The 142,785-nt window shown below is 41.1% G+C and overlaps 4 protein-coding genes and 1 long non-coding RNA gene across 7 annotated transcripts; 4 read left to right on the top strand and 1 right to left on the bottom strand.

The window, feature by feature from the left end:
- The first annotated feature begins 2,518 nt into the window (after positions 1-2,518).
- RBM20 (RNA binding motif protein 20) lies at positions 2,519-27,417 on the top strand. Its single transcript, XM_033065487.2, has 13 exons — positions 2,519-3,712; positions 5,326-5,387; positions 5,544-5,635; positions 5,964-6,055; positions 9,947-10,090; positions 11,013-11,144; positions 12,903-12,982; positions 13,789-14,473; positions 16,303-16,401; positions 17,798-18,467; positions 20,806-20,925; positions 21,619-21,740; positions 25,486-27,417. The coding sequence occupies exons 1-13, from the start codon at positions 2,519-2,521 to the stop codon at positions 25,594-25,596; spliced, it is 3,603 nt and encodes a 1,200-aa protein (XP_032921378.1). The 3' UTR covers positions 25,597-27,417.
- Positions 27,418-40,150: 12,733 nt separating this feature from the next.
- Positions 40,151-58,901, top strand: PDCD4 (programmed cell death 4). 2 transcript variants are annotated; one of them, XM_033066433.2, is made up of 13 exons: positions 40,151-40,238; positions 44,221-44,366; positions 45,509-45,605; positions 48,873-49,169; positions 49,707-49,801; positions 51,426-51,539; positions 51,803-52,024; positions 52,287-52,384; positions 53,878-53,992; positions 54,832-54,939; positions 56,005-56,115; positions 56,840-56,979; positions 58,156-58,901. In XM_033066433.2, the coding sequence occupies exons 3-13, from the start codon at positions 45,566-45,568 to the stop codon at positions 58,214-58,216; spliced, it is 1,401 nt and encodes a 466-aa protein (XP_032922324.1). In that variant the 5' UTR covers positions 40,151-40,238; positions 44,221-44,366; positions 45,509-45,565; the 3' UTR covers positions 58,217-58,901. The 2 variants fall into 2 exon arrangements, with proteins under 2 accessions (XP_032922324.1, XP_032922323.1); XM_033066432.1 differs by lacking the exon at positions 40,151-40,238 and adding an exon at positions 43,185-43,291.
- Positions 58,902-59,191: 290 nt separating this feature from the next.
- BBIP1 (BBSome interacting protein 1) lies at positions 59,192-60,026 on the bottom strand. Its single transcript, XM_033066434.2, has 2 exons — positions 59,813-60,026; positions 59,192-59,732 (listed from the first exon to the last, which is right to left on the bottom strand). The coding sequence occupies exons 1-2, from the start codon at positions 59,856-59,858 to the stop codon at positions 59,557-59,559; spliced, it is 222 nt and encodes a 73-aa protein (XP_032922325.1). The 5' UTR covers positions 59,859-60,026; the 3' UTR covers positions 59,192-59,556.
- An 835-nt stretch (positions 60,027-60,861) lies between these two features.
- On the top strand, positions 60,862-66,944 carry LOC116999413. The gene is made up of 4 exons (XR_004418571.1): positions 60,862-60,942; positions 62,835-62,992; positions 63,755-63,886; positions 65,227-66,944. It is a non-coding gene; the product is annotated as an uncharacterized LOC116999413 (long non-coding RNA).
- A 5,278-nt stretch (positions 66,945-72,222) lies between these two features.
- Positions 72,223-135,758, top strand: SHOC2 (SHOC2 leucine rich repeat scaffold protein). 2 transcript variants are annotated; one of them, XM_033066111.1, is made up of 10 exons: positions 72,234-72,301; positions 73,021-73,171; positions 95,677-96,611; positions 109,808-109,945; positions 122,070-122,200; positions 124,906-125,094; positions 126,363-126,485; positions 128,559-128,696; positions 129,143-129,260; positions 131,133-135,758. In XM_033066111.1, exons 3-10 carry the CDS (start codon positions 95,909-95,911, stop codon positions 131,339-131,341), a joined length of 1,749 nt encoding a protein of 582 aa, XP_032922002.1. In that variant the 5' UTR covers positions 72,234-72,301; positions 73,021-73,171; positions 95,677-95,908; the 3' UTR covers positions 131,342-135,758. The 2 variants fall into 2 exon arrangements, with proteins under 2 accessions (XP_032922001.1, XP_032922002.1); XM_033066110.1 differs by lacking the exon at positions 73,021-73,171 and having other exon boundaries at positions 72,223-72,301.
- Positions 135,759-142,785: the final 7,027 nt, after the last annotated feature.

Here is a 142,785-nt window from a genome sequence, read left to right as displayed (position 1 = left end):
CAACATTCATTTTTGGTAAGGTTTCCCACAGCCCCAGTCCTTCCCTGGTTTGGACTGCTGGCTTGCAATCCAGGGATGAAGTGGGCAGGCACAGGGAGCTGGTGCTGCCCTGCTCCACAGCAGGGTCCAAAGGCTGTTGGTCTGAAGTGGCCAGAGCATTTCCAGTGCAGCTGTGCAGGGCACGCCTGGCCCTGCCTTCCTCATACCCAGCAACAGATCCCAGAGTGAGCGCAGAGCTGGGGAGAGCCAGCACCCAGGGCATGCCCGGCCAGGGGTGCAGGTTCTTGGAAACAGTGCTCCAAACTTGGTCAAAACATGAGGAGGCTGAGGCATCTTCAGGGCTTGTGGCAGTGTCAAGTGAGATGGTTTCTCTGGAGAGGGAGCCTGTGCCTGTGTGCAGCAGGTAGCCACCAGAGTCGGGAAGTGGCTGCAGCTGTTGAGATAAGCACCCTGCTGCGTAGGCTTGTAGCACAGTGGAATTAGATTGCTGGGAACACGAGTCATCAGTGGCTCCTGAGCTGAAAATATTATATGCTGCTGGCTGTTCTTTTTGAGACCACTGGGCAGATCTTATTTGCATGCTGTATAAAAGTTTTTAAAAGACTTTTGCAGCAACTTAAAGAACAAAGTGTGTAACTAGCTATAAAATGAAACAGTTGTCAGGACTGTGGTAAGTTACAGGAAAGACTGATGAGTCAGGACTCTGCAGATGCTGGTGGCACAATACAGCCTAGGCACAAGGCCATACCATGTCCCCAGTGGCAATGACAATGCATGTGCCATTGAGCATCCTCCGCTCATTTAGCCCTTCTCACCACAGGCGCTCCTCAGCAGCTTTTGAGAGTCCTCAGGGTCTCCTGGGCGGGGATTTGTGAGGCCCTCCATCTTGTTTTGACTGTACTTGTGTCCTGATTCTCATCCATAATCTAATTTACAGCAAACTGGGTTGTAAGTGCAAGTCAGAGAGTAAATGATAAAAACCACATGGGCAAACAAAAGGCACCTCGGCTCTGAAGCTGAGCACTGGTGTCAGCCTGTGCTGGCAGGGAGTCGTGTCATTACATAATGATGCATTTATCCAAACGGTGTTTTGTGTTTTGGGAGACAGATGTGCCTTGCAGTTGCTAGTGGAAGTTAAATGTTAAATATGAAACCCATTCATTTTCTCTTAGTCATACTTTGGGTTTAAGCAGATGTTTTCCTAATTTGTGGTTTTCAAATGTAGCATGCTGACAAGACATTTATCATTAACTACAGCTTCATCCATGCAGTTTAGCAAATTGGCCAATTATTAACAGTGAGGGTTGCATGGTGGTTGATGCATAGTTCCTGCTACTTTGAAAGGCCTCAATTGAAACTCAATACATTTTTACAATATAAATTAATTGAGCTTTGGACCACATCCCTGTTGTGTGAGTGCTCTCTGCTCTTACTGTCAGAATGAACAGTCATTTGTAATGCACTGAGTAGCTGTGCTGTCTGTGAGCAGAGGTGGGGGAAAGGCAAGGATAACATTTTTCCAGTAGGAGCGTGGAAATGATGATTTGGTGGTGGTACTGTGAGCTGGTGAGATGTCTCAAAGGTGTTTCCCAAAGCAAGGAACCTCCATATGCCCGAAAAAATTTATCTCCTGTTTTCCCAGCTCTGGAATTCAAGCAGGCAATTCAGTAATTTATTCATCCCATTATCAGACTTGAAGGACAACACTCAGTGTACCTCTTACTTCTAGGAAATATAAGGACATTGATTTTCACCAGCTGGCAATGCAGAAATTTTGTCTTACATTCCAGCTGAACTGGGAAAACTCTTCAGGACAGCCTGTTTGTAATTGCTTCTCATTCCATGTTTTTTCCTCTTCTATATTTGCATTTGCTCAACAGGGAAACTACAGACTTTGTTACAGAACAGACTGCTGTGCAGATTAATAATACAAGAACTGTAAACAATTAAAATAAATATTGTAGGATGCTTCATGTTGTTTTGTGCAGCCAGATGTGCTAGGTGGGAAATGCATGTGAGGCTGGTTTTAAAATCCCATTTCTTCACATCTCCCTTATTTGTGGGAAAAGGGAGTAATGGTGATATCACAAAATCAGTCAGGGCCAGTGATGTTTCAGCAGGGAGGCTGGAGGTTGCATGAAGTGGAGAAAAGAGGAAAAATTGCTGATTTGGGGATGGTGTGGGAGGGCCTGTGTTACCACCATTCCTGGTCTTCATTAGAAGCATAAGTCCTATGGGTACTTAAAATGAGTATTGAAGCTCTGATCCAGAGGCTGATGAGGGATGAAATTAGGGTTTTAAAGCAAAATCTTTAGTTGCCTACCAATTAATTTTTTGATTGGAAGAGATGTGGCAGCAGATGTGGAAGGGAAGATGGCCTGCTTTGGATACATTCTCAATCATCCCTTTGCTTTCCCTGAGTCTGGACACTAAATCTCTGGAAGCGGCTGCATATCCCGTGCTGGGCTTTAACAGGAGGTGAGCTTAGGCAGGTGTGGGGTGAATTTGACTAACTCAGATGCTGATCCTTTGCAGCGCTGCCAAGCTCCTGGAGAAGAGTCCGTTCTCTGTCGGTGCCCCGAGCCCCCTGCTCCCCTCGCCGGCCAGCCTGCAGCTGGCACAACTCCAGGCACAGCTCACGCTCCACAGGCTGAAGTTGGCTCAGACCGCCGTCACCAACAACCCGGCCGCTGCCACTGTCCTCAACCAGGTGCTCTCCAAAGTGGCCATGTCCCAGCCACTCTTCAACCAACTGAGGCACCCCACGGTGATGAACGCCCCGCAGGGCCACACCGCAGGCCCGCCCCAGGGGCCTGGCATCGCCAGCACAAGGTTCCCCTCTGGGGGCATTGCCTTTCCTGCCCAGAGCCCGGCCTTAGCCACCGCGGGGGGAGGGCTGGGAGCCGTGCAGGCCCAGGCCCCCAACGCAATTGTCATGAATCCCTTCGGAAGTGTCATGGCTCCGACCTCCGGCCAGCAACCCGTGGTGGTGGGGCTCAACAAGGCAGGTGCTTCCACGTCTACTGCTGTAGGGGCCTTTTATGAGTACAACAAGCAAAACATCACTGCTGCCTCTCAGGCATTCGCCTCAGAGGGAGAACAGACCAGCCAGCATGGCTTCCTTGCTGGTGGCACCCACGCTGCCACCTCAGCAGCAGGGCCGCGCTACGAGAGTCACTTTGGGGCGCCCAACCAGCTGCAGCATGAGGCGGCAGCGACATTTCCCAAGGAGTCCTACGGGGCAGCAGCACAGCATGGGGCAGCACGGGCCTTCCCCAGCGACCCACACACGGGCTCCCATCCGAAAGGAGATCCCGGCCCTGTCTTGCATGGCAGCAGTACAAGCAACCAGTGGGAAAATATCCCTAATTTCCCCAGCCAAAACAAGCCTGACCTCATGCCCGGTGACAGCCTGTGGCCGTCAGCGAGTCAGCAGCAGTATGAAATAAGAAACGAGCTGTACAACCCCGAAGAGCCGACACCTGACACAAAGTTCAGCACGGCCGCCCCCCCCTCCTTCGGCCGCCTCAACCACAGCGCGCAGAGCTTCGGCAGCCCTCGCATGAGGCAGAAGGAGGAGCGCAGTGGTGGCACGCCCGAACTGCCCACCCGCTCCCTGCCACCACACCAGCTTGGCGACCTCCGCGGCGTGGCCCCTCTCCACTTCCCCCACATCTGCGCCCTGTGCGACAAGAAGATCTTCGATCTGAAGGTGAGTGGTTTGAGGGCGTCCCTGGGCACGGTTCAGACCCTTGAACAGGCTTCCAGGTGATCTGGCCACCAGCCCCTGCCACCCCTCACGGCCAGTGTCCACCACCACCGAGGTGCCCTGAGAGATGCAGAAACAAAGGCCCATAGTTATGCTTTGTACATAGTTTTGTACATCTGTTTCATGGCAGTTACCAGGGCTTCAAGATCCGGTTTTGTTCCGCATCCTGCCATGAAAGATGGTGAGATTACAGCACTGTTGTGAGAAATGTGAGGTCTGAGCCGAGGTCGTGGCTCATCTCAAGGGCTGGGAGCGAAGTGGGGAGGAGCTTGAAGCTGATCCCCGATACTCAAGCCGATGTTGCAACCCCACTTCTGTAGTTTCATCTGCTTCTCCTTTTCTGATCCCAAAGGCTTCCCCCTAACAGGCTCATGGAAGCAGCTTGCTTAGAAAACTAGCTTATATTTTTTATTAAATTATTTTAACTATTCCTCTGTAGAAATTTTTTCTTTCTTGTATCTCAAAATTTAGGGACCTTGAGACACTTTGACCTGAAAGCAAGAAGCTACTCAGCACATGTAGTACAGACTGTGCTTTGTCTCACTTCTCCGTTCATACTGCCAAGGGAGCTCCAAATTCAACCTCACCCTGTAGAAACAACTTCCCAGTTTCCCAGGCAGCATATTATAAGTCACGTTATATAGGTCAGGTCTGGAGAAGGCCACTTAAGTGGCCATCTGAGGCCCACAGCCATCCATGGTTGTTCTGGCCTCCTGGTGAGCCCTGGCCAACAAGTTCTCATGACCTTTTCTGTCACATCACAGGACCAGCACCTAGCCACAAAGGTGTGTATGTATTCTCATACTGATGGTGGCCTGACAAAAAAATTATAATAGCATGTATGTAGGAAGGAAAATGGCCAACAAATTAAATACTACCTGATCCCTACACAACCTGGTGATTCGGGATATTTGAATATATTTGCTTTTGTGTTTACCTTTAACACTTTTAGCATCTGCTTGCAGAAAGTTTTGCTGTGGTTACTGCAGCTTGTAGGGGTGGGCTGAAGTAGCCCCTGTCTAGGGCATGCTGGGCATTTCTTTTTTTCATTAACATTTAAAAGGGGCATGGGGAATGCCATTGAAGTCAGTTTTGGGGGATCTGTTAGTTGGTGTTTAATGCAGTGACTCAATTGGACCATAGAAATGTAAACAGCTAAATGTACTTGATAAATGTTGCTGATCTAGTGAAATAATAAGCACTGTCCTGGCTGTGCTGAGTACTGAACACCTTCTTTATGGACGCTGCAGGAGTTGAGGGTGCTTAGCACCTTGCAGGATGAGGTCTTCAGCAAGAGTGAAATAACTTCATTACTAGAAATATGCTGAATTTAAAAGCTAATACAGAGGTTTCCTTTTGTAAAGTAACTGATAATTTAACATTCAAATAACAAATCAGTAAATGCATTGGTTGAAGGTGTGCTTGGCTCTGACATCACACAGTTTGATCTTCAGCATCTCAGTATCGTTTTTAGAATAAACTGAATGGAGGAATAACCTTTTGTAAATTTGTCTCAGGATTTTCCCTGTGTTCATATTCTCTTTGTTTCAACATAGGACTGGGATCAGCACATTAAGGGAAGTCTTCACATCCAAAAATGTATGGCTTTTTCAGATAAGTAAGTATCATTTCAAAGTGAATTCTTCAAACTGAATTGCTAACAGAGTATCCCTTACTTCGGTGGTTTACACTGGGAATTTACTGACTAACAATTAAGCTTTAATATTTTTGGCACATCATGCATGTTGCTAAAGTTCTTTTCTTTCTTTTCCAGCACTGGTATCCGGTGTGTGTTAAGCTCAGCAGATGGAACATTGCATTTATCACCAAATAATGCAGCAGTCTTCAATCCATCTAGTATTGAAGGTGAATGGTTGTATATGTAATAGTTAAAAACACTTTTTTTAATTGAAAGGGAAATCAGACTCTGAAGAGAACTGCATTTTTTAAATGAAATGTGATAAAAGTTTCCAAGGAAAAATTTTGAGAAGTTGTGCACAAAAAAGAATGAATGCCAATACTGTGCACTTCGAAATACGATTTTATTTTATTTTCAGAGTACAATAAAACTGTATAATTTGGTGTAGAGACTATGAAATTATTTACTATGTAAATGGGGCATTGCTTAATGAGCACATTAATGCAATTAATATGAGCCAAGATTTTAATGAAATGTGTGTAATCCATTGCTCAGATTATCCACCAAATGTTGGCGCATCTTTTATCGCTACACCAGCAAGACCCTTTGGCCAGCCAGGTCCTACATTTTCTTCTCCTCCATCAGGGGTAAGCGTGAGTACCTAAACAAATTGATGTCTTTGTTGAGATTCTTGTAGAAGCCACCACTAATTATTGGAATTAAAACCCTGAAGGCTTTCTTTTGGACAGTAATCTGAATATTCACTCTGTTATTTCAACTCTCCTGCTGTTCTTCCATGCTTTTGATTTTGAGCTAATATGAACTTGATTGTAGTTTTTCTTTTGCTTTGTTGTTTTCCAGTGCTAACAGTTGTTTGCTTGTCAGAGTTATTTGGGGAGATGGGTAAATAGGTTTGTGTGTGTTTTCCATTGACTTTTTCCTCCCATTGTCTGAGTCTTTTTGACCCGGGAAAGTCAGCTTCAGTTTGGAATGAAGATTTGGATTAGTTTTTAGTTACTTTCAATATTGACCCCATCAAGCAACCTTCTATTTCTCTGGTTATTTATTTGTAGCAATTGCTCTCTGCCTCTCATACTCCAAGATCCTTCTCTCAGGCAGCAATAGTGGCAAAGACAGTGGCTGCAGCTTCACTGTTATTTGCCTGAAGGTCTCAGACCAGTTCATTATACTGGACTAACTTTTCCTTAGTTTATTTTAGTGTAGTATTTATATCCTCTGTTGTCACTGGCAGCCTTTCAGCAAATTTGCTTTGGTGTGGAGCCTTCCATGGTTAAGGCTTATTAGTCCCTACTCTGCATTCAACACAGGTCTCCAGTTATATTGCTGTAATGCACATTTGAATTCCTAGCTTTATAATCAAAAAAATGACAGAAAAACCCCAACATTAAAAGTTCTTACAATGACAAAGCAGAAACATTTTAAAAGGGAAAACAAAGGGCAAATAAAAGCAAACCATATTAATAATGAAAATGCAAAGTTGTTTGGGTTAAAATGAAACTCATTACATATCAGAAAGCTACAACTAGAGCTGGACACATCAAAGACTTATGTTAGGACATTCATGGAATAGCAGCAGTAATCCAGGGGTTCAAGTTTTCACCTTGTTAACTTTTATGTATATATCTCTCCTAATATAGTCTCAGACACTCTGAAAAGCCAGGCTGAATTGTGTCCCTGTGACACTCCCGTTCACATCAGGCACTGCTTGCAGAAAGTTCACCCAGATTTCCTTAATCCAATCAATTTTCTACCATGCAGTTTTGCTGTGCAAGAGGTTATTTGAAGGGGTTTCAGCTTCTGCCTGTCACAGACACTGTGAGTGCAGGCCAGCAAAGAGCAGAGCTGCTCATGACAGCTGCCTCCAAGGTCAGAGGTGGACTAGTAGTGGGTGCAGAGGAATGTTCCTTTTCATCATGTCTGTCAACTTTGCAACAAATGAAATTACTGCTAATACCAGTGTCATTTCTCTTTAGAATCTGTCACTATTTATCATTTAAGCTGCCTGAAGAAGTCCTTCTTCTGAATGACCTGCAGTATTTTGAGACATAAAAGAAACAATAACTTTGATTTTTCCTGATTGCTGTAAATCCCTGTTCTCTTCAGAAGCCCATTGGATGAACAGGGAGCTATATTAGAGGCGTTAAGACTGAGTTTGCCAGCTGTCATTCACTCTGCAACCCAGGTGGTTTATAATTTATTACACCTTTGCACGGTAGTGTTCACTTTCAGCTAAGCTGCTGCCATTTAACTGAGCAGTAGGAGATTACACTTGACCCTGCATGTAATCATAAACAAAGTGTTCAGATTTCTGGAAGAGCTTGCTCGGTGCTGTCCATCTGCAAATAACTCTATCCCTCTGTAAAAGGCAAGTGCTACCAGTCTTCACTTGGGCATGGAGAGCCATTAGCACTGAAGGGATGAGGTTGGCAGTTTCCTACTTTTAAAAAAACTTTTAAAACTTTTCTTATTTTTAAAAAAATTTCACATGAAGCTCAAGAAAGCAATAAAGAATTTGAAAAGCAAGAAACAATAACAATGACAAAAAATGTAAGAAAACAGCTATAATAAAAAATCATATTGGATGCATGAAATAATATTGTAAATAATATGAAGTGCATTTTGCTGCTCTGCATATTTTTTAGATTTGTTTTTTTTAATAGTCATGCAGCTGCATTTGGTAACCCCTGGTAGACATTGGTTGCCAAGAAAGTTAACTTTGAGTCTTACTGAAAATTACATTCAACACCTGGCGTGCAACAGCTCTTCTGACTTCCTGATTGTAGATATGGAAGGTGTATATTCCTTTTCTGGCCATGATTTACAGCTCTGTTTAATGAATGGATCCAGTTTAACTGCGATCAGCTGACAAGATTATTGCTTGGGACAGCCTATTGACTTCTGGCATGAGTATGTGACCACTTCTTAATCAAGAACTACAGCAGGTTTATGGCATAGCATTTTAATTTAAGCCATTGCCAATTGTTGGGAAGTGGCAGCATCCTAGAATTGTTTGATTTAATGTACTGAGGGCTGTGTGTGGGAACGTGGGCTCTGGAGCCAAGGCAGAGAAGAGCTGAGCCTTTCTAGTCCAGTAGACTCTTACATACCATGTTTTAACAGATCTAACAAAACAAACAGAAGGTGACTGGTGACCTGGGGTATTCTTACACTGGGAATGCATTTGATTTTTCTTTTTCCTCTAGCTGTAGTAGTGTTCTTCTCTTCTGTGCTACATGCTGCCTTGCCAGATGTATGCAGACTTCACTACATTTTCCATTCAATTGGAGTTGAGTGCTTCATCTTTTTTTTTTTTTTCCAGGATCAGGTATTTGTTATTTTTCTGCCAGTAAAATACCTTACTTCTGGACTTTTGCACTTCTCTTACTTACTTTATACACCTGGGTAGGCTCTGTGAGATGCAAGCTAAATGGCAGATCACTGTGTAATGCAGGGTCTAATGCAGCAAAAATACACAAATGGTTAAGTGGTGAAGTCTGGAGCGAAGGCAACAGGATGGAGGTGTAAATAAGATAACATTAGCTCTGTAACTTGTGAACTTGCTGACAAGCCAAACATTTGTGATGGCTCTGGTGAACATGATCCCACAAGATTATATGATTTGCATCTTCCCTTGAATGGCACCATTTTAACTGAAGGTAGAGTTACTTCTTCAGTAAAATCCTGATGTAGAGGTCATAAACATGGAGGTAGTCTGGAAAGATTTAATCCCACGTGAGTAATGTTTTGCTTGTCATTTGCTATGGTAAATTAACCTTCTCTCTGGCTTTACTCTGATGCCTTTTGCACAGGGAGTGTAGAGTCTGCTTTCCATGCCAGGGAGATGGGCAGCTCTTTCGGAACTGCCCCAGCACTCCAAAATAGACTTCCATCCTTGGGAAGTGTTCACCACTCCAGTGTTCTGGGCCTGTGCCAGCCCAGTTCAGGAGCTCTGCCTCTCTGCACATCCACTGCTAACTGTCCTCCTGGGGGAAGTTCCTCCTCCTGTGTGTTGTTGCAGTGACAGAGGAGAGTAGCAGGTTTTCTAACCCCAGGTACAGCTGTGTGTCCTCTCACAAGTTAAATGGGATCACTTTTACCCCTGGCCCAGTCTGTTCCACAAAGAAGGATTTAAATTTATTCTCTGCTATCCTGAACACCCATGTAGTCACCTAAGCTGATTTCCAATATCCATAAATTCAGCAAGGACTGCAGAGAGCAGTTAGTTTTTTCAGGAATATTGTTGATCCTGTTTGAAGGACAGTCTCCCTTCTAGAAATCCTCTCTGGACTTTGCAAAGTCCAGGGATAGAGACCCCATTGCAGCTTGCACTGCAGCTAAATATTTCCATTTCAATTTGTACTTCTAAACCAGGATATTAAAATACAAGTTTTTAAAGAATATTTTTTCTTAATAGCAGGTGAACAGAGCATTTCATTTTTACAGAAATGTAAGATGTTATCTAGTGGAGAGAATAGCTAACGTAAAAACATTTGTTTGAGTTGGTTGTTTTTTTCCAGTTTCCCCAGAGGAAATCTACATCGGGTCGAGTTGTTCACATTTGCAACCTCCCTGAGGGAAGCTGCACAGAGAATGATGTCATTAACCTGGGGCTCCCATTTGGAAAGGTCACCAACTATATCCTCATGAAATCTACTAATCAGGTACTGCACATTTGGGGTTACCAGTCTTGACATCTATTGGCATAAAGACATAAAGATATGAAGATATAAACATGAAGGCAGAGTCTTTGGGGGGAAACTCTTATTTAGTATTAAAAACTTAACTATATGAAACCTGCTCTCAAAGTGAAAAAGAAACTTGATAGTCACTAAATTAGATGAGGACATAAACATGACCACATCTAAACAAGTTCTTCTTTAAGAATCCCAGCAATCTCTATGAAAAAGTATTGTAAAACTGTACTTTTACTATTTTTTTAAGCTAATTACTTCCTACCTTCTCTCAGCCATTTGTTAGGGTTACTTTCAGACTTCTGTTGTTCTTTTATAGTAGCTTAAGTCTACCCTAAGTAGCTTAAGTGTACCAGTGGTGCAAGCTGGTGAGAATAGAATATCTTCTTTCACATTCCCTCAGCAGACAAAATGTAGAATGTAGAATCCATGCCAGTGGAAAATGTTTGAGATTGTAATGTTTAAAAATCACAGAATCATGGAATGGTTTGAGTTGGAAGGGACTTAAAGACCATCTAGTTCTAACTCCCTGCCATGGGCAGGGACACCTGCTAGAACAGGTTACTCAGAGCCCCATCCAGCCCAGCCTTGAACACTGCCAGTCAAGAAAGGTTAGATACCAATTGTTTAGTTTCTAGCTGAACCAGCTTCTAAGGTCATATATTGTCTTTAATAGCTGGTTTGAAACCATTATTAGCAGTTAAAGAAAGACTGAGAAATGGACTGAGTGTTATCATTTCAGCTTCAGACCTGTAAAGCTACCCAGTTTTGTACTATCAAGACATCTTGCATGAGAAGAATCCAGATAAAATGTATTGTGCTACGTTTTCTCTCTTATACTTTGTATTTTTAGTTATGTTATAGATTGTAAAGTTCTCTCCATTTGTGCTAGGCCTTTCTGGAAATGGCTTATAGTGAAGCAGCCCAAGCCATGGTACAATACTACAAAGAAAAACCTGCTATGATAAATGACGACAAATTACTTATTAGGATGTCTAAAAGATACAAGGAATTGCAGCTGAAGGTAAGATGGTCATTCCTGGTCAAACTATGAGAGCTTCCATGACACAGCTGGAGAGTACATTTTAAATGCTTTAATATTATGGAAAAATAAATAAAGATAAAATAATGAATGTATATTGTCAATCTTTTATACTTAGCTGCTTGCTCTTATTCTAAATTGTGGCTCTTGGAAGAGACCCCATTTTCTCTGATCTTTCCATACCATTAATTCAAAAATCCCTTCAGAGCTTCCTTGTGAGCAGGTTCCCTATATTCCTTGGTCTAACAAAGGTCTAACACATAGCCATGTGTAAGATACGAAATGTCAGCAAAAATTAGATGGTTCTATCCTTTTAGTCAGGCATTAAGCCCAGAACAATGCTTTCTTCACTGCTTCCATGCTTGAGCCATAGCAGTCTTGACACCAAGCAGTGGTAACAGGACTAAACAGCATGCTGAATTATTTTTATTTCTTGTGAATGACCTAAGTTGTAAAGCAAGATTTCTTTATTTATTTTTTCCTTTAACATAGAGTCAAACCAGAGCAATATTCTTTAGACTTTCTGTACAGTGTGTGACACTTCTGTTGCAGACACTTGAGTGATGTCCAAAGATCACTGCTCTTGTGAAAGTATTTATAGAGGCTTATATACTGCCATATAATGCTAAGAGGGTAATTTTATTTCATGGTGACTTGGGCCAGAACTGGCAATGCAGAGCTTAAAAGCTCCATATTGTATTACTCAACACAGCGCAAAGTTATTTTATAGAACAGTTCTGTAATGTTCCAACTTAATGTAAAGGGTCCTTTTATGAGCCTTGGGGAAAAAAATAAAGGAACTCAGATGATTTGCCTGTTGGAAAAGTCTCTTTCTCTCCTGTATGCACATGCTAGTTTAAAGAGACTTAAGTCTCTTAAGCCAAAAGTTCATAAATCAGGGCAGACTTTTGTAATGTGGTACAGGGAGGAGTTCAGGTGTTAGGTGGTGAAGATTATGCACCTTGACAGAGAGGCAGGAGTTACCCAGGAGAATGTGATAGTTTGCCTAGATTCCAGAAATACTTTTCTGCTTTTCCAATGGCGGTTTTTCTGGTCATGGAATTATTTCGTTTGCGCAAGAAAGAAAGCAAATAAAAATACAAAGAGGGGAATATGCATGAGCTATATACTGCTAGAAACTTCTGAGTTCCAGCATAATTATGTTGCTCATCTGTGTGTGATCCAAGTGTTTGTACACATGCCTGTGTAGTACATCCTACCTAGGAGTAATCAACACCCCAGTATATGTCTTGCACTTAGCTTTTTGAAGCTCTCCTTGTCTAAACATAGTCTGCTACTGCAGAACGAATAACTCTGAGATCAAGAGAAGGCAGTTCATACCTAGAGGATCAGAGATAGGCTGCTATACATATTTGATTCTGTATCAGAAAATTTGTCTGTTTTGTTTCCTCTTAGATCCAGTTTCTAGAAAATGCTCTGTAGTGATTGTGTAACAAGGTTTGAGAACAAGCTGGTTTTCAAAGCCTGTTAGAGCAGCCAAACTTGAGGAGAGAGTGCTACAACGTAATGGAGCAAATTTTCCATTTGTATCATTTTACTGCTTTGATCGTGCTGTTGAGAAGCCAACTGCAAAAGACAGTGTAACCACAACACTGAAACTAAATATTTCTAGTTATTGTGTAATTGAATAAAGCATGGATACTGTTTCTTGAAGGAAAATCACCTGTATCAGTTGGGAGAGTAGAGGAGCTTGCTAAACAGTGTCTTTGTTTTTTTTAGAAACCAGGTAAGAATGTGGCTGCTATAATCCAGGACATCCACTCGCAGAGGGAGAGGGACCTACTGCGTGAAGTGGACAGGTAAAGTTTCTCCCAAGTTTGGAATTGGAAGTCTGTAAGACCACAGGTAGAAAAAGTATTATCTGTGTGCTTCCCTTTCTTATTTCATTGTCTTTCCTAATCTGGATTTCACTTATAAAATCATACATATTTTTATATACTTCAATAGTTGGTACAGGGCCTGTATGATGAAATCCAATTGAAATTGTGCATGTTATGAAAATAACTCTTTCCTACTGATTATGTCTCAGAAAATATGTCTGGCATGTGAAGGGCACAGAAACAAAGCTGTTCCATTCTCCTCCCTGTTGAGTGAGAAGCAATGAAGGCTGGGGGTGCTCTGAGACCAAGTGGGAAGGAGGCAGTTGAGATTAAAATGTATTTGGGTACATTTCTGATATCTCTGACTTCTGGAACTTTCAGCAAAATTGGAAAGGAATCACAGCCCTAAAACTTCTCTTTTGAGCAGGTGGCCTTTGTCACTTTTGTGTCAGAGATGCCCTAGCTGAGTGAGTATTAAGGGTACACACATTAGGGTCATTGTAAAGGTATTAACATATTACAAGCTTTTAATGCTAAACCCCTATGAGACGCTTTTAAGAATGAATGAATATATTCTTGACAGTTCCGTGGGGATTTAGTTAAGCTCTGTGGCTATGACACTGCCTTTTCTCCTGTTCACTGTTTGCAGCTGTGCAGTGCATGTCTGTGAAAGGCCTGGGGTCTCAGGTTCGCAGTCCCCAGAGCAGTCCCCATGAGCTTCCAGTGTACAAGAGCTGGTAGACAGCCGTGGGTCAGCCAGTTACAGCTGCCTTTTCCCCCTGCAGCAGGTATGGCACCGAGAGGCCCCGCTCCCGCAGCCCCATAAGCCGCTCCCTGTCACCTCGATCCCACACGCCCAGCTTCACTTCCTGCAGTTCACCACACAGCCCGCTGGGGACCAGCAGGACCGACTGGGGAAATGGGAGAGAGGCATGGGATCAGTCCCCCTATTCTCGACGGGACGAGGAAAGAGATAGCAGAGAATGGCGAGAGAATGGGGATGAGAAGAGGGACAGGACTGACACGTGGGTACACGAGAGGAAACATTATTCCCGACAACTGGACAAGTTTGATTTGGATGAACGGCTTGAAGGAGGCAGAGGACACCGAGAAAAATACTTAAGGACTGGTTCCCCTGGGTCCCTTCACCCTTTATCTGGCTACAAGAACAGGGAAGATGACTACTACAGAAAATCCTCTAAGTCAAAATCTGACAAATTTCAGAGGCAACTGCAGGATTTACCTGGGAGATCTAAGAGAAAGGAAGAGGCAAAGTTAAGGGAACGCAGACATTCTTACAGCGAGGACACTGCCAAGGAGGAGGCAGCTGAACAGAAGCACAGCAAAGCATCTGAGGGCTCCAGGCAAAAACAAAGTGAGAAGAATAAGGTGAAGAAAGCTGAAAAAGACCAAGAAGATGTTACTGCTGAAGATAGTGATGTGAAGGAAACCAAACCTCCTGAGAACGAGGTAAATAGAGATCTAAAGGTATATGTAAGAAGTGTAAAAGCTGAAGTAATATATATTCTGAAATATCTTAGAGCATTTGTTGTGGGTGTGGATGCCAACAATGTGAAATGTTTTTTCCATGATAAAGTCAAGGAATGTGGTCATAGAAGAAGTCTTGGGAGGTCATCTTGTCCATGTTTTTGGCCAGACCATGCAGATCTATTACACTGTTGTGGTGTTTGGTATATGGACATAATCATCCTGTGTCTTGCATAGAACCTTTGGGTTACAAATGAGAGGATGGGGACAGGCAGCTGACAACAAAGCCAAGTGGCAGTTTGCTATTTGCATGCAGGTTGTGTGTGAAGAGGCAATTGTCCTCCCACTAACTCTATGTAGAATGCCCCATAGCTGCTCTTTCTTCATCCATCACCTGCTTCACTGCCAGTGAGGAGGACTGAGTTATCTGGAAAGTGATACTTTACAGAGATGCACAGTATTTGTACAGGGAAGTGGTTGCTGTGCTATTAATCTTTTAATGAGAAACATTTCTTTCTGGTTAACTCAACAGAGCAATTGTTTATATTAATCATGTGTCCCTACCCTTACCTGTGGCAGGATTAATTCACACCACTCCCTTCAGTGTTCTGGCAGAAATCTCTTCCCATGACAGAAACCACTGAATCAACTCACCTATAAAATTACTCAGTCTATGGAGAAATACTTCCTGTGGCACAGTGGCCGTGTTCATGAGTTTGATTCCCCACTGGGAAAAAGGAGGGGAACACATCCAGATACCTCATTTGCTCAGTCTCAGCACAGCCCATACTTGCATCCCCACCCCTTGGGGATCTGGTTACTGGCTCTTGCCCACCTTGCTGCCCCTGGAGTCCCCGAGGGCTGGCTGCTGCCATCCACCCCGGGGGCTGTTGGCATAAGAGGCTGCAGAGCTGCTTGATTGACCAGGGCTCTATCTCTTGCTTGTGCCTTTGTGCTGCTGGGGACCTTGTTGGTTGTTTCCAGTTGACCTTCTTCTCGTTTGGGGCTAAGATGTGGAATTTCCTAGATTCGTAACTCATTGGTCTGTAACCAGCAGCAGCACTGCCTCATGCCATAGATAAGCATGTTTGTACCACCTTTTATCATCTTTCTCCTTTGGCTGGTATTTTACTAAGATGTATGATTCCTTGGGAGGAGATGTCAGAGAGAAATGTCAGACAGCATCCTAAATCACACTCCTCTGCATGTTTTCCAAGTTATTTTACTGTGGTTTTGCTAAAGACATACCTCTCTGGGGACTATTGCTAGTAATTTATTTCAAAAGGAAAAAATAGTTTTGTATGTCTTGAAGTCACTTTTGCTTTGTCCCTCTTTTACTAAATACCAGGTAGAACTGTGGTTTTGTTCTTCCAAAGTATGAACTGTACAACCAATTCCATTTCCAACTGATGCTATGTCAATAAACAAAGCAGTCAAAGTCTTCTGCAGAGTTTTAGCACTGCTGCTCTCCTTACCACAGCTGAGCCAACATAACAAATGTGGGTAGAGAACAGAAGAGTGGAGGCTGGAAATTTTAATGAATTGACATTCTCCCCCACCTGTCTTTTAGCCAATTCTGTGATATAAATTACACCTCTAATTTTGTTTAAAATTCTTTCTCTTAATTCTTATTTGTGCAGCTCTGCTAATGGAATTTATTGTTGGGTCTTTTCCCACAGCCTAGTTGACTTGCATAAACTTTAGAAATAAAGCATGTGACCTTGTGAGTGACTTTGGTTCTCCAAACCCAGAATAGAAACATACTAGAGCACCACTGTGTGTTGCTATACGTGTATATGTATTTATTTTAGCTTGAAAAAGAGGAGCAAGTTCCAGTGAAGAGCTCACCTTCAGATAATAAACAAGGAAAAGAATCTGGAGAGGTTCTGGAAAACACAAGGAAAGAGAAGGTTGGTGACACATTGTTGTTGTAGCTTCTTTGAGAAAATTATTGAAACCCCAGGTTTGGTAGCATGTTCTCCCAAATTAAATATTAACCCCTCATGAAAAAACACTTAAAGGAGTTGGAGAAGGAGGTTGTCTACATTGACTTGTCTTATCTTGACCTCTGCTTTAAGGGACAGATTTTTCTGAAGTCTCCAGAACTCTTTTTTTAGTTACTCTTTGCTCATGTACATTGCTTCACATACATAGTGCTTGGCAGTGGCAGCTGTGAGGAATGTATGCCCAAGTAAACTGGGTAACTTCACAAACCATGCCCAAAAATAGGAGATGTGGTCAGTTTGTGGGGAAAGCAGGGACTATGATGAATACTTTTCAGAACATTGGTCTTATGAGCTATACATAGCAGTTCCATGATTGTTTCTGGTTTTAATTAAATAATGCCTTTACAGCACCCCTACTACTGCATTGCAACTGGGGAGAGCAATGTCCCTGGAATTCCTCCAGCTTCATATCTGTAGGGTCATGGGTGGATGGTCAAATATGGGAGATATTGATATCTGTTGCTGCAGAAAACTGATCTCCTGGCAAGAGCAGTGCCAGCTCACAGAGTTTTCATGCTGTTTTAGGATTCTAGGAGGGGAAGTGTGGGAATGGCCAAACAGGAGGAGAATACAGATTATTAATAGATTATGTGTACACAAGGAGTCTGGGAGTTGAAATCTAAGATGCAAGTGTCTTAAAAGTAAGATATGCCTTTTAATTCTAAGACCTTTCAAGTCCAGTATTAGTGCCTGAGTCCTGTAAGTCTGTAACTGCATGTAGGAGGTATTTCAGAATATATACCTTGGAGTATAATTGTAAACCTGCTTTTTCCTAAGGTTTAGGGCAGTGGTTTCCAGCATAGTCCCTGGCAGAGGGATCTTGCTGGTGGAAGGAAATAACTGCAGAAGGAAGCCATATTTTCTCAGTCACCATGAATTTAAAGGACCTGGTCCAACAAACTGAAAGCCACAATGGTTTGAATAGGGTTCAGTGTATTTTCTTTGCACTGAGATGGAGGTAGAGGAAGGGGATCACATAGTAGCATCAATTGCATAACAAGTTGTGCCTTACTCTACTGCTTACAGAAAAGCAGGAAGCAGGGGACTGGAGACACTGCATTCCCCAAGGTAGTTACAGAATCTTCACAAAGGGAAGTTCATGTGATAATTCAATAGATATCTTTTTGTCCTTGTGCATAAGATTTAAAATTACAACACCAAGGCATATCACTCTCTGAAACTAAAACACAAGAGGAGTTAGGCACGGCCATACCAAGGTTCTTTCTCATTTCAAGACCTCTTTTTAACAGTGATGATCTATAATCACCAATCTCTCAAATGTTTCACATCTTTGTGACAGGACGGAGACTGGGAGAGTGGAAGTGAAATTGAAGGTGAGACCTGGTATCCTGCTAACATGGAGGAATTAGTGACAGTAGATGAAGTGGGAGAAGATGATTTAATTATGGAGCCTGATATAACTGAGCTTGAAGAAATAGTCCCAGTTGATCAAAAAAATAAAGATGCTTCAGAAATGTGTCACTGCATGTCAACCGTGTTCGAACTGAAAAACAATCACAGCCACTTAACCAGGAGTGAAGACAAATTTGCCCATAAAGCTTTAGAAACAAACTTCAGAACAGCAAAGGGCAGTGCAGCTTCTAGTGGCTGTCAGGAAGATGATGAGGATGATGATAACGATGATGCTGTAACTGAGGCATCAAGCCTAAATCTGGACCCTGAACAGAAGCCAGAGGAATTGAAAGAAGACCAATCTGCTAAGGATTCTGATTGCCAGCAGAAGGAAGGAAAAATTGATAAGAGCTCTAACACTCGTTTGGAGCCTGAAGATCACCATATACCTTCTGTTCAATTGAAAGAAGAGACTCTCCAGCTCCCTGATTCATTTATAGATGATTACAAACAGATGGGATCACAAGGAGCTGAGAGCAGAGAAGTTACGGAAACGCTCATTAAAAACGCTAGTGAAGAAACAAGACATGGAAGCCAAGAGTGTCCAGAGGCCAAGGGTAACTACTGCTTTTTTCCCCTTCAGTCTGCAGAGAGCCTTGCATGCTTTCTCTGAGGGTAGACTGAAATTTATTGCTAACAAGAATAAGTGTTCTTAATAGTATCAAGGCTTGTCCTTGGAGCAGCTTAGTAAAAGAACCCCAGTGCCTTTGGCCAAGCTAAACCATTAGAGCCTCTTAGATGAATAGTGTAAAGGAAATATGATAAGCAGCTTGCAAGCTTTCTGAAAGACATAAGCTGCTATAATTGTCATGTCAAGGTTCACATGAGTTTAGCTGAAGTCTTTCAGTGCCTTGCTAAATTTACTTTGAATTGTCAATGAAATGAGTGACAGTCTCTGAAGGTCAACAGAAAAGTATCTGTAATGTCTGGCTGGCTCCTGGACAAGGTGGGTTTTCTTACACACTGTACTGAAGCATTATTAACATGGATAGCACACATAGATTGTTACTTCTCAGTCCCTGTTCATGCAAATACATGCCTTTCACCAGGACTTGCCTTATCACGTCCTGTTATCTACTGCATGCTGCCTTTAATTTAACTGATAGGATGTGCTGTGAGATAAAGTCAATAAATGTAACCATAGCTACCTATTTATATTTTAGCTGTCAGGAAAAGAGGGATCTTGAGGGTCTGAAAGTGAGTTCAGTTCCTTGTCAAATGATACTTGAGCAAATGGGCTGTGCATAGTCAGATGAAGTAAAAAACATCATTGAGTATGTTGGTCAGAAATGCTATTTTTTAATTGCTGCCAGAGCCCATGTGTTGGACAAGGACTTGTGAAAAGAAGCTGATGGAAGATTTTTGAGGGTGCAATACTGGAAACATTTCATGTGAACAACTGATTTTGAGCTAACTTCTTCCAGGACAGATTTGAAACTCATTGGTTTTTAATACTTAGCTGGTTGGCCTGAAGACACCTTGCCAGACTCGTGTATTTGGAGATAACATGGCATGGCAAAGTTGGCTCTCCTGGGCTTCCTGGACAGCCAGCTGATGAAAGACTTGGGTGTCTCAAGAGCGTATTTACTAGTGTTTCCAGCATCTCAGCTTCCAGCTTGTCAGCAGGGAGCCTGGAAGCTCCAGGGCCTCTCATGCTTCCCAGGTTTCTGACATGGACTTGTTATCTGGGATCTGTAGTCCAAGGCTCTAGGCCCTCTACAAATGCAGCTGCCATCCCAGAAGTGCAGAAATCAACTTAAGTGGGACTTAAGTTGCTGAAAAGGCCCTGGGTGTCTTAAGAAAAGCTTACCAGCTTACTGGGGGTTCTCCAGGTTCTCTGCTGGAGTATTGGAATGCTGGAGTAGGTTTAAAGTTAATTTGAAAGCCAACCGGTTAGGATTTTTTATTATTTTATTTTAAATCATGCAATAGACATATTTAAAAGTGAAGAAAAATTCATTCTCAAAGCCAGAAACTGCAGATCTTTGAACTACAGACTTGAAAGATGGGAAGGATTTGGTTTGGGTAAAATATATTTCTTTTATAAGAAAATATATCCCTTATCTAGGCAAAATTTGCAATGCAATAGAAATTTTGTCAGGGTAAGTGAGGTAGTTTTTTGATGTAGGGACTGAAGAAGAAGAATCAGACCAGTTTATCTGTAATTCTGTAGCTCTGTGATAGCAAATTTCTCTATTTTTAGGTAAAAGTAATTCATATTATAGAAATCATGGGAAGGGATAGCATCTGTTCTTTTGACTGGCTATATCTGCCTCAGCACATCAACTGTCCTGCTGTGTCTATTAATGTCAGCCAGCAGGGACCAACCATCCCATCCCTACTATTCAGAAACCAAAATCTTTTAGTGGCTGGGAGCCATGAAGCAGGAACTATCCTTTGGAGAGGTAAGGGTGGGAGAAGAGTGGCTCCGCTGAGAAAATGCTAATGATGGTGCAGGGATCCTACAAAAGGCAGGTTTGGGGAATTGCATTCATCAGGTCCTGCTGCTCCCACCATCAGCTCCCCCCAGCCCCTGTGTCAGCCCAGCTGCACCACTGCTCATACAGTAATTAATATATGTGGTTACAAAGCTGCAGTCAGGGTGTGCTTCTGCCAGACATGTGTAATGTTATAGCTCTATTTAGAGATTAAAATACAAAAACCCCTCCAAACATAACATTAAATTAAAAACAGAAAAATGGTCTACTGGGAGAAATCAGAGTGACTGCTCACCATAGTAAAGCTGTAGTAAACAGGCCTCTGATTTGAATGGAAAAACATTTTTTTAACTGATTTTACTTCATTTATAGATCCACCCAGAAAGTGTTCCCAAGAAGTTTACAAATGTCTCTTTATGAAACTGTTTTCATTCAATACATTTATTCATTTGTTAAGCAAATTCTAGGTACTTGGAAATGAGATCTCTGGAATACCCGGAGGTAGAGTCTAAACAAAGGCCCTCTGCACCAGGCTGGGAACAAGAGGACGTCTTCACCGAGCTCAGCATTCCCCTGGGTACGTTCGGCCGCCCACTGCAATACCCAGGGTTTACAACAAGATGTCACTTTAAGGCTACTTGCTATATTTATTTTTCAGAGCAGATGTGTGGAGAGAAGGAACAGGGGGTATGACAGACGGGTAGCTGTTGAAACAAACAGGTTTTTGGTTCTAGATCATTGCTAATTCATTCTGAATGAATGGCAAAAGGCAGCTGATGAGATGAAATAAGTTCCCTTAGACTATATATGAAATAAATATGAAAAAATACTTAGTAATTTAAAAGCCTTTGACATAAAAGTATAAGCAAAAGTATTGGCTTTACTGTGTAAATACTGATTATGAGCAAAACACCTGGAAGAGATACATCCTCAAAAGCAATCTGTGAAACTTAAACATTAATTTACTGCTAAAAAGTAGTTTTGCTTTTCTAGCCCTTGAGGGTACAGAAGTTTCCAGTCAATATTATGTGAAGATAGATTTTAAAACATGTACATCTAAAAGAGAAGAGAAAAGGTGTGTTTTCAATGCACAAGGATTTTAAAGTGCAGCTCAGCAAAATTAGGGAAATCAGAGAAGTGAATCCAGGATTCAGTCTTCCTATTCCTAATATTTAACTAAATAGCAGATTTTTTTCTTTGAAAACAAGTTTATTATGGGAGGGGTAGGATTTCAACTGACATTTTAATGTGATTCAGAATTTCTCAACAGGTGTGGAATTTGTGGTGCCTAGAACTGGGTTTTACTGCAAGCTCTGTGGACTCTTCTATACAAATGAAGAAACAGCAAAGACAAGTCACTGCAGGAGTACTGTTCACTACAAAAATCTCCAGGTAAAAACACACCTGAAGCTACCTAACAACAAGCTCATGGAGTGGGTTGAGTGAAAGGTAGATGATGCAATAAAAATTGGTTTTTATTGTGTGGACAGAATTCAGATGAAGTGAAATTCAGGTAAAGAAAGTTTTCAGTAGTTCCAATCATTAACATGCTAATTTCTCACTCTCAGATCCTTGAATCAACTTTTGGATCATAGATAAAATGAGGCCAGGTGATAATTTAATCTTCTCATCTACGTGTGGTCCTTGTCACTAGCACAGCATGCTACTCAGATCTTTAATGCCCTATTTCAGAGGGTCCCAGATGTTTCTGTCACTGGGAGTGATCCCAGCAGCAGCCTTTTGTACATCTTAATGTCAGGAGCATTAAACATGGCATTTGTCTGATAATGTAGCCAGACCCATTTCTGTGTTTGGGTTTCTCAGCGTGCTTCAGCTCGCAGCTCTCTGTGGCACACAGGCTCTGCGAGGCATTTCCTGTGACCCGCTGAAATCCCCTCCCTGTGTGCAGAGCACCACTGCTGAGTAATTTCCATCAGGATATGCAGGAGCATGTCAGTGCTTGTTGCTCCATAAGAATGTAACAAAAACATGTCAGCAGTTGATAACAGCGCACAGAGACCACGTGTGCCTGCAGTTCAAAGACCTGCCTTTGTCATTTTGAGATGCACCACTGATAGACCAGTCACAACAGCCGCAGCGTTACTTGTCCCATGCTCAGGGCTCCTCAGAGATGGCCTTGGCTCCCACCCCCAGTCCCTGCCCATGAGCAGGGTGTGTACACTACACACACTTGTGTTGGTATTCTCATACTCTTTGCAAAAGTCATGGCAGAGCAAAGCAGAGCTGTTCCCCCTTTCTCTGTTCCTTCCCTCTGCCCACAGTAAATGCTGTAACTCTGCTTCTGTTCAAGTAATAGCTCTCTTTCCTTAGCTGACTAGCAGGCATCGATTTTTCTAGTGACACTCACAGTCAAGTAATTTCTCTGGAGAATTTCCTTCTTGGCTTTCCTGAAGTTCCATAGCTATAATCATACAAAGGCCTCTGGCTTCCAAAGGCTTCCTCCAGAACTCTGATGCTTGCTCGTAATGGACCCTCCAAGTAGAAGCTTGAAAAACAGGTGCCCAGTTTGCATTCCTTTTTTTGCTTTATACAGATAAATCCAGAGGGATTCATCAAAGGTGGCACCACTCAGTGCAGGCTATGTATCTCATGCAAGTCTGTCCCTAAGAAACTCATACTAAAGAAAGATTTCACCTCCTGCCCCTCACTCTGGAAACTGGTTCCATGGGAAGAAGAGGGATTTTTTTTTTTTTTATTTTCTAACTTATTTTTTTTAAGTCTTAAGAAACAGGCCTAACTAAAACTGACTTAGCATGAAGATAAAGTGTTTTTCTCCCTATTAAGACATTTCCCATGAGTACTGTGGTGGATATCTAACGCTGACTTGAGATAAAAGAACAAAGACTATAAAAGCTGTTAAAATTAAATCTGCCAAATGCAGTAATAAAAACAGGCTGTTCTGTCGAGCTATACATCTTATCTTACTAAATACAGGAAATAAATGTCTCGTCCAACTTTTGCCTGCTGAAGTGGAAACTTAGCAAATTTCAAATCACTGTTCTGTGTTGCTGGAACTCTTTTAGTTGCCATAATGCTCATTTATGCATTCTGCAAGGAATGCGAGTTTTCTCCTGGTGATGATGCAAGTTAACAAGTGTAACCACCAATACAGGAGCTAGGGACTCTGACTGTAGTGGAGCTATGGGAGTGCTGCTGCAGTGTTCCTGTTCTCCTTCATGAATGCCAAATGCCACCATCCAGTGACAACAACAGTGTCCCAAATTGTGTCATGGCTTTGAGTCTTTTATAGCTGATTTGCTGCTTGTTGTCTCTCGTGCGATCTCCTTGAGACACATCCAAAATGTATGTTCAGTGTTTGGATTTGAATGCGAAACTAAACAGCTTGTTTGCCAATTTTCTCCCAAAAGCCTTGTTTAGATGATGACAGTTGTGTCTTGAAGTAAAATAGTCAACTTCATCTAATTATGATGCCCCTCGAATAACATCAATAACTGATTTTAAAAAATCAGCTGTTCTTGTCAGCCTCACAGACTTTTTGTAATTTTTAATTCTCTTCATCATAATAAATTATTTTCCCAGGTGATATTTGTATTTACAGGTACACTGCAATTCCCATGTCCAAAAAAATCTACATTTTTGCCATCCCTTCCTCCATTTCCTCCAGCTACAGAAAGCTGTTACCATTCATGTGGTGGAAGCTACCTTGGCAACTCAGTGCAGTATTTCATCCTGTTTTCCACTGGCTTTATTTGTCAAAACTTGTATTTAAATGAAAAAACCACACATTTTTTTGCTTGACTGCCATTTTGCTATGTATTAATCTGATTCTGCAAACTTCAAATGTGATGTTTGTGGTACTCATGATAGCTGGCAACATCATTGAAAGGTGGTGGATAAAACTCAGTCTTATTTTGGTCGGTGCTCATTAAAAGCCCCAAAAGCTTGGATTATCTGATCCAGGGACAAGTACTGGTGATTTATTACAGTTCACGGTGTACTGAACACGTCTCCCAGCCTTTATGGTCCCTATATCTCTGTATACTACTGTAACATTTACTCTGGCTTTTTGCCACGTGGAATTTTGCACCCAGAGATCTAGACTGAGAGTTGTGTAATTTCCACAGGCCAGTCTCTCTATTCAGAGTAACAAGTGTGCAGTTGTCACTTTGTCACGGGTATGTCCATTGATTACCACTGCTGATCCCCTTTCAGATGAACCTCTTATATTGAAAACTTGTATTTACCTGAGAGAATGTGGTAATTCTAACACAGATCTTAGTATTTTTACATCCATGTCTCATTTAATTTCTTCCCCATGGATACTAAAGAGTAAACTGTACTCTGGGGAAATCTTGAAAGTAGAGAAAATTTTACAGTGATGTGAAAGGATCTTTTCAAAATAATTCAGAATGAGTAAATAGCTAGAAAGGGAGTTTTATGATCCTAATAACATGTAGGTCAGTTATTCTTGTGTGTGATGTATGTGATGTAAGTCAGTAATAAGAATATCTCTACATTATTATGTTGGAATTTCTCAGGTGTCTCTGCACTTGCTGCTGCTGAAAAAGCTTCTTTCCATCCATTTCTGTCTGCTGACCTTGAATAAATAGTTTGAGCACTATTTTGAGACCCATACCCATTCATCATCCATTTTGTGTGCAGCTCTGCCAACTAAGAGCACTGCCAAAAGGCTGAAAGCCTCACTGGCCATGTCTGTTCTTTTAAATCTCACTGAGTACCCAAAGCAGTGAAAGGCTTTATCTTAGAGAAACACAATAAAGGTAAATAGTCTAGCCAAACTGCTAAATTGTGTTAATTATTACTGAGCATGATTATTCCCTTAAAACAAAATGTTCTTGTGCAAAAGGAGTATCTCTGAACTGGACATGCTGAAAATATAATATATGAACTTCAAACTGAGACTCTGAAATCACATTTATGTTCTGAGACACCAGTGCTTTCCTAGCAGAATTCAGCTGACTCAGTGAAGTTAGAAATATTTTCTGGCTTGAGTTTTCAGCAAAATGGCACTTCTGTGTGCTTTCTTTCCTTTTGAGATGTTGGAAGAGTTAGAACTCTGAAGAGGCACAAAGAATTCCATGTTGAATATTTTCAGTTATGGTAACAAATCTTTGGTTTTTTTATGTGGTTGCAGAAGTACCTATCCCAGCTTGCAGAAGAGAGCCTGAAAATGAAGGAAGAAGGCAGCCCTCTGCCTCAGGATGACACTGGCATCGTTCCTCACTTTGCAAAGAAAAAGCTATGATGCAGATGAACCGAAGGAGCTGTAATGAGTGAATGCTGATACTTTTTATAAAATTTTTAATTTCTATGATATAAATGTCAATTTGCACTGTACAGAGGAGGGGAAATAAAGAGCATGTTCCATGCATCTATGCCCAGAGTGCCATTAAAAACCAAAATGCCTGAAACTGTTTCCCACGGTGAAGCAATGCTGGCATATCTGTTAGAAGTGGAGCAATTCTTTCTCACACTCTGCGTGCTGGGAGTGGTTTCCTAGATTAAATCAGAATTCTCAGGGATTCTTAAAGTTTTAGTTCTGATGTAACACGTCAGGTCAGGTTGGAGTACTTAGAAGCACTCAGCATCCTCCAGTGGACGCTGGAAGGAAAGGAGATGTGACTATTTATAGGCTTTAATGTTGCTTAAAATACCTTCAGCCATTTCACTCATTGCCCCAATGAGCAGTAGGATTTGCATAGGATATCTAAAGCCATTTTGCTAAAACTAGTGAGTAGTTGGCATAATGTAAACCCCATTAGCACCCACCTCCATGTCTTGGAGCTTGGTGAAATGACAAAATGTTTTTGTTGTGAAGCACTGACTGTACACTGCTGGTGTTGTGCGAATTCTGGGGGAGCCACAGTCTGTCCCAGGGACCTCAGAGCCTGAGCCCAGCACAGCAAGAGCAGCTCAAATGCACGTGCTGACAGCCAGCCTGCTCTGGTTTCAGCATTTTCCATGGTGTGGTCAGGGTGTTCTCCAGGGACCGTTGTGTTTGAAATTCTTCTTTTTGATAATTCTAAAGGGTGCCAACTTTGAGTCTTACAGACTTGAAACTCTCATGAGAGGCTTTTTAAAGTGCCACATGTTTGGACCATGTCTCTTTTAGACATTTTATTCAAGATCCTTGCTTTTGGGGTCTTTTTGTTTTCTTTAAAGCTTGCTTTTCCTCAGCTTGGCAACGTTGAATTTTCCTGGTTTTTATGGAAAGATGCCAGATTTCTAATATTGTTTTTGTATTTTATTTCCCTGAATTTTTTAAGGTGAATACAACAACTGATGGCTCATGGAGTGCTGCACTGAGAACACAGGATGCACCAGCAGCTCTGGCATTATTATGACCTATTGTTTCTGCACAGTTGTTGCTTAGTATTTTGCAAAGTCCCTTTGAAATGCACTGTACAAGTTTCTGGTTCATTTCAATAGGGCTTTGTGTACTAAAGTGAATACGCATGCAAACCATTGCCAGAATTGATCCCAGAGTTTATAAAATGCTCTGTGCAATCTGGGCAGATGTGGATTTGCAGGCATTTCCATTCTTTGCCTGACTCTAATATTCATCACAGTATGTTCTGTAAAAATTGCTGGTACTGGATGTCCTGTTTAGATGTTGTGCAGAGGAAACAGTTTCCCAGAAGGTTCTAGCTATCCCTGAGAATGACAGGGATGTTGCACAATATTGCAAAGTGGTTAAATTGCCAAAACTGCTTCCACCAAAGTATTTGTTCCATTATGTCTTGTGCCAGCAGCTGTGCTCATTCTCTGAAGTACCCTGTAGCCAGGCAGTGTCTCTCAGAGGTGCCTGGTGTTGTTGCCTGAAGCCCTGTTCCATTCCATGGCCTGTGCTTTCCACTCATTTTTACCAGAGAAAGGTTCAGATTTCATAGTTGGAATTCCTGCTTCTTGCAAACTGAAGGATTCTTTGCATCCCAGATTCAGACAGAGCCTACCAAATGACAAGGGGAAATGAAAAACATTACAGCCTAAATCCTCCTTTGTCCGGGCTTGAAATATGTTAAGAGTTGTGTCCATCTGTCATTTAAAACAGCTAATTTGGGGGGGAAGTTGTTTGCTTGTTTGGGTGGGTTTTTTTGGTGGTTGTTTTGTTTTTTTGTTTTGTTTTGTTTCTCCAATTTTTTGTGGGGTTTTTTTGTTAGTTTGTTTTCTAGAGTTTTTTGTAGCTTTTGTTTTTGGTTTTTTGTTTTTGTGGGGTTTTTTCCCCCATATGGAGATGAAAAAAAAAAACCACCACCATTATTGCAAACCAGGTATTTTTCCTCCAAGGGCTGGGTTTTCCTCTGACTGTTTGTTTTTCACATTGCAGTGAAACTTGAGCACGGGGCTATTAGGACAAGAGCTTGTATTGCAGGCTGTAAGATGATGAAAATGGCAGTAAAGATTGTGCAATTGTCTTCTAAAGTGCAGCTCTCTAGCTGGTCATGTATCATCTGAATATGAAGTTCCCTTCATGCCCTTCAGCACAAGCTGAACACAAGGGAAGGAAATCACTACAAATCCAAGCATCAAATCTTTGAAGCTAACCCTGCTATCAAACTGGGGCTCTCACCAGCCTAATGGGAGCTTGTTAGACCATGTGGTTAAGCTTAATTGGATGTGAGACATAGCTGACTGTATATCAAAGTCATATGCCTCCAGCAACTTTATCCCCAGGTAACCTCAAATGAGAAAAGTATCACTGTTATTATTCTTTATTTGTAGTGCAGCAGAAGCTACAGGTCCACTGCCTTTATTATAGGCAAGGCACAAATCCACAACAAAGACTTTCCCAGGCCAAAGAGCTTTAAATCACACTTTCTGAAAACAGACAACAGGTGGATACAGGCAGGCAGGGAAAGCAGCAGGTAACCATGAGCTTTTGACTGGCAGGAGAAGAATAATTAAAATGAGTGTTTACCCAGGGGCTTATTTTTGGATTTATGGGAGATGATTCAAACTACTTGCCCCCTCCTCTGGTTCTGAACCAGGTACACTCCCTTTATTCACAGCTTGCATTTAACCTTCTTTTTTTTTTTTTCTAGACAGTTGCATTAGGAATGCAAAATCCCTTCTTAATCCAGTGGGTCTTGGCATCCTTCGGTCCCCAGCCATTTAAGTTTCAGTCTCCAGAGATGGAGTCTTGACCGAGGCTCAGTAGGAAATGTCCTGGCTCCAGATACCTGGTTTGGGCCACAGCTACAGGCCCTTGCTTGCCAGCGAGGCAGGAGGTAGCTCTAGATGGCATCTCTGCCCTGTGCAGTTTCCTCTTCTGCAGGGAGATGACTCAGCTGAGCAGTGCAGGTGCAGAACCCAGCCCCACAGACATGATCAGAGCCAGACATTTGTAGAAGTGGTTTGGACACCCCATCCCTTTGGGCTCTGTCCTGACAAAACAGCAATCTGCAAAATCCTGGAACAGCCAAATGGCACTTCCCCTTCTGAGAAGGTCCTTTCTCCCCTAAACCTCAACAGTTGAAAGCAATCCCGAGTCTCAATTAGCTCCTAATGATGCCCATGATCAGTTTTGAGCCCGATGCACTTTGAGAACTCAGAGATAATCTCCTTCCCTTTCCAATAGGCCATCATGCAATGCTGACAGGCACTCCTCAACTTCTCTCTACTACCTATTCTGCTGAGGAAGAATTCTGCTGTAGGCAGCCCCTTACCTTCCTCAGCTTGTGTAAAAATATGTAGTTTCGTTGGGTTTATTATATTTAAAATCTTGACTTTTTTAGTTGGCATAATTCGTCATCACTATAATCCACGCTGTTTATTTATATATATATGTATATAGCACAAAACAGGCTCAGGTCTAGCCAAACAAATATTGATATTTTAAAAAGAGCTTCCTTAATATATCAAAACCATTTCAATACATCTCAACCAAAGATTGCACTTTTGTAATAGGGACTATGTATTTCATCTCTGTGAAATCTGTATTGATCTCAAATAGTCTTTAATATCAATTCACAAGCTACTTTCTTTGAAGAAAAAAAATGAAAGAATTAAGCATTTTCCCCATTAGATCAGACAAAGTTTCACATTGGCTTTAACACTAAATTAGTGTTAGGCTGGTTGTATTCAGGGTTTTTTTTCTATTCTCTAAGGATTAAGGCTGTGATTTGTTGAATTATACTTGAACTGGACCAGATGTACTATTTATTGAGCTTATATAATCTTGTTAATTTAAGTTTTGGTTTGTAAACAGTTGAAATTTGTTAGTACTTGTTTAATTATGTAGGAACTGTCACCAATATTAACTGATCTGTATAACTGATTGCAAAGTGTTTCAATTTGTGTTTCTTAAGAAGAAAGATTTTAATAAAGAGAATTATAAAGCATATACGTTGGTGGGCAATTGTCCCAGAAGCAACATGCTTCTAGCTTCCCAGGAGATCTATTAAAAACCAAAATGAATGAAAGATAGTTTAAGGAGTAAGAATGAAGCAGAGGCAGGAACAAAAGGTTTGCTTTTGAATATAATTTTTACAAGTTGTGGTTCGTGGTTCTTGCCAGGGAGCTCCCGCTGTACAGATTGTGATTGCCATCAGCTGGTGCTGAAGTTGAAGTGAGCACATCTCAGCAGTTCACTCTGTAATTATTATTAATTGTCATTACCCACTCTTGGGCAATAACCCAAGAGTCCCTCTAGATATTGTCCCTCTAGATATGTCCTTACTTCCCTTTTTCTCTTTATTTCCAAATGGATTGGGCAACCTGTCTGTTCCCATTGCCTTTTTGCCGTCTCCATCCCATTGTCTTCTCAGTCTTCTGAAATCTTCCCCAGCCAGGAACTTTCTCCATGTCATCTCAACCTAAATCCCTTAAGTTTGCCCAATTACTCTGTTTCCCTGGTGCTCTGCCTTTCCTGATTTTTCTTCTTTCCAGCAGTGTCCTCCCAGTGCCATCCCAGCTATACAAGGATCTTTCCCACTCTGTCCTTCTCCCTGGCTCACCACCACTGCCACCAACCGGAGCTCCTGGGAGGAAATACTCAGCTTCAGCCAGGGTGACATAAAGACATTCTTGGGCTAAATATTTAAAGAATGCAATGAAGACAAAAGCTGAGGGGAGCTTTACCACCAGAGTTGATGTATTCATTCAGTGGAAAACACTGGGAAGAAAACTGACACAAGGCAATGTCTGGTCTATGTGCAAGGCAGGGCATGGGGCACTATCAAAGCATGAGCTACACCTCCCACTCCCCTCTCTGGGAGGGAAATGGGGTCTGTCTGCCCCACTGAGTGGCTGGGGAAGTGGGCAGAAAGGCTGGCAGCCAGTTTGCTGACTCTGCAGCTCATTAAATCAGTGTCTTTTAAGTAACTGTTTTGCAGGTGAGGCACATGACACGTATTTTAAGCACAAATGGTTTCAGTTCTTCTGTCCTGGATGTATTGAAACCTTTGTTCGTGTGATACCTTCTCATTGCAGCTGTGAATCTCTCACTCAAGAAATGAGGCAAATTAAATCATACCTCCATAACCAAAGAAAAAAAATCCAAACTGTGGTGTTCAAACACAGTGTTTCGAGTCCAGGTTTAGCCACACTTAATATTCTTGGTGGAAAAGGGACCTCAGGTTTGGAAAACTTCACAGGTGAACAAAACATCAGCTTGGCCTTTTGACACAGGCTGTGTTTGATCTCACTTGGATAGCCAGGCTGTAAAACAGCAGGGCTGTCCAGCCTGCCCCACAGAGCAGATCAAGGCTGTCCCAAAACAGGAGCCCTCTGTGGGAAGGTGGCCAGGAGGGAGGACAGGGATGCAGGGAGCTGGGGATGGTGCTGCCTGCTTTGGGCCAGGCTGATGTGGGGCTTGCCTGGGGGATGCTGCCCTGGCACATCAGCTGGGCTGGCAGGTACTGTGTGGAGCAGCCTCCCCCCTCATGCTTTTCCAGGGCCCTGGGACTCTGCTGTGTTTGTGCAGGTGGCAGCCAGGGCAGTCCCAGAGAACAGGTTTGCCTTGGCTTACTTTCCTATGTCCAACTCCACCAGTCTCCACAGATCTGTGTCAATAGGTCGAGCTCTCCTCACGTGCTTCACTCACTGATGCAATGCTGCAACACAAGGCCATGGGAGCATGTGGGATGTATTTGTGGAGGGAAAGGTCCCCTGGTTAGGGACAAGAGACAGGGATTCTCCCTAAAACATGTTAATGGAACTGGGTAATGCAGCACTGAAACCCAAAAGAAATACCAAAGGTCACAACGCCCTGAAGTTGTGTCGGGAAATTTAGGTTGGATATTAGGAAAAGGTTCTTCACCCAGAGGGTGGTTGGGCTCTGGAACAGGCTGCCCAGGGAATTGGTCACAGCACCAAGCCTGAAGAAGTTCAAGCAGCATTTAGACAAATGGGACATGGTGTGAATTTTTGGGCTGTCCAGGAGTTGGATCTTATGATCTTTGGGGATCCTTTCCAACTCAGAACACTTTGTGATTCTCTGATTGTTATTACAGGGCCTGAGCTGGTCTTACTGACCTGGTGGTTAGCAATCCTTCCCAGCTCTCCTGCCATGCCCCACCTCCCTTTTCCTTGCCTTCAGCAAGGAAAGTTATGGTGCATTACAGCACTGGCAATCTGGCCCCTATCTTTATGAAATAGTCTTGTACTAACCTGACATACTCATGGCACCATGGGAACCTCACTCCTCAGATGCAGAAGTGAAAGAAGCAGAAGTGGTTTCCATTTATTCCTTCCTACCTGTCCCCTTTTACTGCCAACGTGAGGGTCAGTAGGGCCCTGGTTGGTGTCATGGGGGAGTGGGAGCAGGCAGAGGAGCAGTAGGGGCACTAGGATCCATTTTCCACACTGTGAAGATGGTTTTCTTAGGGCTGATCTGCACACAATTGCATCAGCCTTCTGCAGGGTGAGATTTCTAATCAGATACTCAAAGCCAGCAGCTCTCTCAGTTCACATCAGGCCTGTTCTGGCTAAAGGGCTGTCTGTCAGGAGCAGCACTCAGCTACCTGAACTAACTTCCTTTAAACTGAAATAGGAGCATACATCAATTTTTAATTAACTGGATCATCTGAATGAGTGGGCACGTCCAAAAGCTTTTTGTGAACTAGAAAGCTTCATAGGGCATGCTGAATTCAGCCTATTAAATGTTTAAATAATTGCCAGGCAGAGCCTTGGACACTATTCCTCAAGGTAACACAGTAAGTATCAGCAGCACAGCCCTGGGTCAGGAGGCAGCTTTCTCAGCCTAATTTCTTCCCTGTGCCTTAGAAACAAAGGCTCTTGTTTAAGAGCTGCCCTCCCCTTGTTCCCGAGCCTTGTTTGAGGACACGCATATTAGTTCCACCTTCCTTAAACACTGCCTTGGTGTCTTTAGAGAACACAGGAAGCCTGTTTTGTTTGTGGGTTTCTTCTCTGCCTGGGCTGCTTTTGCATTGCAGCTGGTTTATCTTTGGCAGATAGCAATGTGTTCCTGGCAGCACATTTTCACCTTGAGCTCACAGGGTGTAGCCACACCGTGTTTTGGACACCTGTGATGGAGAACTAGGAAAACTTTGCCTGTTTGTGTCACTGCTGAATGTAAAAACCAGTTTCACAGGAGTACTATGCAGGAGTGCATTGTAGAGGTTCTGGCTCCCAAGGCATGGGCAGGTTGGAGGCTGGGTGTGCACGTGTGTGCATGAGCAAGGCTTGTGCTGCCTTGCGTGGACTTTAGCACTGAGCAGCTGGCAATGGGACATGCTTCACCATTACAATCACAAGCAAAGTTTTTTTGGTGTGCCCAAGCTGAGTTTCTAACCTGCTTATCTACCCTGTTCACTGTCACCTCCCACAACACTGTAGGTGGAAGCTGTGGTTACAAGCTTGCCAAGACATGGCTGCACCAAGACATTCACAGGGACTGATGTCAGTGTTCCCCATGGTGCCCTTCCCACAATCTGCAGGGTCTCTGGAAAGAAAGGAGACCTCAAACAGGTGTGCTCAATAGCAGAATGAGAAGAAGGAGCACTGAGACCAACAGCAAGAGCAGCCCAGGTCTGTCTTGATGGTAAAGTGTAAAGGGGATCAGCATCACTCCAGCTGAGCTATTCTGGTGCCTGATTCCAATTGAGAATTAATTCAGGCAGGATGGGTATGTTAGATATGTCTTCCAACCTATCAGCAGGCTGATGTCCCTGTGACTTACATGCTCCTCTGCTTTTCTCTTCCTGCAGAGGCAGGTGCTGATTCACAAGCTGCTGCTGCAGTTCAGCCATCAGCACATCTCTTCCCAAACCCCTTCTGTGGGGTCTGATCTTAAAACCATTAGTGAGAGTCTGGTTGAATTGAAAACTACTTGAGCACTAAGGTAAGTTAAATACCCGTTTAAAACAGCAGCAGATGTGAGCAGTGTGAGGGAGCACTGCACTCTGCCAACCTGGTCAAAGCAGGAAAAAAATCCAGAAGAAACCCCTCAGAAATATTGTTTGGGTATCCTGGGTTCCTTCCAGGAGCTGCTCCTCCTCTCTGCGCTTGGGGCATGTTCACATCATAGCGAGGAATGGCATGAGCTCACTTTCATTAATCACTTCTTGTCAGCCAGGCAAAGTGGGAAGTAAATTCTGTTTGCTGAAAGCACCATGCAGGTGGTCTAAGAAGAGTGGATGTTGGCTCAGCAGGAGCAGGGAGTTGGGGTGGGTCAGCTGGTACCTGAACTAGAGCCACTGTGGTGTCTTGATTGCTTGTGATTGTGTGAACAGCCTGAAGATGCAGACAGGATAAAGCAGAGTGATGCTTATGAGGGTTTTGAAGTTCACATTTGCTCTTGTTTGGTCCTGGAGGCTTTCGGCAAAGACCACCCACTGAAACAAAGAATCACTTTCCTGAAATGGAAGGGACCGAGTCATGTATTCAACCTCTTTCAATGCCCTGCTGTGATCTTTTGGAGCCTTTGAATTCTTCTTTACCTACAAAAGGTTTATTACAGTGCAAAATGAGTTCCCAGAGCAGAAAGATGCTCCTTTTCCAAGGGGATATGGGTTGTTGAGGCTTCAGGTAATGCTTCAAGGTAAGTTGTCGTACGTTGCTAAAATAATCTTTTCCCACCACTTTCCTCATGTCAGCATTTCAAGATCTCCAGTGCGTTGTGGCTGCTGTTATTATGTAAGGATTTATGAGTGGCTGCAGAGTTCAAAGGCATATTGGTAACCCCAAGTCCCAAAAAGCCAGGAGTCAGCCCAAGCCCTGCCCCATTTCCCAGGACAAAGTTGTTTGCTGACTATGTCTTTTCTTTTTTTTCTTTTTCTTTTCTTTTTTTTTTTTTCTTATGAGCCCACAAACTTTAGGATCTCTTAATTAACCTCCCAGGTTTTTGGTTGGTTTTTTTTTTTCAGCTTTTAGGTTGCACTAGTTTCATAGTTTCAGATCTTTCGTCCACAAAACCTTGAGGGCTAGGGCCATACTTTGTTTATAAATGAAAGCTAAAACTCTCTTGTTTCAAGGAGCTGGGATTTTAGGATATATTCCCCAAAGCATATAAACTGTGATAAAATCACAGGAGTTTCCAACAGTGCACAGTCTCCTGATTGGAAGAGGAGGTGTTGGACTGCAGTGAGCTGCAGACATCACTAGCTACTGTCATTTTAGTGAGTCAAATAAAAATAATATTATGGTTAAACATGAGCTCTGCAGGCCTAACTAAAGAAGATAAACTCATCTTTTTCAATTGGTAGTGCTTCACAAAAGCTCTGCCTTTGTAATCCTCTGGATTAATGTTCACACTCAAGCACTCTGCCCCAGAAGCCTCTGCATCCCTGGCAGAGTGCATTTGAAAGGATAAAGGCTCTCTGGGATGCAGAGTAGGCTGGTGCCAGCCAAGCATCTCCAGGGACACGTGGCTATGGCTGATTCCAAACCAGGAGCATTTCAACCCAAGTAATCCTCCTTTCTTCCCTCTCACTGCTCTTGACTGTTGCTCTGATTTCAGCGTCGTGCTGCCTTTCACGTAGCCCCCCTCAGTCTGAGTCAGATCCCTATTGTCTGTGTTGTCAACACAGCTGTACAAATCCCTTCCCCCAAATACCCCCGCTTTCCAGAAAGCTCCTGCCTGCAAGGCCCAGGCGCTGTTCTGACTGCAACATTGTCAGGTCCTGGGCTGAGCTCAGATTCCTGTTTGGACCAGCATGAGGTAAAAACGGAAACAAACTCAGGAAAACGCTGCACTGGAGCAAAGCCTGATGCTCCCTGGCTGCCTGCTGGAGGCTGCTGCAGCCCGAGACTGGCAATGCAGAACGAAGCGAATGATTAGCATTATTAAAAATGCTTTGCAATTATGCAGCACCTTTTCATCTAAAGATTTCAAAGCTTCGTAGCACTCATACAAAGTTACTTATTATCCCTGGCGTTTAGCAGAGTCAGGAAACGCAGGAAAGTAGCTAAGTGACTTGCCTTAGGTCATGCAGTGAGTCGGCGTCAGAGGTGGGAACCCAGCCCCGAAGTGCTGACTCTGTGGCTCATGCCCCAGCGAGAAGACACACCCCACCTTCTCCTGCGGAGAGTGCCAGGCCAGCTCCTTGGGGTGGGCAGAGATGGGGGAAGCACTCAGCTCACCTGGAGCGTCAGCACAGCCTGGGCAGTGCCCTGGAGACACCTGGCTGGGAGCAGCACCCACGGTTCCCAAGCTCTGCTCCATTCCCAGGAGCCCTGTGCACATGGCTGAGGGGCTGTCCTGGGCTCTCTTGTGCCTGAGGCTGCAGGCCAGCTTGCTTTGGCATGGTGTGTGCTGGGTGAGAGCAGCCAGTGGCCTGGAGGGCAAGGTGTGATGGCCCTGGGCTGAGCACAGCCACTGCAGCCCCGTCTCCAGCAAAATCCCTATAGCCCACTGGCCGTACACACACGGGAAGACCCCAAGGACCTTCCTAAACAGGGGACAATTCAACCTGGACACCCTGGAGGACTGGAAGTGGTTTCCTCTCTATCAGCACTGCTGTTCTCCCACTAGCTCTGGCTACAGTGAAGGTGCAGCAGCACTGGCTCCCTCCAGACCAGGTGGTCCAGCCTGCCAAGGAGCCTGGATATACATTCAGATATACATTCAGACACCTGCCAGGAGATCAGGAGATGCTACACTCTGTGGCCAGCTCAGCAGGCTGGGCTGTGGGAGGCACTGGGTGCCAAACCTTTGTGCCTTGCAGCAACAGAGCTGAAAATGTCAAGTCTTGTATGCTGACACCTGTCTGGCTTCAGTCCAGTGATAGGACTTAGGGACAGTGTCCTGTTTTCTGGGAGGAAAGTCAAAAGGAGGGAGAGGAGAGGTGGGAAAAAAAGCAGTTGTGAAATGGGGTGAAGAAAACCATGTAGACATTTAGACTGCAGTGGTCAGGAAAAGACCTTGGCTGAGCCTCTTGGCCCCAGTGAGGTAAAACACCTTGTTAGTGTTTACCACAAAAGGTGACTGCACAGTTATATTTATAAGGTAAAAAAAAGAAAAAAAAGTCTTAAAGGACCAACTACTTCTGTTCCACCACTGAACTACTTATTTTTACCCTAGAACTATATTGAAAATCCAGTTTGGTCAATTTTTTTTTGGAGACGTGAGATGCTGCAGGGTTTTTTGTCATAAACAGTACCCTGTTCAAAATATTATATTCCATTTCTGAAGGCAGGCATGACTGTTACAGCTTCAGAGTTCCAAGGGGCGTATTTAAATAAGCAACAGGAACTAATCCATATAGTCAGCTTTCCTTAGGAGCTTGGGGATTTACATGTCTAAATTTCACTGCAATGAGACCCCAAGATAGGGGATAAAACTCTAGTTAACTTCACTGGAGATAAAACCCAGGCAAGGGGAAAATCTTGGAGACAGATGCTGCAGTTGAATAAATTTATACTTCAGAAATGCTACTTAGAATGAACAATCATTACAAGAAATAATTTTAAAAAGCAAAATAACAGATTGGGTATAAAAGCTATGTCTCAAAAGCAAGTCAGAGTTTTGTCTTTTAAAGGACATTAATAAAAAATGGGGGAAAGTTTTCCCTTGTTGCATATGGCTGAAGAAAACAGGAGGAAGAAGAAATCATATGCAGGGGATAGAGGTTAATATGCACTGGGTATGTGCAAAACCTGAACTCGTACTTTGCTTTAACTTTTGCTGAGGATGTTAATCATGTGGCTGCAGATGTGAGGGATAATAGGATGGGGGTATGGAAATGTTTGTGGCCAGGATAGAAGCAAATCTCAGGGCTGCTTCCTGTGCTGAAGGCAGAGGAACGGGCTAATCCACATGCCAGAGCTCTGGAAGAACTGGCCCAATGTCTAACAGGTCCCTCAGTCAGGGACAGGAGCACAGCAAACCTGTACAGAAGTGAACTGTTTTGGGCAAGAAGAGGCATGAAGGTTTCAGCTTAAAAGCATAAGGACAGATTCAGAAAAAAATAGTGAGGGAAAGGCTAGCAAGAGAGGAAGGTAAATGGCATGAGATGAAATGAGTTTATCAAACCCATTTATCTTTCTTGGGCAAGGCAACCTGCAAGCCATTTGCTTAGTGAAGGAAATGGAGTGAATCTCACCTCTCTGGACTTACACTGCACATTTCATATGGTGCCACGTGGAAAGTTAAGCAAAGGGAGAGGTGATTTTGTACAAGGTAAAAACCCCTTAAAGACTGGGCGTAAGAGCAGCAGGGCTGTCAGGCTGGAGGGCAGTTACCAGGGGAATGTTAAGCATCACTCTGCAGATCTGACAGAGTGCTTTTGTAAATGAGCTTGGCACTAATGTTACAGGAGAACTGGTGAATTTGCTGATGACAGAAAATATGAAGCAACCTCAGGAGAAAAGAGGCTTGAAATATTACACAGAGAAAGGTAGATAGTAGAAAGTGGTGGTCATAGGCATAAATGACCAAAGCCTTTCCTACAAGCTCCCTGGCAGCTCACACTTTGATCACCAAGTAACTGACTTGTCAACAGTGGAAATAGGAAGTGAGAAATGCAGTCCTGGAAGGCAGCAGGAGAGGTGCAGCCCAGGCTGCACTGAAGGCTGGGGTGAGCTTGAGGAAAGGCTATCTTACTTCATTTTGCAAAGCAAATACTGCAAGCATGAGGCTTCCTCTGCATAAATACTCCCAGGAAGGGAAGAGAGAAGAGCTGATGGTGCTAAGGGCCAGTGCTGGTACAGAATAAATGATCAAAAGGAGGCATCAGACATTTTGATCAGAAGATCGTTACCAACCATTTGACAATGTGGTTCTGGAATGGCCCCCCCACTGCAGTTGTACATGCAAAATATTGAATCGCTTTGAGGATGGAACTTGGCAAGGTCACGATAAGGATTATATCACATGGTGCCTTTGATAGGAGAACTGATAGCACGGAAGTTCCTGCCAGTCCTAAGCACAAAGGTAAATGTTCTGTAACCCTCTGCCTATATAAATATAGAGCATGTGATTATATACACACAAAAAGCAGGCACATGATTTATTAATCACAGGACCTCATCTTGTCAAATAATAATTACAAGGCAATAACACGCCTTGTTTTAATAAATGGCTGCCTAAGATTTTTCTCCCACAGCAAACCAGTAAAAAGGGGCAATTATTCTGAGGTTGAGGTGGCATTTTGTGTTTCTGGTTGTTAAATGAACTCGCTGTCTGGAACTCTTAAATCAAGTACTCCCATTTTTCTGCACATTTCACAAGTTCAGCCCTTTCCAGTAGAGCGTCTTTTCAGACGCGTGATTGCCCTTTGTTAAGGCAAGAATGAACAGATGACACCGGCAGCACGGAGGAGACATGCCTGGAACAGTTTTACGGAGCAAACCCGGCGCTGCCGCTGCCAGGAGGGCGTACTCGGAGCCCTAAACAGGGGAGGCTTCTTGTGCAATGTGAGGGGAAAGTCCTGGGAAGCCACGAGAGACAGGAAGGCAGTGGTTCGGGAAAGTGTTTATGCAAAGCCGTGGCAGTGGGTGACACTTCAGCCTCCGTGCTCAGGCAAACACAGCGCGATCCCTCGCACCCCGCAAAGGGCGCCCAGCCCCGGCAGGAGCTGCACGCCCAGGGCTGCAGCACAGCCCCGTTCTCAGCCCTCGGATGGAGCTGCACCAGGATGTTCAAAAGCGACTCTAATTACTGAGCATTAAAAAAGTGAAGGCGTATTTTAGTACCCTTTTAACCTGGAGCTGACGCTGCCTGATGAAGAAGAATGGGTTTGCTGTGTTTGCAGCTCATTTCATGAAGGCACCTTAGCCGAAGATACAAAAATAAAAGTAGTCTGAAGGGAAAGAAAGCAGAAGGCCAAGAGACAGGCAACTGAACAGAGCAGATTGATTTAACAGATATGATACATTTTTGCTGTCTGCATTATGTGTGGAAATTCTTATTCCAAGTGACACAGTAACAGACTCGACTGTAATCAAACAGCGCTGCTAAGGTGTCAGGAGCACAGATGCTGCCTATCGAAAATATCTAAAACAGAAAGTAAAACTTTGAAAAATCCGCAGTGGGGAGCGCAGGGGAAATGCTCGGTGGTGTTTCTAACCCAAGGCAATTTCTCTCTGCTTTTCACTGCTCTCTGGTGCGGGAGGTCGGAAGCCGTGCGTGAGTCACCCCAGCGCCAGCCCGGGCAGAGCTGGGTGAGAAGCCGAGGCCGGCAGAGCCGGCCGGGGCAGCGCGGACACACGCGGGGTCTGTTGTGCAGCAGCCATCGCACGGGGGGAAGGGCTGCTGCTGCTCCACGCGTTTTGGGGAGCTCCAGCCAATGGATTCCTCCCCTGGGTGTTACGGGAGGGCTTGGCCTGCATGTGAGAAAGGGAGGGGAGAGTTTGAAAACAACCCAGCAGGCTCTAAGGAAGGAAGACTGCTAGAGAGTGACCTGCTCGCCTCCGTGCGAGCATTTTGCTCCAGGTGATCGGCGGCTGCAGGGGTGGAAGCGCAGGAGGGGCCGGGGCACGGCACAGGTAACCCGGGATGCAGGTGTCGGGCACCGGGGTCCAGCTGAACACCCCTCCCTGGCTGCCCCGAGCTGCAAATCCACCAGAAATGGTCCAAAGAGTTGGAGCTTTACATTTTTTTTTTACCTATGGGAGGGGGAATTTTGCTGTTTTGTTTTTTATGGGGATTTTGGTGGTATGCTTGCTGTTAATATGTCTGGCGGAGGGAGGGCAGGAGGGAGAGAGTCGGTCTCTACAGCTCAGAGGTTAGCATGTGATCAGCTGTTTTTTAGTTATTGCGGTAGCTTTGAGGTTAGAAAGGGAAAAAGACGTGATGTCTTTTAGTAGGCTGGTTGATACAATGGAGAAATACAAATTATCTTTCATGCACCTCAGCTCTTTTTCAGGTCACAGTGCTTTAGAAATCAGAAAATGTGTGCAGATGAGATTTTCAGTGATTGATAACCCAGCTGCTAATAGAGACACTCCGCAGAAGGAAGAAATAACACACCATTTTCTTGTCTGGAGGTGTGCTGGGTGGTTTGGGGGTTTTAATCTTCTTTTGACTATGGACCCAGCTTTTAGGCCTCTTGGAAGTGATCCAGTCTAAACTTCAGCAGAAAATCTTCTAGCAATTTTCTGTGGTGCTTTAAAAAGTGTAATTGTCATGATGCAGTATTTTGTGCCATCTCTTGTGCAGGTTCTGGTTACTGTTTCAGTCTCTCTGTCACCTTTTTCTTCTTTACTCAAAAATCTCTTTAAAGCCCCACTCTGCCTTGCAGGGGAAGCTGAATTCCACGGTCAATGTCAATAGGTAGAATTTATTTTCCAAATCTTGGTCATGACACTGTGGTGGTTTGCTAGGTACGCACAAGTCAGCAGAGATGCAAAGAACAAACTAGGAACTATTTTTTGATTAATGGGGAAACAACATCTTTTAAAACTGCCTCTAGGTTGTGTGTGAAAAAAAATCTTGTGTGAGCATGTTGGACTGCTCTGACTTGAAAAATCTGCAATGTAGTGTCTTCATGAGCAAGAAAGGCTTTCTTTCTGTCATTTGGCTGATGAGAAAAGTCATGGCAATTGTGCTGCACATTCTTTTAACAGATAATGTTGTTTTAAATCTTAAACCTGTTTTGGATGATTCATGCAAAGCCAGGCCAATAAATTAATTCAGAGGCTCTTATACAAGGGAACTTTGGCTCATTTGGCTATTTCAGTCAGAAGTGTACCAACCTAAAGTAGAATAATATGGGAAAAATATGTAATAATACTACAAAAATCAAGTAATAATCTGGTCACTGAGGAAGTTTCTCTTGCTGGCAGCTGGAAAATCCTGCAATGCACAAGTACCAAATCAGAAGGGATCTGTATTTGCTTCCCTCATTGCTTGGGCTCTCTGGAGTGACAAATTAGGGAGAGAAAACAAAGGGTGAGCTGAGTTTTGAGGAGAGACCTGAATGGAGGCAAGGCACATGACAGTGAGAGAAGACTGTCATCTCTAATTAGGTGTGTGCCCTCAGGCAGCTCGTACAGAGTAAACAGGGTAAATGTAAACTAAAACAAGGTGGGAAGTTGGAAGGCTATGGATGGACATGCACGGCCTGTCCATCCTAAACCTGCAGCGTGTTTAGAGTTTTGGCAGGGGGAAAAGAGAAGTGAGGGTGGCTGCAGCAGCTCTTCCTCCACGGGCTGGGGAGCAGGAATCCTGTCTGCCAGCTCTGGGCAGCAGGAATCTCATCTGGATCCCAGCTCTGGGCAGCAGGAATCCCATCTGGATCCCAGCACTGGGGGACCAAGGATCCCGCTTGGATCCCAGCTCTGGGCACCAAGGATCCCGCTTGGATCCCAGCTCTGGGCACCAAGGATCCCGCCTGGATCCCAGCTCTGGGCAGCAGGAATCCCGTCTGGATCCCAGCTCTGGGCACCAAGGATCCCGCCTGGATCCCAGCTCTGGGCAGCAGGAATCCCGTCTGGATCTCAGCTCTGGGCACCAAGGATCCCGCCTGGATCCCAGCTCTGGGCAGCAGGAATCCCGTCTGGATCCCAGCTCTGGGGCACCAAGGATCCCGCTTGGATCCCAGCTCTGGGGCACCAAGGATCCCGCCTGGATCCCAGCTCTGGGCAGCTGAGGGAAGCTGAGGGAAGGGCTTGTGTGGGGAGGTAGCCACAGGCCCGAGCTCCCCTTGTTAGCAGAGAGCAGCACACAGAGATAAGACGTAATAGATTATTTGTACTGATGGCTTCGCTTCAGAAAAAGAAAAAAACCAGACTTTTAATTAAAGAAGTAGGACAGCACGTGGAGGACGAACCAGGAACAGCTGCCGCGTTTCCGCGGCTGGCCCACTGCTAACACCCAGCACTCCCAAGCGGGATGTGAGGAGCCGTTCTCCCACATCCCGGGGGCTGCCGCTTCACCCCGGCCCCTCCACGGAAGGGCTCAGGCGATGCTATCCCGTGTGGGCGCTCCGGGCTGTGTCTCTCAGGGAAATGGAGGGCGCTGCTCAGGTGCGCCTCAGCCCCCGCTCCCCTCCCCGCACCAATGGCTCCTTCCCGCTCCCCCCCACCCCCGCCCCACCCGCGATGGTCTCGCCCTCCCCACTCTCCCCCAGCCTTCCCTCGGAGCCGGGCGCGCGCCCAGCCCTGCGCGCCGATTGGCTGCGGGGCGGGCGGCAGGCAGCCAATGGCCGCGCGGCGGGTGGCCGTGTCGCTGGGGCAGAAAACACGGGCAGTCAAGGGGGCGGGCACGCGCTCGGGGGCGGGGCCGGGTGGCGGGCGCGCGCACGGCCGGCAGCGGGAGCGCGCGCGGCGGCGGCTGAGGGGGGACTCGGCCCGGCCCCGGCGGCCCTGAGGGAGCGGCGGAGACTGCGGGCGCATCCCGGGAGCTGCGGGCGCTCCCGGGCCGCAGCAGCCACTGCCAGGCCCGTGCCTGTGCGCCAGCCCCGCCCCGGCGGCCTGAGCCCTCGGCCCCGCTGCCAGCGGCCTGCAGCCCTCGGTCCGGCGGCCTGAGCCGTCAGTCCCGCCCGCTCCTCATCGCCGGCGCTGCGCCGCCGTTGGTCCCGGCCGGCGGCACGGGTTTGGTAGGAGTACCGAATCTTACCGTGGCTTTTGTGTGTGCGGCTGCAGAGCAGCAGCTGGTGTTGGCACGTCGCCAAAGCTTCGGTGATGGGGGGTGTTTGCCGAAAGTTAGGGAGAAGGGAAAAAAGCGTATGCTGTGTGGAAGTTACTCAGGGATGCTTTGCACCTACGGGAGGGCTTGATAACTTTTGGAAGCTTTGTCCTGCTGCATGTGTTTTTTCTAAAGGTTCATGTGCCTGCTGAGGTAGAATTACCTGTTTAGATGAAGTGCAAGAAATGGTAGTAGGTACAGAGCACCGAGCGTGTTTTATTGGTGAAGTTCAGTGATTTAGAAGAATACCCTTGCCTTATGAGCTGCTTTAAAAGTACTGCTCATATCACTGGTTCATCTTAAAAATTTCCATGGCGTTTATGTTTTGCCTAAAGTGGCTTCTATCCATTTTATTCCTGTATTATCTCTTCCAACATGGATTCTGATGTTTTTAAGGCAGTTTTGCAAATTGTGTTCTGTAGTTTTATCGGTGCTTTGTTATGTAAGTTTGTAAATCAGAAAATGATGGGTTTGGGATACAGTGATAAAAGCCAGCATCCTGAGGCTCCAGCAATCTGCTGTTTGAGTTAGTGAGAAGGTGCATTGCTAAACTGAGAGTGTATCTCCTATCTCCTGATCAGTAAGACAGCAGGACTTGTAGAGCTTGGATATTCCACCATCCTTGTTATAAACCAAGTAGGGTGCTGAATCTCAGAATGGCATCATTTGGAAGTTGGGTTGATGTTTATTATGTTGCCACCTGCAAGGTGGAGGATTTCAACGAGGGTCCTGTACAGGAAGAGCATTTCTCCACTTGAAATTTAGAACTTGATTGCAAATTATGAAAGCTGTGATTATTATTTAACACAGGTTTTGTCCTTTTTTGCTTTTTCCCAAAAGGTGGACAACTGATGGAACATTCCACTAGGAAGGATAAAACTGTTCTTACAAGGTAGTTTGAGCAGATTTGACTGAGACCCACACAGAAAAGTATCTCAACCAACAGTGACTGGGAACACTTGAGAACTCCTGAATGATTGCTTGAGGTAACTCATGAAAAATACTTATTTAAAAAAATTCGTGGGGCAAGGAAGACTCTTATTGCGCAAGGCTGGGAACTGTTTGGTTTGGCATTAGGAAATACAAGACCATGACAGCTGTGGCCCAAACCAGAGTTTCTTTATTGCCAACGGTCTGTGATGAATCATTTGCCCTTAATGGGTCTGTGGTGGGCAAGTGGGCATGAAAGGGGAAAACCAGGGAAGAGAAGAAAAGGGGAAGGGAATGCAGTTGTTTGGTGTCACAATCTTGCCACTCAACGGTGAGCAGTTTTCAGGGCAGCAAAGGATGAGATGGGGAAAAAAAGGCTGCTGAGTTCTTATGGGACAGACACAAATACCAGTAATGTTCCCAGGCCTGTGAAGGGATTTGTGAAAATGTGTACAAGGGAATTCTGGGACTGCCTGATTTTTTCTACTCATAAAGGAAAGATGGATGATGCCATCCTGTTCAGAGAGACATGGGGTGGTTTGGAGAGTAGCAGCTACTAGGAAGGGGGAGAAAGAGGAGCAGAAAAAGAGAAGTGTTAAAATGAGGAGAACTTTATCCCTTGTAATTGGTGGTTGCAAGGAGTGTTTGATGGATGCAGAAGCACAGATGTGAAAGCTTGATAGCTATGTGTACACATCCAGTAAAACAAAGGCTGTGTCCTTGAGGGGAGGATCAAAAATTAGCTTGTTTTCTAAGGGCTGGGCTGAACTCGATAAATTGGTACCATTTTATCAGCATCATTCACATGAAGAACATTTCTCTCATGGATGCAATTATAACATTGATATTCTAACTCATACAGATAACCACTTGGCAGAACAGGACAGTCTAGGTTGATAGAGGTGGCTTTTATCAGCTAAAAAAAGCTGTGTACATGGGGCTTTTAGCCTTAAAATAACGGCTTTTGTCCCCTTTATAAGCAACAGAACTGACGGCTGCTAAGGCATCCAGGCTTGGATGCACTGGAGGGTGGTGCTCCTCTCTTGCTACACCATTTACCTTCCCAGGAACTCTTCAGCTCTTACTAATAGTTACTTACAGCTTAAGCTCCCCCATTTTTATATTTTGTGAGTGAAGCCTTTGTATTTTACTTTAGTCTAGTGCTTTCTGTTCTCTAAGCTTTTCTGTTTCTGTTTAGGCCTTGGAGGGAAAACATTAAGACTTTACATTTCACACTCAGCTCTGTTAAGCAGCTATGGAAATAGAAAAGGAACACATTTATATTACCCCAACAGGTAAGTAATATATTCAGCTGTTTTGGATTTTTTTTTGTTAAAATTTTCTTAATTTTTTTTCTTAAAATTTAGCTGACTAGAAGTGTTCTCTGTAGAAAAAAATGCATCACCTGATAATTTTTTAACAATATTGGTTAAAAAAAAAGCATCAGAAACTTGCAGAATAGTTCTTTCAATAGAATCCTGCTCTATTATGTTTATTTAAAATGTATTAAAATAGTAAATTTCTGTAAGTTACTGGATAGTAGTTGCACTTGTCTCCTTACCATCTGAGTTCATGCTGATGTAAAGAAAAAAATAAACTTAAAAGTAAAATGTGTAGGTGTGTTTAAGAGGTACAAGTTCTGCTTTTATGCAACAATTTACCTTAAAATTATGGGAAACTAATGTTGGAGGGCTTGACTGAAAGTGGGTTGGCATGGGAAAAATTTAGGAAGTACATGTTAGAGACTGCCATGAAATGAACTGTCCATATCACACATTTATTTTATGATACTTAGTCAGGATAACACAGATTCTTGTTGTTTTCTGTATCTTCCAAAGGTTGGTGGTCTGCATTGACTCTTTCATGTCAAAGAGGTTTTAAATGTTTTGCAGAATAACTTGTATATATGTTAAGATGGTGGGTAGTGCAGTTGAGGTAGCAATATATGCCATATGATTTCTGATATTTAGGTTCATGCAGAAGACACCTTGGTTCTCAACATTTTAGAATTATATAGGTGGAAAGCTGCAGGAGAGCTGGGTTGACAGAGTTTGGACAGTTTAAATTGTAGAAGGTTTTGTTAATGAAGGTAACCCATAAAAGCACAGATTTTAAGTGAGCCTGCTACACTTAATGGCAGGGTAATGAGATAAATTTGGATAACTTCTTAATATATAGTAAGCAAAGTATTAAAGTTGATTGAAGACTGTTACTGCCTATATATGTATATGTTATATGATGTGGAAGCTGGAAGGAAGATCTGCACAATTGTACAGGTTTATTTTGCTTTATATTACTTAATTTTAGTTTAAGTTTTTGGAAAGCAGTATATGTGTTCAGTCTGTTTTTTCAAGCCTGACTAGGTAAGTAATAATGGAGGGCCAGTTGGTTACCATATTATGGAGAAGGAGTTTGCAGCTGGAAGTGACAGTGTTATATAAAAAACTGTGTAGTAGTGCAGTGAGAAATATTAATTCTTATGGGTTAGATGTTTCCTGTGGAGGATTTCCTGAGATCAGGATTGTGTAGGGAGGTTGGACTGTAGCCTCCCTTAAAGCTGTCAGAGTCAGAGCTGACTTGGTTAATTATTGGCCATTTTCTTTGGAAACTTAGAAAGCAGTAAGTGATCATTGAAGAGTGGAGTTTCTGGACAGCCAGATCTCAGGTATAAACTGGAGAAATTCATGGGAGACTGAACATGAAGAAGAATTTGAGTGCATTTCACTGAGAGGAGCTGGTTGTTGCTGATGGAGTCTCCTGGGGAATGAGAGGAAGGAAACCTGTTTGGGTTTGCTCTTTTTCCCCCTCTGTTAGCTTTATGCAAATCTCTCATTGTTTTATTAAAATGTTAGACAAACAGAGAAAGCTGCTTGTGAGAAATCTTTTCCTGGATGTGATGCATGCTTTTCTTTTTTAGCTTGCTGCAAGCGTAAAAGGAATGCTTTTGTGGGAGTAATGAGTGGAAAGATGAAGCTTAGCCTGGAATGGCGGCATTATTACTCAGCTGTAGCATTCACATCTGTGAACACCAGTAGCTAAATATTATTTCTTTGATCACAAAGGAGGCAGTTCCATCAAAGTTTGCTCAGTTTAATATACTCTTTGATATGGGTAAATACTTGGAGATTGGCAATGTTCTGTTAGTCCACTTTGTTTTAAAAACAATTTTTCATGAACTTGTTTTGAAGTGAAAAAAACATAATTCTGAGAAATACTGCCAAATGCATGTTGTTGATGAGAAGGTATTGGAAGTGTAAATTAATAGATTAGCTAAGTTCAAATGTAAATTTTGAATACTCTTGATATTCTGGGTTTATGGCAGCAAGGTTTTTCTGTGAAACATTGGAAAAGCAGCTTCTGAGTGCCCTCTTACTGCCCTGCTGGGGTTGGGGTTGTGGGTTGTGTCTTTGGAAATCTACTCAGTTCTGAAGAGACAGAGAACTGTAACAGAGAACTGAGGCTGTTCTAGGTCTCTGTGTGTTTTCTAATTTGCAAGGACTCCCAGGGTACTCACTGAAATGTAAATAGGTTCTCAGGTGCTTTTTTTTTTGGGGTTTTTTTTTTAATCTTTGATTGGTTAAGAAGGGGAAGAATAGCTTGTGAAAACTTTTGTTTATAATGCTCTAAATAAGACATTCTACTGAACCACACAGCACGAGTGGGGGACAACTTAACTTTGTGAAATAAGACTTTAGGTCTAAACATTAAATATGCATTAGCTTCCACAGAGAGTGAAGCTACTGTGCTTCTTGGTGCTCTGAGATATTTACAGATCCTTAAGTTGTGAGAGAGTTTTTTGTTGGGTACAAAACAAACCTGTTATATTTGTTTGTGTTGTGTTTAGAAACTGTCTTGACAGAAGCTACAGTGAGGGACAATCCATAGAGAAGAGAGATCCCACTGATTCAAAGGACTGTGTATTGTAGGAGTCTTCATTACCAAGCTCTCCAAGTTTTGTGCTGAACAGCATTTTCCCCCCCATAACCTTAAAAGCATAAAAGTAGTGATGTTTTTATATTCTTCTATGCTGAAATTGTTACTTTTCTTGCTAGTGAGCTGTGTTTGAAATTCCTTGAATTGTATAAGGGGAATGTTGGTCTATGATTTAGGGAGTTAATTTCACTTTGGTTAAGACTCTTGTAACACTGGTGAGTTCCTACAGAATTTACTGTATTGGCAGTTTCATTTGTTTCTAAATCAAGAGAAGAGTGGGTGGAGTGAGAATGAGGCACTTAGATCTAATGCACTTAGGAGTTTGGATAGTTTTTGTTTAACAAGGGTGGGGTTTTCTGTGGTTTATGTATTTTTGTATGGTTTTATTGATTTGCTTTCCAACTCTTGACATCTGCTCTGTTTAGATTGTGGATATTTTGTGCAGGGGAATAAGGAACTCCCCATTACTGCAATATGTAGACATATTTTAAAAACAATGTTTGCCTTAACACTGTTGAAAACATGAGTTCTGCATGATGCAATAATCCTTTCTGAATGCAGTGTATTTTGGTATTCTAACATAAAACTGTTTAAAATGAAAAGATTTTTTTTTCTGTTTTCTTTTTAAGAACTTGAGAATCTAAATGATGCTCCATTTTCTGGTGATGAAGAAAATGGTGGGTCTGAGGAACGAAAAACTGAAATCAACGGAAATTGGATTCCTGCTACTTCAATTACTGAAGCCAAAATAAATGCTAAAGCAAAGAGACGATTGAGGAAAAACTCTTCTAGAGATTCTGGGAGAGGAGACTCTGTCAGTGAGAATGGAGAGACACTGAAGATTGGAGTTGTACCAACGAGCCCCAAGGGGAAACTCCTGGACAGGCGGTCCCGGTCTGGAAAGGGAAGAGGCCTACCAAAGAAAGGTTGGTGCAGCTTGGTGAAGAGAGTAGAATGAGAAAGATAAAGATTTGTTCAAAGCACAGTACATTTATTTTCTGCTGGGAATCATTTTCATAAACCACAGTCTCTGTGCGGGCATTTGGCCCTTTATGTTATTTAGTAGGTGGCAGCAAATATAATGTCTGTGATCAATCAACATCTGTCTTCAAGGGAAGTACATTTCCTTAGCAGGCTTAATACCCAAATCTGAACTGTTGGTTGGTGGTTATGGGACTGCTACTAATGCAAATTTAAGTCATGGCTGCATTTGAAAGTACAGTTTCAACTTTCAGTAATTCTTGTGCAGTCCATACTGCTTCTAGTGTCTTACTGGAAAGTGATGAAAAGTGGCTGAGGTAGTGGGAACTTGTCAGGCAAACACATCCTCTTCAGCATGTATTGTTAGTCAGGAGATGGGCACAAGCAGTGATAGATCACTTTCAAGTGAAAGAATGTAGTGTTGAAATCAAAGTGTTGTTTGTAAACTGGTGGTCCTTACTTACTCTCCCATATTTTGCCAGGTGGAGCAGGTGGTAAAGGAGTTTGGGGAACACCAGGTCAAGTGTATGATGTGGAAGAAGTAGATATTAAGGATCCTAATTATGATGATGACCAGGTATGCAAATAGTTTATTTGCAGTATTGGTTTGTATTTCCTTTTATCGATTTCAGTGGCCTTGTGAGTTGATATGAATGTCAGCCTGGCTACACTGAAATGCTCATTTTTATGCTCAAGAATAGATTATTGGCTAGTAAAAAGTCAGCTAGTGCAGAAGTCACAGTGTAATACTCACAAATCTTATTCCCAAGCCCTCTTACTGTGCCTGAGCAGCAGCATCCCTTTCCCTGGTGTGTTCTCCAGTGCTGGTTCCCATGGAGGTGGATGTTGCAGTGCTGCTCTGTATGGCACACAGACACTGTGTTAAAAATGCAACACAGACTTGCTCAAGTTGAGAGTTTAGTGGGGACAGTATCTTTTATAGATTTTTGTCTCCCCTGTATTCCCAGCCTGCCCAATGTCTTGTCTGCTTGTGTAAACACTTCATGAGGTTGATAGCTTGGGTATTTTGCTGACATATATTTATTTAAAATATGTTATGGAAGATTGTATCTTACAACCATGTTACTGGGGGAAGGGGAAAGAAAGCAAAGCTTTCTATAATTAAAAGGGAAAAGGTGATTACAAACAGAGATTGCTAAAGTCTCAGATCAATACAATTGCAAGACTGACCATAAGCACATTCTGTATGATGTAAGCAGAGCAGTGCTGGTGTCCTTTGAGTACAGGGTGTTTGCTGTAACCATAGCTGCTGAAAGAATGGTATGTGAGAATATCAAAACCTTCTTCCAGGATCAATTTGCCCTAAAATTTGGCACTTTGCATTAACAGAAGTAGCTATTAAAAATGGAGCTGACAAGTGCATAGAACAAAGTTTAATAAAGAATGAACATTCTCTGTAACTTTGGTGTGATGGAACAATAGGTTTTTTGATTTCTACTATACTTCTTGATCATGAAAAGCTCCTTTCCATTGAAAGTTGGTTGAAAAATGTCTTTGATTAGATGTTTTTGTTCAGCTCTGTAGTATTGCTCTGAATGTTGCTTCTGTAGGTGCAGAGTAGGGAACTGAATTGGAGCAGGGAGATCTGGTGCTGCTGGAACTCTGCAGGACAGGTGATACATGAGGCAGTTGCTGTGAGCCTCTTTTTCCCTCAGGGAATGCCTTTGTTCACAAATACTCTGAAAATGCCTTTTCTGTGATTTGTGCATGGCACCACCTGTCTGGTCACACAGTCACCAGGCAAGAGGGAGCAAGGCAGGGTTCCTGCCAGGGACAGGAGTGCCACTTGCAGGGGAAGGTGCTGTGGTACAGCCAACTCTGCTGGGCTGAGGCAGGAGCTTCTGTTGCTCTCCCTTCAGTATGGAGGACTTGACTTCTGCTGCTGTGGTATCAATTGAATCCCAGGAACAGATTCAGTGTGTTTGCCATTGTTTAACAGTAAATTCAGCCTTTCAGTTGAATTCAGCTAACAGTAAATTCAAAATATGAAGAAGTGTGACAATTAGCCAGCATTGTCTGCACTTCAATAGTAGAGACAGAGTCTAATGTTTTTTGGCAGAATATTGACTACCAAGAACAAAGCATTAAGGATTAAAAAAACACTATTTGATACTACTAGTGCTGCATAAGGTGCAAGAAAAGATAGTAAGGGTATCTGCTTTTGCTGTCTTTTAAAACAGGAGAACTGTGTCTATGAAACAGTAGTTCTACCTCTTGATGAAAGAGCATTTGAAAAAACTTTAACACCAATCATCCAGGAGTATTTTGAACATGGAGATACTAACGAAGTTTCGGTATGTGATGTGCCTTTTTATTTCTTTGTTTTGGGGGCCAAAGCTGTAGCATACAGGGTAATGCAATTGCCAGCTATGAATGAGTTTATAGAGAAGTTGGCAAGAAATGTACTGTAAGAATATACAAACAGTTTTATTAATTACAGGAGCAGAAGCATATATGTAATTATATAAACACATCAATATTTATTTGAGGTCTGTTTGTATATTTAAATTATAAAAATTATGGAATCTCATTGTTTTGTTTTTCAAATCTTATCTAGGAGATGCTGAAGAATTTAAACCTTGGTGAAATGAAATACAGTGTTCCAGTCCTGGCTGTTTCCTTGGCTTTAGAGGGGAAGGCTAGTCACAGGGAAATGACATCTAAGCTTATCTCTGACCTTTGTGGGACAGTAGTAAGCAAAACTGATGTGGAAAAATCCTTTGATAGACTGCTCAAAGAACTACCTGAATTGGTGTTGGATTCTCCCAGGGCACCACAGGTATATTTGTAAATCTTTATGCCAGTAATCAAAAGATTTTTGTGGCTAAAATAGATCAAATAAACTGAAATAGACTCTGTGTTTTGAAAAATATCTATTGATTTTCTTACTGTCTGTAATCCTCTCTCAATTACCCAGGCTGTGTTTTCACTTTGAAACAGCTCATTTACATAAAATCAGAAAACCAAGCACATTATAATTATCTGCTTAGAACTTGTTTGAAATTCAGCATTTAATTAAAAATGTTTCTGTTTTGTTGCAGTTGGTGGGCCAGTTCATTGCTAGAGCTGTTGGAGATGGGATCCTAAGCAGTACCTACATAGATGGCTACAAAGGCACAGTGGATTGTGTCCAAGCTCGGTAATTTCCTTGCTTTCTATATAGAGGTGGTTTTCTATTCCAAATGTCAAAGATCAGGAATTCACTGGTTCAGAATAAACCATGCAGTTCTTTAACTTCCTTTTTTTACTGAAAAAAATCCCCCCACAAAGTCTGCAACAAAACCAACAAAATCCAGAATTACTTAAGTCAGAGGAGAAATACTGAGTTCTGAAAAATGTATTAATACGTTTGAGTTCAGTTTGTCAGGTTTGTTGTCTAGTTTATGTTTGAGGGTGAAAACGAGCTGAAAGAAGTGGTTATAGAAGGTTTTGTCTTATAAAAAGCTGTAATGTGATTAATGGGTAAATATAGCATCAGGACAGCTGCTGTAAATATGTTGAGAAATACACAAGGGATTAACTGTTTTGCCTTACAAAGGTTTGAAGCTTGTGCAGTGATTTCTCAGACTTTCTCTGTAATGCTCTGTTTGTCAAGAAGTACAATTGTTTTCCATGTCAGTGTGAGAAGTTTGAAGGAGCAATCTCTGACAAAGAGGGATGTTTTAATAATGAGTCATGATTTATTTTTCTTACCCCCATAAGTGTATATTTCAGGCTTAATTTGGAGGTGCTGAACTCCTGTTTCTTCCAGAAGTTGCATTTGCAATGATTATAGATGGGCACTTTCAGAAGGAAGAGCAGTTCTTGGCTGCTACCTTGGAGGCTCAAATTGAGAAAACCTTCTGTCACTTACATAAATGTGTCCTGTGATTTGAAGGATTGTAGCCTGCATTGTACACATCTGGGATGCTTTGCTGCCTTTGTTATTTCTTGGCCAGTCTTTCCTGCTCATTAAATCTTGGTGAATAGAGTTATTGTTATTGGCTTGCCCCCAGCATGAGGACTGGGAGAACTGTTCCGCCTTTACACGGATGGTACATACTGTATCCCCAACTTCTTTTTTTTTCACCTTACTTCCCTTTTTAATTTTTTTTTCAATAAGCTGGCAAGCACCTCTAGCTTGTGCTATTTTTCCAGCTACATATTTACCTTCTGAAGTGTTTTCTTTGGCTTAAATTCTAAAGGTTTCATAATTCTTCAAACCCAATGGAAAATAGTATTTCAGTAGAAAACTGTTACTGAGTGTGGCAGCAACTCAGGCCTTTTTAGTTTGAGATCCACCTGCCAAGCTGCATTCTTGGAGGAGTCTAGATACAATCCATTTCTGCACAAGAGACTATTCAGCTGGTTTTTGTTAGGATGTTTCAGGTTCTGCATTGCTGATTTAATCTGCTGCCATCACAGGATTGTTACCTGTCCTTGGTATGAGCAGGAGCGTAATGGTGACAGAAAGACAACTTGGGGAGCTTATTTGCTGTTTTTATGATCCAGATGGTCCCTGTGGAGTTGATAACCCTGACCTCTTCCCAAAGATCTGGTAGCTTTGTCTGAGGAGAAGTGGCCATGGGAGAAGTTGGAGATGCATTTAATGAAGTTCTGTAATGAGATTTTAAGCACTGACTTTGCCTTTAGAGCTGCACTGGACCGCGCGACGGTGCTGCTGAGCATGAGCAAGGGAGGAAAGCGCATCGACAGCGTGTGGGGGGCAGGAGGGGGCCAGCAGTCTGTGAAACACCTGGTCAAAGAGGTAATGGCAAAACTCCCCTCTCTGCAACTGGCTCTTGCTCTAAGCTTACTTTGTTTGGGGTAGAGGGAAGAGAGACATACAACCTGTACTAAAATGATGTCTTATGTTGTGAGTATTGGTTTTGTTTTGTTGTTTGGACTTTCTTATTTATATAACTGATGTAGATAAAGTAGTAGAACTGATGGAGATAATTTCCTTGGTTTTGTAGTATTTGTCACTGGTGGGAGCATGCTAGTACAACATTCTGTATTGCAAGCATATGTTTATTTTTGCTTTAAGCAAAACTTGTAAGCATTCAGCTTTTCAAGACCTCACAGTATAAAGAGATGAAGTAATTAAAAGAGCCAAGATGAAACTGGCTAAACTAGATAAACTATTATTTTTTGGCATTGCTGATCAAAAGCACAAACTGAAAAAAGAGAGAGGAAGAAACAGGAGTGTTTAGAGATCCATGCTAAAAAGTAAGCAAGTCTAAAGGAAAAGGTTATGTTATAATTTCTAGGCTGGGAGTATAACAGATGATAGGAGGAGGCATTCAAGGGAGAGGATAAACTTAATGACACCCATATGCACCTTTTATGGTGACACAGCTTATAAAACAATGATTTTGGTGCTTCTATATCAACACTGTGGATAGGTGTTTGGCTTACACTGTGTTTCAGGTTACTGATAACATCTCCATTTAATTAATGCCTGAATTTAATTACATTCATAAAAGCATTGGCAGAAAGTTTGAGGAACTAACTTGCTGCTGGGTTGACAGTGGATTATCAAAATAGTTGACAGCTTTTAAATTTTGTATCTAATTAGTGTTGTGTTTTTGTTTTAAAATTCAATAGATTGATATGTTGCTGAAAGAGTATTTGCTTTCTGGAGATGTATTGGAAGCAGAACGCTGCCTTCAGGAACTGGAAGTACCCCATTTTCACCATGAACTTGTGTATGAAGTAAGGAGAAATCAGAGTCCCTTTAATAATTGTTGGTATTTTGATGTGGGCATGCAAATAATATAACTGGCATCTGAAGCTTAGGTTGCTTGTTCTGTTATTTGAATAACTAAATTGTTTCATGTAAAGTTAATGGTTTGGGTGCTCATTTGTGTGTGCATTGTGCAACAAGTAAGCTGCTGCTGACTCTGGGAAGATGCAGAAGTAATTTTGGGGGGTTAAATAGTTGAATTCAGATTATTTTAAGTTCTGAGAATAAGATCTTCATTTTCTGCTAAGGAATAGCAACAAAACCCTCCCATGCTTTGTTTTGGTGTTTATTTCCTCCTAGTTTCAGATATATGGGTATTCTAATGGGTGTTACCTGTTTTTGTTAAGTTTATAGAGTTTCCTTTTTCAGGGTGGGATTGTTTCACCCAGCACATTTGTAAAAGCTTACATATTTCAGACCCAGCCTATATGGGAGACTGTTCCCATTTGTGCTCTTTTATCTGCCAAATTGGGAAATGGTTGTTTACCAATAAAGCTGAACACCCACAATCTAGAAACTTTCCTTTTCAGTAAATTGACTTGTTATAGAACATTCCTTCACAATAGAACTACAGAATCATTTCAGTTGATGGGAGTTGTGCAGTATTGTAGATTTTAAGTGTCTGAGTCCTTCTAAAATCACAGATAAGAAACCCCCATGGATACAAAATTAAAACCCCATGGATACAAAATTAATTTCACAAAATTAATTAATTGCCATCTGTACTGCAGCAGCCATATGGATATAGCCTCAGTGCTGAAACCAGAAACAGAAAGGCAATGCTTTTCACTCTGTCTAGTCCTTTCTGGATTTCCCTACCTTTTCTCTTATCCAAAGAACTTTTCATCAGTTTTTCTTTGATTATAATAATAATAATATTGAACTGAAATTTTGAGTGCATGTAGAAAATGGGATTTTCCCCCAGAAAAGTCATAATAACACATTCACTCATTTTTGTGCTTCATATGGTCACACACTTTGTACCTGAAGCAGTGTTTTCATTTTAGTCAATACACTTGCATGATTTGTTTTAGGCCATTGTACTGGTTTTGGAGTCAACTGGAGAAAAGACCTTTAAAATGATACTGGATTTGTTGAAAACTCTGTGGAAGTCTTCTGTCATTACTGTGGACCAAATGAAAAGAGTAAGTATGGCATTTAGAGAACTTTGCATGAGGTCTTCCAAAATTTCCAGCTGCCTTTATGCAGTTAAATGGTTAAAACTAATCATCTGAAATGCTGCAATATTGCTTTTAAATTTGTCTTTTTATCCAGCAGTTCTTCATAAATGAAGTAGTAAAATAAAGGCCTACTATTTAGAAATGTCAAGTAGGGCAGTATAGAAACCAGTACTTTGCACAGTTGGAATCATCTGTGACTTGACTTGTCAGGATGAGTATAGGACAGCAGTTCTGTTCCAGGGCAGACTGGGGATCACACAAACACTTCTGTAAAAATTGACCCAACTGTGTTGCTGGTGGGAAGTGATGAAGTCATTTCTGGTTGTCTCCAGTCTCTCCCCTGCTGCATAAACTTGTGTTGGTCATTTGTGGCCACACTTTGTTCACTTACATGGAAGATTTACTAATTTTCTTCTCATGTAGTAACAGGCAGGCTAACATACCGATTTCATACTGTCTGGATTTTCAACTTCTTTAGAAGTTAAAAGTTAAGGTTGTGTTTTTATGTATTTGTATACTGCCATGGTATGGGCTGATATTATATACCTTTTTTCTCTACTGACTTGTAGCTACAATGCCTTAGGTTTGTAAAACCATATTAAAAAATCCTCTGGAATGCAGAAGGGTATTTAAAAACATAGTAATAAAATCATAGAATAACTTGATTATTTGAATCCTTACACTGCAGGGCTATGAACGGGTTTACTGTGAAATCCCAGACATTAACCTGGATGTGCCACACTCCTATTCTGTGCTCGAGCGCTTTGTAGAGGAATGCTTTCAGGCTGGAATCATCTCCAAACCACTGAGAGACCTCTGCCCTTCAAGGTATTTGTTTCACTGTAGATAGGCAAAGGCTCTGCTCTTCATTCCTATCATAGATTACAGAGAGCAGCATCTTAGGACCAAAGTGTTACGCATTGGAAGTGGAAACTGGAGGGTGGACAAACAGATGTGTGTTAAGAAGCTGCACTGATGTGAAGCCTGTTGAGGCTAGGATAAGTACTTGAGCCTCCTGTGAATCCCAGGCAGCACCCCTCAGTGCTTCCCAGAGGATAAAGGCTGCCTCTCCTCTGGTTTCCTGATTTGCTGGGTAGAAATCATTGCAGCACCAAGCTGGAAGATCCAGGTGTCACAATGGTCCATGTAGGTGACAGTGGAAATGAAAAAAAAAAAAAAAAAAAAAAAAAAGCAGCTTTTAAAATGTTTCAAACTTACCAAGCAGCATAAGTTCTAAGATGAGACAACCAGTCCTAGTATTTATATAAAAAGGAACAGGAGATGAATATGGGATAAGCTCTGCACACCTCATTCCTCGTATCTGTCCTGTGATTTGTGTAATGATTTTGGTTTGTTATGACTTGGTTACTCATAGCATAAACAATGCTGTGTGAGCTCTATGTAATCAGTATACTGTTACCTCCTTACTGGTCACAAACTGTAAGTTTCATTTCCTCTAGGGAATGTATGTAAATTTTAAAATAGGATGTTAAAGCTATTATTCACAGTTTTATGCATTGGGAATACTATTTATTTGACAGGTCTTTTCTATTTTGAGTATTTTATTAGAGTTCTTAAACTATCTCGACAGCTTGTGATAAATTTGGATCATGGAATGTTAGCATCTTTATCAAGAAGAGCCTCCATTTGCGGACTTTACACTTAAAACTGTGTGTGTGTTGGTATCAAACGTTTTGCAGGTTTGGGTGTGTGGGAGGGTTGAGAGTCATCACTGCATCAAAAGCTTGATTACACTTCGGTTACCAGTTATATGTTGAGAAGCATTTTTGGTTTGTGTACTTCAGTTTTAATTAGAAAACCACCAGCCCTAAGTTTCCAAACTAGCATTTTTAAGCAGCTGAGCTGACACTGTGATCACCGCTAACCCCGCTGAACTCGCACTTTATATTTGACTTCCAAGACCTAAGAGAAGATTCCCCTCAGCAAGAAAATCAAGCAATGCTATTCTAAATTACTGAAAAGATACTTTCTACTTTCTTACAGGGGCAGGAAGCGTTTTGTGAGTGAAGGAGATGGGGGTCGTCTGAAGCTAGAAAGCTACTGAATGTGAGAGCTGCCTCCTGAAGCCTTACAAGTTGAAAGGGAACATAGCTCGCTATCGATATATACAGCACGCATGCTCCTCTGGTGTGTGTATGTATATATGTATACACATCTAGGACATACCAAATTTAAGAGTTGCTTAGCACAGTTTGTATTTTTTTAAGAGCACGTTTTGGGTACAAATTGTTTTCTTTTTTTTTTTTTTTTTAATAGTTTTGTAAATTTCAGGAAGAAGTGTTCTTTCTTTGGGCATATAGTAGAACAACTGGCCACTCTGCTGTGGTGGTGCCTTGAAATAAGCTATCTCTGTATGTGCCATGTTTATGACCTAATCATTCCACGTGTGCATCGATGTCTGACTGCCGCTCGCTCTTTCCAGAACAGTGCTGTCATCATAAAATCACTGGTTTATACAAAGCTTTATTATAGAAGGGTCAAGTTAAGCTGCTGTGATCCCATTTCCATTGCTGCTAAAGAAATACTGTGCTTTGGGAGTTAAAAAAAAATAGCAGTTTCTTTGTTTTAAAGAGCCCAAGAAAATGCAGTTGGGTCACAAGATTAATTCATCTGTTTCAGGGGAGAACACTGGTTGGTTTCAGCCCCCATGTACCAAACTTGTCTTTTTTTCTATGTAACTGGAAAAGTGAAAAGTTCTGGTAAAACATATTAAAAATATTTTTTGTGAAGCTCTTGTTTCTGCCTCCTTTTTATTTATTTTAAACAGAATAAATTAAACGGTACATCTAACGCTGGCCTTTGGTATTGCAATCAGGAGGAGAGCACAGAATAATTAAGCTCATGGTAAGTAAGTATTTACCAGATCTGTTTTGGAAAACACAGCTGACTTGCGTAGGAGCGCCCAGCTTGGCACAGATACTGTGAACGTGTCTTTGCAGCACAGCTTCGCCAAGCCCTTGCTCAAGAACAAGACCGATCTAAGCAAGACTCGCTTACAGGAACACGGTAAAACCTCTCCTTTGTTTTTTAGTTTCACGTAAAGATTTCAAGTGTTCTGAAATGCTGGGAATAGCCATTCCAGGGCCGGAAGACGCTATGCTCTAGAAGCCAAGCGCTTCAGTACTCGAGCGAGTCTGGTAAGGCCGGCTTGGAGCAGGGGGTTGTGGAACTCGCCTCCTCCCACTTTCAAGGGGTTCTGGTACCTCTAAGACGCGTTTAAAACATCGCCGTGGGCAGCGACCAGCGCAACTTCTACAGCAAGAACGCCCGACGCGCGGCCCCCCCGCCCAGCACCGCCTGCGCTCAGGCCACACGTGAATGCGCGGCCCCGTTTGACAGCGGTGCCGCCGATCGCGGGGGCCGCCGGGCGCGACCCTCCCCGCGCTACTGCCGGGGCGGCGCGGCCCCCGCGGACGGCGGCGGGGCTGCCTCGGGCGGCTGGGCCGCCTCCAGCGCCGCCCTCTGCAGCTTCTCCAGCTTCTCCAGCGACACCGACTTGAGGGGCAGGATCTTGGGCTTGCACAGCACCATGGCGACCGTGTCCTCCACCGAGAGCTGCCCTGGAAAGGGAGAAGAGGGCCGTGAGCGGGCGGCGGGCTGGGCGGGCAGGGCCAGGGGCTGCTCGCCGCCGGTACCGTACCTTGCTTGGGCAGCACCTCCCGGAGCGCTCCCGTTCCCTCCGGCATGGCGGCTCCGGCACGGCACCGCCCCCGGGGCCAACTACAGCTCCCGGCATGCACTGCGCGGCGCCACGCCCACGCACCCCTGTCGTGCCCCCGGAGCGTGCTGGGAGTGGTAGGCCTAACGGGGCTCCGGCTGCCGCGATGCGCACTGGGAACTGTAGTCCTTGGCGTGGCGCTGCGCCGGGGCAGCCCGGGCGCGGCGGGAACAGCTCCCCGGGGCTCTCCCGGTCCCGGGATTCCGGGAGGCCGCTCTCCGCCTCAGCTGCGTCGGGCTCTGCTCTGAGGCGGAGCCCTTCCACCTGCGCGGGCCTGCCCGGCCCCGGCGAGCCGCTGCCTGCCCACCCGCCGGGGCCCGCCGCGGAACTCAGGCTTTGAGGCGCTTTTATGGTTTATTTTCTGCTTCTGTAAATAAAATCCCCAGCAGACACCGTCCAGCAGACGGGCGTGGCCAGGGCGTACGCGTCCCAGTTCTCGTTTCCAGGCAGCGCCTCGGGATTCGCGATGTGAATCATGCTGATGTTTGACGTGTAAACAGCAGTAAAAGCCGCTGTCTTTCTAAACACTGAGGGCTTAAATGTGGCCGAACCTGATGGGCCAGTGCACCGGGATCCCCCACAGGGGTCCGCCTTTTGGAGCATCTTCGCACCGGGAGCAGCTTCCTGGGTAACCCCGCGGGGACCGCGTGTGCCCCGGGATGGGCGCAGAGGGATTCACCTGCCTGTGCCTTGGCCGTGCCCCAGCAAGCCCCGATTCCGGGATGTGTTGTAATTTTAGAGTTTGCTAATGAGCTTGCCTGTGCGCTCTGCACACCCTGTGTGCCTGGGGATTGGCAGTCCAGGCTGGTAATCCTGCTAACCTGGCCTTGGCAGGCGGGGACGGCTCCTTTCAGTGTTCTGGGGCTGATCTGGCTTCTTGCTATGAGCAGGGATGGCCGTGGATGAGGAGAGAAAATGATCTTTGCTAACAATTTTTTTCCATTCTGCCTTTGTGGTGGCTGTCTGCATGCTTCCTTCCCTCTGCTAGCTCAGGTGTCCGCTGTGGGATCCAAAGTTTGCTGGGAGAGCAGTGATAAAACTTTTAACTTCCAGTAAGTGGCACCTCTCTGATAGTTATTTAAAGCCTTTGTCTGCATTGTTCCAGGACTATTTCCTTTTTCCTCTAAGCAACCTAGAGTAGGAAGCTGACAATCCCTCAGGTAGCCCGGTTCCACCTCCCTGAAGCCTCCCCTGATGCCAGGTTGGAGGCCAGCAGAACCCACAGAGGGTGAGAGCAGGGCTCCTCCTTCCTGCCTTTTGTGGAGCTGGCCAAAGATAACACTCCTGGGCAGCACAGAAATGGGCCCTTTATGTCCTTACTCACATATTCCACTTTCAGGTCAGAATATTGCCGTTGATGAGGCTGTAAAATGGATGTGCTTGCTGGGGACATCCTTTTCTGCCCTTTGAAGTGCTCAGAAGCATTCCCGCTGATTTGGGTGGGAAAAACTCCTTTGTCTGATGTGCTTTTCCATGTGCCAATCAGTATTTTGTGCTGACTGGAAGGGAAAGAACAAGGCATTTCTTTATGATGGATGTTTTTAGACCAGGATATTTTAAACAGTACATGCAATTTGCAGATCAGTAATTTGTAGTTGTTTGTCTGTTTTTAAGAACCAATCCAGCATCTCAGATACAGCTATGGCTAAAAATGAACATAAAAGACCCAGTTATGACTGAAATTTTTGCACTGTGAAAGCAGGAGTTGTTCCTGTGGTAACAAATATGGCCTGCAGAGCAACAGAAATGAGCTGAAAGCAAGATGTTGAAATCAAATTGTAGGCCAGGTTTTTTGCCAGTGCCCTTCGCAGTGCCAGTGGCCTCCTGGAGTCCAGCATTATGTGAACACTTGCATTTGGAGCCCATCTCGGTCGTGCAGGGAATCACTTTCCAAAAGCAGTTTTCCTGCCAACAGCGTTTGTTTGCTTGGTGATAAGAAACAATGGTCAACTCAGTTTGTTACTTGAGCATTTTAGTGACTGAGGAGTCTGGCATCCTGTACTAGATCCATTTTCTTAGCTACTCAAATGCCAGCTTGGCAGCCTATCTAGGAAGCTGATAGCACTGGGACAGGCGTGATTGTGGAGGTTGTTTTCAACAGTTTCTAGTAAGTCTGTTTTTAAGACACCTCCTTCATTTTTTTCCTTTTCTGGGAAAAAAAAATCATAGTTACCACCTTCATGACTGGGAGGTCTGGATGAAAGTGAGGAGGAAGGCATGGACATGCAGCTTAATATCCTACTTTTCAAAGTTCCTTAAAAACAGGACTGGGTTTAGTTTTGAGTAAGGCTGGTATTTATTCACTAGAACAGTGTTGGCTATAGTTAAGAGGAGGGAAAAAGCATTTAATAGAGGACCTAATTCCCCTTGTCTTTTTGGCAGAGAAACAAGAAGAAAAAAAGTAAATTTTCCAGTTTCAGATGAGGGATCCAATCTCTTCTGCTAAAGAAAGAATAGTTATACCCCATTTTTTGATCTTTTTGGCCTCTGGGGTCGACATGTGCTCAAATACCCATTCATTTCTCTCACAGGCCTTTCCAGTTGCCAGGAATATCTAGGAAGCTGTTTGCCAAAACCCTTCCATCTGGGAAAAGCACCGTGCACTTGCAATGGGACTGTGCTGAGTCAGTGCATTATCTGGGTGTCATTCCACAGGACTGAAGCAGTCAGAACAACACTGTCCTTGTGCCTAGGTCTCAAGTTTGTGTCCCCATAGCATGAAGCTTCCCAGAGTCCTGAGACTCGACCTCAGGATGAAACCCAGTGTTATGTGAGAAAGCATAAGTGTGGTATCCATGGAGAGGACAACGCGCTCTAGGTTGCACATCTTTATTTTACTGGTGTCACAAACAAGTTATTCTTGTACACTGCAGAGAGCCTCACAACCACAAAACCAGTAATAATTTTATAAATGATAAGCTTGTTTTCCTCCTCCTGTTCCCAGATACTCCAAGTGCAGCAGACAGCAGAGATGTGCATTGCTGGAATCCAGAGGGTTTCGTAATTTGGCAGCCGCTTGCTGAAAGCCCTGCAGATACAAAACAACATTTATTTCAAGTCTTGAGAAACATCTCCTACTAAGTAGAAGAAAAAAGCATTTAGGTGAAGCAATGTTGCCAGTCCCATTTGTTTATGAGGCTTGGTTTTTGTCTTTATACATTTTAAATGCTTTTTATTTTCCTTCTGCTTTTTAAGCCTTTCAAGTTCATGTTTTCCATATGACAAGAAAGTCTGGAATCAAGTCCTTGCTTTAAAAAGCAAAAATTTGGTTCAGAGTCCTGTATAATCATGTAGCTCCAGACATGGGGTGTTTAAAAATAAAGCCACTTTGATGAGGACTACCCATCTTGAAGGTGACTTTGTGTTCTGAGTTCAAGTAAATACTTTGTTGACATTTTAAGAAGCTTTTAGCAGCACCTGATCTGTGTTTGCTTCCCACTTGGCTCTCTCTCTTTTTACTTCTTTGCTAAATTTCTAAAGCTTGTTTAACCTATGTATGTGCTGATGGAATCAGAAATGTAGTGTGGCAGCATTTGGTGAACAATGCATCGCAGTGCTTCCAGAAATACACCTGCAGTTTTCATGCAATTGTCCCTGAAGCCACTGAGTGGTACCATGGGACACAGAGCCCAGCTTCAGAGACGGGAGGAGGAAGGTGGTTTGGGTTTACTGGGTGGGGTAAGGCAAGGAACAGAAAGCCTGGCGTGGCTCCCTGTGGGAATCCCAAATGCCTTCAGAGCCTGAAGCTTGATAGCTTGGTGTTTAACCCAGTCCTTGTTTTTGAAAGGGAGATGACAGACAAATGATTTTTTTTTTGGTTGAGCTTTCTGAATATACTTATTTTAAGTCTGTTGTTTGATGCAGTGGGATCCTCAAGCTGTATGCAAAAGGGAAGGAGACGTGCCTGGAAATGCATTATCCAAGAGATACAGAAACAGCTTTTTGACAGGCTGCTCTTCCTGCTAACACCTGGTAAACGCAGAGACCTGGCTCCATGTAAGTCCCATTCTGGGCTCCTAAGCCAAATGCTCTACACTGGCATTTCTAGGAGGTTACTGCTCTACTTGTGTGGTTTGAATCGCTTAAGTCTTTGGCCTCATGCCCTGGAGTGCCAGCAGAGGCTTGCTGTAATTGCCCGTAAGTGCACCGTCTGTCAGATTATTGTTTAATTATTCCAGCTTCTCACTGCCACACACTGCTCAGTGTCTCTCTTGCTATCTTTATTTAATTGAGTGGAAGAAATCCAAGACTTGTGCTTCTCTTACATCACTTTGTTTTTACCCATCCTCTCTGCATCCTACCATGAAGTCCCTCCTTTTGTTTGCAGTATTCTATATAGAAAAAAACTATTGTCAATATCTCAAGCATATGTTAGAAAGAGAATCAATATTTTAACACATGGTAAAGTCAAACCATAAATCTCTCAACACAGTCAAATGATTGTATTATTCTCCCTTGAAACACCACTCCTCCCCCTGAGAAACAAGAGAGGGAAAGAAAACTCTTGAATAACGAAGCCCTTGTCCTCACAATGCAGGACTGTTCTTAGCCCTTCGCTCTGTGTCACTCCTTCCTCTTCAAGATCTGTCTTTCCCTAGCCCATCCCTGTTCATCTGTTCCAGAGTATTACTGGGATATCAGCTCTTTTCCCAACATCAGCTTGTGATGACCAGTTCCACTGCCTACCTGCAGCCATTTCAAACATCTCTGTGCTTCCTCCCATCCTTGCAACCAGCCTCTTAATAATTTGTGTTGAAAAATAATCTTTCTGAGCTCTCTCCAACACTCTCCTTGTCTGTATGGCCTATAAAAAAACCTGGCAGCATTGACTGCTTTTCTTCTCTCATGCTCCCTGTGACAAATATGTGTCATTTTTCTGGTCTTACACTTGGCTTTCAGCCTCTGAATTAGAACACTCTTCTTGTAGAGCCCCCCACACAAAGCTCAAGGCTCTGGTGCACTACCACAATAATAATAAATGTTAGGGTTGCTGGCATTCACTCTGCTCTGGTTTTCATGGCTCTGGGCAGAAGGAGTTTGAAGTTGTTCTTTTGGAAGATCTATCTGCACCTGAATGATTTCGTTTTCAGGGTTTCATTTAGAAATCCTCAGCTGAAACCTCCCTTTGTAAGTGTACTCCCTGTAATGCCTGGCTCTCTGACCAATTTTTGGGGGTATTCTTTTCAATTCCTGTAACTGAACTGCAGGATTACGTATTTCATACTACTTTCTGAGGGTTTTTTAAATCCATATCTTTTCCTCAGGAAGGAGCAATTTATGTAAGAATTTCAGTGTGGAATTGACTTTAGGCTTTATTCTTATTTGTCACCCTTCAGGAAATACATCCCTGGCTCCAGCACCCAATCCCTTCTGGCACTCTGAAGAGGAAGAGAAAATTGCAGATCTGCAGCTATTAAGACCAACAGGCAAATATTTTATTCAAACTCAACTTCTTCCTGGGTCACTCTTAAAGAATATTTTTCTGGTTGTGAGATTGTGAGGATGTGAACGAGGGTTGTGTTTGTTTGTTTGTTTTCCTGGAGACTCTCCTATTCAGCTGATCTTCCACATTTCAGGCAGCAGAGCTTGCAGCAGTGACAAGCTGTAATCCCGAGGAAAACTGCTTGTGCCTGTGGCCTGGGTTAACCTGCTGGCAGTGATACGTGCCTGGGCAGGGGCAGCTGTTTCACTCAGCTCAGCACGGACGTGCTGCCACTCCCAGCCACTTTTAGGACACAGGTGAGTTGTTTACAGCAATCTCAAAAAAACTTGTAATAAAGTTGTTCTGCCTTCCTGGAGCCACCACTCCCAGAGACCTTTCCCCTTTCTTGGCTACTGCGGGAGTCTCCTTCCTTGGCTTCACACCTTTATCAGCTAAAAATGATACAGTTCAGAACTGGTTGTGGTCAGGCTCTGTCCCAGGAGGAGGGGCTACACTGCCACTCTGTTGTGGCTGCTGAGAACGAACGGGAAGATCAGAGAGGACAACGGGGAAGTGGAAGCCTGCTCCCTTTTTTATGTGGAATGGAGTCAGGATATGCCCTTGTATGAAGTTCAGCAGAGAAAAACTTGGGCTGCACTCGCATTCCTACCCACCGTGCCATTCCAGTCAGCCTGGTACTAATCTCGACGGATCTCTGAAGGCATGAAACAACATGCAGTGCAAATGAAATCTGAGCCACGCCACACCACAGTACTGGTGCCAGCCAGTTTTAGAAGACTGCCATGAGAGCCAAGGGAAACAGGTACAATGGTAGAAGATGCCTTGTACCACCTGCAGGCACAGACCTACAGCACTCCAGCAGCTCGTGAGGCAAGTGAGAAGCTGGTGAACCCAGGGCCACTTCGACTTGAATGCTCCTTCCTGAGAAGGAAGTGGCTTTTCCCTTGGAAAGCTCAACTCCCCAGGGTCTGCATGAGGTCAATGGAAAAAGTGATTTCTTCAGAATATGATTCAGAGTGCTTAAGCACAGGGCTTATCTTATTGACTACAAAGGAAGCTCAACCTCTGTAGATTTAAACTCACTTTTGAGAATAATCATCCCCTCTTGCCCCTTAGTTGTGGGAGTTATACTAGATCTGGATGTTGTTAGTCCTTGGAAGGCACACTACCTACTGAAATTCAGGTGCTGCAGACCAAAGCTAAGAGAAGCTTGTCTCTACCAGAGCATAGTGTCCTGTTGGATCCTGCTTTGTCCTTTGAGTTACCATGGGATGTCAGAAACGGATTTGCAAGTACCAGAAAAGAAAATTAAATCAAGAAAGGTTGGTTTCTTCATGGTTGTCCTGACTGGAGCTGGAATATTCAGCATCTGTTTCATTTTAACTGAGTTTTCATTCTGGCCTTTCTCCCCTTTCAAAGTACAGGCAACTGAAGCCTTTAATTTGCCCTGTCTTTCACTGCAGAGAAAAACAAGGGTTTCTAACAGCTGTTACTCTCCTGTCTAGAATAGCTACACTAGAAAAAGACAGTTTATTGTCTGTGAATGAAAAAGCTCTTGCTTGTTTCTGTTGTTTGTCGTGTTGACTTTGAAAGATAAATTGTTTGAACTGGTTGACTCTCCATTTGTATAATTGAAGATTAGCTTGCTTGATAGCCTGCTGGATTTGCAGTTTTCCCTTGCGCTAAACAAACTGAAGAACTGCTGGGATTGGGGCAGTTGGGACACAGTGCACACTGGAAAACATTTGTGTGCATACAGGTAAATAAGAAAATAACTTCATGCATGACATTCTGGATGTGCTGCTTCAGTGCTGATATGTCCTGTCTTTCCACCTGGAAGAGCACTTGTAAGATCTAGGAAGCTTGTTTATAAATTGCTAACAGACATGGATAGGTGGCTAATGAGTTGAAAGCAGAAGCTGGCAGGACCAGAACTAGTTTTTACACAGTAGTTCTAAAATTGTAAATCATGCTGCTTGTTTTTGAAAACATAGGTACTCTGTCCTTTTATCATACATTTGATTTGTGAAAACAGTTGGAGAAAAAAGGCAAAAATAACTTCTTGTCACTCAAATATGCAGATCTGGCTCTGAATATATAAAAGGAAGTGACAGTAAAAATAGCAACATCTTACTGTACCATAGTCCTTCAGGAGAGAACCACATTTTGAGGTTCCCCTTCTTTGCATCCTTCTTTGTATTGCAAAGACATCTTGCTTCAAGCAGAAGCTTTTGCTCTGGAGGGTCAGAGTCTGATTTCAATGGGACAGAGCTTGGGTCAGCCAGTGCATTGAGTATCAGCTTCTAGACGTGGAAAGGGCTCTGTCTCTCCGTGTGCATCCTCCAGGTTTGGTTTCTGTGCCTTCCTCTCTCCCCTTCTGCCAAGTGGTCCAGCCTTCCCAGTTTTGTCTACTCATAATAAAGGCAGTGGAGCCAAGGTGCCACTTGAGGGGAAGACAGAAAAGAATGACAAAGATATATACTGTTTCCATGATGGGTATTGTGCCCACAAAATTAAGTGGGATTTGTTGTGCCATCAACCTTAAAAACATGCTTCTCTTCCCCAGAATAACTAAACCCTTTGCAGCCCTTGGTCAAGAGACTGAAGCTAAACTGGTAAACTGACAATTCAAGGGAAAGGAAGGTCTGGATAGATTGAGGTGTAGATGAGAGGAACGTAAAACCTAGTATGAAATTTTGAGATTTGAGACATGATGGTGGGAGACTGAGATACTGAAAGAAAGAACAACAGGGAATTAATGTCGGTGGTGTCTCAGGAGCTCGAGACGACCACCTGTGTATTTTAAAAGTCTCTTTCCCAGCCCGAGAACCGAAGAAGGAGCCAGGAGTCTTCTTCTGTAGTTTCCAGAGGTTGTTTATTTTATCTTATCTAAGAAGTTCTTTCCCTGACCAGCTGAGGTCTGCTCAGCAGGTCAGTCCAAGGCACACTGCCTGCCTTCAGGCTGGTATTATCTTTTTATACTCTAAACTATGTGAACATTATTTACAATTATCTTCCAATACCAACACTTATATTGTACAGTTCTACTCTAAACCAATCTAAAAGTGCCAACATCACCTAGAAGATGGATGCCAAGAAGAAGAAGAAAGAAGGATAGAACATGCCCAAATTCCTCCATCTTGACCCCAGACCTGTATTCTAAAAAATCTTAAAAATATACTTTTTCACCTTATGATAAACTAACTTATACTCTACTTATTTTTTGTGACTTGTAACTCTTCATGCAAAGGTGGTAATTTTCCTCAGGGGTTAAAATCAAAGGCACAGGGTTATTGGGCTCTGTGCCAAGGCTTCTGAGCCCCCTGCCAAGGTCTCAAGCCATCCAAGGCAGCCAGAGGGATGTCCTGGATTCCCACAGGGAATTAGAGTTTTATGTTGAGACTGGTTGGCAAGGAACTGGCAGACAGAAGACGCAACAGAACTTCAGTACAAGGAAGGAAGAAGGGAGTGGAAAGTCAGGGAGATAGGCAGTGACATGAAGAACCAGACAAGAGACTGGACTAGGACCTGGCATGGGGAACCAAAGTTGGAGGCCCTGTTGGAGAGTAAGAAAGGAGGGACAGTCTGGGGAAGGAAGAGGTGATCCAAGTCTGAGAGTGGAGGTGGGGCACAGGCAGCAGGGAGGGAATGGAGGAGCAGGGGAGAGCTGTGGGAAGCAGCCCCACACGGGGCAGAGCAGAGGGGAGTGTGGGTGGAAAGGGGCACAACGGGCTGTGCTTGCTGGGACATCCTGACTTGCAGAGCTGGAAGCGGAACAGAGCTTCCCTGAGGCTGGTCTTCATGGTGGCTCAGCCAGCAAAGAATTTGCCTCTTGTGCTGTCTGCCCCAGCAGCAGTACAGAAACGACTGGAGCTCAGTGTCCTTGGCTGAGGCAGCAGCAGCTGCCTGCCTGGGGGAGGAGAGCAGGCTTTCGGGTAGTTGGATGACAAAAATTTTACAGTTGGGAGGAGGTAGTGAAAAGGCCACATGACTGAGGGAGAAAGGGTCAATTCATTAGTCTGGCAGCCACTAAATTAAGAAAAGGCAAGTGCGACTATATATCAGAGGTATCTGAATTCAGTCTAAGATGATTCTGAAGTTACTAGATTGATCTTGTGGTTGGCTTAAGCAAGCTTAACTAATTAATTGCTTTATTTTAGTTCATTGTGTAAGAGCTTGCTCCTAATAAATCACTCTGTTTTGTAGAAACATGCTTGAAACAACTGTGTAAATACTAAATAGCCTTAGGAATAGTCTTATGAATCCACTGAATAATCCGAATTCCAACACTCATCCCCCTCTGCTGCTAGTCTGGATGGAGGATAACAGTCCACTGCTGCTGTTTCTCTTTCAGTGAAAGGGGCAGAAGTCTGTGCTGGACACACAAGGGTGGGGAAATACAGCTGATGGCCCATGGAGGTGCTGTGATCCTGCACCAACAGCTGTCCTTTTCAGAAGCACAGGAAATGCTACAGGTATTACAGGAGCATTATGAATGTTGCAAAGCCAAGCCTTTAAAAGTTAGGCAATGTCCAAACGAAATTGCCAGTGAAACCTTAATTCAGAACCGTGTAGGTTATGAAATGTTCTTTAATTATACTTCTTCTCCTGCTTGTTTCAGCGTGGATGGCAATAATTCAAGGTGCTTGTACAGTCCTGTGGGGTTTCTGGGGCAACAAAGACTGAGGAACTTCTGACTTGCTGCCTGTGGATTTATCTTAAAGAGAGGTCCTCAGTCACAAGGTTCAAAATACAGGCCTGTCAGCACAGTCTCCTGATCCTGAGAGACTCTTCACTAATACTTGTAAGGATTGTGAAGTTTTACATTCACCTTCTGCTCTGGGAGAGGTCTGTGCCAATGGGATCTGGGCACAAACATTGCTGATGGAGACTGGGAGTAGGCTGGAGCTGAGCTTTCCAGAATCCAGCAGAAGGATATAAAATTAACTATTCCATTTGGGCAGATTAAAAACAAATCTTTCATGCATGAATTCTGCTTTTGCAAAAATGTCTGTTAGTTCTGATTGTTGGCACAAGTATTACCATAGTATCAGTCTAATCTCATATGACATATTTAAGGATTTGCAGAAGAAGGGTGGAGTTACCAGTGTAAATTTCTTGGCTGATTTATCTCTTGTGACAATTGTCCCACTCTGCTTTATATTATCTTTTCAGAAGAAATCAGGGTTTTTGAATATAAAGTAACATTTCTTTAGGTTTCAAATAATATTTTTTAAACGGAAAACGAGTAGAAACAAAAGTAGAATCTCTAACAGAACCAGAGTACACGTAGCACATATCCTTGATAAATATTTGAATGCTAAGGCAACTGGGCAGTGACACTTTTCACACAAAGGGCCTGAGAAATGTAAAGGTACACAGCCAACACTACAGTCTGTTAATGCAAATGACTGTGTTCAATTAAGTCACACAAGAAACATTTTTTTCAGACTCCAAGCTCTCAAGGCAAAGTGTGTATTTCCATGTCTTATAAAGGATCCTGCACTGTCCACAAAGAAATTTTACTGATTAATAACAGCAAATAAACATCCAGTCATTGTAAGAAATATTGTCACTAGGAAATTTCAACTGCTTTCTGTCTTGTGATCCAATATGCCAAAAATCCAATTCTGCTTTTAATGCTGTCCAGCATTTATTAGTAAAAGCCCACATAACCACACTGAACTGTCTGGTTTGCCAAAGATGCACACAAAGGCAATTGGCAGAATTTTGGTATTCGATAATTGAATGTGAATAGCCTTGTTTCACTGAAACCAGCCGAGATGATTGCCAAAAGTTGTAAAAAATCTGATGGAAATAGCAGATACTCATATTTGACTATCTGATATAGGAAATGTCTCCCAAATTTACTCATGGTTTTGATTCTGCTGAAGTAGCTGCTGAACATGAGCCTGTGGGACCAGTCCAGACTAGCAAATACTGAGATCAATTAGTAGACTCCCATTAATTTGGACGTATTTTAGAAATTGTAAAGTTGAGATACTACTGCAGTGCAGAATCTATCTAGGCTTGAAAGGGGAACTGATTGCAACCACCTGAGAACTTTGCATTAAAAAGCTAAACCTTTCTCAGCAAAATACTGAAAGATCTGTTATAACAAGTCGTTAAAGAACTTGCTTTTAAAGCCCATTCTAAATGAAAGGCGATTGATGGCAGGCGCTCTGTCACGCTGGCGTGTATTTGTCTACACAGAGGTGTGGTTGTCACCTCCGGAACGGCTGCTGCCCTTTCTTGTAGCTCTCACGTATCCCCTGCAAAGGCAGCTTGGCTGGGCTTAAGAAGAGTCAGGACATTGATCCGAAGTTACAGTAGCTGCCAGCTGGGGATAGTGCCGGTTTTGTGGGAAAAGGGGACACGGGAATGTGGCGGTCCCCGTGTCCTTTTCTTTGGCCGTGTCCCAGCAGCAGGAGCGGGTGGCTGTGCCCGGAGCTGCTCCGCACCAACCCATCCCACCCGAACTCCCGATCCTGCCGCGCTGGGGACCGCCAGTTGGGCTGTCGGAATGGCAGCAAAACACTTGGTGTTTGTTGTGACACTGACGAACTGCAGTGAGCCACCGACGGAGCTACGGGCTGCCCTCCTCACCCGGGGACATCCCGGCACGACAGCAGCTTTCGGCGGGGTGCGGGCCGGGGACCCACCCACGGGACCGGCTGGGACAGCGCGGGGCAGCCCTGTCCGAGCCCGCGGGGAGCCGGCCCGGGCCCGCCAGCCCCGCACGGCCCCGCACGGCCCCGCTCCCGCCGTCGCCACGGGCAACGCGGCGCTTCCGCCGTAACCTGGAAGCGCTCGGGGTCCGCGCTCGGCGGGCCCGCCCCGAGAGCCGCGGGAGGGCCGTGGGCGGGCGGTCCCGTGACGGCTCGGTGCGCACAGACGGTGGCCGGCAGGGCAGGGCCGGGCGCGGAGCGGGAGCCGAGCGCGCCGCGGGAGGATGGCGGAGCCGCACGGTACGGGCTCGGGGACGGGGCGGGCGGGCCGGGGGGCTCGGCCGGGCGGCGGCTGACAGCGGGCGGCGGCCGGGGGCGGCGGGAGGCCGCGGGCACAAAGGCGGGGAGGGCCGGGGCGCAGGTGGGGGCGGCGGGGAGCCCGTGCCCGCCCCGGCGGGGCTGCCCCGCCCGGTCCGCGGGCCCGCCGCAGGTGGGGCGGACCGGGCCGGGCCGGGGGCGGCCATCGCCCCCGCGGGGCTCGGCTGAGGGGCTGCCGGGCGATGGCAGCGACCGCCACAACAACAACAACAATAACAACAAAAAGAAAGGAGGAAGCTCCGTCTTACAGTCTCACCTCTCCTCCTCCCCGCCAGCTCTCGGTGCCGGGAGCTGGCACGGAGAAATTGAAGCGAGCTGTGTGTGTGTAGTGGCAGGGTAATGATTACCGGCGAGCGGGTAATGATTACAGCTGCCTGTGCCCGTGTCAGTGCGGTCCCCCGCCCTCTCGCTAAGGCGTGAGGCTCTTTTCCTGTTTCACCCCATGTATTTATTGTGGCAGTTCTGATGGAGCCACAAAGACAGAACCTCGTTTCAAAAGTCGTCGCCTTCCTGTCTAGCCAGGTGATTTTCCCGGTATTTAAAACAGAGAGGTGTGACAGAGAAAAGCGGTGTGACAGCTTCCCGCGTTCATTTGTGGCTGTAGAAGGCGTCTTCACCGAGTTGTTCGTGTCTTTCTCTAGGAAATGCTTCAAAAGCTGTAGTAACCTTAGTAAGGTGAACGGCCGCGTTGACTAAAATTGCGACTGGGCGTGAGCTACACAGCAATTCAGCAGAACTGAAGTTTGGTGAAACTGTGTTGCTGCTTCACTTGTCCATCCTATTTAGGAGCAGGTATGGACACGGAATAAAAAGTCACGGTGTGTGAGAAAACAATTGCGAAGTGCTGAAATAGTACTGGTAATTTTTAAGTTGTGTTTTTGAGATGGGACTGTGAAAGCATTGAGTTCTGCACATGTGCAGACTTTTGAGGCAGAATATTCATGATCAAGGAGTTGTGATTACGTGTATTGTCATTGCTGCAGTACTTGGTGGAGATTTTTTTTTGGACTATCAGAATAGGAATTAAGATGGTTTTGGTAGTTACCTTCAGGATCTTAATTTTCTACTGATTCTTGTTGGCATGTTTGACTTTATAATATTGTTCTTTTTACCTTCTAAACTGTGTGTGTTGGTTTGTTTTTTTTTTTTTAATCACTAGTCATTATGATATACTTCTATTTATAAAATCAAGGGCTTAAAGTAGGTGGTGGTCAAATTAAATCACACTTATTTACAGCCATATTTCAGGCATATGTTGTATGGTGATCTTGATATAAACCTAGTCTGGTTTTGGGAAAGATTTACAGTATCTTATGAATTTGTTATTACACTACTGTGCATACATTTTAATTTTAGTAACACCCTTATCATCTTAATTCCCCTTGAATGTTTTGGATTTCACTATTTTGTTGTTCTATGTAATTATTCTTTGCTTTGGGTGAGTAAACTGGGAGATTATTTTACTAATTTAAAGCCGTATTCCTTTAATTTTAGGCTGTTTGTCAGCCATCAGCATTTCTGTACGTGTGGCAAGGCAAAGCATGTATATTAGGCAAAACTAATTTTATATGTAACCTTGTAATACACAAAGATGCTTCCAGACAAAGCTCTCCTTGTTTCCACAGCCTTCCTTTGAGGAATACTGAGGGATCCTCAAAGAGGATGCTGTCTTCTTCCACGTCCCTCTATCTGCTCTTTCTAGAAACAATCCCCAGCGTTTTTTGTTTGTGGTGATGGCAGGGGAGGGTCGATGAGCGGTTCTGGTTGCTGCTGTTCCCGGTGTAGTCTTCCCTTTCCAGCGTGGCATTTCTGTAAGGCAGGAGGTGCTGGGAGGGGCGTTCCTTTGTTATGTTGACACTTAAATCGCACTGAGGGGTGTATTCTCCTCCAGGAATTTTGTGTGATTGAAGGGATTCCTTCAGACAAGGAGTATTTTCTCCAGCTGTCTTCCTGCGCTGTTAGCCTATGTACAGAAATTAATTGCTCTGAAGATCACTACTGTGCGTGTGCCTTTTAGGAAACCCTTGTATTGATTGTGACTTGGCTGTGGCTTTCTAGAAAAGCGTGTTTGTGTGTGTGTGGCAGTCCTGGCTTGTCACTGTGCAAGCTGGCCCCTGTGTCCAGCGCCTGTGCAATGGGTGGATGTCGGTGCTTGCATGTGGGCACGGTGCTCTTGCATGGTAATTGAATTAGGGCTGTCAAAGCATCTTCTGCGTGTTTGAAATGAAGATCACATTCTGCAGTCCCTTCTTGACAAGGCTGAGGAAGCCCAGTAAATAACAAAGCTCTGTTTTGGAAGGTTTAGTATGGTCGCAGGGAAATAAAACTGCCTTAAGTGACCTCAGTGGTTCCAAAATACCACTGTGGAGAATTTGGGTGGGTGCTAGGAAGGAGCTGTATCTCCCTAGGAGCAGGCTGTCCTTCGTGTCTGAGCAAAGATGGAAACTTCTGTGCGCGAGAGGGGAAGGTGGCATTGTCCCTTCCCATGTCCCAGCCCCTGGGATGGCTGTCCCTGATGCCACCTTGCCCCTGCCCTCCGCGGTGCCTGGGTTTGGGGTGTCAGTGCTGGGTGTCTGTTCCTGGGTGCAGGAAAACTGATTGGTGCCATGTCCTCACGTCCAGCCCGCCATACCTTCTCGTTCAGTGTGGCCAGTGGCATTTCCCACCCAGAACGCTTTGAGGCTCATTGCTTTTGGTTTTATTTTTCAGTGGATGCTCTTTTAATTGAAGCGAGGCTTGCTCTCTGCTCTGTCGCTGTAATACCTTGCATTTATTTTTACTGCATACAACTGCATCTCAGAGGAGATATTTCTGCCTCTCGCTTTTTGGTGGGTTTGTGTGTGTGTGAGAGGGCTGGGGAGGATGCAGCAGTGAAGATTAAAAAACCAGTTACAACTGATTGTACAGATAAAAAGAACTCTTGTTTTCTTGGAAACTGTACTGGCTGACATAGTCTAGTCTGTTTGATACAGTGATCTTGCTGTGTTACAAAGTGGACCAGGATAAAATGTAACAGGTTATTATAACAAGCAAGGTAATGTTTGCAATGTTAGCCATTGACCTTAATTTGCTTGTTTTTTTGCGGCATTGCTTTGGCTTGACTCTGTTGTGAAATACACACCACGTACTATTTTAAATCTGAGAATTCTCCAGCATCAAATTTGGCTCAATAAAGACATTTTCCGTGTATCCAGGCCTCTGGATGAAAAGTGAATTTTAATTACCAAGATTTTTCCCCATCATTAACCTCCAGGTATTTTATCTTTGGTATAGAAATTATGGACAGTTTATAATTTCTTTAAAAACAGTAAGTTTGTGCCGTGTGGTGATTTGAGACTGTTTTAAGATTGTTGCACTTTAAGAAGTACTTTATCTGTACTGCTCTACAAAAGAAATGAGAGAGCAGAGCCCATCACATAATTGCAGACATGCTGACTGATGTGAGGATATATTGAGAGGCTGTGAGTTGGTGTAGATAAATACTAGGGTGTGCGGTCAAAGAACTTTTCAAACAATCTGGCTTGCCTGTATACTTGGTTCTTTTAGTATTGTTTTACCTTTAAGGTGTACATGTTCGGGAAAAGAAAGGAAATACTTGGGTCTCTTAGTTTGCTTTTTGCTTTCTCTACAAAAGTGTAGTCTGTTCTCAGAGTGGATGTGCGTTAGATCCTGGTTTGCATGCCTGCCTCCCTTTCTGTCTCAACCAGTGCTAGAGAGCGTTTTATTTATTTATTTATTTTTGCCACGAGAATGTATGTACCCTTTTTTTATTTATTATTTTTTTTAGCCTGGTTGAAAGTTTGCTGCTGTGTGTTGGTGGTGGTGGGGTTTTGCTGAGAGGGGCAGCCTGGGGACCGAGCTGTGCCCCAACCCAGTTGCTGTTTGTGAGACGTGGGGCTGGTGCTCGCCTTGAATTGGTTGTAGCTTGCTCTCACCTTTGCTGTGCTAATCCTCTGCGTGCTTTTGTGCCCAAGGACGCTTCATAGTCTAAGTGTGAACAAGAGGTACGGTGTGATCCAGCAGGCAGCATTTCCATGGAGCCCTGTTGATCCCGTAGATATTGTATCCGGTTCAGTGGACCTGCCTACCCTGTGGTCGGAGGCTTTTTGTTATGCATGCATCCTAATTGTTCTTTCTGTCGGCATTGTGCGCAGAATGAAGGGGCTGTGCACCAATGCAAATAGCCTTTCTAATACCTTCTGCATTTGCATTATAATGGCTGCATAAATATTGCAGCACATCTCAATTCACTCACTGCTTTGACTGCTAGGCTTTAAAATAGGTTCTTTCTGTAGCACAGATCTTGTTCGTGGTTGGTATTGCTTTGGAGAGGGGTTCTGAAGTGCATCCTCATTAAATAGTGAGCCTTGTTTGTGATGAGGTGCAATTTTAACTTAACCATGTTCTAGTCTCCCACTCCTTTCAGCCCACAGGTTGATACATGCACTTGGAGGCAAAAAAATTTCAAGCTGGAGCAGTTTTTCGCCAACTATTTCTAAACTCACTATATTTGGGATTGCAAAACATGCTTGCTTGAGATTTTGTTTTGCATTAATTCCAGAAATCCTATGGATGTCTGTGGGAATATTTTCTACATAAGGAATGTGAAACATTGTACCACTGTTGTTTTGGTGCTGAAATATTTGTTGGCTTACTCAAAGTGTCGATACAGGGATGTGACTGAGAGCAGACACTCTTTTTGGGAACTGGTGGCAGATTGCCATCACCTATCTGTCAAAAGTTTGCTTTACAGAGTTGTTAAACAGAACAGTGATTAGTATCACGTACTTGGCTCTTAGTAATTAATAGATTAGAGACTTTTTAATATCATCAGAGAATGCCAGCTTTTCTTGTGGCTATAGACTTATTAATGTAATGTGTCAAATTTTTGGGAATGGCAGTACATGAAACTATTTTTTATATTTTTTTGGCTAATCCATTTTAATCCTAAGGTTCACTCTGTCTTACCTGGTTGAGTGTATGAAAACTGCAGCAGGAGAGGTGTATTTAAATCAGATGATAGGAGTTTTTAAAAATATATTTGATGTTAGTAGCTTGTCACTCTTCCACTTATTTGCTCGTATTAAAGCAGTATGAGTTATTCAGGTTAAGGATATGCAGAATGAGCTTGTTTTAAGAATTAAAATTGCAAAAACCGTTTTCTGAAACAGTAAGTGATAGTATTGCAGGAATCCTAAATTTGCTTAGGACTTCTATATGATGATTGATGATTCACTTACATATGAAATATTCTGCATAATGCTGCAAACAGCATATGTATTACTAGAATACAGTACTTTTAACACTTATCCTGTCAAAAAATTGTGTCTATTAGAAGTTTAGAATAACTATTTATAGGGAAGGGCATGAAAACACCAGGTTAAATAATGTCATGTGAAAGCCTACAGATAATCTTGAACCCCCAATACCTGTGAGCACTAAGCTGTAATGTATCTATACTTCACATATATATACATGGATTTTAATTATCTGTTAGATATTACAGATAATGTTGGTTTAGTGCATCAAAAAATATGGCAAAACTACTTCAGGATTTGCTGTTGTATTTAGACCTGTGTTTTCAGTGTCTCCATCCTAATAGGAATTAGTATTACATCAGAAATTGAAGAGTTATTTCATGACAGTTTGAATGGTCAGAACAATCCACTGGTCTGATATGTTGTCTTGACTGGGAAGAAAAGTAAGTATGTTTATTGCTTTTATGAAGAAGTGCCTGACTGGCAGCCAAAACAGCCAGGGCCTGATATTTGTTTGTAGCCGAGGTGCAGCAGCGTTCTTGGGGAGTCAGACTTCTCTCTTTTCCTTTTCCTTTCTCTTGCTTGTGCCCCAGCCATTCCAATCTTGGCAAATAAGGGATTTTGCTTTCTCTTTGTTATGAGGCTTCTGTCCTGTGACTGCCAGTAATGGTAGTCTGTGTAATTTTAGTATGTGAACTGTCCAGTCTCCTATATAATAAGATTTCTGACTGTTTTTTTGATGCTGAAAGTCACAGTCTGTTTTGTAATACACAGCATTAATCGTGGTTGAGAATTGTCCTGGGAGGAAATACTCATGTTGTGTCAAAATATTTAGAGCAAAAAAAATGCTCATTTTTACTATTTCTTAACTGTTGGATAGATTTTTCTTTTTTTTAAACAAAAGCAAGCTATTCAGTGAATAGAAAAGCTTATGTTGCACAGTAGTGAAGGTTGTAGTAAATCTGTAGATAATTAGCTAAAGCTATGTGTACAGTGCAACTGCAGGTGCCGAGTAAAGTGCATTGTGCCATGCAAAGGTTCAGAACTCTTCGCTTCAGTCTTATTTTTTTGTGTTAGACCTAATCTAGCATCATTCCATCCTCATTAAAAAAACAACAACCTTATAATCTCTCTCAATGCTTCTCTCCCAACTTAACACCCCCACAATCAACCTGCAGCTGTCCAAGGCAAAGAAATAATTGAGCGATCATTATTGTCTTCATTAGATGAGAAGTTGTGTTTCTGAAGTTGTGATGGTAGAGTTTTGTGCTCTGTTATATTCCCCTTCCCCCTCTGCTGCAGAAAAGCAGAACTGTGCATTTCTTTTAGTTCCAAGGGATAACTGCACAGCCAGGAGTCTTTTGCAGATTGCTGCAAATACCAGCTCCTGTTTAGAAGCGTGCGGTTACACGGAGTCACTGTGTGTAGCAGAGAGAAAATGACTTCACTTGCAAACTATATGTCTCCTGGAGGCATCAGGTGGCTTAATATGTAAACAAAAGTCCACTGCAGTCAAAAATAGATCTTTATAAAAAGAAATAGTGCAAAAAAAGTGACCTCCTAAACAAGGAAGTGAAGGACTAACAGAGAATTCATCTATGTAGTCCTGCAAAATGCTGATCATAGCAGAATATGAAGGATTTACCATGAAAACTCATTTTACTTTTGCTTCTGATGTAGCACTTATAGTACATGACTTTTAAAAATGGTTCATGTAAAGAAATGATTGTACAACCAGTGGGTCTAAAGATAATAATATATAATATGCATAATTTGAAGTGATTTGAACAATTTCTTATTGAAGGGATGTATGAGTTAAATGAAGCCTCAGCTCAAATATTCTTGTTAATATATCTGTACAATTACTTTTCTAATAGTTCTTCAAATCTAATGGCTATTGTTCAGAACTTACAAAACCAAAAATATTACTTATTAAAGAGAATTTTATAATAGTGGAAGTTGCATAAGCTTTATTGAATTTAAAATTCTAGATTTCGTGAAAAGGGAAATTCGTATTAGTAAATAGCACAAATGAAGATATGTGGGAGCTTGTTTTTGTGCAGCAGGTTTTGTTTTGAAAGTCTGTCCAGGTCTTTTGAACTCTCTCACAGTGTGCAGCTGATCACAGATTTCAGGTAATCATATTTGTTTTTCACGGTGGGCTACATCTTTGCTTTTTGGAATACTCAAAAAAAATTGTTTGGCAGCTTTTTTTGTAGCATATTGTGTGTTGCAGGCCTAGCTAGGAGGGAACAAAAGTTTAAATATTATGCCTATGAGTTCATAATTTAAATACAAGATGATGAATTTTTTTTTCCCCTTATGATTTCATCTATAAATTTTTCTGTGTTTGAGGTCATCATTAGGGACATTTTTACAGTAGTAATTTCTCTTTTCCCCATAAGAATTTTCAGATAAATGTTGGTAACTGTTTCTTGCATTTAGACTGTATCTGTCTTGTCTTTTAAAACTTCTCTCTTTGCAGTGCAGCTCTTTGGAGAAGCCCTAAGTCATACCCAGATATTGAGGTTTCACTTACATGCTCTCACTGTAGTATCATGTTTTCTTCTTCTAAACCGAGATGCTGTTTATTGAACCAATTAGCTGCTGGGTGCAAGCCAGAACTTTCTCCTGAAATCAGAATTAATGAACAAACAAATTCCCCTGGAAGGATTGCTGTTCTCACCGGGCAGTGACAGTTAACACATGACAAGGACACGGTTCATGTCCTGTCGCCTTGGTGCCCCTGTGTGTCTGGGGCTGTACTCAGCTCTGCCAAAATCCATGGGGCAAACTTCTGACTATGGATCACAACGTTCACATCACGTATTTGGTGGTGTGTCTGTCTTGGGCTTGTTTTTGAAACCATTCCAGCTCTTCTGTAGTCAGCAGATGGGATGCATACGCCTTCATTAACAAGCAGTTAACTCTGCTGGTAGGACTGAATTTTCATCACGCTCCGGGTCTCTGACTTGGCTCTTCCTGCATTCCAGCTCCCACTGTTTGTTCTGCTGTTTCTAAGAAGAAATCGACAGGAGCGTTACATGCTCCTGCCCTCCTGTGGTAATGAAAACCCAAATGTTTTTCTCAAAATCAGGTTGTGTAAAAATAAAAGAGAGAGAGAGGAGAACAAGGAACTAGTTTTTCTCTTCTGGAGCAGCTGCTCACATCTCAAGATGTGCGTTTGCCTTTGGTGAAGTGTTCTGCTTCAGAAGCCCTGAGAAAATCATGGTTATTTCTGAATTTGCTGTTGTAGTATCAAAAAGACCTTGTAGCCTTTTATAGTCTTGAATAAACTGTCTTGCCTTTATATGTGATGTGCACGACCTCTTTTGCATTAGAGAAATTAAGGCACAAATTACAGAAATTTGTGTTTGTCACAGATTTCAGTCCTGTGATGTTCAGTGTCTACTGAAACTGGTTTATTTTGTTTTTTTCACTTAAACCTGCTTTATGTTAGCAGGGAGACTCACAGTTTGCAGGCTGTTGGTTCCTCGGGCCAGCTTGCTGTCTGTCTTTGCATTTAATATAAACTGATCAGTTGTATACCATGGTAATCTAAAAGTATGCTTGAGAGCTGCTTCTACTAATTTTCTCATTGCTTTGTACTTTTACAATGTGATTTTTGCTCCTTCTTCATCTTTGAAGCTACATAATTAATAGTTGAAATACCTTCCAACAAAAAGAAATGGTCCAGAATAAATTTTTTGATCTTGGCTGCAAATGTCTTATTTTGTGACACAGAAACAAGTTAATGCAAGGCAAAAGGGTGTACAGAGCAGGAAAGCTACTCATTGCTACTGCTTGTCTGTGTTCCCTTATCCTGAGGTAACATGAGGTATCCTGCCTCCATTCATCTTAATGCACACATTCAGGTATGTGTGCATGCCTGAACTTTTTCCAAGTAACTGCTATGCTTCCACCATTGAATTACTCTGTTTGCAATAAAGTTTTCTAATAAAAGTAGGGGGAGAAAGCATGGAAAGTTTGTACATGAGTTGCACTTTCAAATTGCTGTTTCTAAATAAAAATTAATAATGGTTCGAACTTTCTCATGCACTTTTCCAGTGATAGAGCAGTGACTTATATGTCATGTGAGCAAAAAGAGCAAACAGTTCTGCTCGGGTTGTATGTGGCTGTAAGAGCTCATGGACTGAATTTCAAGTTGTAAAATTACCACTGAGACTCTTTAAATCGCTTCTAAAAGTAAGTTTTCTCATGTTCAAGCAACTTTCTCAAGTAGTGGAGGGTGTGGCGGGCAACAGCTTTGGATGTATCTTAGTTATGATTAGCTAAATTTAGTGTTGTATAGCCTGGTTTATAACCAGGAACTAAGGAACTAATTAGCAAATGCTCTTTTGTGGAGTTCCACTTTGATGGATCTTCCATAAGTCCTTCAGGTGTGTCCATATATTCCCCCACTACAAATGTGCTCCTCTTCAGTTACCAAAAGTAAATGGGCGGAATGTGATTAATAGAATGGAATTAATTATGCTGAAAATAATCTTTTCACCAGTTTTTGACCACTTTTCAGGTAGCTACTCCAAAATAAAGTTTTTATTGATGCATTATAGAGATGATTAGTCTAGAATCACAGCATTTAGGATTCATTTGGATTCTCATTTTCCTTACTGCCAAAACTCTTAATTATCAGTTAGTGAGCACTGTAAGTTCTCTTGTCAGTCAGATGTGGGAGGCTGGTTGTATGGCCCTTTTTCTGACCTCCTGTGATCATGGGCACTTCTCATCCAAGGCTACTGTTTGGTTTTGATTATTAGTGTCATTATTAACGTGCAACTTTTACCACTGCCTAGTGCTTGCAACCAAATGTAAATAAAAATCCCAGCTTGAACAGCAGTGGCAAATGGAAGCTTAAAACAGTGATTATGGAGGAGAGTCATTAGCCAGTGCAAGGAAGTGGTTCTTTTAGGTCAAGACTTTAGTTTCCCTTTAAGGGTCACTTTTCAATATGACGTGCTCTGATATGCTGACATGGTTGTTATTATGCCATTATAATGATATATACATATGTGTGTATATATAATATACACACATACATGTATACATATAAAAGTTGGGGGGAGAATAACTTTACACTTTGTGAAGTTTACCAAACTCACTTGTGGATCACTCCCAACTTTATTTTGATACTTCTGGTGATAGCCAGTGGTGCTTGAATTAAATAATGTGGCTTTTATGCAACCTCCTAATATTTGAAACAATATCTAGAAATAATAAGTAACAAATTGAGAGCTCCTGATGATAATACAGATGAGGAAGAAATTTTAACTGAAACAGATGGTATTTTTTCAGCCTAATTTTGGATTTTCTGTGTTATCTCCCTTTTTTATTTAATGTTCAATCTTTTGTATCTCTATGAGCAACTTCATTTATTGCATATGCAGCCATGACTAATATGTTGGAGCATGCAGGGCAGCATGGCTTGGAAGCAGTCCAAAGGCCAGAACTGCCTTGCAGAACAATGATTTGCTTGCTTTTTCTAAAGGACAGGTGGAAGGACTATTTGGCCAGTAAATACTTTGGCACTGAATTTTTTCTTAGATAGCACTTTATAATGCCATCTAGACATAATGGTAGCATGGCTAAAGGATGGAGGGCATAGACAATTTTCTAGCAGATTCCTACAGTTATGGTGTGTTTATAAGTATGAGAAGAAGTGGACCCATGGAAGCATCCCTTGAAGATGCCACATTCTTCTGGAGAGAGATGAAGAGCTCCTGAATCAAAATAATAATTTATTGATAAAAGCTAGATGTAGGAACGAGATGGTGCTGTGTAAGATCATGCTGTAATGCAGCCCACAGTGATGAGTCTGAGTGTTGGCAGGGATCATTTGGTCTGGATTTAGTGGTAGTGTTATTTGCTCTGTAAAATAAGCTAAAAGTTAGTTGTGAAAAAAAAGAGCAGTGAAATAGTATCAAGTATCATCTGCACAAATCTGACATGAGGAATTTAGGGGTTAGAAGACAACACACAGTGTGTAAAAAACAGAGGCTGTGGTTAAAACCTTTTTCTCTCAGTCATGTTTTCATTTGCTAGTCCTCACAAGCACAGATCTAATTTAGTCTTGGAAAGCAAGAATAATTTAAAATTTAAAATTTCCTTCTTTGCATCATATCTGAATTTTATCCCGATAGGATGCTGATCTAATATAACGTGATTTTATGTGTCTATTACTTTTTAAAAAATTGATAATTCAGATTTATAGCATTTAAGTGTGCTTTAATACTAAACCAGTACGGACAGTTGTCAGACTAGTTATGCTACTCTGTAAGAATTACAGAAGCTTTTGATTTGGTAGGAGTTTGTGTAGTACATACAGTGATATTCAGCTCTTCAGATTGCAAGTTCTCCACCTCCTGTTCGAAGAATTATTGTCAGAGAATGTAAGAAGGGGAGGAAGGAAGAATTGTGGGGGAGAGAAGCTGCCCCTGTTTGCACAACCTTGTGTCCAAGAATCACAGGAGCTGGGGGCTGGTGGGGAGGAGGTTTCCTGAGACATGTGCTGATCCTTTATCCCCAGATAGGGATAGAAGACTGGATGTAACTGAGCTGTTTGTTGCCTTGAAGCAAAGGGAGGGATGGAGGAATAGCTCTGGCAGGTTTGTGCCTTGCTGGGAGGTTGGCACTGGCCATGCCCTGGTGCAGGGGGTTTGCAGCAGTTCAGGTCCTGCTCCACACATCCTCCTTAGCCAGTTCTGTTGTCCTGCCTGCCTGTCTGCTACTGCTTTTTGGTTATTCCTGTACATTGTTAGAGCTCCTTACAGCCTGTACCCAGTACTCCTGTCTCACTTCAGGTATGTGCTGCTGGTTTTAATCTCTCTTTTGCCTGTACTGGTGTTTGCTCTCTCTTTCTCATCCTTTATGTTTTCCTTGGAAGTGTCATTCCTGTGATTTTTTTTCCTTCTTTCATTGCTATTTTGAGAATGGTTGAGTAAAAAAGGAACAAGCAGGTAGCAAGTATTAGTTAAAATTAATCAACTTGTTAAACTAGTTTTTATTTGTTTGTTTTTAGAGTTTCAGGTACAGTGTTTCTACAGTGTTCCAGTTTCTTCTTATTCTTTCTGTTCAGCAGCTCTGTTCTCACATCCTCAGATATTTTCCTAGTATTCTCATACTGTTTATATATATATAGTACCCTCATTTTGAACATATTGTTCTGGAGCATATTGTCATACTAAAATTTGTTCAGTCCTTCAAGTCAATTTGTGAGGCTGTATATTTTTTCTGAATGCTTTCTGCATATGTCTAATACTTTTTGGATTACACTTGGTTTGAAAAGGACTCACTGTCTTTTAATCTGAGTTGGTTCAACCTGTGCAACTCACGTGAATGTCACTTAGGTGGTTGAAATACCCCTGTCCTGCCCTGTGCATTAGTGCAAAAATTAAGGCTCCATCACTTTGTTGAGCTGTTTGTTGGAGGTTGGGTCAGAGTCACTCTACAAGGAGCTCAGAGCATCCTCACATCTGTGCAGGTCAGAGAGGAGCAGATATGGGCAATCCCAGTGCAGAAAGTCACCTGTTCTCATCTTTCAAAATTTTATGCAATCCTCTAGTCCATTTATTCAATGGGAGCAGATTCTGCAAGGCACAAATATCTGAAGACCAGCAGGCCTGGTGAGACACTGTTGTACCTGAGCTGTATAAAGGTTGCATTTTAAAAATGTTCACAAACAGACAGTTTCTTGCTGAATTATGTAGACATTTATGACATCTGTTTTCTGTCTGAAACAAAGGGCAGTAAGGTGCAAAAATGTCACTCAGTATAAATGGGCATATAGTACAATTTTGATTTTAATTCTGTTAGAATAGTGATGGACCTTTAGTGTAGCTCTAAGCTAGCCTGCTTATTCAGAATCTTTTTTTCAGATTTCCATTATCTTATTTAATTTTTTGGAAAGTGGTGAGGTAAAAGTTATTGTTGCAATATTTATATGATGTTGTTTTATTCAAATTGCATCTAAATATTTTTCATGACATTTTTCAGGTTAGCACTGCTGCTCTTTCTACCTTTGCAATACACAAACCTTTCAAGTGTGCTGAGTCTATCACTGAGCTGATTTTTGACAAGTAGAAATCATGGTTTTCACTGTTTCTAGGAAAAAATGTAATTGAAGATCTTTTGGGGTTTTTTTTCCTTTGGAAGAAAAAAGGATGCCTCATCTGAACAGATTTTGAAGAATCTACTTGGAGAGGATCATAATGGTTTTCTTTTTACTTTTTTTTTAATTTTTAATTTTTTTTTTTTTTTTTATTTTGAAGAAAAACATCTTGTTCCTGTGAAGGGACACAATTTATCATGTGTTTTCCAGAATTTTTAGTATATGTGAAATAATCTTTTAATCAGCTCAACGTTATGAGCAGAGCAATATTCAGTGCTGGGGCTGAGGGTGTTTTGTGCATCAGGCTCTGTGACAGTGGTGGGGAGGATGAGTATTCTTGGTAGGTCTGGACATTTCAAGATTCTTCACAGGAAGGTAAACAGAGCTTTCTTTCTCATCCCTGTGTGTTTCACTTTTATCTGCTATCCTGGGAAAGAAATCTCTGGGATCATCTTGGGAGTCAGTAAGAATGTGGATGAACTTGCAATAAATTCAAATACTGTCATTTTTGGATTTTTTGTAATGCTAATGTATTCAATATTGAGTGGGGAAGAAAACATGTAAAAAGCTAAATAAAAATACTCTTAAGAAGTTATGAAAATTAAGTTTTCAGTATAAAGCAATCAGAATTAGGTAGGTGTGAATGAGATGGCTTCCAGTGCTTTAGGTGACCGTGCTTGTCAGAGTGTGTTTAATACCTCTCCAATCACTACATACTTTTGCCATCACCAAGACCCTTTCTGCACACAGTTGTGTAGGAGCAGGAGTGGTGCGTGCTGACTGATTATTTTCTTAGTATTTTTATGTTTGTGATCCTCTCTTATGTAGGATTTCTTGTCAGCTGCTTCTTGCCCATCACCTGTGCCTGCCAGCCTCCTGTGCTTGTACTGCTCCAACTCCTGCCGGTTTCTCAGCTTGCCTGTGCTCCAGGCAGGAGCTTTTTCCTCTGTGTGGCTGCTGTGACCCAGAGGAAGATGGGGAGGACAGTAGGGGAGTGTCCCAGCTGAAAGGAAAGGATGTTTGGCCCCTCTGGGTTCGACTTGCTCTGTGAGAATGCCTTGTATCAGAAACTGTTGGTGTTGAGGAGGTGAAGCAGGCTCAGGCTGTACGAAATACTCTGAGCTTTGTTGCCACAGGAATTCCTTGTAGTTTTCTTATTAGACTTTGAGTGGCCAGGAGTGAGTATGTGGTGAAATTCACTGTGGCATCAAATATTATAATAGATTTGAAGCCTCTAATCTAAACTAAAAATGCTATAGTTGTGAAATTGGATTAAGATTACCTTCAATTTGAGCAAAGTGATGTGTTTTTACCCCCTGAACCAAGTAAATTATCTTACCTTTTCCCTCTATTCTTATGTTTCCTCAAGGCCCCTCTCTCCAACCCTAAAACAATCCAAAAAACCTTGAGGAATGGCAGGCAGATGCTGATAAATACCAGTTTGAAGGAGTGAAGTCTTATACAGATCAACATGATTGAAGATGAGCACTGGCTGTATACAGGGCTATCTGAATCCCCTATGGGATGCATCTATTTGTTTCAATCATACTTCACTGCTTTATGTCATTGTGTTTAATTCTGTTATGCTCAATGGGAAAGCACTTGAAAGCTTTGAAAGAAGCTTGGGAGCAGTTTTGTTCTTCATCACCTCCTCAGGGTGTATAATGAGCCTGTATTTCCATGGTGCCGTTAATTTGGGAAGTTCCCCAAGGTATTTCTGAGTTGCTTTGGCTTCTTCAGCTGTGGCTGGGCATGGTTTGAGCAGTGGTGCAGGAACATGGAATCCATTGGAATGTGGTGCCCTTTGGAATGTGGTAATCTGCTTAACCATGTGCAGTAATGCAGCGTAAGAGGGTGAGGACAGGGAGGGAATAATGCAAAATCCAGCTGAAACTGAGTGGGCAGAATGCAATTAACCTCAGAAATGTAGCTATTAAAAATGAGACTCCAACTGGAGTGGGCACACATACAGGAAAAATACCATTTCTCTTTGGTAGTTTCTAGTTCTTGTGTCTGAGTATTTGGATAGCAGAAGTAGTTGGTCACATCGTGTTTAGGCAAATGATTGCTGGAGAAAAAAGATGACAGTATTTTATCTTATGTCTGGTTAGCTGAAACAGAGCAATTTCTTTGTCATCATATTATATATATATATATATGTATATTAACCTGGCCTGAATCAGTTTGCTTTCACCAGGTAAGATGCATTTATCTGAAAGAGTCAGATTACAAAAGCAAACAAAAAAAACCTCACTGGAAAGAACATTGCTGAAGCAGTAATGGGGGAAGATGTGTAGAATTTTTTGACTTTTCATTCAGAATAGTTTGCATTTGTTTTGGTTTCCTGTAATGTTTAAATATATAATGTAAACTTTTGGAAAAATATGCTGTCATAAAGAAACAACTCTAGCTGATCATCATGCAGTTTGCAAAAATTTTATTTAATTTAGTTGTCACGAAGCAGAAATGTACACTTAGATTAGAGCAAATTTGCTGCTGATTGTGGTTGTTATCTTTTCTTTGGGAAGAATGCTAATCTGTTCAAGGAGCTAGTTATTTTCTAAGAACTGGTCAGATCCAATATATGTTAATGATTTTAAAGGTGATGAGATGTGTAATTGGAAACTTTTTTGGTAAAGATTTTTTTGGACTTTGACAGACACTTCTATATCTTCCAAACTCACAATGTTGGTTGAAAAGTAAATGTTACTGCAGATTTCCTTTTCAATGCCTTAGTTATATTTAAACTAGGTGTTCAATAAAACAAATATGTCCGGGCTTTTGTCGTCTTAACTGAAGATCAAGAACTGCAAATAATTTTAGCTAAAACCAAAAAATTTGAAGAGAGGCCAGATATTGTTCAGTGCTGAGCTGCAATAATGTAGTTATTGTGGCTTTGTCTGCTAGAACATAGAAGATAGTAATTGCTTCTTTTCATGTACAGCATTGTATTAAAAACACATTTTAAGCTGTGTTTTAGATAGGTGTCAGGTTTTTTTATTTTTCAGCATAACATTCCCCTGCAAAAAGGATCTTGAGACTCACAGTCGTTAATTATGGTCAGAAAATCGGAGGGAGTAAGAATCACCCAGCACTGAACTTTGTGAAATAGGTGTAATTATTATAGAAAAGCATGTTGAAGAAGGTGAGCAAACTTATTGTGTCAAATTCAGAGATAAATAAACAGAGAATGCTACAATAAAAAAGATCTTTGGTAGATAATTCTGTGTAGCTGTTAGGGGCTATGGTGGGATGCTACCCTAGATAGTAATTGGGCAATTTTTTGTTCAACTGTGATGGGGTTTTGTGTGTGCTTTGTCTCTATTTCTGTAGGATCAACATAAGTTAATTTGTTGATAATACAGATAATTTGTAGATAATATGTTACTCTGCTGTTCCTTTGTGTGTTTACTTTCTTACTTGCTGGTTATTCAAGTTTAGTCTCCTTTTTAGTAGGTTTTGTTTTGATAAGTTGTTTTTATTGCTCAGAGGAAATGATGAATGAACAAGAAATATTTGATGCGGGTTTGTAGTTTGTATCATCACCTTTGGTGGGACCAGTGCCGTTTTCTGTCAAATTTGTAACAAAACACTGTGTGCCAGGTTGCTTCCTTTGTTTATAGAACTGTTGAGGGATCTGAATAGTTGTCTGGTTGCTGTGTAGTGGTAATAGTGAAAAGTTGTTTTATATTGGAAATTAAATTTTTGCTACAAATGGGTGGTCTTTATTCAAAGGAGGGTGTTGGGTGAGTTGAGAGCACCTGCTCTTGCAGAAGGTTGTATGCCACTATAGATAGAGAAGTTGTATGGTCACACAAACAAGAACTGGGTTTTCCTAGACTAATATATCCATTTAGAATCACCCTTTTAAGAGATATTAGACCCTGCACTAAATCCTGGAAATTTGTTTCATCTAGAAAGTTAGGATTTTCAAATTTCATGTATTATGCAGGATTACACAGCCTGCTGATACAGTGAGTTGCTATGGAAATGGAGACATGCAACTCAAAAGGTACATGCTGGGGGGCCATATATGCAGAAAGTACTATTTTACATATTAAAATAAGCTGCTGCTTGGAGTTAGCAGAATTCTTCGCTCTTGGAGTATATTTCTACAAAAACATGTAATGGTATTTTATAACTTGGCCAAAAAACTAGTGTGTTTTTCTTCATGCAAAGGAGAAGAGGAGAGAGTGCTTTGTAAAAATAATGTTGGAGCACACAGAATGAATCACAGTATGTATATTTTCGTACTTGCTAGGTGAGTTCAGAGGCAGGGCAAAAAAGATTATTTCTACCTCCTAGGAACTTAAGGCGTAGGTGACTTTCTGTCTGCGTAGATGACTTTTGTCTGCAAGTGTGGAGCCTTTTTGTCCTGACTGCTCTGGACTTTGGTATGTGACCTGGCACTTAGTGCTGGAAGAACTTCCAGAGAGCTGCAAAGGTGGTGACCAGTGAGTGAAGAAATGGATTCCAAAGCTTCAAACCCAGCAGTGACGTTCATGTGCCTGCCCATGTGCTCTGGAAGGGCAGGGTTGTCTCAGAAGCTGGGATGGGATGTCCTGGGAGATCTGCCTGGTTCTGCAAGCACACAACGATCAACCTTCAAAATCTGTAGAAACTCATTTGCTTATTTGTAGTAACTCCACGTGTACTCACACATAGGTTTGTATTTAGGTGCCTATAGTTACAGATGTGCTTGTAGATTTAAGTCAGGTGAAGTGTAAGGAAGCCCTTGGAGATGGTCTAAATGGAGTTGCTGCCCCTTTGGACTGATGTTTGTTCAGTTATTCCCTCGAATCCCAGGTTTCGCTCGAATGTGAGGCTGGGCTGTACTTGGCTGTTTGGCAGCCGTGGAAGCAGCAGACAGTCAGGATGGTCTTGGCTGCAGTCCTGTGGCAGATGAAGATGTTCTAAAGGGCTTGGAGGGCTGTCAGAGCCCAGACCTCCTCCTTACCCAGCTCCACAGGCTCAGGCTGTGCCTGCAGTGAACAAACCGCTCCCTCAGTGTGAGAGGGGATTAGGGTGAACGCTGTGCCGCATCCTGGGGTGTTGAAATCAGGTTTAATTGTTAGTCTGTGAACTACCATCTGCTGGCCATCCACTTACAGGACTGAGATGAATTTGATGGTCAGCCTTCTCTATTGAACGAGCCAACCAGAGTAGCTGGCACGATGAACCATGACAGTATTGGCCTGCTGCTGTGGAGCGCCCTGTACTCTGGCATAACAGGTTTCTTCCCAAAGAAGAGAAGCTGTCTAGCTGGCATATTTCAGCAGCACAGCTTTTGTTGAGATAGATGAGGTGGTTTTTGATCTCTGGTGGAGTGATGGCTGGTTGTTCTCTTGCTGTCTCCATACCTCTGAATGAGGTTTTGTGTTCAGAGGAGCTGTGCAACCGCCAGGGACTGATTCAGCAGTTTGCTCCCAGCTGGTGTATGGTGGCTGCAGTGGCAGAAGCTGAAATGCATTTATGCACATGAAAACTCTGTAGGTCAGATGTTTGAAGCTAGCAAATTGTAGGAGAGAATGTGCTTTGTTTGCAAGTGACTCTTTGGCTTAAGCTATTTGGGTTTCCAAATGAAAGTGGTGTCTATGGTGGTTGGGGTTTTTTTGGGTTGGCTTTTTTTTTTTTTTACATATGTGGTATTGAGAATGGAAATTCGTTGTAGCCGCTTGGGCTAAGCTTTAAATTTCATCCATCGCTTATTGATGTGTTCATCTTTGTGCTGTACTGGAATATGAAATGTTTTTGAGGTATCCCATGCTCCTCTAATTAAAAGGTAAATACTTTTAACAAGGTAGAATTTTTTTAGTGTGTGTCTGTGAAGAGGTGTTGCTGCAATTACCAGATAGCATTTGAACTCTGCCTTGTTGTTAAGATTCACTTATGACTGACTAATCAGAAATACTTAGATCAGAATTGCAGTCTCGGAACATTTTCTTTATTATTATGTAGTAGAATAATTATTTGCTTACTCCAGAGTGTCAAGTATGAGCCCATTCCTTATTGCTTCGACTTGTTTAATATTTGGAATGATCTTTTACTGTTGTGTAGGTTAAAAAACCCTAACTGTGGTGTGGGTTAAGTTTAGTACAAACACAGAATGAAGAGAAAAATAATTCCTGTTGTGATAAAAAGTTCTACATGTAGTAAAAAAATTATTTTCAAATGCAGGCCTGTATGTCTCTTGCTCCGTTACAGAAGTAAAATTCTATTACAGTTGAGTGTAATGTGTTGCACTTTAGTGAAAATGATGCCTTAGCTATTACATGCTTAGAATATCAGAAATGTTTATGGTTTGAAGTGCCTGATTTGGCTGCTGAAACACAGAAGGGGAACCGGTAAGGATTTAGGTGGAGCTGTAAAGTGACCATTTTGTAAGATGACGTGCCACGATGATTTTCCTTTGGCAGAGAAGACCGCTGTTGGTTCGCCTTGTCACTTGAGAGGGAAATGTTTCAGCTGTGGGAGACTTTTATTTCATTTAACAGTTTCTTCTTCCAGCCATCTCTGTGAACTCACAGGAAACTTTCACATAATTGCAAGTCACAAGACACTTGAACACATCCTCTGGGAAGTGAGGGACTGCTGAGAGTAATTCGTGCGGGGAATTGCCTGTCCTGGGGGGTCCCACCGCTTTGCAGTAGTGGGTAGGAGACAGTTAAGGTTTTACAGCCTTACTTGAATAGCACTTGGCTGAAATCCTTTATCTCAAGCCTCATATTGTGTTACATAGTGACCAGGAAACATCGGTATTTATATTGCCAAATTGCAGTGATTAGTGTCGTTTTATTCCTAGAACTGCAAAATGTTCCTACATTACCACACTTTTAATAAAGCATTTATTGCATAGATGTTTAGGTTGTATTGCTCAGAAAAACTGAAATCTCTTTTTGATTGCTTGTACATATTAAAAAAAAATTAAAATATACCAGGTAAATGTGTTCCTCTTTTCCAGCCAGTAAGGAAGGTGATACCGTTTAGGCTGAAGTTGCTGCTGTTTATGAAGTTTCATCAGTTACAGATGACAGAAAAAACTAAATACATCTGGTTTATGTTCACCAGACATCAGGAGGAGTGAATCAAAACTCTGAAGTTAGTTATTTAGAGTTATTTACAAATATTTTACTTTTTAAAAAATAATCTTCGGAACAGGGAGGAGATTATTTTCCTTAACTTCTCGAAAAGCTTTTTTTTCCCCCCTCACATACTGTGCCAAGCAGGAGTCTTATTAAATTTTCCAAGTTCTCCAGGACATAATAGTTAAATGTTTTTATGTCAATTAATATTGACAGGAAGTCAGTTTGAACAGCATTGGAAAATGGAAGTAGTTGGCAGAACTAGCTAATTTCACTGAATTTCCTTTTGCTAAAAATATCTCTAAAAAGAAGCTCTCCTTTTGAGATACAATGAATGCTTGTTTGTCTGTAGCTTAGAATTGATGGTGACTCTTGTCCTTTAACCGAAAGGGCTTGAAAAATATGCATAACCTTTAGAAACGTATTTAACTTCCTCTGTAGTATATGTACTTATGCTCACCAAAAGTTTACATACATGTGAGTAACCTCATCAGCTTGAATGATCTGCAGTAGAGATCATGTAGAGCAACTTATGTGGAGTTGAGCATTTGATTTCTTTCTAGGTGCAATGAAAGTTATTGCTGACAAACGCAGTGAGATGTGTGCAGATTATTTGGAGCGCTTGCACTGCCGAGCTGCTTTCAGCAGCGCTAATCTCCAGCAGTTTTTCGTTTCTGAGGCTCTTTCTAAACCTCCTCCAGCTGCTGTGCACATAAGGAATGAAACAAATCACTTGGTGGGTCCTAAATTTGATTAAACTGAAAGCTCAAGAGAGCAGCAGCCCTTTGAGCATGTCACACTTTGGGGACTGGATGAGGAGCAGTGGCTGTTCTGGCACTGCTACACGTCTCTTCTCTGGGTATTATCGGATTCAGAAACTGTGTTAGTTCTTGATTCTTTGTGTTACTGTTTCATAATGAAAACATGTTGTCAAGCCTTTCGGGCTCCCACCCTTTAGTCAGCTGTGTTTTTGCATTGAGAGTCATTACATTTCCTATTACTGGCGTTTTACAAGCCTCTAGATTATACATTGCTGAGAAGAAGTTTTAAATATAATCTAGTGAGGTTAGTAATCTTGAGGAGAGGTCAAATTAATGGATAGTGTAAAGACCATGTGGAAATCTTAAGGATACAGTAAAAAGCTGGCTTGTACTGCTTTAGAAAACTCAACAGTGCAGAAGATTTCCAAGTTAAAAACTGCGTTTTCTTGCTGCTGCTAGCATTCAGCCATGGTCCATTACAACAGAGTTGTCCAGAACACTGGAACTGGAGGCAATCTTGGGCTTCTTTTGTGGGGCAGAGGTTATTTTTTTTTCTTTTTCTTTTATAAATATTACAGTGTGTGTAGCACACTTGGTGATGCTGCAGCAGTAATGAATCAGAGTGAAGGACTGGAAAGCACCTGAGGTTCTCTTTCAAATGTTGTTACTAAACAGCTGGATTTGCAGCTGGAGTGAAGTGCCTTGTCCTTCTGATCACCTTTAAATAGATTTTCTTTACCCTTAAAAAATATATGAATGAATATATATATAAATAAAGATATATATATAGAGCAAAGCATGCAGCTTTGTGTTCTTCATGTACATTTTTGTATTTGAAGGCAAGCATACACAGCCTGACCACAGTTAAAAATGGTTACTTGAGTTTTGCTAAAAAGTGTTAGTATTTATAGTACTTGCTGATGGCTTGAGTATGCAAAACATTATTTAATTGATTTTGATTATGAGCTTTATGAACTTGTGCAGAAGGTGGAATGGCAGGACAGTGACACAGCTCCTGTGGAGGTTTTAAGAGTAAACAAAGGTGGCTGAGAAGCAAGGGACCTTTCTGCAACAGTGGATACTGCATATCAAAGCTAAAAGGTGGATTAATATGGAGACATGAAATTATTTCTGCCATCAATTGTTTAGTTTTCTTCCACAAAATCTTTCCACGGTACTCAGAATCATGAAATTCTTGGACATGTGTTTTGAATTGAAACATGAAGAAAAGCTATTTTTCATGATGCATTATGATTTTGTAAAAATGTAAATGGGCCTTTATAGGTTTCAGACATCTGTTCACTTACTAAGCTACATTGTAGTCATTGAGGAGGAAAATTCAAGATATAGTAAAGATATAGTCTGTCCTACTCCTAAGAGAAATCCCTTCATCATTTTGCTTATCTTGAAGCATAATATTTTATTTATTCTGGGCTTTCAACTGACTTTTTGATAGGTGTGTTTTAAAAATTGTTATACTTGGTTCTTGAACGCATGTGAGGCTGGTGAGAAAGTTCTGCTCTACATGAAGAGATGTGCAGTTCAGAGCTGGTCAGAAGAGAGATCTCAAGGCAAAGTGTTTGTGTTACTGGAGCATATTAGATGTTACTGTAGATTGAACTGAGATTCTTTTGTGCTAAAAGAATAAGCCTGTACAGGTTTGTTTGAAGGGGCAAGCCCTTACAAATATAGCAGATATTTATTGGCTGATTGGGCAATGAGGAAAGAGAGAATATTCATGGTGATGACATGGGGGCTATTGTAAGAGCTAGACTACATTGTTGTATTTTCAAATATAAGATGTAAAATGGTAACTCAAATGTGTATGTTTAAAACTTGTGTTTTTTCTTCCTTCACATATACTGGTTACTACAGTTCTTGTACCACAGTGGGTCTTGTGAGCAATATGTGTAGTATTTTTGGTTTAGCCTTGGGTTTTTCATTGACATTTGAACAGAAAGACAAATCATTAACCTGAGTTAGTGAGCACTGGCTTGATGTAGAAACACTCAATATTTAACTGGAAGTTCTATATTTACACTAACTTTAGCTTCTTTTCTCTATGTTCCAGGAATACTAATATGAAGCATTTGACCTGATCTCTACAGCTGAATCTCCTGATAGTAGGATTAGGAAAGAGTGCCTTCAGAACCAATATGTAGCAAATGGGTGTCACACCTCTGAAGCTCCTCCCTGGGTTCAACACTTGGGTGTTTTAAGGATCCTTGTTGCCTCAGCATTGAATTTTTCTTGTGGACTTCAGAAACAGATTTCATGTGGTGCTTGCTGGACATTGAATCACCATGAGTAGTAATCTAGGAAAAGAAAAGGACTGTAAAGAAAAGGATCCAAAAGTCCAATCGTCAAAAGAAAGGGAGAAGGAGGCGAAGGCCTCTGGAGGATTTGGGAAAGAGAGCAAAGAAAAGGAGCCTAAGACCAAAGGGAAAGATGCCAAAGATGGAAAGAAGGACTCCAGTAGCACGCAGCCTGGGGTAGCTTTTTCAGTGGACAATACGATAAAAAGACCTAATCCTGCCACAGGTACTCGCAAAAAATCCAGCAACGCTGAAGTGATCAAAGAGCTAAATAAATGCCGGGAAGAGAATTCTATGCGCTTGGACTTGTCCAAGAGGTCTATACACTTGCTTCCATCAGCTATCAAAGAGCTAACGCAGTTAACAGAACTTTATTTGTACAGTAACAAACTGCAGTGCCTACCAGCAGAGGTGGGCTGTCTTGTGAACCTGGTGACACTGGCTCTGAGTGAAAACTCACTCACCAGTTTGCCTGACTCTCTTGATAACTTGAAGAAACTGCGCATGCTTGACCTGCGGCATAACAAACTGCGAGAAATCCCCTCGGTGGTGTACAGGCTAAGCTCCCTCGCCACTCTGTACCTACGCTTTAATCGTATAACTACTGTGGAAAAGGATATCAAAAACTTGTCAAAACTCACCATGCTTAGCATACGAGAGAACAAAATCAAGCAGCTACCTGCTGAAATTGGTAAGTGATTATAGTGACTGAAAGTGCGATGCTGTTTTTACATTTGCTTTGCAGTTCAGTTAATTGTACATAAACTGTCACTTTTCTAACTGTGCTTCATGTTAAACTACATAAAATTATGCTATTGATCATACTGTTCTACTGTTAGCTTGAGAACAGTCAATACCTTGTGTATATATATATATTTATTTTTTAAACAACAAAAGCCCTTTTTCTTCATCTGTCATCTTAAAATCAAATGTATCTTGTTTTCATCTTTGCTTTGTGCTTTCACATGTTGTGTCTTGAGAGCCCAGATGGTTTAAAAAACAGATACAAGGGCATTTTTAAAGAAATTTTTATAAATCATTTATGAGCTGTTCCAAGTTATAAACACATTATGGGCATGTAACAGAGGGGTGTGATCACAGTAATACAAGGTAGAGTAGTTAGTTACATGCTATTACTATGAGCAAGCTGTTGGATGCTATAACAGTTAATAATCTAGGTTAATGATTTGTGCAAGTGTCTGCCTTTTGTAAGTCATGAATCTATAAATGCACGGACTCTGAAGTGACCAAAGGTGGTACACATGGCTGAAGATTCTTATGTCTTTGTAATGAATAGTATTTGTTTTTCCAAGCCATGTCACAAGAGTTTAAAAGATGGTGAAGTAGATGAAAGTGCATTATTTATTGAATGGTTTATTGCACAAAATGTGCTGGACTAGCTGTATATCAAGAACTTCTGTGTTGTTCCTAATACGTTCTGCTTCATGGAAAATATGTCTTTATAACACTGTTTTCAAACAATGTTTGAACAATGTTTGTGCCCTATAAAATGTGATTCCATTAGTCAGTAGTTTTTTTTCTATATATCACCAATTTTTAAAATGCAAGTTTAGTTTAGCCCTTTTAGGGAGTGGGGAAACATAAACTTCATGCAATTAAGAAACTACCTTGACTTTCTTCAAGTGTGGGAAAAAAAAACCTTGTAAAGCCCTTGTAATTATCACTGTGAGTAATGATTCCCATGCCCTATTTTCAAAAGCTTCTTTGGGATTTTTCCTGTTGTCCAGGCTAATGTTGTGAGTGTATTGCTACTGAAGTGACCCCTATAATCACTAATTTTGCAAAACTTGGGAAATGCCCTTGTTTGTATACCTGATAGATCTTTCTCAAGCCAGCAGTGTTTGCTCTTTATCTTGCACGTTGATGTGAAAGATACAGAAGATAACACATTATTGGTGATGGGAACTCCTGGATGTTCCTGAAACTGCTAACCCAGTTACCAGCAATGCCCAGGACAGGCTTTGAACGCGGTGACAGCAGTGAAGAAATGCAGTGGTGATGCCAGCTATTGGTCTGAGCCTTTGGCTCTCTGTGACAGCTGCTGGAGCAGCCTAGCCTCGCCATTTTTGCTAGGCAGAAGTGAAATGGTTGACGTGGTATTTTATGATCCATGTGATTTTTGAGTTGTCATGAGCATCTCGGCAATCCTTTGAATTTCCCCTCGGAGAAGGAAGGAATTACAATTTTCACCTATTTTGTGGGAACAAAGGACATTTGAACAATAAATTAATATGATTATGTAGAAGTTGATTTATTTTTTACTGTTAACTTTATTTATACATTTTAAAACTACTGTTTGCACGATTACATATTTTTTGATTGGTGCTTTTATTTTGTTTACGTGCTTTGTACGAGCTTTGCGGGTAAGATGATTGCAATCTAGAGCATCACCACCCACCCTTATTTTGGGTTTCTTTATTTTGGTATTCTGTTTTTTAGCTTTTTCTCTCCTAATTTAGCACAATTTATGTTTCAGTAGCCTTGAAGAATTTCAAAAAGTTTGATAGACTGCAGAAAACACCTAGAAATGGTTTATCCAGTGCACCCGTTATAAACAATGGTCTAAATTTAAAAATGTAGAAAAACAGTTAAATATTGTTTGGCTGGTGCAATTGATGCAGATTGTGGCCTAGACTGTTCAGATATATTGCTACACTGTTTTGACACTTGAGTTTAAGTTCAGTGGCCTCGTTGAATTTTTTACTGATCAACAAATCATTCTGGAAACCATGGGGCTGATGTTTACAGAAAACTCAGCATACTGCATGTTTCTACATTCATTGAAGAAATTGTGGCCAATTTAGCTGATTGATCTGTAACACAACTGTCAGTATTGTACCTGGTTCTGTTTGTGGCTCAGTTATTAGTTAATCCAGCAAAGAGCCATCTTCTGAGGTTCAGCTGGGGATAGTGCTGAAGAAAAGAACTTCTGTGAGGTGTTGGATCCTAGTGTTTGGTGTTGTGCCTTAGAAACTTCTCTTAGGTGTGTTTGATACTGCAGACATTGCTGTTGCTGAAACCTCTTTATTTCTCTTGTTTGTTGAATATGATTTAGATTGAAGTGTGTAATGTCTGTATGTGTTTGTTCACAGTAGTCTTGAAAGAGATAATGTGTCTCTGCTTCATGGGAAAATTAGTAGGGACTTGTCATGAACATGTGACTTGTTTCTTTCTTTTGTATTTTTTTTATTGTCTTGATATGTGTACAGGCAGTGTTCTCGGTTCTCTATGAAACCCTGGCTTGAGAACATTAACTGCTTTACTTCTGTCTTTGTATCCAGCAGTTAGTCCTGCCTTTATTTGAATTGTGATAATGCTCGTGTTCCTTGTTACGGGTCAGCACTTCATTGTGGAAGGCCTTTTAGGAGCACAAATGCAGACAACTGTCACCCTTATGAAGAATTTCAAAGGGAAATCATCATGTTCAACAGCATCCTTTTTAATTCAAAGTAAATTTCTCAGACTAGGTTGCCTGAAATTGAATCAGGTGAAAAATAAAATGAGTAACACAAATAATTTAAACTGCCAAGACACATAGTACAAGCATTTGAAAATCTTTTTCATAAGAGTAAAACAGTTTAACTTCTGTAATTGATTTCTACTCACTTTCATGTTACTTTTTAGAATGAAATACTTGAGTTGAAAATAAAGCTGAAAAATGAAACTACTAGGAACTGTATTTCTGGCTTTCCAGTGGAATTTCTGTTTCTTTAAACACTTAGTATTTATCTACATTTCACATATGCACTTCAAAAAAACCCTTCTCTTTTAAGTCTCAATGCTTTTAATCCTTTATATGTTTTATAATGCAGTATCTAAATACTATAAGCTAGCAAGCACTCATATTATCAGCTTGTAAATAACACAGAAATTTTTGTTGCTGCAGAGCTGTAAGTAAAATGAAGCCATTATCTTTTATAAAGCAATATCATGCGGAGCATTTCAAATTCTTTTTAAAAATGCCCCATTGTTCTAAGGCCTAAGGCTCACAATGGCATGCTAGTGTGCTTGTTCGTATTTTTAAAAATTCAAAGCTTATGTAACCCACTGACTTGTCCAGCGAGGAAGAGTCTGTAGCAGTTAACTACGATGTGCTCATGCTGCTGATCTGGTGCACACTGTGCAGAGATTCCTGGCTTTTCTTTACTTTGTCTTTTGAAAGTAAATGTGCTACAAAAGATCGGTCTGGACAAAAAGAAAATTAAAGATCCGGACTTCAGTTTGAAAAATGTCACTATTGTTCTCTCAGAGAGAGATGGCATGAAATCTTACCCTGGCGCTAGAGACTTGTGATGGCTTTTACTGTTACTAAACAAAGTTTTTCAGTTTTATAGAAGAAAAAATGGCTTTCCAACTTTAGGACCTTGTGGCTTTAAAATAAAGGGTCACCTGATTTGTAAGCAATCATCCCATTGCTTTACTAGGGATATGTAGTCTCCAGCCTTATAAAATAAAGTTTATTTTCATTCTACTCTCATTGAAATAAATTGAATGTAAAGTGCTCTGATAATTGAGACCTTTCTTCCAACACCCAGTATGTCTTTGAGTAGTTGATTTTTGTGTCAGTGATGTTCCATTGTTCTTAGATGCAGCACTTTCCTCTGTTGCCTACATTTGTTTTCAGGTGGTCCTGGAAACTGCTTTGCAACTGGCCTGTGTAAGGTGTTTGTAGTTTTGAGGAACACCTGGAAGAGGTGAACCTGCCAGCTCTGAGCTGCTGGGAAATATTGCTAGCTTCTAATTAGGTGACTACACTTGAGGAGAAGTTGCCTTGCATTTAAAACAAGCATTTCAGTGAGAAAGAGGAAGTGTTATGATCTATAGTTAGTAAACAGATGTGTGTGTTTCTGGTCTTTTTCCCCCAGAATCAAGCACCTCTCATTCCATTTCATCCAGTTGCTTTATTATAGGTAGATATGTACTAAATCATCTCTGCTTGTATTTATCAGACTGTTCTTAACACTTTTCTTGAAGATCTGTATTGCTTCTACATTTTTAATGCGATATGAAATTTATTGCAGTCGACTGTGTAGTAAGTGGAAGTCTTGGTATGCATTGTTGTATTCTCAAATATAAACATATTAGTTTGAAAAAGATGTAAAAATACTTAAATAATTTGTTTAGGTTTTTTTTCATGTTTAGCCAAAAACTCTGCAGGTGAATTAGTGGGAGTTTTCATGAAATGGATGCACTGATGTGTAACAGCTTCATGATACTGAAAGTGGCAGTATCCACTCCTTCCTGGCAGCTTCCCAGCTTCTACTTTTGTTGTCTGTTACTTTAGGTAGTTGAAGTCAGTGTAGTTTGAGATCAGCCTGGAACTGATGTGTGGGAGGAGTGGGAGAGCATGAACTGGAGCAGGGAGAGCCCTGCACTTGGCCCGCACTGAGCTGTGCGGTCAGCTGGGCTTCCTGCAGCTCACTGCAAAACCTCTCAGGTAGGATTGCTCTTGTTGTGTACGAGCATGTCAAGTGCACTGCAGGTGCTCTGAGGAAGGCTGGATTGCTCTCTGCGGGGAGCTATTGAAAATACATCCAATTTTGTTATCAGCATCTTTTTTTTTTTCCCTTTCCCGCTGCTTTTGATGTCTTGTACCACAGAACCTGGTGTAGCTTATTGGAATCCTGGTAGCATTAGCTCAGATGCACCTTCCTGAAACCATTTTTTGTAATGTTTTTATGTATAGTGGTGAGAATCTATTGATGGGAGTTTCTTGAAGGCAAAGCTACTCTGTTGTTCTTTCTTATAAATTGCATCCTACCTAACAGTGGTGATGAATTGTTTCAGTGTGCCTCTTACCCTGTATCCTGGTTCTGACCCTAGCCCTAAGCAAACACGTGCAGAGAAACAGAGTAAGTTTAGATATGAGGCTTAACCTGACTCCTTGCCCACATCCAGCTATTTTCCTATCAGGGATTTTCTGAGTCTGATGCAGTTTGTTTCTTTAGTAATTCTCAGTACACTCTTCTTCAAAGGCTTGGCCATTTCTTTCCCTTTAAATTCCTATAAATGCATTTCATCTTTAGCAAGGTCCACAAGTTTGCTATGAATGTTGTTCCTGACCATAAAGCCCGCTGTTACACAGTTGTTGAATATATATATATGTATACATATATATTTATGTATGTATACACACATATATACATACACATACCAAGTGCAGGGCAGAACTTACCTGTTTTCCTGGCTGTTCAATCTCTGGTGGCATCCATGAAATAAAACCTTAACATAAAGATTTCTGTGTGAAAACTTTGCCAAAAGACAGTCTGGAGGGATAGTTGTGGGCATGAGTTCACAAGGTGGACACCAGCTTCTTCTCCTTATCTGGTAAATTGTCCATTCCACTGAGATCAAAAAGTGGAAGATTAGAATGGAAGAATGTGAATGCTTTGGTGAGTCAGGCAGTCAGCATGAGAAGGATGAAAACCAGAGGAATTGTCTTGGGATGAGGCCAAGCAGGATGAGCCAGTTTGCAGGCTGTTACTTAAGCAAGCCTTTTGCATTTCTTATATTTGGAATTTTATTGCATTCCTCCATGTTGTGTGGAAGGAATTGTTTTGCACAATCAAATTGGTAATATTTTCTTTGCAAAGACAAAGTTGCATCTTATATCAGTTTTCAATATTTTTGTCATGTTAGCACACACGACAAAAACTCAAATAGAAATAATATTGTCAACATGGTTGAAAATACATTTGCATAGTTTCTGCAAGTTTCTTGAGACTCCAAATATTGTGTTTTCTGTCTGTGAATGCAACTCTTTTTTTTCTGGGGAGAATCTGGTCAGGGCTGTTCTGCAAGGGAAATATTTTTAGAATGTAATTCGGGGAATCTGCCTACACCAGACTAGGAATGTCTTCAAGACTCTCTTCTGTTCTTCTCTTCCCCCATCTACCCAATATTTAGATCATTTGTGGTTTCTTCACTGCTTCGAAACTCTTTTTCATAACACTTGCACCTGTTTTGTTTTCAGTGTAGACAGTGGACCAGATGTGTGCAGCCACATTAGTTCAGGTCTACTCACTCCATGCTGAGTGTGGTGCCTCCTTATTTAAACAACTTGTTAGTTGCAAAACTTTTCAGTGATGCTGTGAATTTCATTTCCCTTTTTTTTTTCAGTAGACCTGACAATACAGAGAAATATTTATGTTATTTTATCTAAGAACACCCTCCTGTGTTTCATCAATTTGAAGGAAAAAAAAATGTGTTTCTGGGCTTAATTGGCATGGTAATGTCTGCAAACAGTGGTTGAGACTACTTTTATATATTTGTATTTTAATATGATAAAAGTGGAATAAATATAGGCATTGATATATGTGTGTTGCTCTCTAGAAGTCAGAGATAATAACTGCTTATTTGATCCAGTTCTGGTGGTTTCCTTGAGCTGCAGGAAGAGTGTAGAACTCTTTTTGACCATCTTGAGCTTTAGTATCTTGATTCTGATTCTTGTGAAAACTCTTGTGGGGATGCAGTTTTGTCTTGTCAGCTAGTCAAATTCCTCCTGATTACATTTTCTTCAGACTGGCTTTAGGATGATGATAAAGTAGTTCTGCCTTTTTGATCTACTTGCAGAGCTTACTGGGATGATGCCTCAAGTGTAATTCCAGTAAATACTCACAGCTTGGTAGAAGTCCAGGGTTTTTTTCTTTTTTTTCTTAGTTTTTTTTATTATTATTCAATGCTGCAATTATTTTAACTCTTTGAATACTTTCAGAAGAACAGAGGAAAAAAATCACTTCCCTCAGGCTGCACTTGCTAATGTAGCCTGAAAGGTGGTTAGCCTTTACTATTTGAGAGCTTGTTCCACACTGGGAATGGATAGGATCCAGATGTTACCCCAGGTTCAACATCACCAGGACCTCCTGGTCCTTCTCTACAGAACTGTTTCTCACTTCCTGGTGCAAAGTTGTACCTCTTTACAGGGTTATTCCCTGCTAGGTGCCAGACTTTGCCTTTGTCTTGGCACACAAATGAGGTTCTGCTGTCCGCCTCAAATCCTGTCTTGAGCCTTTGTTAAGACTTTTTTCTACATTTCACATGTTTGGGTTTTTGCTTGAACATGTTTTCAATTTTATTTGTGTTTGTTGCTTTCAGTTATAAGCAATAAATAAAAAGTCTGCTGTTGTGTTTTGTTGAAACTTGTTTTAGAGCAGATTTGGAGTCTTTTCAGCTGAGCTTTGTTTCTGTGTTTTTGAGTGGTTCCCACACCTAGGTGCTGGTGTGCATTCTTCAAATTGTGAATAATATTAATGTGCTTATTTCTTACTTATATGAGTATTTTAACTTTGGTAGTCAGTGGGTCACTCATGACCATATTAAATTGCATTCCTTCTCCTTGGTAACTCTTCTGTGTAAGTTACAGTTGTGCAGTAATAATTGAGAATAGCTCTTCTGCTTACCTGTTCTTTTGGCATTGCAGAACGAAGAGCTCAGGCTGTCACAGTGATGTACTTCTATCTCATAGAGATGCAAAATATTCCAAAACTGTGAAATTGTTTGAAATTTTTTTTTCAAAAAGCAGGAAACTTGCTTTTAGGTTTTTTCTACAAAAAGTCTTGCCAAGGACATTTTGTGGACTGCGAATTATTTTTCCTTTTTATTTTTTCTTTTCCAACAGAGAACCAAGTGAAAGATGAATAATTATGAAAGTTATGGGAACTGTTTGTAACTTGCTCCCAGCATTGCTGATTTTGGATAATTAATACTTACAAATTAGCTTTACAACCAATGTTCTGACACACCAGCCTGAAGTCCCACTAATATTTGCATTCTCTTCTTCTTCCTTCTACTTTCCATAAGAGTCTTGATCCTCTTGCTGTGTCATCTGGCCTAGGATTTATCATGTTGTGAAGGATTTCATAATGTTCAATCTACTTAAGCATGGGCAAGCATGTTGCTAATCCAGTGGAAAACAGGCTACATTACAAATTGTGTTTGCCATCCAAGAGTGGTGCCCATTGACTGAATTAGTGATTGGAGACACTGAAGCCTCTTTGCTATTGACCTATATACTCTCTCCAGCTGTTAATTTGTGTGTACTTTGGTGGTTTTTTTGATGAAGCAGGATTTTGTGTTTTAAATAGCCAAAAAGAACTTTCAGAGTTTTGTAAGTCAGGGCATGTAACCTGGCCCTCTTGTCATAACAGGCTTTCAGAGTTGGTCATGAAATCGGGCTGTAATTCTGCCTCATTATGCTGAAAATATTAGTCATTTCATTGTGCTGTTTTTTTGAAAAGCAGGTATATTTAGCATTGTCATACTATAACATTTATTCTTTGTGTGTGTGAGAGCAGCAGTGAGGTGATTGCTCACTCCACCTTTGTTAAGGATTGTTGAGGTGAATAGCTAGGTGTATTTTTAAATGGAAGTTAGTTTTTTTAAAATGGAAGGTGGTTGCAGTCTTCACCATCTTCTCTGAAAAATACATTTGAATTGTATGATTTTTTTAGAGCCTTTTAAAATACAAATTTTTAAAAACTTCATGCTAGGGTGTAACTGACTGTTTTGTGAAGGTTATTTATAGAGAAACTGTTTTATGTTTTTCAGATGGGCATTGGTCCTACTTTAAAATCTTTTATTGTCAAGCCAGCTAGTACATGCAATTCCTGTCTGCTTTCTTGGCAGACTTTGAGCTTTAATTGCTTTTTTTTTTCCCCTTTGCAATCACAGTGCAATAAAGTAAAAAAAAAAAAAAAAAAAAGGCAAAAAAATCCTCTCCCACAAAAAACAACTAACTCCGAACCCTAACACCTTCCTAGTTTATTTTTTAGTTGTTGTGAGAGTGCTTATCCCTTCAATGCAGTTGCAAGTAGTCTGTAGAGAATCCTTTATTCACTACTGTAAGCTTAAAACTTGTCTGTTTGTAGAAAAGGAGTTAGTTCATTTAACCAGTTGTGGTTAGAATTTCCCTAGAGCAGTGCTTGCCTTATTGTAGTGATTTTGAGTGTTTGAACAGTATTTTAGTGAGGTGGTGCAGAATTTGTCCATACAATGGAAAGGAATGGGTTTTTCTTCAGGAAACTACTTTCTGGTTAAGGCTGATTTTGATCTGCTGCACATTTCTAGCTGACTTATTTCTGTTAAATCAAGATAAAAATGTGTTTCAGCAAATTTTATGTATTACACCAAAAAATTGCGAATGTTGATTCTTCTACTGTGAGTAAGATCATGAGCTCCTTAATCGTTAGACATTTTTCTTTTTGTACTTGAACAAATCTTTGCTTCGGGAAAACTTTCTTTTTGATTTTGTCATATGCTTTTTACCCTGGCAAAGCAAAAATGCCAGATTTCAGGTGAAACTTATTTTCACCTTTTTTTTTTTTTTGGAGAAGCATTTCCTCAGTACAACTACCACTGTTCAGACAATGAGAAGGACACTTTCACTCACTGAAACAGCAGCTCCTGGGAAGAGCATTATGCAGATGGCCTCCAGTTTGGCCTCTTTGTGCCTGCAGATCATTATTTGCTGTGTTGATTGCTCATGCCATGTGTTCGTGCTGGTGTAAGCCCTGACAGAGCTGCTGTTGTGAGCAGTGCCTGCACAGTGTGGCCATTCACGGTGGGTCAGTGCGGTCACTCGGCCGGGCACGGAGCTGCCCTGGTGTGTGGCTGCTGCTCTGGTGGCCACACTGGCTGTGCCCAGAGCCCTTCTCACCTCACAGCCTGGGATGTGTTCAGTAGTGCTGTCACATTAACTGTGCTGCTGCTGGTACTCAGATCTCAGAGCAGAGAGCTTCTCACCCTGGAGAACAGAGCTGAAGGTGGTGCAGGTTGGCCACAGGACATGACCAGCATTGGTTTGTAAAGGACTTGATGCTTTTATTTCCTTATTCCTCTGGTTTCCTACACCTGCCCTTCTAAGCTACATTCCCTATGGATTCCCTAGCAACTCTTACCATCCCTAGTTGCTCTTTCTTTTACCTCACTGGAGGTGTTCAAGCCCCACATGCAGTCACAGCCTTCAGTCTGCAAGGTGCTCTAAGAGGCTTTCCATTTATGCACTGTCTTGGGTCTCACACCTAGTTTTTTTATTTTAATTCTTAGGCCACAACTGGTCCTCTGTATGCCTTTCCATGTGAGGATGTAAAAAACATTTAGCTCAGTTGATTAGAGCATGGTGCTCGTGACTCCAAGGATGTGAGTTTGGTCTCCCTGTGGGCCATTCACTAAAGCGCTGGACTTGATCCTGAGTTTCTGAGTTAACCTCTTTATATGTGTAGTGTTAGGGGTATGAATTGATTCTGAGACTTTCTTTCATTTCCATCTCAAATGGAGTGTTTAAGTTGATAGACTGGGTTAATGCTCTTCACTTCTGTGATCTGAGTCTCTATCACATCACATCACCCAAACGTTTTTCACCTTGTTAAACATATTGGATGTAAGATTTTTTTTGTCATGCATCATGGAGAGCAACAGGAGAAATGTACCTTGAGTGATTTTTGTTGACTTGCATACTCTCTGTTGTGTCTCAGTAATTCAAGTTAAAGTATTGAAAAAAATTCAGTGCCAACAGCATTTAATCTCCCTCCTTCTTCTACCCTAAGAAGGGGCAATAAACCCATTTTGATGAAATGGTGTCCAACTATAAGTGTCTTTATGTCCAAGAGCAAGATTCCTTACTGAGCACTGTGAATTAAAAGCTGAATATTTCTATATCTCTTGAATTCCTTTCCTTGAGTCACTGTGCTTCATGCTGGGGCTTTAACTTTTGATTTCTAAAGTCTAGAATTTGTTGGACGGTTCTCAGTCTGTTTTAACATTCAAATTTTTTATTAAATGCTTACTAGTGTTGCTTTTTAAATAATGTTTTTAAGTATTACGTATGGCCATCCAAATGAAACTAAAGTGTTTGTTTGCCCTTAATTTTCAAGAGAGACATAGGCATTACTTTTCACTATTTTTCTTTCTCAAGATTAGGTTGTAAGATGTTTGTTTCAAACGTTTAGCTTGCTGTTGTCAAAGATATCAGCAGGTGCAGAAATGAAGTGCAGCACATGTTGCTGCAAAACCCCCAAGTATTTCTTCGACTTCAGCAGATGTAGAGTGGGAAGAGTCAAGTAAATGAGAACTCGGCGCGATGAAATGGAATTTATGCCATATTTCAAATTTGACATCATTGGTTAAGGTCTGAAGTGAAAACAAATGAAAACAGCAATCATGAAGTGAAAACTACTGCCCTGAAGTGTGTGAAGGTTCCTGAGTTACCTCAGTAAAGTTTTGTGAGGCTCTTTTTTTGTTTGTTTAAAGGGAGGGTTGTTTAAGTCTTCCTCAAGCTTTTCTTCCTCCTATTGCATTCTGCACTTTTTCCATGAATAATACAGGTGCCATTGCCACAGACCATTAACTCTTGCTCAGTTTTTTCTTATGTTTGCTTTCTTCTGCATGGTAATGGCACTGACATGTGCTGGATACAGTACATTTAGCTGTTGCCTCTGGTTGCCTGGACTACACTCGATTGCTGATGTAAGAGAGGGGACACAGTGATGGAGTAACTGCTTGAGCACCAGCTTTCCATTTCCATCTTCTTAGTTCCTAGGAAAACATCCCATCTTGGGTCAATTAGTGCAGCAAATAAAGTATGTTAACATATCAGTTATATGCTAACAATCTAAGAAAACCAGAGTGATGAAGTTTGAGGTTGACTTTTTTCTTGGCCTTTCAGAATTGTTCTGTGATACATAGTGGCTGTTGTGGCTACATGACACCTGAACTCTATACAGAGTCTGAATTCATAGTATTTTATGATTTATTAAGTCAGCAGTTGTGATTATGTGCTGACCTAATGAGTATACATTCTGCACGTCAGAACTTGCCCAGGATAATCCTGCAGGCCTGTGAGAAAATCCTTGTGTCAGAGATACAATGCTGAAGCTTAAAAATAGACATTTGCTCCTCAAAAGGAATTTGCTACTCTTCCAAATTTGTTACTCACTGAGTCATACTCTAATGTACAAATGCAGTGACCTCATCTTTACTGGAGAGAGTAGAAACTGTTCAAATCATATGCATTAATTTCACCTACATCAGATGCAAAAATATGAATACATATGCTTGTATTTATGCGCACAGTTGTGTTTTTTTCTTTTTTTCAAACCCAACAGTCTTTTGTTCAGAACACAGTGTGTTTGACATAAAAATAGGTGAAACTACTGTTCAGGGAGTTATGCCTAGCTCTGCTTTTAAATTAATTTATAAATGTCAGAAATGAAGCAGTTCTGTGTAAAGTGGCTCTGAACTCCAAGCAAATCCAAACTTATTTAAAGCTTAACAACATTAAAAGCCTTTTATTTATAAGCCTTTCCTTTCAAACTTTTATTTGCTCTAGGTCTGCTTGCATAGACTTTACTTACTGTAAGTTGTCGTTTTTGTGATGACTAAAACTGTTTGCAAATAGCATTCTGGACTTTGGATTATCTTGGTTGTCAGTCAGATAAGTTTGCTGTCTCTTAATTGTTGATTTTGTGCCTGAAAGTAGTTAATGATATAAAAACAGTTCTTAATTTCTCAAAATTTAATGCAGTTCATTTACTTAGGGATGTTTTGAACTTTTGGTCAGCCTGAAGCAAGTGTAAGATGCAAGTTTTGTGCTTGTATTCCACAGCTTGAACTGTCAGAATAAAATCAATCAATAAATAACGTTTCTTTGGAGAATCTCTTAAAGCTTTATCTGAGCTTTTCAAAATTGTTGATCAGGTTGTAGATCTGACTGATGAAATTATGATCTTGTAATACCTTATTTTATATGTATGTAACTTTATGGTAGCTTATCCCAAAATCCATCTGATTCTGTTAATCTCTGGGTGGAGGTCATTGTTGAGAGCTGTACATTAAAGTCCTTTATGTTTTGGTTTTCCTGTGTGCTTTTAGGTGAGTTGTGTAACCTCATAACGCTGGATGTAGCGCACAATCAGCTTGAACATCTTCCAGAAGAGATTGGAAGCTGCACGCAGATCACCAACCTTGACTTGCAGCACAATGAGCTCCTGGACCTGCCAGAAACCATAGGTATGTGAAGAGGCTGGAGAAGAGAAAATAAATCACTATTTCAAAATGTTCAGTGAGGGGAACTAGTTTAAGAATGAGTATTTGTTGGTGGCTGGTGTAGAATGAGCGTTCAGCTCAACACAACTTCACACTTGAGATTTAAAGCAAGGTATGCTTGTTGCTTTGAATTTTGCCTTAAATATTTTAAGAATGAGAGTTACAATGAAAAACCCCAAAACCATGACTTCTAAATCTTAAAGTGTTCTGTGGTTCTAAGCAAATGTCTACTGCTTGTTTGTTCATTCTGTACTGAAACTAGCATATAAAGAAATTAAAGACTCACTTATAGTTGAAGTGTAGTACTTTGGCAGATAATTTTAACTTACATCTTTGCCTCAAGGAAAATAGAACTAAAATCATAAACGTTTTAAATTATTTATTTATGTATATATATATAAATATATATAATGTTCTTTGGTGAACATCTAAAAAATCTCCCAAGTCCACAAGAACATCATGCTCTTATGCAATAGAATGCAGAGAGTTTGCAACTTACATTGGGAATAATATACTAAGATCAACACCGTCCTGGTTGGTTTCAGAATCTTATGTGGGATATAGCAACAAAATATGACTTTTCCTATCTCATTAAATCAGTTTTAAACAGATGGCAGAAAATGATGGCTACTGTGATTTAAAAAGACTAAAAACAAGGCTACTGTGATTGTTAGCTCTGTCACCAGAACATACTCAAAAGAATAGACATTGTCAGTTTAATGGGATTCAATGTTGAGCGTTTATTAGTATACTTTAATGCACAGTAAAGTGGGGAACCATTTAGTGACACTCCAGCTTTTCCTCTAGCAGTTGTTGAGGATGAAGTTACTGTGGCTTTTGGTTGAGAAAATTAGCGGAGTTTACACTGATGATGCATCCACTGGAACTAAACTTCCTTCCTGGATTGATCATATTTTTAATGGGATGTGGAGATCCCATTCTATCTGGAGTTTGCCTCTAACTTACACCATTCATAAGTGCAGCATTTATTTTTGGCACTATTTTGTAAATCTTGCTGAATGTTGTTTTACATAACACTTCTGTGTAATGTATGTATCACATTTAGGGAATGAGTTCCCTGATTAAACTGTTAATTATAGGAAAAATTCTCTAAGCAAGTGTGAGATTTCCAAATTCAAGGCTTATAGACTAATGCTGTTAATTCCTGTGCAGAGTAGTCGTATGATTTACTAAGTTGTTTAGTGCCTGGTAGTCACTGAACTTCTCAAAGGACCAGAAAAATCTGACTTGTAATATACTGCAAGACTGTACTTAGAGGGAAAGGTCTTTGGGTAGGAGAGGCACATAGTTATTAGACAGTTAAGTCACTTGTGATAGATAGGAAATTGTTCACTCTGCAATCAAGATAGTTTGGACTCGCCTATTTCTTCAGAAAGCTCTGTAAGCTTAGGTGGTTTCTTTTGAGTCAGATTCATACCTGGTTGGACTGGATTTTCTATTTTCTTTGTTTTGTTTTTCCCTTGCATTGTCTTTATAATGTTTAGAAGTTACTTGCTTTTAAATGTTGGTAGCTGTCTCTTTACATGCTTATCTGAGCTGAATATCAATGTTTTAGAGCTCAAGAAACCACCAAAGACAGCTGAATAATGGTAGGAGACAGCAGTGAGCCATCGTGTCGCTAACCTTATTCTAGTTTAGCTTTTTCTCCCCTGGAAAATCTCTCTTGTAAACAGTAAGTTTAAAAAAAAAAGGTATTTAAATAAGAACTTAAAATCAGAAATCCGTGTTATGCCTCATGTGGTTTGCAAACACAATTTAATAGTGAAGGAAAAAGCTTTAGGTTCCATCTTAAATGATAAGGATCAGCCTACATTTATGCATGTTGCAGAAAAGGCAGCCGTAGCCAGTTCAGCAACATTGGCTTTATTTCTTAGTCATCACAGTTATGGTTCAACATATTAAAGCAAGTTGTGGCATGATTTTTAGATTACAGCTTGCTTTGTGGTTGGGATTGTTCGGCGAGAAGCTTTGAGCACTGAGGAGAAGCCGGCGAGTCAATGGCGCGTGGCCGCCTGCGTGCGCGGTGGGGGCGGCCCTTGGGCCTCTCCAGCTCTCGCTGCAGTTTCTGTCTCTTCCCTGCTCCTGGGTGCCTGCCTGGTGTTTGCCACCACTGGCTCTTCCTGCAACGTTTACCTGCTCCAGGTGTCAAGGGTGCTCATTGTATGAGTGCTGGTAATGGTTCAGTCAAACTCCATGTTACAGACCAGGGACAAAACAGACCAAGCACATTTGCTTGTTATAAATATTTGATGTTCTGTGAACCTATGAGCCTCTTGTTATGGACCAGACTTTCCATTACTGCCAGGTCTGTCCCCTCCTCCCCCACTGGCACCCTTTTGATGGAGGACTCATTTTTGAGAAGGATGTTTTTGTCACACTGCTCTGAAAAACAAATAACCTCCTTTGCTTTATTTCTCCCTCCCCCTCAGAAAGGACCCGTTCCTTACTCTCCATCAAAAAACCCTCTTAAAGTGTAGCTGCTGGACTATATAAACAAGTTTTGATTTTGTCACAGAAAGATTTCAGAATCTGACAAACTTTAAAAAATGCTTGTTCGGTAACTAACAGCATGTGCTGAAATGTGCTGGAGCTTTGAGAAAGGGACGTGAGGGTGACATGCAGGGGAGTGGCAGGGAAGGGATTATGCATCAGCAGTGATTACAGAGGTAACAGAGCCAATATACTCTGTAAAAATACCAAGTTCTTCTCTCAGCTAATGCTGTAGAAGCATGCTTTTGTGCAGTACCAAATGTCAGTTTTAGATATTAGTTGTCAGGAAGTGACTTAATGCCTTGCTTTATAGATATTGGCTTAATACATTCATATCTGTATTTCTGTTGATTGAAAATTGTGAAGTACTTTTTATATTAGATCACTTCCTGTAAGAAAAATGAGCTTTGTGGAATGGCTTAGCACATTCTGAAAGTCTCAAGCCCAGAATCAAAATCATAGTGGGATTGTAGCTGTTTAGTGTTTTCATTGCACATTGCACCTCCCCCCCCATGTTGTGGTGAGGTTTTTTGTTCTTTTGAAGGGTGGTGGAATTGTTATCGACTTTTATTTACAGAGTGTCTTATCTCTGTATACTTAGCTGGCACACTAATGTATCCAAAAGTTATATAGAAGAAGGTGAACAGCATACCATTTATGTTAAAATTATTAAGTCAGCTTTTGAGACTGAAAACAAATTTTGTTGGGTGGAGTAAATTGTTTCTTAGGATTACAAGATAACTTGGATAATTTTGTCCTGCAGATACCACGTTGTGAGTGTTCCCTCTTTGAACTTTTAATTTTAGCACTCTGTACAAATATGTTCACAATTTCATATGTAAAAGCATAGAAAAACTTACTTGAGAAAGAAATATAACAGAATCAGAGCTTTTAAAAATACCAGATTCTTCATCTGCTTTGTAATTTTCTAGTTTTGTGTGCTTAAGTGTGCAGTTTGGTTATAGTCAAATGTGCCATATTCATGGACATCTAAGGCAACAGAAATTTTAATAAGAAAAAGAGTAGTCAGTTGTAATTGTTCCAAAATTATGCTTTAAAAGCAGAAAAAATTCTGTCAATGCACACACTTTCCAGTGTCTGACACAGCACAGTTCCTAAGAGATGGATAGGAAAATGGGAGGTGTCTTTACAGTTCTGCACTACCCTCCTACCCTTTGCTGTGGCACTATAGCTCAGAAGCTGAAATCACAACTTTCATGAAATGAAATAGTATTTATTTATTGGTTTTGCTGGTTGAAATTGTGCTCCAAACCACACTTCTAACCTGTTTAATCCCAGTGTACCTCTGTGAGCACTCTTGTGCTCTTTAAACCTACAACTGATAAAACATGAAGTGCTGACCAGACCCAGACATAAGGCGTTGGTGCAGCTCAGGTTATGCAAAATTGTGGTTGAGAGCTTTAAGTCCCTAGAAGTAATGATATTTCTGAAGAAATGTGAAACTACTTTAAAATGATATTTTAAATTTGGCAGGTTTAGCAAAAGCAGGAGTCTTGTTCTGAAATGTCTGAGCACCTGCAGCTCCCTCAGTGATCAGGGGCAACGTTCAGATGCGACCGATGGGTTTGATGTTATTAATTACTCAGTGTTCTGATGGAGCAAAGTGTAGAGGCTTCTGCTCCAACTTTCACAGCAATATTTGTATTCTCAACATTTAAGCACGACCTCATGCTTTGGTCAGTGAGCATTCTGTGCTTTGTGGCATCAAGCCTGTTTCCATAGGCTGACTTTGGGAGAGCTGATCAACATTCGGTGCTTTGTCTAAGGTTTTGTTCTTGGACTATGCTGTTAATTAAACTTCTTTAATTGGACACTACTTGTATTGGGCAATTGCAGTAAGTTGAACCTTTATCTGATTGAAAGCAGTGGCTCCCACTCTTATACTGTAATTTCTGTATTACTTTAAGCCCTGTCTACTTCTCGTGGTGTTCTCATAAAGGAAAACTTCTGGTTCTTATCACCTTCAATTCTAGATTTAGTAAATGCAAAGCAGTGAAATTGACTGGAAAATGTCAAGTGGAGGGTAAATGGGAAGTGACTTGCTCATTTTGTCCTCCAAGTTCAGAAGGGCAGGGATGAGGCTGTGAGCTGTTACCTCACACCGAGGATCAGACAGTACTGCTTGTGATGGGCGGGGGACATTTGGATCTCAATGTTTGTGGGTTGATGTAGATGCTAAAAGCTGATGGTGTGACATGGCAGTCGTGCAGAGGAAGATCATAAGAGTTGCTTCTACATCTGGGAATTCACTGTTGAATCTTCCCTCACTCTTCAGAAGGTTTCAGGGTGTCCTTTCCCCTTTCTGTAAGTTCGTTTCTTGGTATCTGCTGTTGGACAGCATTCAACTGCAGGGAAGATACAAAGTGGAACCCTGGTCTCCATAAAATAATTCTCATGTTGCTTAATTAGCTAAAATTGTAAAGATATAAAATGTGCAACACATTAATATATGTTTGCTTTATATAGTAGGGCAGACTTAAAAAATTAAACACATCTTTCATTTAGGAAAAGTTAATGTTTCTATTGCGTTGCTAGTTAGGTATAAACTGTTCATACAATATGATTTACATTTATATAAATCTTTAATTTCACAGAAAGGCTTTAAATAGTCATTTGAAAAGGAAAAAGAAAACACTAGCAATGAAAAATTAAATTAAATAAATTTCAGTTGCTTTTTCTTAATGTATGCAGCATGAATTGAGTAAAATGCAATGCTTTCATTGACAGCTCAAAATAAGGTCCAGCTGTTGTTTTTGTCTCTTTTGCAATGTGAAGTGGTTTTGTATTTTTTGTATAATTTTCAACTAATTATAATTTCCATTTTATGTTTTAATTAATAAATTTTCAGTGCAGACCCACTATAGTTAAATACATGTGTACTGCTTTCATTAAAGGTTAGGATAACTTCTAGTGGCTAATTAATTCTGAGTTTATTGATTCAATCTATTTATGAAAATATTTTTTTATTTTGTATTTTTGTTGGATATTCATCCTGGTAAGACTAGAGTGGGGACAGTTTATTTTAGTGAATGCATGTACCATCACACAGTAATTAGATGTGGAGACCAGTGTGTACGGATGTATTATAACTGCAGCTCAGCATTTTCGGAATGATTAGTATATTGCAGAAAGAAAAAGCCTATAATCTTATTTTCTTTCTGTGAGAAGCAGGCACAAGGGAAGAGTGATTCAAAGGAACACAGCAGAATTGAGATGAGCAGGTCTTTGAGTTACATGCATTTTGATGAATGCGTATTAAATGAGTTTTAAGTTGAATTTTCATTGCTTAGACAGTTTCAGAAACATGTCACTAAGTTTTGTGCTCTCTAGTCTTTTACAGGTGTTGTGTGTGGTGTATGTTGGAAACCTGAGCCTCTGTTGCTCAGGTTTTGCAAGTATCTTGTGTGCATCTTTCACACAGCAAAATATGTCTGGAAGCAGAGCTAGAAAATAACTGACTGCCAATATGGTCACAATTTAGCGTTTTAATAATGAGGGAAAACCCATCTTTGGATGATACCGTTAGACTGAAAGTAGAGAGAACTCTTTGTTCTCTTCAGATAGCATTTAAACCCATAGGGGTGGTAGAGACTAATTTTAAATCCATGTTAAATAGCTTTCTAATAGATAACATCTTCATCAGAACTTCTAGACTTTGCAGAAGGAGGATAATGCACTTTGCTTTGAGCAGGGCTAAAAATGATGGACCCTGCTGACTATGGTAGTTTATGAATTTGTTTTTTCTTCCTACAGTGGCCTGCCTGGTGTATCAGGAAATATTGCTGGCTGAAAAGAACCTAAAATACACTACAAGTCACTTTAGTGTTAAATCAGTAATATTAAGTTGAACTTTGTATTGTGTTTAACTATACTTTTGTATTTGGAACAGAATAATTACATTTCATACTTTGGTTTTGTTAGTTGCTAGCAATTCAGGAGGGATTCTCTTCTGCAGTTCTGCTAAGAGTGGTTGCCCTCCCACCACAATCACTTTCTGTCCCCATTCCTTATTTTTCTAGGGCATCAACCTTTAGCCAGAGCATATTAAACATTAGGGATGTAGGGATTGTAGGAGGGATTTGTTGTCTCTCAGATGATGATCAGTGACACAAGTTTAAATTCATACAAACCTACAGGCTTCAGTTTAGGGAGAAGGTAGCCCCAGACCAGGTGAATAATGACTATGGGATTTTGTTCTTGTTTCCTCTGCAACAAGATCACTGAGACCTCTTTTGGGGTGTCTTGTTGGACCAGTCACTTTGTGCTGATGTTCTCTGCTTGTGCAGTGCAACTGAAGGTTAAAAGACTTTATCTGAAGCCTTTCCTTTTACTCTACAGCTATCAGGGAACCGGTTTACTTTCTGATAAGAGATTAGATTAAACACGCCAACAGCTCCTTTCACCTAAAAATCTGTTAAACAGTTAAAAAAGTTGTCAGAGTTTGGCTGACATCTGGAAAACTAGTATATATTAAGTACAAAGTGTGGTATGGGCATATTCTGACTCAGGGCTATTTTAGACCGGGAGCTGCTATTGCCCAATAGACCAGTTGAAATATCTGAATGCAGTGTTTAATCTCTGTCCACAGCTGCCCATCCCTAGAATGTCTACTATCTCCCATACAATTTGAAATTTATTTAATATTATCATCTTTGTTATTCTCGCTGTGTATTAAATTTAATTAATGTATGTTTTTTTTTTAAGTGGCATCAAGATTAATTTTTTTTTAAGTATTATTAATTTTGGGTACCTCTTGCTTTCAGGTAGTTAAAAATGACACCTGGTATCTTTTGTATGTAAACAAGCAATTTTTTTTGCAAGGAGAAGATCCCTCAGTGAATTAAGCACATTGCACTCTATGAAGTAACATGTGGCCGTGTAAAACATGTTCTTTAGTAGGTGACTGCTCATTATGTGCCAAATTAAGTCAAATCAAAATCTAAGAATGTTTGTACAAGTTAGACCATCTGAAATGCTTAATAGTGCCATGTTGTTTGTAGAAAGTTCCTGCAATTTTCTATTGTGTGCTGAAGTTCATGTATATTGTTGATTATGATCTTATGGATTGTTGATGTGCACAGCTCTTGTAAGTCCAATTTGTGTTTTTAGTGTTATCTGTAGAAGTTTTCTCTAGTGAACAGATTTTTAAATTGATCTGATGCTTATGGTTTATTCAAAAAAAAGCAACTGATCCTGATAGCAAATTAGCTCAATGGACTAAGTTTCACATTAATAATGACCTTCATCTAAGGATAAGGAATTTGAAGGATTATTTTAACTAAGGGAATGAAAGGAAGAGGTGTGGTAAATCACAGAAGAGAGCAATTATCACTCAATTTAAAAAGCACTTTGAATTAGGAATTGTATTTCTTTATATTATTCAGCTTACAAATTCTTTTTTCTCTTGATTTTGAAATACTTAAAGAGATGTGGAGACCACTTCAGGTGGTCTTTCTGAAAAGCAGTTTTATTAGCGTAGTCTCCTGCTTTATTTCCTGTCTTCTCTTTGTTTTGGGATTGGAAAACACCTGTTTTTCCTTTGATTAATATTTTTGAAGTACCTTTAATAAAGAATTAATTTAACCCATCTATTTCACATCCCTTTTATTGCAACAGTTTAATTTAATATTTTTGGATTTGCATGCTTCCAAGGATTTTTAATTGACTTCTGTGTAAATGAAGCAGCTAATTCTAAGACATAAAAGTCACTCCAGTGAAGGGATTAATAATTCTATGCTCAGATTGCTTCAACCCCGAGAGCTGGGATCTCCTCATGGGTGTGAATACTGTGCTGGTGAGAAAATGGACCTGAGACAAGGTGTCTGTGAAACCCGACTCTCAAGAGTGGCTGTTTCTGACATAAGTTGAACTAAACCAAATTTTCAGTGAGTTGCCTAGCCTGGTGTGAGTTTAGGGCTTGGGCTTTGGGATCTTATTTTTAGAAGTACCAATGAATAAGGCAGTTGAGGGTTCTCTTAATGGGCTGTCTAAGTAAACAAGTTTAAGGGTTTTGCTTGTTGTTTTTCCTGCTGGTATCTGCTTTTTGCTTGTGGTTATCAAACTGTCACGTACATGAACATCTAGCACAGCGTTTTCTGAGTCATTACCTGCGAGGGCTGTTTCAGAGGAGCTGCTGAGGTACGGCTTCAGTGACAAAAGTACAGCTGCAAATGGTCCTGGTGACAGTCTGAGCCGATCATGAGCAGTTGTTGTCTTCCTTGCTTATTCCTTAGAGCTACCCTGACAGCCCAGCAGCAGATCCCTAGTGCTGTTCCATCTCAGAAAGCAGTAGCTGAGCTGGAAATGATGGAGATGATGCAAGCGCTGTAAAGCTACTCCAAACACGAGTATCAGCTTGGTGAGCCTGAGCTCAGGGAGCTGTAAGTGGGGTCTTTCCATGGTTCAGTGCACCAGGTGTGGTCTTGAGCAACTTGAAACTGTTTCTGTGGTAAAACAGTTTGTCACTTGGTTTCTGTGTTAGCCAGCTGGCCCTGGACCACGGAGGCAAATGTTAACGCTGTTCTCGTGCATGCCTGTTAAAAAGAAAAGTTAGCTTGAACACGCTGGGCACAGGGAAGAACTGTAGGGGTCATCCTATTTTGTGCAGGTGGGACTAAGATCTGGCTTGTCCAGCATGTGAAGATAAAAGCTAATGAGGCTTTCACACTCTGATGAATTCACAATGAGGTGTGTGAGGATGAAAAGGTATTTGAACCTTGTTGGCAGAAGACTGAGTGGCTGTAAATTGGCTACAAATAATTCTGACTTGAAATAAGAAGGTAGCTTATGTTGCCTGCATCAGCTGGGCCCAGGACAGTCCTTCCAGGAGCAGTGGGAGAGGTGCTATTGATCCAGCTCCAGTTGGAATCTTGCTGGTTTTGTCCTCAGGAATAATTGTATTTAGTGCTGTGATGTGTAAAACAATCATAAGGAATGTGGTACACACAGGATATGTCTTCTCTTATGCCTTTGTGTGCTTTTCCCATGGAGAAGAAAGATAACTAGTAAAGAAACAGTGATAAAGTTCTATTAAGAAATGCTACTTATGATAAGGAGAAATTACTGGGAGCTGCTGTTTATGCCTCCTTTCTGATAATGTCATGAGGATCGCCAACGTGTGTCATTCTCTTCTTTATGGTACATTTTGACTCTCTCTTGTGGCTGCCTTGTTTCATTTTTCTGAAATGCCACATTGCTGGTAGGAAGAGAGCCATATACATACAGCCTGTGCTCACAATCTGGAACTGGCACAGCAATGTTGTATTGCTAAGCAACAGTTGGCATCACGCTGTCTACTTCCCTGGTCGTCCTTTTCGCCTGAAAAATCCAGATCAGCATCTAGCGCGTGTTTTAGGTACTGAAAAGAATAGTAGGTTTATGTCTTATTTGGTGTAAAGTTTGTTGGTCATTCTTTAGTAAAATATTAAATAAAAAGTCAGAGAATTTTTAAAGGAAAAATTCAGAGAAATAGTCAGGGTGTGCTTTGTTCGTCCTTAGGATGGCAAATCCTAATGATCTTGGGGCCTTGCAATAGAATTTTTTGTGTGAAGTGAGGCAAATTTTTTATTCAGCTAGTAATGCCTGATCTCACAATTACAGCATGAAATAGCTAAGTTATGTACAAATATGTTTCTCTATACTAGTAGATTGTAGGATCAGCATAGGTCCTAATTATTCTCTTTAGGGTGCATATACGTTGCAGGATTTAAAAGGAAAAGATTAAAAATTATGCACTGGAGTGCAATATCGATAACCTTGGATTTTAAATGCCTTTTTCTGATTAAGTGAAAACTTTCTTTGTTTAGAATCCAGCACTTTAAAAAAACAGAACTCAAAATCCCAATTGAAGATAAAACTAGTTGAGTAATGGTGTGTAGCTACCTGTTTTTACTTTTATTTAGTTGTTGATGGTACTAAAATTTGTTGCCAAGCTCATTAGATTATTTTCAGATATGCACTGAAAACTCATCCTCTTTTTTTTTCTTGATTTGTAGATGTAGATAATTTTTGTTCTATATTAAGGAGTTTTGTGGGTTTTGGATTTTTTTCAGTTGCAGTTTTATGGGAGAGCTAAGGTTTTTCATTTTCTACTCTTTTCTGGGTTTTTTTGGTTTTTTTTTTTTTGTTTGTGTTGTTTTGCTTTCACTGCTCTTGTGACTTCTCCACTTTAGAAACTACAGCGAATCATACAACATTGTTTCCAGTTTCAAGTTTTTATTATCTACATTCCCAACTATTTGGTGATGTAGGGGCCTTTTTACTGTATATTTTGACTCGGTTCAGGCAAGAGATATTTTGCTGCTTGCTTTGTTGGAAGTTTTTCTCTGTCTGGCAGAAATACTCTACATTTACTTCTTCCTTTGCTGTGCTCCAGTAACCTTTGTATAAGTGCACGTGCACGGACACTAATACAGCCTTCATTAAAGAGCAGTCACACTGTACGTATTAAGACCCCTTCATCTTTTAAAATTACTTCTGGTTATTCATTCTGCCATCTGCTCAAGCCTGTGTTTCCTTTCTAATGTGTCTCTCTGGTACTTCAATTTGCAGAGCAATGGTGTTGTGCCATGGGTGGTTGTAAAAGTGAGTGTAAAACAGCAAATATTTTGCGAGGAACTGGTTGTGTGAACATGTTCACCACTCCCCTGTGTGATGTCCACACCTGCACAGACTCCTTTTCTGACTGTAGGGATGAACCACAGGTCAAGTTTCTTTGTACAGTTTGGCAGTTGGCTTTTCAGTGGAATTCAAGGCCTTGCTACCTGTAGGAGAGGCTAAATGCCCCAGCACCCTGTAGTTCAACACCACCCTTGAGCAGTTGCTTTTGGTCTTTAGTACTTGTTAGATGGTTAAGGTTGGAGCTAAAGGGAGTTTCAGATGGGAAATGTTCAAGTTGCAAGTTTCTCAAGATTTTTATTCCCTAAAAGAAAGACATATCAACTGGGACCCTCAGCATAGCAATATTCAGAAATATTTTTGCATGCACTACTGTCCAGAGTTTTGTAGACTTCCTCCAGACTTTTCCTTCAGTATCACTCAAAAACTTGGAAGATTTGGGGTTTTCCTATCACCTATTTAAAGGCTTTCTTGCTTTTGGAGGATGGCAAAGCTGTGGGGGTTTTTTTTCCCTGCAGAGGAAATTGTTTTGCCAGGACTTGAGTTGTATGATACATGCCCTGGTTCTGGAAATATGAGTCATGGCATTGAATGATAATGTCTGTAATTTTAAAAGTCATTTTGGGGACATCTGGAAAATGATAATATATTTTGTTGATAGAAAGATCAGGATAGAATAACTTTTACAATAGGACATAAACCTTGCTTGCTCATATTATGCAGAACTTCAGAATATTATTTAATATGCACAATCTACTTCTGCATGGTTGACTTCAGCATTGGAAATCTGTGTTTGTCCTGTTTTGGAATGATAGCTCCATTTTGCCGTTTGAAATTCTGAAGTGTAGAGGGAGAGACAACAGCAGAATCAGATGTCACACCTTGTTCTGTGCTTTTATGTGATTCTCACGGTATATTAACACATGTTTTCCACCCGTAGGAAACCTGTCCAGTCTAAGTCGTCTTGGCCTGAGGTACAATAGGCTGTCAGCAATTCCCAAGTCTTTAGCAAAATGCAGTGAACTTGATGAGCTGAACTTGGAGAACAACAACATTTCTACTTTACCAGAGGTGAGGAGCAGAGGGAGAGGACTGGGGAGGGGATGCTGCTGGAGGGCATTGATGTTTTGTAAATAGAGTGGAACGCTGAAAATTATTTCATCTTGCATCTTAACTCCAAGGAATACCCTTTGTTTTAACCTAAAAGTAATGTGAATTATGTCAATTGTGTAAATATTAGGTATATCTAATTAGTATAGAAGAACTAATGTCATACAATTTGAATCAAAACTGGGAGCAGCACATGTGGTTGTATTTACTGTCCTGTATCTTTAGAAAACCTTAAATAATGAGTTCAGATTCCCACCCTTCAAGCCAGATAAGTGTTTCTCAGTGTTTCTGCTCCATGAAGCATTAGTGCCTGGAAGTAATTGCTCAGATGACAGAAAAAAATCTGATGTGATTGCTTCTTATTTTGGATATTTATTCAATTTCTTTAGAACCTTTTAAGATGAAGACTTCATGACACAACATAATGTTTATAGTTTCTACTGTTTTAATGATGACCAAACTGCTTTCCTAAGCTGTTATCCCCACAACCCCAAGTCATCTAAATTACTAGATAAAACAAGTTTAAAGGTTATCTAAAGATGTATATAGCAAACTATAAATAGAAGAGGAAAAAATGCACTCAGAATTAGGCAAAGTATTTACAGTAACAATGGGCAGTAAGTAACTAAATTTCCTCAGATAAATTTCTAAACTCAGCAATGATAGACTAAAACAGAGAATTTAATAAATGTTTGGGCAAGACTATAATTTAAGAAAATGCCTGAATGAAAGCCACCAGGCTGCTTTTAGGATGAGAGCTAAGCTAGCCCACCCCACCCAGACATGTTACAAAAACAACAGTGGTGCAATTACGAAAAGCTAATGTGAGGGATGATTACTTGCTTTAAAACACATTCAGTCATAATACAAACCTCTTTGTGACTCTGCTGCCTTCTTCAGGTATATTTGCCAATGATATGTTAACACTTAAGTTTGCAGAAGGGTATAGTTTGTGGTGTAATCTGTTTAGAATAAACCATACTGTACTATAAGACAAAGAACTGTATTTGTAGAAGAAATTTCTGAATTTCAAAACATAGCTGAAGCTGCTGACACAATGCCTAATAAATATTTTATCTTAAAAGGATGGGCTGGAGGAAGGCAGCACTGCCACAGCTCTCACAGATGTAAGAGCATTGTTCTCTTTGTACTGCCAAAGCTCTCTTGCTTCTCTTCAAATACATTTAATTACTCTAGGCTATTAGAGTGGATTAGCTAACATATTTTAGATATTTTTTTGGTATACAAGCAGACTTCAAAACCAGCTTTTTGAAATGCCAAGATCTGTCTGAAGCAATAAAGTGTGTCAGAGCTCAGGGACTGCCTAACCCTAGGACTAATATCTGTTAATTAAAGTATAGGTAAAAATAATATTTCCTAACCAAACGTTATACTAATTAATGATTAAGTTAGATTAATACTGATTTGAAGATCCATTATCTTATCTGTAGTGGGAAAAATGCTTCACTGGTATTTGCTGAGATGCCCCCAGTTCTTTAAAGTTTTAGCCAGGGCATGTAGATAAATCCCTATCAGATCCTATTTTATTTACAATAATGTTAATAAACTGTTTATAAAAGTAACCAAAGCTTTCCTGGTGAAACAGCAAAGCCATGTTCTTAAAGCATTTCCAGTGTATATGGAGCTCAAATGGCAATACAGAAATACTGACATTAGGAATATGGTTGGAATCATTATCTTGTTACTGTTCATTCCTGATTGCAGATGTTGCATTATTTATGGTATGTAATGCCATGCATAAATCTCCAATTTCTGTAATACTTAAGCAAATAGGACTGGATTCAGATTGGTGTAGTAATAAGCAAAGGTGACACTTCAGAAGTAATTTAGATCTCATTATTCATCTCCACAGTTCCAGCAGTGTGTTTGGGATGTAACTAACTGATAAACTGAGATATAGGCTGCTGGGATGTCGGAATCTGATTAGATTGTCTAGTGAAATTAAACTCTGGTTTCAATGGACAGCCATTGCTATCCAGTTTAACTAAGGCTTCTTGTTTTTCATTTTTTGAGGGGGAAAAATAGTGCAGTAAGTGCTTAGGAATATTTTAGAAAAAGGAAAGAACAACTGAATTTTCAAACCCATCATATTTTTTTTTTCTGTCTGATTATCTGAAACTATTATAGCGTAATTACAAGTTGTGATCACAATATGGATTTTTATGAAGTTACCAAAGATTTGTACTGGAATTATCAAGTGCCTCTATTGGGAGGCAGTGTGTGGGGTTGGTATTTCTTTGGGCCCTGTTTGGATGTGGGTGAGCTGCTGGAGCCAAAACAGCTGCTGGGGATGGGAACACTGCCCCTGTGCTCCTGGAGCAATGTGTCATTAGAAAAATTGCTTTCAGAGGAGAAAAGATTACCAAACTTCCCAAACCTGTGCTTTTAAATGTGATATGTTTGCTTTTTTGTATCTGTCAGCATGCAGGGAGGAAGGGGGAAATAAGGTAGTGGCTGTTGATGGTGAGCAGAGATTGTTGCTGGTGGAAGTTTTATCAAATTTAACACTGGTTTGTGTGTTGCAACACTTCTTCAGGGGATGGACTTGAGGGGGGAAAAACATTTCTAATTAGACCCATAAGGGAAAAGAGATGCATTCACATAAATCAGTCCTAAACTCTTGGGTGGTTTTCTTCTTTCTACAGGGTCTTTTATCCAGCCTTGTCAAACTGACTAGTTTAACATTGGCCAGGAACTGCTTCCAGTCCTATCCTGTGGGTGGCCCGTCCCAGTTCTCCACAATCTACTCTCTCAATATGGAGCACAACCGCATCAATAAAATCCCCTTTGGAATTTTCTCTAGAGCTAAAGTATTAAGTAAGCTGAACATGAAGGTGAGGCACAGAAACATGCTACTGTGTAAAATCAATGAGGAGCACTGTTTGCTGCCCCATGAATTCTGGCAGACTTAATAATGTAAGGAATGAATTTATCATGCTGAAGTGGATGCTGCTGCTGTCACATATATAAATAATTCTGTATTAGTCTAAAATTGTGTTATCAAGATGTTACTAATTTGTCTTTGTGTTTGTTAGTTAAGATTTTGTCACATTTGCTGCATTTGAACGATGAAAGTAAGAAAACTGGCTGCAAAGTTCTTGAATATCCACGTGGGACACAAGCATGTAGATTAGCTTATTTCTCCCTCAGACACTGTTAAAAGTTTACATTATAAACAGAATTATGTAAAATATTTTTTTAAAAATACTGCCTTTCAAAACCTGAGTCTAGAGACAAAAATAAATAGTTGAAGAGCACAACAAAAGGACTTTTAAGTGTACTAATACAGTTAAAGTAGGGAAAAGAGATGATATTTTTCTATGAATAGATTTATTTCAAGAAATGCTTGAGCAGTGGCTAAGCTCAACTACTGTTTAAAGTACAGTTTGACACAAATGAGTCCTCAATTTGCATTAAATCCAGTTTTTATTATGTACCCATTTGTAGCTTTGCCTGTTTACCAGAACTTCATTTGGCCATTTTAAAAAAGATGTTATGGTATCTGGTCTAAATCATATATTTTAGAAACATTTTGAGCAGTAACGTGTTCAGAGTAATTTCAATGGTTTTTACTCTGAGCCATTCAAGTATACAGGGGTTTTTTGATTCTCTTTTTTTTTGTTTTTTTCCCCCCCAACAGGGTTTGGTAGGTGGTTTCTGGTGGGTTTTTTTAGTGGTGGTGTTTATTCTCTTGATTGGTTTTTTTGGATTTTTTTTTCTAAACTCCATATATTTTTAGGATTCAAGCATTTGCTGATAGCACCTTTGTAAGTTATGGTGAACTTTCTATTCTTTTTTTGAACCCACCATCCATTATACTCAGCAGAAATAGGAAAAAAATATGTTTTAACTGCTATGTGAGATCTTGAGAACTACGTGCTTCTGATTTTCCCACTTCAGTTCTTATTAGTAACAGAGAGTCAATTCTGTACCACTAATACTTGGTGCAATTTGAAAAAAAATGGCCAATTGCCAACATTTGTTCTTCTGATTTCATTATCAACTATGTTGTTATTTCTGTTAGGAGTTTGTTTAATCTGTCAGATGCCTTCCCAACTTCTTGCAAGGGCAGAGCCTAACTGTTTGATATGTTAAATCACAGGACAATCAGCTGACGTCTCTCCCCTTGGACTTCGGGACTTGGACAAGTATGGTAGAACTGAACTTAGCGACTAACCAGCTCACAAAAATCCCTGAGGATGTATCTGGGCTTGTTTCTCTTGAGGTGAGAAGAGTATAAATTAACAGCTAAGTGGATATTTGCAACGTAGGGATTCTCTGCTTCAGGTTTAAGTAATATTACTTTTGGGTCAAATAAAGTTAAATAAATGTATCTGTGCTGTTGAATCTCCTGTTGCAGCTGTTTGTGGCCGTTGTCAACAGCTTCTGAATGTTGGTCTTTAGGCTCTCAATGAGTGTGCACAGACCACTGTGTGCAGGTATATTTTTAGCTATGTAGAAAGAAAATTTATCTCCACAGGTATTAGTGTTGCAAATGCAATGTTGCTGAACTTGGTTCAATTCCTGGAGACCAGCATGGAAGCAGCAGGGATCAGCAAAACATAATGGAACATTCTGCAGGCAGGTGTAGCTCTGTGAACCTTGTAGGCAGCCAAGTGGCAATTCTCAGCCTTTGAGGGGAAAGAACTCTAAAGTAAAAACCTGAACTGAACCTGCTCTGTCCCCTCATCCTGTTTCTCAGGGTACCATCAGCAGGGACAAATTATTGCCTTGGAGGGACAGAAAGATAGAGGTACTTGTTTGGGCAGTTGAGGGGACTTTGTAGGCTCTGTGAGTTGCTGGGAAAAATCTGTTAAAGAACTGTAACAAATGGCATATTTGAAATTGCAAATTTCCAGTGTGATTTCTTCTGTGAATATTTAATTATTCCTATAGTGTGGGGCAAAAATTATGACAGAGTAATAGTTATTTAATAGTCCAGTTCTCTTTTAAGTTTTAAGCCTGTGGTTGATGTGATTGGGAAATTAGTAACCTCTAAAAACTGGGTTTGCTGGTGGTCTATGGGTGGCAGAAGCTGGAGAACTGCTTGGTCTGCTGACCTGTTACCACTGTGTTTCTCTGTAATTAAAAAATCCAATACAAAGGGCTGTTTGGGCAGTGTTTGCACAAAAGTGAAGGTTCCCACAGCAGTGCTAAGTCAGCTGCATTGCACATAGGTAATGTTGTCTGTACCTGCCTTTGTTTCTTGATACACGATTAAAACATTACTGTTCTCACTGCTGTGTGTGTAGCACATAAAGGATGGTCACTGAAATGCTGCTTGTGCTAATCCTCAGGCATTGCCTTTTGATTTTCACTTTGATTCTCACCATGTCTTTATTTTGTTCCTGCCTGTGGTGTTTTCACATCACCTGAAGCCAGTGAGAGTTGGGATCATTGGCAGGAGACAGGCACTTGCAACCTTGGCTGGTTGTGTGTGGCTGGCATGAGGGTCCAAGCTGGCTGCTCTTTCACTTCCTCATGTTTTAATGTGCCTTCTTAAAGAACTAGATATTAGCATTGTTTAATCAGTAATTAATTACCTGACTACTCACAGTGCTGTTATGAGACCTGATTGCTTCCAAGAACGGCAGGGTTTCTCTGGAGGAAAAATGATGTATTAGTGTAACCCCTGTTAATGTGCCTGTGGAATTATGAATAACTCTGTTAACTGACCCTACAAATAAGGATACACTTCTTGAACCTGGGGTATTTATAATTGAACTCAGAAAGGAGGAGAAAAACAAGAGGACAACACTGTAGTAGACATGGGTGTGTAATGGCAGCCTGTTTTGGAAAGCCAGTGCTCTGCTTAGGTGCTCCCATCTGTGTGTTTATTTGCTGCTGCTCCCAACCAAAGGGACATAGGGAGAAGAGGAAGTGCTAAGCTTTTTAAGGAGAACTTGGCAAGCACAGCAAATAATGTAAAACATGGTTATGAGATGGCTATAAGGAAGCATAACAAAATGATAGGCAAATTCAGGAAGAAATTGTTTTTCTTTGGTCATTTGAAGAAATAAGGTTTCTATTGGTTTTACTTTGCATTTATTATAATAATATATAATAATATTTGAAAGAAGTATATGCTAAATGTATGTATTTGTATCATTAAAGATTTGAAAAAAATGTTAAATCACTGACTTTTTATTTTATAAAAAGTTTCAGCTACTTCCTTAATGTAAATGTAGTATAATATTGGACTTCATTACTTGCAAATATTTTAAAAAATGTATCTTAATCTAGTATTTACTTATTGTGTTGCTGAAATTCTGAGTTTGGTTGTTGTTTCTTTTTTGAGGTTCTTATCTTGTCAAACAATCTCCTAAAGAAACTTCCGCATGGAATTGGAAATCTACGGAAACTCCGAGAGCTAGATCTAGAGGAAAACAAACTGGAATCCTTGCCAAATGAAATAGCTTACCTCAAGGATCTGCAGGTGAAACAATAATTGGTCAAGATAAACATCTTACCTCCTTTATTTACACCATGCTGAGTTAGTTGCAGCTTGCTGGATGAGTGGAAACTATTTGAGACTGGACATAGAAGCAAAACTGAGGAGTCTTGTGCAACTTCACCCACAATTAGTCCCCATTAACTGTTCCCTAGCTTTATTAGTTAATAGTGAACAAAAAATTTTTGAAGGTTTTAACTGTTGTACCACGAGTGCAGTACCACCCCGGGAATTATTTCAGTCATGTGTTTTATTAGGCACCTTTTTCTTTTAACATTCAGAGATTTGAATTGTTGCTGGGTGGTTGAAACTTCTCTTGCTCAAATTCAGGAGAGTTGAACTCATTCATTTGTCAGCTACATATCTCATTACTTGCTGTTATTCCAAGGAGAAATCATTAAGTTAATTTGTAAAAATGTGCTTTTCCCTAGAAATTGGTTCTGACTAACAATCAGCTGACCACCCTTCCCAGAGGAATCGGTCACCTTACCAATCTGACGCACCTTGGGCTCGGAGAGAATCTTCTCACCCACCTTCCTGAGGAAATTGGTAAGATCCTGTCTGGTTTGATGCAGTGTGTCTGGGCAAAGCACATATCATAGCCAGCTATTCTGCTCATCAGTAAAAGCCACAAAATTCATTTGAAACTTCTAACCATGTACAGCCTGATGTGAAGCATGTGCCACAGGAACAGCACTAGACTGTACGATCTTTATCTTGCTGAAGTGTAGTGGAAAGGATGCACTAAATTTCTTTCAGTTCTGCTGCAGAAAGCTGCTGAACACTCACCAACTTGTAATGGTGACATTCCTTATGTCCTAATTCTCCCACAATTTTTATGTTATCCACAACTCCATGAATCTGCTCTTGGAGAGAGAAAGGAAGTGCACTGATCCTACTCTAATGCCATGGTGTAGGCAAAACCCTTGTGGTAAGGTGTAGACTGCTAAAGCAAATCTTTCTCCTGGTAGTCCTTTTGCACACATTTTTGTTTATAGACCCTCATATTTTTTTTCACTGTGATGAGATTAGAAAAGGAAGTGGAGGAAATCTTCAGAAAGGAAGGAAGGAATAGGATTTTTTTTTTTTGGCCTACCTGAGATTTTCAGAGTAGGTGTGTTTCAGTGCATCTGAACTGAAAGCCCATGTTTCTTCTGTGATTGGTCTCCATAATATTAGTCCAGAGCACAATTCTGAGCACTTAAGTTAAAATCTTATAGCTCGGCTTATTATGGGAGGCAAAAACGATGGGACAAGCCACACCAAGCAAAATGTGGTCAGAAACAGTGATGTACAGATGAAGAAGGCATGGTCTGTCTCTCACATCATCTTTGCTGAGGAGCCATTACAGCTGCTCATCTTGTATGTGCCTCAATGTGAGAAAAACCTAAAATAATCTAAACCTGGAATTTTGTAATTTATAAGCTAGTGGAGAGAGTGTGAATGCTATGGAAACATACTGTGGAATTAAAATCAGTAAGAAGACTTTAAATACCATTGCAAGAGTACAGTTTGGTTATTAAAGCTGGTTGTCTTCACAGATGAGAGAATAGTTACTTATTGTGAGGTGTGGCTGTTTCATGTATCACACTAACAACTGTTTCTCATTATTTTTTCTATCGCTTCTCCTTTTGGTTGGTTTTCCATGCCATGAGTCCTGCCTACTGCTTTCTCTTGTGAAAGATTAAATAATCTCTTAGGTTATAGGAGATGTTTGTGGTATATAAGATTGGAAAGTGGGGGGAATATTTTGGGGAGGACTTCTATGTTTTTGAAAGCAGAAATAGAAAACTTAAGAAGAAATTACTCTGTTTTCCAGCTTCTGATTAATCTGTATTGCAGTATCTGTAGTAGAGGCAAACTCTAAAATTTGAATTCAGGAAAAAATTTTCACACTTGTTAGTTCCATTTTCATAAGTTAATCTTTCTGTGCAAAGAAGTCACACTCTTCTGCTTTTTTTTCCTGTGATATGACAGTTATGACTTCAGGTCTTTAATATATGGAATCTAATGACATGAAAGGAATGACATAGATATTTTAAAAGAGAGAATACATCCTGTATGATAGAAGTATTTCCTAGGTCCTTTTCTCTAGATAGCTGTTCCATGCTGCCTGCACTTGCATAGCTCTTGAATGGCCATGGTGAAGTCCCTCTCAGTTGTCTTATTCTCTATATTTGCAGTTCATTTATTAGCTAAAGGAGATGCACCAATGGATATTTTTACAGGGAAGCTAAAGCAAATTGGTTCTTGCTTAGGTACTGGTGAACAGAACTTGCTGTGCTTGAGAACAGGAGTCTCACACTGACTCAAGGTTCTGTATAACAGAGTCCTCAAGTGGGCTCAGAGCCTCTGTCTCAAAGTTATAAGCTGCATGAATTAAAAAGATACTACTCCTTATTTTTATTTTATTTTAACCAGGTACACTGGAGAATCTGGAAGAACTGTATTTGAACGACAACCCCAATCTGCACAGCCTTCCCTTTGAGCTGGCTCTTTGCAGCAAACTGTCAATAATGAGTATTGAGAACTGCCCGCTCAGCCACCTTCCACCTCAGATTGTTGCAGGAGGACCCTCCTTCATCATTCAGTTCCTAAAAATGCAGGGACCATATCGTGCCATGGTCTGATGCTCATCGACTTGTCCAATACACTGTACAAAATACAAACTGCATTAATGTTGTAATTGTCTGTATATGTATATATAATATAATATATGTGGTTTATATTATATTATATATATATAAATATATAAATAATATAAAAAGGCAAATTTAAGACTGCATTATGTGTTTCTGCTAATAGAGGAATCATAGCCATTTAGATTTTTTTTTTATTCTGTAAAAATGCTTGTCTAAGTTTTCTTTGCTGAACTTGATGGAAGTTGTCTGAATAATCTGAAAATGCCAGTTCATTTAAAGCAATTGCCAATGAACTCAAAGTTTAAATTTAAGGGAAAAAACCAGTTTTGCTTAGATTTACTTTCAGTTAAGAGAAATGTATAACCTTTATATAATGAACTTCTCTGTTCCCCCCTCCCTCCCCCCCGCCCCCAACTTTTTTTTTGTGTCAAAACCTGAAAGGGTCACGTGCCCTGAAGTTGGGATTTTCTTTTAACTTATTTTGAGATTTGAAGCAAATGGTGTTTTTATATTGTTTACAGTCAGAGTAAATCACTGGATTTTGTTTTATTCTGATTTGCTCTGTTTTAATCAATCATATCTAGAGTTTATATGCCTCTGCTGATGAATTTTTATCAACCAGTTTGTATACTAAAAACATACTCATCAGAACAACTGGCAGGTGAAAAGGATGCAGTCAAAACAAAAAGAAAAGAAAAAAAAGCTTGAATTCCTTTAAGTCTTGCTTCCCTGAATTATCAGTTGCAGGCATAACATATCTGAACTGAGCCTTTTGCAGTTGGTCTTTCTAGCACAAGTAAACCTTTTCAGATTGGTCAAAATGTGGAGTATCCTCAGTGAGAGCGGTTTTCATTGTGTGAAGTAACAAGTCCATGAGGTCTAACAGTACACTTAAGTGACAAGGAAATAATATATATGTACATTTTTATTACAATGTTGAGTCATAAACTACAACAGGCAATTTTAAGGTTTCCTTATAGAACTTGTACAATAAAATGAATGTGTCTTACTTTTAAACACTGCAATATATGTAAGTTTTAAGGTTGGTTAACAATGTACTATGGTTTTATATCTTGACTTGCCTTGTACCTCCTTCCATTATGGAACTTCTGTGTCCAAGCACAATATCTTCACACTGTGCTGTTTTGCTGCTGAACTAAATGCACTTTTCCCCACAGCTGGGGCACTTGCTTCAAAATATTCAGTTCAGTATCTTGATTATTCTTTTTTAAACTTCATCCTATCTGTTTCAGTATTAAACCAATCTATTAAAAAAGAGGCACCTTTTTCATTTGTGCAGAGATGTTGGTAGCTCAAGAAAACACTGTAAGTAGTGGATATTCAGTTTTATCATGAATTTCTTGGCTGTTTAGAAGGCAGAAGATGCTTCAGGGGAGATTTACACTATTGCTGCACTTGCAGGGCCAGTTTGTCCTTTTTCAGGAGGGTAAGAACTCGAGGCAGTCACATTCCATGGTTACCCAAGAACTGCTCAGTTTATACTCACTGGAATTGCTGCTGGGGTAGTGTGACTTACAGGACTGTACCTTTTGCACAAAATCAAATCAATGGATGCCATGGGAAATCTGTTTCACATGCAGAAGTTTGGGAATTTTATTTCTGGCTTTCAGGCATGCTTATTTAGACGTATTTCCTCGATCTACTTGCATTTTGTTTTGTTGTATGTCTTTTCATTAACAAGGAGTAAGTTTTAAATGGAAGGCAGGTGGAGATATAAAACCTTGGAGGGCTTAATCATGCTGTAAAACTATTGTAGATGTCACTGGATTTTACTAAGTAATGTTCTTTTCTTTCTCACACACTCTGTCGTACCCCCCCCATTATTTTTTTTTTTACATCTACTGTAGCTTTTCAGTTTAGACTTTAGTTTATAAAAAGCTAGTTCCTTACAGTTCTGCCTGAGTTAATCTTTCTCAGCACTAAGGTGTTAAAATATGAAGATGCTGAAATGCTTAGTATCAAGACTGTAATCTAAGTTCTGAATATACTGCAAAGTCTGTGTTTGTGCCCTCAGGTCACTAGGGGGGAAACTGATTTGATTATTATGGTTCCTTAAAGCAAAAGTGGCGACCCCTTGTGTTTCCAAACGTCTTGGTCTCACTCCCTGTCCGCTCCTCAATCCCGTTTTTATAAAAGTTCAAGGGATTGAATTTGTTTAGTTTGTAAATATGTTGATTATTCACCTTGTTAAGGTACATGGTTAATGACTGTATGATTGGAGCTGACCCTCTCTCACATAAATTCCTGTGGAGAAGTTGGCTACCAAAATAGTGCTCGTTACACTCACTTAAAAACAAGCTATTCTTTTCAGTACACTTATAGGAATAAATAAAGCTATGTTTTAATTCATTACTATATTAAAAACAGGATATTTTTTTCAAACTATCTTTGTACTAGTATGGTTGTTGCAATGCCAGATAATCCTGAGCCCTGTTTTAGCAGTTTAATTTTATACACTTTGAGGTGGATGCTTATTTTTTCAGTGTCTCAAGGGATATTTGAATAAGAGCAGTGTGAGAGAAGTTTGGTACAGGAGACATCAAGTCAGAAGAATCTGAAAAGTTCTTAAAAATCATCTGAACGTTTAAAGCATTAAATACCTGGCAGAGATTGGGAATACAATGCATATAAATTCATATAGGTACAATACATGGATTTATATCCAGATCTATACATAGATCCGTATAAATCCAACCATTTTGATCATTCAAAATATTACCTCCTGAAATAACAGACTTTTGAATTTCCCAGGATGCTGGATTGTTAACTGGTATAGATTCTAAATGGTTTTATTGCCTGGTGACATTCAGTTGAGCACACATACTGACTTACATAGGTTTAAGAATTTTATTTGTCCATATCAGTTAAAGTATGAATGGAAAGAACTTCATTTTGACAACTGTATGTGTACATAAATGCAAAAATATATTTGTGTATCTACACACATGTGAAAGCATAGACAAGGTGGGGAAATAAATTATTTATAGCATTTTTAAAAATAAGGTTGAGAAACAAGTGATTCCCAGGTAATTTTATTAAATGTTTATCCTTCTTGCTATACTGAGGGAAATAATTTAGAATGGCTATTGAAAAATGTGACAATCTTTACTTTGGGTGAAAATCATGACCTTGATTGCTTGTCCATAGCCAAAATACCAATATTGTATGTGTCTGTGCCTGTGTACATACATACTCATGCCCCATGGACACTATCCTGAATCATGCCTTGATTTAATAAGCTAAATTATTATAGACTATGTAGTATTATGGAAGTCTGGAGAGGTATAAAGCAGATCAGAGATTTGCTAAACCATGAAAAGAAGGAACAGTTGCTGTTGTGACTCACATTGGTCACATATTGCATTTTAATTTACTAAGTAGGAATTTGATAATTATTTGCAAAAGTTTTTTTAGCATAAACACGTTAAAATTGTGTCTCTTGCTGTCTCATGTTCAAGTTTGTCACCAAAATTGCCTGGTATAAGTGCAGTGGAAATGCTGCTTGTAAAGTTGGGTCACACAGGTAAAATTGGGATGTTTCATTTTGGCAGATGCCATTGGAAATGTTGACCTTCATACACCCTCTTTAGAAAAATTTGGATTGCAGAATATTTGCTTCAGTGCCTCTCTTTGAGTTAGTATTTTTAGGAATGTGCATGTTTAAACATCTTGAAGGTTGTGTTTGCTCATGTACATGATTTAGACAATTAGTGCTTAGATTGTCTCTGGTTAGTGCTTAAACCTGTTCTGTCACCTGGAATTCAAGTGTCATCTTCAATCCTCGGAGTTTGAGAAAGAAATATCTTTTATTTAACAATTAGAAAACTTTGAGAGGTTATTTTTTCTCCCTCTTTTCTTTTCTTTTTTTTTTTAAAAAAAAAAACCCAAAATAAATTAAACTTCTGAATCAGCACAAATCCATATCAGGAGACTTTTCATATCTGGATGCAATGAAGAATTTTCCTGTCAGTGTCACACCTGAGTTGTATCAAATAGACATGCCAGAATAGCTTCTAGTGAGAAATGTGCAGTTGGCAGTAATTTGCACAACAGAAACTTCAAGGCATGGTAAGGATGATTACAAACAAATGATAGGATCTATGAATGGGTTTGTTTTCACATTAGCAAATATCAAAAAATTATGTTTATTATTATTCTGATTTAGATCTTAACCAGGACTGCAAAGGACCTTTGCTGTGGAAAAATATCAGACCACACTAATTTTGTGGTTAAAAGCTAAGTGAGAGTGTAAACAGTCTACAAAAATGTACTTTTAATCTGAATTATTGTAATGTTGTTATGTCTATATAAAAGATTGCCTTGCTTTTTTAAAAGAGTCATTCTGTATCAATGCATTCATTATAAATAGTATATTTGTAAATAAGCTGCCACTGAGTCTTTTCAAAGTTTTCTAGTATTTCTAGTCTGACATTAACCTGGATGTCAATCTACTTTTGCAGCACCTCAAGTTATTAAGAACTGCTTTCTCATTATATACTTACCACTCTTCAAAAGATCTCAAAATACAGATTTTCATGTAGAGCAATTACAGGAAACTTCAAAAGTTGGATGATAGTCACTTCTTTACTCAGAGTCATGTGGACTGGAGACCCTCCTGTAAAGCAAATATTGGTAAAAAATGTTATATTCATTTTGGTAGTAAAAAAATCCTATGGCTTTCTCTCTGATGGGGGAATGTCAATCTTGGATTTTAATGCAAAATGCATTTCAGCAGCAACAAAATTAAAGTAGGTATAGAATTACAATGCCTAAAAGACAGACACCAGCATTTAATCTTCAGGTTTAATAAAAGACAGTATTGCCAAGCTGCCATGGCACTGATTAAACTGATATCTTCTAGCTCTGTGAAGCTTATTGCACAGACTGCTTCAAGAAAGTCGTGCTTACAGCGTGCCCTATGAATAAACAAACAAACAAAAAGCCAGTGTCCTTGGAAGTCACAGTAGAAAGACCTCAGGGGTTTGGGCATGAGGAAAGAGGAAGAGGACTGTAACTGGTGGCTTAAAAAAGCTGGAACCAGCTCTCATAGTGTGCAGCAGTCACTTGTGCAATAATGAGTTCTTCTGTCATTTCATCAGATCCCTGCTGATTAAAATCACCAGAGGGTCTGATCAAAATACCTAAAATTTGGTCTTTGAGGTGAGTCTGTCCCTGTAACCATAAGTGTTCTGACAATGTGAGAACAAGGCAGTGTCCTCACCATGGCAGTCCCATGCAGGGATGCTGGACCACCTGGCACCCACCTGCCCTGTCTGACAGGGCTGTGCATGACAGGAATGTGCAGTCCCTCTGCTGAACTGCTCCAGACCTCACCAACCACAGTTTGAAGGGCTTGCAGAAAGGAAACAGCATCTGCATCACTGCATTTAGTAGCCTTGATAGATGAAGTAAATTCACAGAAGAAACTTTATTTTTCCTTTTTTTTTTTGTGGGTTTTTTTTTGTTTGTTTGTTTGGTTTTTTTTTTGTTTTTTTTTTTAGTTTTACATCTCTGTGTATTTCTGGCGTCTACGAAATCCTGTGTCTAATAATTCTAATAATTCTACAATATAATTATGTGCTGGGTGAAAAAGTACTTCCTTTTGTTTGTTTCAAACCATGCCACCTTATTTCATTTGGTAACTCCTAGTTCTTGTGGAACTAGAAATTTATGAACAGTTTTTTTCCTGTTCATCTGCTTTTTACCACTCTTTAAGGTTTTGGGTTTATTTTCATAAATTTTTTCTCCAAGTCATAGTTCTAGTTTTGTAGCTTCTCTTCAAACTAAACATCTTCTATTCTCTCATAATTCTTGCTGCCTTTCTCTGTGGTTTTCTAGGCCCAGCTCTGAGTTTTTTTCCTAGTTTGTGGCCTTTAGCAAGCTCTTTTGTTCTTTGTGTACTGCTTTGTGAAATAAAAGTACAGTTCTGTTATGAAAATTAAAGTGGAGTGGGTGATGAAGTTTAGTACTAAGATCTGGTAAGGAATACTCCCACTAGGCAAGGATCAGATTGGGATTTATACTTCAGATGCTGGCCACCCTCTGCTGTAATTAATTGTTTCCTCTGATTAGCTATAATTGTCTTCCATCATTTCTTGCAACTAGGTATAAAAACCAGAACTAATATGGAATTTTTCATAGTGTTCTGATTTAAATAATGCCAGGATTTAAAGTACTCTCTTCATGCAAGTAAGGGTTTATTGTTTTGGAAGATGTGACTTTTGACTATTTCAGCTGACCTTTTTAAACTGTCAAAGCCAAATATTTTCTGAAAATGCTGGGAAATTTCTGGTATTATTACTGGTTTTTTTTGGAAGAGAAATTGGAGACTACACTGGTTGGGTTTTATTTTCTTCCTTTAAGTCTTTGTAGAAAGCTACATAAGAAATTCTCCTAGTTAAAAAAGAGAGACGAAAATGAACCTTCCCTGACCCTTCCATGACAGGGAGCAACAAACAACAATTGCCAACAATTGGTGTCACCCAGGGCTTGGAAGCCACCTGGACTGGGGGGAGCTTGCTGGTTGTGACCACTTTTTGTTCAGATGGTTGAAGTGAGCATCCCCAGATGAGCCTGGCCTCGAGAACCATGCTGTCTGGCTCTGAGTGAGAAGTGAGGAATGTGTCTTGTTTCTGCCACCCTGTGTCCTTAAGGATGTACAAAAGGCCTCAGAAATATGCAAATGGTGTCTGGTGTGAGACAAACAGATGACATGTTTGTGTGATTAATCCAGCCCAAGTGCTTCAGGATTCCCAGTGTCCCAGCACTGCTCTCCAGTGCAGGTGCTGCTCTCCACTGGTGGGAGTTGAGCATTTTATGCTCATTTTATGATGCCCACTGTATGTTGTTTAGTGTACAAATGCTGCATAAAATCTGAAGATTGGGCAGCTCTATAGAGCTTATCTGGTGCTGTGAACTCTTTGTGATGGCCATGGTAGAAAAAAAGGTGTTAGAGGGCTGGAGATGGTTAGCTTTGATACACCTGGAACAGGCTGAGTGCCTTGAAAGCTAATTTGCTTCATTTTCGCAATCCATCTCAGTCAAACAAAATACATCATCTCTTCCTTCAACCCTTGCCTCATTTTGGATTGTAAGAGTGGGAGATAATTTGATTACCAAGATCAAATGATGATGTTTTAGAGGAGGAGCCATCTGGAGTTTCTGAGTGAGCAGCTGGCAGCCTGGGCTGCACAGTTAATGATCTGACTATGTGCCTTGCAACTATTTTTTTCTGCTGCAAAACCTTTTAAGAGTCTTCAGAGATCAATCTACCCCACTGCCTCCAAATAAGATGCTATCTGCAAATTGCAGACAAGTGTTCCCTTTTAAAAGCTCTTTCCACAACACCCTCTTTTTCCTTTCTATTAGTAAAGTATTTCTTTGTTAAGATTCATAATGAATCCTTAATTTGCTGTAGTTAGGTACTTGGCTTTGCTTGACCTAGTAGTAGCTGGTTTGCATTTTGTCCTGCGTTATTACAGCTGTACTGCCTGAAGTGATTTCTAAACTTCATGTGGTCAGTTTTAATGGAAATACATTTTTTCCTTGAAAATCTTAAGATGTTGTTTGAAAACAGCTATGGTAAAGACAGCGCAGTAAAACTCCTTTCCATATGACCCAAGGTTTTGGATGCCTTTCATCTTTTTTGGTCCTTGCCAATTAAGTTAACTGAGTGGGAAGTTAGTTATAACTTAGAATTATCTATCCTTGCCAGAGCAACAGTGGGCAAGAAATTTAACTAGATATGGAGCTTCTGGTTAGGAGGCAGCTCTGATTTCAGGCTTTTTAATCATCTCCAAGTCAAGCATTTCTTTTTAGGCCTGCCAGGCATTTCCAGCCTCCCAAAAAGCCTCATCAGACAGTGCCATGTGCTTCTGATGTGAGGGACCAGGAGAGAGTCCCAGCAGCTCCAGGGAGTCAGAGGTTTGCCTGGAAAGACTGAAAAGCACTGGAGGCAATTCCCTAAAAGCAAATTGAGCCAAGTGGAGAGTGGGTGGTAGCCTCCCAGCCTCTTCTGATTGATGCTATGGGTAGCCCAGGCTGCAGCTCCAGGCACAGCCAAGATTCTTGGGTGTGTGGCTCCACCAGATGGATGGTCCTGAGGCCAGGCCACTGCTCCTTCTGAAGAAGCTTTTGAAATTTGGGGAGGGTTGATGTCACTTTAAAACAGAACTGTATCTGGAAGTAGCAGAATCCCCCATGAGAAGGAGGGGCTTCTCTAGCATTGCTTCCGTTTCCCCTGTGAGCTCTTCAACTCCTATCAACTCTGATCTCAGCCTCTCCACTTGTGCTCTTAGTTGCCAACTCTCTTACTTGAGATTTCACTCTTTTGCCAGCAGCCAGGTATCTCAACCCCCTGCCTCCCACAGGGCTGAGCTGAAGTAAGTGGAGGATGCCAGGGAGAGCAAAAAGATGGTGTAGGAGCAGTGACTTCTGCCCCATGTACTTGCTGGTGCAGCCAATTCTTCTGAACTTGCTTTGTCTTGGTTATGAGCCCATTTTCTCCACTTCTATTGCAGAAGGGAAACACCAAGAGAAAAACAGGATTTGGGAACAGATGGCTGGGAGAGGAAAATAAAAAAGATGGATCAGCTGCACATGGCACAGCTGTGCATTGCTGTACAGCTTCTCTGTTGGCTCCTTGGACACAGCCAGGTTTTTACATTGTGTCTCAGAGTCCCTGTAAAGGGATGGATGTCTGACTACCTGCCAGATAAAAGATTTGGCTTGGGGTACATGTCAAGACTCAGAACGAAATGAATTTTGATTAAATGGCAATTCTGTAGTCAATCTGTGCTCCAAACCATTTAGGAATAAGGATGGATGATTTAATTTTTGAAGTGACATGAAATGCTTAACAGTCCTGTAAAGAGTTCTGAAATATGTGTAATGCTTAATAATCATCATTTCTGCTTTAGGAAAACCCACATGCTCCCACATTTCATAGAGACATGTTTACAAATCTACATTTTTAAAAGATTTTGTTAAATTTACCACAATTGCTTTTTACCATTTTTTGTCTTAAGGAAAACTGAAATTGGATTGTAGTGAGGAATCAGTGGTGATCTTCAGTGACTTCAACTCCAGAGGACTTGGCTGGCCTGGGAAGGTGACCCAGTGCTTAGGGAAGCACGTGAGCCTGGTGGCTGGGTGGGTAGATCAGAAGGGCTTCTCAACAAAATGGTTTTGAGTGCTGTCAGTTAAATCCAGTTGCAGTAGCAGTGAACTGCCTTTCAGAAGATTTGGGGGGGTATTTTTAGCCTAGCTAGAATGAAAGAGTGCTGAGTTTTCAGCTGTGATGTGCGTGTTTGAGGGCAGTGGTACAATGCCTCTGGGAGTGCTTGGATGCTGTATGGTAATTTCCACTTTGTGGTTGTTGCCCAGCAAATGGCTTGGCCTCAACAAGTGGAAAGAAAGAGTTTAGGATGGGTTCAGTTCTCCCTGTCTGGGGAGCTCCACTGTTTCTCATGGATTGCTTTGCCTCTTGCTCCTCCTCCTGCCCTTGTGTTTCACTGGGTCTGACAAGCTGAACAGCAGAATGTACATGAAATAGCAGAGATTGCTCCTTTCCCTTCCCTCAGCTATGGCTGCTGTCGGTTTTTCTTGGAGTGGCAGAGGGTGTTAAAGACATCAAGCCTTGTGAAAATGGGGATGGTGTCCTGTGTTGATGGGAGCACTGACCTACTGTATCCATCATCAGAGTGTAAAGACAAAGTTGTGGCAGAAGAATCTGCTGTTGTTCTGTTCAGGGCTGAAAATTACTTCTCAGGGGAAAAAAAAAGCAAGAGTTTGAAGCAGCACAGATTAATGCTTACTGACATGTGCTCGGTTTTCTGTTACACTTCAGGGAATGACATGCATTATTTTGCTCTTGAATTTTGTATGGCAGGAATTTCCCTTGGTACCTAGGATGCTTCCAGGGAAAAGGAAAATCTGAGTTGAAAAAGTGCAATTGGAGATATAGTGCTTCACTCAGCCTGCCTTCTCTAAGTGCTTTATTCTCATTACACATTACCACCCTTGATTCCCAGATAGGATAAATGTTTCCTGGGGAGAGAACCAGTTTGTATTGCTGAAAAGCAACTGACAGTGCTGAATAAGCAAATACATCAAAAGCTGGTGTTTAAACTTAATTTGAGCCTCTCAGGGAAAAAAAACCAAGTTGTACCTTGGTATCTGCAATATCCCTGTGCAATATTTCTGTGAGTGTGTCTTGCAATCTTCAACATCCCTGTGCAATCTGCATAGGGGTAATTGTCCTGTAGGCAGTGTGGGAATGAGCACAGTAATGATGATGGATGCAGAACCTGCAAACCACTGTGGATGGAAACTCTGGAGAGAAGAACCCTTCATCCTCTGCCCACCAGATGAATATGGTTTTGCTCTGCTTTTGGCTCTCCTGGCTACCACCACACAGGCCAGGCAGGTGTTGGACCATGGACCAACTGGAGCTCAAATGTGGGGCAGCACTAGTCCCTGCTCTGGGGGCTGAACCTCCCCATTCTGGGTGGTCTCCCTGCAGAGACAGGTGTCCTCTCCTTCCCTTTCATGACTAGATCGTGTGCAAGCATTCCTGCCATGCCCAAATGGATGGATTGTAGCTGGGATGTGGGAAAGAACTTGGTGGAACTCTCCCTTTGGCATGGCCTGATGGCAAAGGGGCAGCACAGGGAGAAAGCAGCTCTGGAAAGCTGATGAAGGCAAGCTCTCCCCAGCACCCCAGGTACTTGTAACACCCAGCTGAGTCCACAGAGAAGGTTTTTCCTTGGAGGTACATGTCCCATTCCACCTCTTTTCCTCTACTCACTGCACCTTTGATTAACTATTCAGCTGAGGTGGGGAAGGAAAAGTCTCAACTTGGATGGGCTCTGCTCACCATGACATCTTTTCCTGGGGGTTTGGCTCAGCCTGTGCTGGGTTTGATTGCCAGCAGACCTGGGTTTGTCCTGCTGTCTATGCTTACTGTCCTCTTGGGAACCATTCTGAGGAGAGGGTGGGGCAGGAGTGGGGGTAGAATTGTCTGGGGGAGGAATTACAGGATCCTGTGGGCTAAACCAGCATGGGGACAGTGGGGACACAGTGGCACAGGGTGGGCAGTGTTCCATCTGGGAGGAGAGTCAGCCTGTGCAGAGGAGTGTTTCTACAGGGCCATGATTTAGGACTGGGGGACTTGCAGGGCTCTGGATGCTGCCTGTGTCCTCTGTGTCCCCAGCTGAGGCAGCTGATCTAAGCAGGAGGAGCTGGTGCAAAACAGAGTCTCTTCCAGAGCTGCTGCAGTTCTTGGATGGCTCCTCAGTGTTATTTGCTTTTGCCACTAGATGGTGAAATAAGGAATAAGGGAAAACACAGAAGGGCTTGCTGTGTTCTCTGGCCTCCCCCCTGTGAAACCATGCTGATGTGCTCTGCTTTCT

The sequence above is a fragment of the Catharus ustulatus genome, chromosome 8 (genome assembly GCF_009819885.2).
Source record: "Catharus ustulatus isolate bCatUst1 chromosome 8, bCatUst1.pri.v2, whole genome shotgun sequence".
Taxonomy (NCBI): domain Eukaryota; kingdom Metazoa; phylum Chordata; class Aves; order Passeriformes; family Turdidae; genus Catharus; species Catharus ustulatus.
Note: the sequence above shows the minus strand (reverse complement) of the source record. Positions and strands in the feature narration are given on the sequence as shown.

Coding starts and splice junctions, on each gene's coding strand:
- RBM20 (XM_033065487.2), top strand. CDS start 2,519: ATGCTGATCCTTTGCAGCGCTGCCAAGCTCCTGGAGAAGAGTCCGTTC. Junction 3,713..5,325: donor AGAAGATCTTCGATCTGAAG/GTGAGTGGTTTG, acceptor GTTTCAACATAG/GACTGGGATCAGCACATTAA. Junction 10,091..11,012: donor TCATGAAATCTACTAATCAG/GTACTGCACATT, acceptor CATTTGTGCTAG/GCCTTTCTGGAAATGGCTTA.
- PDCD4 (XM_033066433.2), top strand. CDS start 45,566: ATGGAAATAGAAAAGGAACACATTTATATTACCCCAACAG. Junction 53,993..54,831: donor TGAAACACCTGGTCAAAGAG/GTAATGGCAAAA, acceptor AAAATTCAATAG/ATTGATATGTTGCTGAAAGA. Junction 54,940..56,004: donor ACCATGAACTTGTGTATGAA/GTAAGGAGAAAT, acceptor GATTTGTTTTAG/GCCATTGTACTGGTTTTGGA.
- BBIP1 (XM_033066434.2), bottom strand. CDS start 59,858: ATGCCGGAGGGAACGGGAGCGCTCCGGGAGGTGCTGCCCAAGCAAG. Junction 59,733..59,812: donor GGAGGTGCTGCCCAAGCAAG/GTACGGTACCGG, acceptor CTCCCTTTCCAG/GGCAGCTCTCGGTGGAGGAC.
- SHOC2 (XM_033066110.1), top strand. CDS start 95,909: ATGAGTAGTAATCTAGGAAAAGAAAAGGACTGTAAAGAAAAGGATCCA. Junction 96,612..109,807: donor GCAGCTACCTGCTGAAATTG/GTAAGTGATTAT, acceptor GTGTGCTTTTAG/GTGAGTTGTGTAACCTCATA. Junction 126,486..128,558: donor CTGGGCTTGTTTCTCTTGAG/GTGAGAAGAGTA, acceptor TTCTTTTTTGAG/GTTCTTATCTTGTCAAACAA.